Source organism: Onychostruthus taczanowskii, unplaced genomic scaffold, assembly GCF_017590055.1.
Source record: "Onychostruthus taczanowskii isolate IOZ18803 unplaced genomic scaffold, ASM1759005v1 scaffold247, whole genome shotgun sequence".
NCBI classification, from domain to species: domain Eukaryota; kingdom Metazoa; phylum Chordata; class Aves; order Passeriformes; family Passeridae; genus Onychostruthus; species Onychostruthus taczanowskii.
This window is the reverse complement of record NW_024499763.1, coordinates 901-120,708: the sequence shown is the minus strand read 5'-3', so window position 1 is coordinate 120,708 and position 119,808 is coordinate 901. Positions and strand designations below refer to the sequence as shown.

Below are 119,808 nucleotides of genomic sequence, written 5' to 3'. Positions count from 1 at the left end.
AACTCCCTTTTATTCTGTCGTAGACAGAAATACAAAAGCAAAAACAAAACAAAACAAAACAAAAAAAAACCCACAAAACCCAAGCAACTGTTCATTATTAAAAAAAAAAAAAAACAAATTTAAAAAAATTCCATTTCAAAATCTTAACCCCCACCCACCACCAGACTTCATGGCTGTGAGGCAAAGATGGTGGCTGCCCCTGTGTCTCAGGGAAGGAGAGGGAAGAGTTCACTAAGCAGCTGGGAACCTTATGGATTTCTGGCATGGGTCTCCTCCTTGCAGCAGGCAAAGTTGGTAGAGTTTAATGTCCTGTTTTTGTGTTGGTTCAGCTTCTCCGAGGTCTCGGGTTTGGGCCAGCTTCCCCCGGCCAGCTGCCGGAATGGACTGAAAAAACCAAAAAGACCCAAGCTGAAAAAGGTCAAGAAAAACCAAACAAACAAACAAAAAACCCAACAAAGCAAACAAAAGGCCGCTAAGAGGATTTGCTGGTAAAAAGCCTTCAGGCCAGGGAAACGAAAAACATCAGAAGCTCCTTGCCTAAACTGACAAAAAGTAATCCAGAGAAGGCAATGAAGTAACAATCCCTGCCACATGCGACCACACTGGGGCGAGGAGAGTTTGAACACCTTGAACACCGGGATTCTTAGGCTCTGGCCGCTGGTTAATCTTAAAGCAGCCATTTTCAGGGCATAAAGCAGATGATTAGGGAATAGAGTATCATCATAAAATCACCCCAAGACATTACGCATCTTCATCTCTTACCATGCACTATTTGAAATTAAATTAAAATTCTAGTAATCAAACCATTCTCTCTCAGACTTTGCTCACTTTGTCACTTTGTCACTTTGTGCATACTCCTTTCTCACGCATTAAGTCTTTCTCTGCCTATACAGAAAAGGCCACAGAGGCTGGTTTTCTTATTTGTAACCAAATTAATTGCCTAGTACAAGCCAGCTTGTACTGTAACAACGTATTATATAATTCTTGTTCAAACTGTATCCTAACGGATGCATTGAAAATGTTTCATGCAGTATTTTCTTCCCTTCCTCCATGTACTAAAAACTGGTTTATTTAAGTTTATCCATATAGGCACTATATGAAGTATCACACATTCACTAATTTTATTATTCAAAGTATTTTTCTGGATATTTTGTTCTTTATAGTCTAGCGGTCCAGACTTTTGCTAGTCCATTAGGAACAAATAAGCAAATACTCCTTTCCTTCTTCCCAACCTCTGTTAAAACCTTTTCATTTCTTACAGGTATGAACAATGTCAGAAAGTCTCATTAGGTAATACAGTACCTACAAATTGTATGGGGCTTGGGGTCTTCTGGTATAATCCATTTAGCATGTGCTCAAGCAGGAGCCACGCAGGAGTGTTAGGTATGGGGAGGGAGCTGGGACCATTATGAAGTAACCAAACACCACGAATGTGAGTACTTTAGCTTCTGTGGTCTGAGTGATGTAGAGTACACAGTGTATACTTTTAAAACATTCTATTGTTGACATCACTTTAAAGCCTGCAAAACCGCCGTGAAGCTCTTGAGCAGGTTTAGAAGTGACTTTGCTTACCTAAGCAGCCTGAAATACTTCAGAATCAAGTATTCAGAATCAAGGGGGTACTTCTCTGGACTTCAAAGAAGAAATTGCCACTTCAGGAGAATACCTAATCTCCAAAAAGCAAGCTGGAAAAGCAGACATCACACAGGTAAATGCAATTGATGCTCAAAAGAAGCCTCAAGAGCAAAGAGAAGCCTCAAAAGAAGCCTCAGAGCAAAGAGAACAGAGAGGTCATACTCTGCTAAGACAATCCAGAGCAGAGAGACAGGTACATGAACAGTCTTCAAATCACTCTTTGTCCAAAAGCAAGTAAAATGTATTAAGTTCAAAGATTTACACTTTTCCTGAGTGCAGTTTTGTCTTTTTTTGCACCAATTAAGAAATGTAAATCCAGTTGCATCATTCATGCAGAGGCACTCCAAGAAAACAAAAGAAAAAAAGACCAAGTGAAGAGGTTTTTGATATGGTGCAAAGAAAATAATAAAGGGGAACAGAGTTCCCTCATGGCTGTTTGAGAGGATTACCACTGCAGACAAGAAATTTAACTGTTATCAAATAAAATCCATTAATGACAACTGCTAATTTTACTTTTAGTTAGTGAAGCGAATTAAATTTCTGCAGACATGGAAGACTATTGCTGTTCTGTTAATTTTGTCTAGTAATAAGACTGCTGAAAGGTGAAGGTTGCTTGAAGATAGAAATCCTGAAGGCATAGAAAACTGAAGTTTGCCTCTAATGCCTCCAATGTTTCCAGAGAATATGATTTTTAGGAGGGAAGGGAGAAGAGTGTAAATACTTAATAGGCTTGATGATGGAAATAATGCTTCCTTTAAGAAGGAAGATACATATGATCTGGTCAGCTCTTGGAAAACAGATAAAATTAACAACTATTGCAGAAGGAGATGTCAACAGCACTGAAAGGGCTTCTGTGCCCATGCTTTCATTATCATTGGGTGGTCAGCAGCCTGTGGGTGGAATGGTTAAAGCATTCCCAGTACTGAGGGGCGATGGGACTGCACCCAACAGGTATGCTCCCTTTCAATGTCAGGTCTTCTCTGAATTACGCCAGCTAGCCACCAACCATGGACTGGGGTCTCCAGCAGTAGCAAGCACAAGCATGCTACGATTTGTTACTATCGATGAGATGACACCTTTTGATATCAAGCAGATAGAACAGCTGCTTTGTACCCCAGTCCAGTATATGATGTTCAAGTCCACATGGCGGTGATATACAGAGGACCAGGGGTTGTGGAATCTAGAGGTTCCGCAGCAAGATCCACAATTTGGGGCAGGAGTTGTTCAACTTATGGGACTACCCCCTGTTGACAATCTACAGTTACAGGCATGCTTACATCCTCTAATATTGGCACAGGCCAAAGACTTGGGAATACAAGCCCTGTTGAAGGTTGCAGACATGGCAACACTGACTCAAAGGTATTCTACAATTAAACAGGGCCTTAAGGAACCATGTATACTGTTTATAGAGATATTAAGAAATGCCATGGATAAACAAATAATAAATAATGATACAAGAAAGCAATTAATACCACAATTGGCATAGGATAATGCAAATATGGACTTCTGCAAAAGAGCTATCAATTCATTATCGAAAGAAAATCCGTGCTTAAGTGAATTAACTGATGTGTGTGCAAAAGTTGGAACAGATTCATATAACATGGCTTTGTTAGCTGATCCTTTTTCATCTGCTGTGGGTTGTCACATTGGTGTTATGGATGTGGCCACATAAGAGCAGATTGTCCCTGCAAGCTGAATTCACTGGGGACACATCAAAGACATAGAAAGATTACTACTGTGGGAAATTGTAACCAATGTGGGAAGTCCAGTCACTTGGCCAAGCAGTGTTGGTCCAAGTTTAATCTTAATGGACAGCCCCTCAATGAGCAGGGAGATGGGAAGGAGCACACAGAGACAAGCATCTTCCCATCACCCAGTGCGAGCCTATGTGACCAGTTAACTGAAAGAACAAGAGAGTCAGCAGGTATGGATGCTTCCACTGCCATCACAGTAACTGTAAGTTCATTACAGGTACATAAAGTTCCTCTTGAGGCCTATGGACCTATAGGGAGAGGGTTAAGTGCTCTGTTGCTGGAGAGATCAAGTGCAACACTACAAGGCATTTTTGTTCACCCAGGTGTCATAGATGCTGATTTCACAGGACAGATATTGTGCTATGGTGTCAATGCCTTCTCCTCCTGTGTCTATCCTAGAAAACACTCGTATTGCCCAACTTATACCTTTTAAGTCTTTTGTTCCCACAACAGACCCAAGGACATGAGGAGACCAAGGCTTCAGATCAACTGGACAACCTCAGGTGTACTGGACTCAGGTCATCTCTGAACGGAGACCAAATATGGTTTGTACACTCTCAATGCCTCGGGCAAGTCCATCTTATATAGAGGTCAGTGATATGGTAGAAACCGTAGCAGACATTGCTGTCATTTCTACAAACACATGGCCTCAATCATGGCCTACCAAGGCTGTAGGATCTGTTGTTGCAGGTCTCGGAGGTACCACATAAAGTTATCCAAGAAGCCAACCCATGTTGATTAAAAATTGTGAAAGCCAAACAAGCACTATACGTCCCTATGTTACTGCTCTCCCACTTAACTTATGGGGTAGGGATGTCTTATCAGCATGGGGAGTCAGGATGGCAATGGATTTTTAGCTGGGGTCACTGTAATAAAGGGTGTAAACCAGCCTACCTTAGCCTTGATATAGCTCACTGAACAGCCTGTGTGGGTTCAACAGTGGTCCTTTGAAAAGGAAAAATTAAATGCCCTTAAATTCCTAGTTCAGAAATAATTGGCTCAAGGTCACATTGAGCCTTCAACAAGCCCAGGGAACACACCTGTGTTTGTAATGAGAAAGAAATCAGGAAAATGGAGATTACTCCATGATCTAAGAAAAACTAATGCTGTTATGGAGGGTATGGGTGCTTTACAGCCTGGAATGCCATAACCTACTATGATACCTGCCAATTGGGACAAACTGATTGTTGATTTAAAGGATTAGTTTTTTACTATTCCTTTACACTCAGATGATATCCAAAAGTTTGCCTTTACAATACCTTCCATTAATCATGCAGCACCAATTGAACAGTACCAAAGAACAGTGCTCCCACAGGGAATGAAGAACAGCCCCAAAATTTGCCAGCAGTATGTTGAACGGGCACTTTAAATAGTGAGAGAACAATTTCCAGTGGCATATTGTTACCATTATATGGATGACATCCTAATAGCAACACTAACAAAAGGAGGTCTTTTACAAATATGGCCAGAATTGATGCAGGCACTACAAAAATTTGGCTTACAAATTGCACCAGAGAAGGTACAACAACAACCACCATGGAAATACCTGGGAGTCAAAATATTTGATCAATCCTCAAAAACTTCAATTTTCAACAAAAATTCAGATTTTAAATGATGCACAGAAACTTTTGGGTATCATTAATTGGGTAAGACCTTATTTGGGATTAACCACCCCACAACTGGCACCTTTATTTTACATCCTTAGAGGGGAAAAATTAACACCAGAGGCAAAAACTTCACTTGAATTAGTAGAACAGGCCATAACAAACAGACAAGTGTATCGGATATGTCCAAAGGTTTGTGTTACAGTATTTGTTGTTATTGCCGATTTATATCCTATGGGTATCATTGGACAACAGGACACTCAGTGGTCAGACCCACTACTTATTTTGGAATGGGTTTTCTACCACATCAACCTAAAAGACAGGACCTTCCATATTTGAATTAATTGCTCAATTAATTATTAAGTATTGCCAAAGATGTATACAATTAAATGCCAAAGACCCTGCAAAAATTATACCTGTTGCACAGGAATATTTTGAATGGTGCTTTGGAGACAGCACAGCACTGTGAAGTGCTTTACAAAATTATTCAGGACAAATCACCTTCCACCTACCTAGTCATAAACTGTTGAAATTAAGTGGGTCCACTGAATTGTCACTGAGACCACTGAGTCGTTGTACACCACTGAAAGGTCTCATTGTCTTTACTGATGGTTCTGAGAAAATGGGGAAAGCCATTGTGACCTGGAAGGAGGACAAGGGGTGGCAAACACTCAAAGGTCAAGATATTGGATCATGCCAATTACTGGAGTTACATGTTGTCACTATGGCTTTCCAAAAATTTCCTCACACTTCCTTAAATATTCTAACTGATTCTGCCTATGTTGCAGATACAACACAAAGATGAAACCAAACTTTACTGAAAGAAATTGACAATGCTGCACTATTTGAACTGTTAAAAGATTTGTGGCATAAAATCAAAGTCGGAGTATGTCCTTATTATATTTTACGCATTTGGAGTCATACTCATTTGCCAGGTTTTATAGCAGAAGGTAATGGTTGGGCTGATAGGTTAGCTAGCCCTGCCTGGACAGCATGACAACCTGACATGCTGACACAGGCAAGAGCATCCCACACCTTTTTTCATCAGGGTGTTAGAGCATTACAAAGGCAATTCTTACCAACACAGAGGCATGCAAGATTGTTAACTCTAGTGCTGACTGTCAAGGTCACATTACACCACTGCAGATGGGGGTAAACCCCTGTGGTCTGCAAGCCTTACAAGTCTGGCAGACAGATGTCCCCCTTGTTTCTGAATTTGGATGCTTACAGTATATGCATGTTTCAGTGGACACCTTTTCATCAGCCATATGGGCCTCAGCCCACACAGGGGAAAGAAGCTGTGATGCTATCGCACATCGGAGCTGAGCCTTTGCTGCTGTGAGTGTTCCCAGTACAAGAAAAATCAATAATGGTGCAGCACACATTTTGCAAAATACTTGGCACTTTTTAAAACTCTGGGGTGTGTTTCATCACACTGGTATTCCTCATTTCCCTATGGGACAGGCCATTGTTGGGTGTGCCCATGGCACCTAAAAGCGTGTATTTGAAAAACAAAAGGAGGGAATGTGTGGTGAAACCCTGCAGAGTAAGGTAATATCTTGGTTTGAAAAGATAGGTTCCTCTTAAGGAAGGCAGTAACCTCCTTGAAATGGAAAATGTAAACACTTTCCAAATTATTATAATTTTGAAATTAAGATGCTTTCAGGCGAAGATATAGGAATAGGAATAACAGTTCTTTACTCGGAAAATTAAAAATATAAGTGCAATAGTACAAACAAAAAAAACCCCACTGACAGAGTCAGAGTACAACCTGACACCCTGTTGATCAGGGTTAAATCCGATTGCATGGTGGCTGTAGTCTTCTTGGAGTGACAGGTGTGGTTTTGCTGAAGCAATGCTCTTGTGGAAGGGTGTCGTTTTCTTCTGAAGGTCCAGTGGTGGTGTGGATGGACCTGGTCTTCCTCTGGGAATCCAATGAAGAAGAAAGCTGTTCCTCTGAGAATCTAGTGGGAAAAGGCTGTCTCTGGTGTTCTAAATCTCAGATTATATCTAGGTAGGAATGCTTGACTTCTCCCCCTGGGCAGAGCATCTCACAATGAAATGATGTAATTTTATTAGTCATGCAGTGAGATTCAATGGCCCGTTAACAGAAGATATTTCCTGGAGGGAGGATTGGTTGTGGAAAAGATAAAGAAAACTGCTCAATTAAAAGAAGATAACTGCCCTACTTCGAACAGATGGCAAATAGAATACTCATCCTTAGCTACATCTTTCAACTTAAGACAAGTAATTAAAGCACTTTACACTTTAAATCACTTAACAGTACATGCTAATTCTCAGAACCCTGTCATTTAAAATAATTTTTTATCAATGCAATCTTCCAGAAACATTCAGTCACTCAAACCTATGGTATTGGTAAAGAACCTCCTTACCAATAAATGGGAAGGTCCATAGGACCTTGTTACTTGGGTGTGTGGGTAGGCCTGCATTTCCACCGACATTAGCATCCGACGGGTGCCTGCTTGGTGTGTGCATCCTGCTTTACACTCTGCTTGAGATCACCCAACAATGTCTCCCCAACAATCCCATGGCAGACATTGTAGAGCAGTAACTGGAACAACTCCAGGCAGATGTGGGACCAGTGGAATGACAGTCTACCTCTACCCGTAACTTTACATAGTCTCAAGAAGTTTTATTTTGGGAATAAAACTAAGCACTTGGATTTGTACCTTTCAATGGAAAGAAACAAGCAAAGCGTTACCCTTAATTGTTTTTAAGGTTTAACAATTTGAAAATAATTTATATGTTTGTAAAATATTACCCATAGTAGTTTTTAAGGTTTAACAGTTTTGTAAGAAAGTCGGGTGTTTGTTGTAATTGGGTTATGGTTGTGATGAGTTCGCAGCATACCACCCTGCGAAGCTGTTCCTGATGGCTCACAGATTATATAATCATGATTGTTCTGTATATTATGCTGTGTTTGTCTGCATCCCTGCCAAGGATGACAGACACTGCCTTTGTATTTAAAAACAAAAAGGGGGAACTGTCATGTCTAACTGCTGGCCTGGAGACCTTGCAGTTTAATTAATCATGATTATAATTTTATAACTGAAATGTAAGTAATTATATAATTACCTTAATTATATCACTTGACCGATCTGGGCCATTGGGGAGCAGGTCTAGGCTGATGGGGACGTGGGCACCTTTGGCCAATTAGCTGGGTGGCAACTAATTTAGCCAATCAGAAATAACTATGCAGACTTTCAAAGCCATATAAGGCAAACAGCTCTCAAAAATTTGGCTACTCTCTCATGAATATGGAGTTTTGTTCCTGTAACAAATGTCCTCCCTTGCAAAACTATATCCTCATTACAGCTGTGTAATCCCTTTTTTAAAAAGTATGACTTTGGTGGCATCTGTTAAAGTTGAGCTCAGTTGCAACCGTCTCTCAAGTGGATGCCGATAAACCAGTCTGCGCAAGTACCTATAATCCAGTTTGTGTGTGCTCTCCCTCACTTTTTAAACTCAGCTAGTCAGAACAGTAAGTGTTCAAAATATTCAGGCATGAATCATCACAAAAGTTACCCTGTCTCTCCTTTCAAATTCGACAGAAGTGTTAAACAAGACTCTCATGTCACTTTTCAGAATTAAATAACGTCTGGAAGTAGAATTGTCCAGTATATATTTAGAGTTACATCTTGTTTTTATAGTGCTTTTACATTTGTTCAGACTAGAAACAGTTGAAGACAGATTCGTCCACTTCTGTAATCTATAGCCTTCTTTACTCTCTTTCAATTGGTTTGACTTTTGCAAATATACTTCAAGAAGTCTCACAGAACTGCATAGTTATTATGCATAGGTATAATTTAGGATTCCCTTAATAATAATGACTATTTGGAAGATTATCTTAATAAACCCTGAAAAGGCCAAACAAAATATCAGAAATTGAATATAATCTTTTTTTATTCATTCATCAAATATAGAATTCTACAATATTAGTTTTAGATCAGAACTACACATTACATACAGAAACATGAATATTTGCTTTTTACTCCTGGCTCAAAAAGGTTGAACTGCCATCACCCTCAGAAAATTCAACATAAAGTACACATAAAGATAAATTTGCTACAAAATCTAATTAAGCAAGTATATGCAAGCTCTAAAATGCGATATATATTCAAGGAGTATTATCAATTTAATTTAGTTTAATTAATTTGTTTAAATGTTTAAATTATTTATTCACTTTTCACTTTGGCCACTATGAATGTTACGACTAGGTATGTGGAGTCTTCTTTTAGCTCCATTAATTTCATTGAAGGAAATATCTACATAGTAGATTTAGTAATTAAAGACAAATTTAATCAGGCAACATTTTACTGGAAAGTAAGACACAGTTAAACTGTATTTAGTTTAAATTATTTTTTTAATTTAATTGTTTTTAGTTAAATAAACTGTTATGTAAACTTTTCACATTTTTCTTCTCCCGCATTGATTCCTAGTGTTTGAAATCTTTCAGCTCTGCATGTCTCTAAATGTTCTAAATTCTCTAAAATGTTAAGAATATAAACTTACCTTTAAAAAACCCCACAAAAATCCAACAAACATTTGTAGCATGATAGCTCTAAAATGTCAAGTGTTTTAGCTATTGTCTTCTCTAATATGGCCTGCAAAGCTGGTTTTGCTCTACATCTGGAGTGCATGTGCCTTGTAGACAATTATTACTTAATTCCCAGTCGTCTGATTTTCAGTTCAGCACATGAAATTATTAAATTAAATCTGCTTATTTGGAACAGACTGTTTTTCTCAGGAGTGTTAATCATCTACAGCAGCCCTTGACTGAAGAGGGAGCAACTGCTCAGGAGCTGGTGATTAAGCGCAAAAAAGAAGATACAAGATTATCATTGACTCTTTTTGTAAGCAATAAACAGATTGGACAATCTCAAAAGTACAGTTCAGACCCTAAGATTTAAAATTTAAATTTCAGTCCTTTTGCTTCTCCACTTTAACTGTACTTGTTACTGTTCATATTCACCTTCATATTCAAATGACGACTCAAATTAATGTTAGACATAGACCAACAGAGAAGTGAACTGAAGCTGCGAGCAGCAGCATAGTCACAACACTAGTGGAAAAGAAGCACTCTCTCTGTCTGGCTGTCAGTTATTCTAATTGGTTACTTAAAAAATATATTACACAGCATCAGCTTTGTTGCTGGAGAAAATGAAGGTTTAGAGAAAACTATTTTTGCTGTATGAAGAATCTATGAATTTGAGATTTTGAAGAGAACCATAAAGGAGTGGTTTCTTCACGTAGGAAGAAAAATAGGAGCATTTAAATTTTTATTATATGTTCTAAAAAATGCCAAGAAATCCATAGTAGATATGTCTTTGTTATGAAGAATTTCTTTATCTCCGCATACCTGATGGGAACACTGTAATAGGTAAAGATAATTTGGGTTGTGGGGACATCAGGCATAGAAGAGTTATGATAAATGTTAACTAGATTTTAGTGTATTATAAAAATAAAAAAATGTATTAAAAATGTGTATTTAAACTTTTCATTCTAATGACATTTCTAAATTTTAAAATATAATGGGAGTCAGAAAAGTGGCAAAGAAAAATGAGTACATACTGAAAGATCCATGTTTACTCACACAACCCAGTGACTGCTTCTAAGTTTTACAAGCTCAAAAAAACTATGTAAGAGCAAGTGATTTCCTCTATGTGGCTTGTAGGCCGTCAGTAAAATCAATTAACATTTACATACCCTCTCTTCAGGATATATAGCACATATAGAATAGACAGAATGGATTTCAGATTGAGTTTTCAAGAAGGATTTTAGGAAATTATCAGCATTTCTATATAGATCAAACAGAACATAAAGACATCTGGAAGTATGTCTATCAGGTCTCTAAGGATGATGACACTTGGATCTCTACCTGGAATGGAGAAGTTTCATGTGAAAATTAAATATACTGCTGTTGAGATCGGCAGGAGAAATGCGGCACGCAATATGAGTGATCAGCCAGTCTCAAAAGTTTATTGAACAGGCACACATATTTATATTACTGTTAATAAGGCTAATGCATATTGCAAAAAGTGAGCTCATTATTGGTTAGTTACTTCAGCTAACTACGCCTACTTCTACATTCTTGTGGTTACTCTGTTGTGGCTTTTCTTATCTTTTCTTCATTTTCCTAGCCAACGATCCTCTCCCACAACCTCATGGTGGAGCAAGGGCATAGTGACCTTGCCAGGTTTGGACACTGACTGCTGACTCCTATCCTCATATCCTTCTTGCTTAACTAATGGTATTATTCCAGCATGACCTTTGTCAGCTAGCTAAACTGTCCACACAATCCTCTACATACTGCTATGTATACTATAAACTCTCCAAATTTTAAAATAAAACTTTAATTTAAAAAATATTATTTTTAGAATACTGTTTCATATTTTTCTTTACAAATAAAAAGTCTTCATCCACAAACCTTGTTAAGATATTTCATAATTTACCTGCATCTAAATGGGATGATCAAAATAATGCATCTTCCCGTAATTCTTATGAAGAAGTTGATGTTGGAACATTGTTCAGAAACTCCAGTTCTGAACATTTTACTATATAACCATGATCTTGGAGGTTAGGATTTTTTTTCTTTTTTCTTTCAAGGATTTTTCTCCCATTTGTTGCCTAAGAGATTATAACAAGGGTACTTAAGAGAGACAAAAGATGTAGCCAGTGAGGAGGAGGAAGAATACAGTGTGCTACCCAGCTGGTGGACTTTCTCTTTGCAAGTGCAGAGATACCACGAGATTTTGGCTGAGGGGTGAGGGCTCAGCTCCTCACTCTCTCTTGCTCTCAGGACCAGGGGAGCAGATGGTGCTGTTGCTGTTGTGGGGAGAATTCCCTGCCACTGTGGAGTTTGGTCCTTCACTGCTTCTTCCTTACCGTGAGTGAGCCTTTGGTCCTAACAGTGGCCATTGAACTGAGACTTTATTAACACCACTCACCATCTACTCAGGTGCCCCAGAGGAAAACCTAGGACCCCAATCCCTTCCCCTCCTCTGCCAAGGGAGTGTCACACAGCTGTTGGTGGGAACTCAACTGCTGCTGTCTGGCCCTCTCTTTTCTGCTGCAGCTTTGAGGATTTTGCTACTCTTTAACGCCCCACAGCTCCTGCTATGGCTGTGGAGTTTCTGCTACATTTTGTTTGCCAGCTCGGGGTCTGCTCTCCTCTGCCATTCCAGCTTGCTGCTCTGAGGTTCCCACTGCAGCCCATTTTGCCATCTGGGAAGGGCACCGGGACCAGCTGCCTCCCATGAGTTTGTAAAGGAAGCCCCTTTCTATCTCTTCCCCCAGCAGTGCTGCCATTAAACAGTGCAGAGGCAGCTAGCCCCCATGCTGCAGCGCCCCCTGCAGCCTCGGGGGAATCATCGCACCGGCCCTGCCCAGCCAGGAGCCAACAGCGCCGCTGCTGGCTGTGACTGTAACTGCATCAAAGGGGACAGTGCCGCAGCCCAGAGAAGCCTCTTAATGGCTTTCTGTTCTTTTGTTTGGTGTTGCTGCCATTGTGGTTGTTTGTTTGCCTTGTTACATATGTATATATATGCATATCTACACACACTAGTAAAGAACTGTTATTCCTTTTCTCATAGCTTTGCCTGACAGCCCTCTATTATCAAAAGTTATAATAATTTGGAGGGAATGGGATCACATTTTCCATTCCCAGAGAGATTCCCACCTTCCTTGGCAGACACCTGTCTTTCAAAATAAGACTCAGGGATACTGATCCATAGCAATTAAAAAAAAATATTCCTAAAACACATTCTAAACATAAATCACATTATTCTAGTGCTTGTTTCTGAAAGACTAAAAAATACCCCAAACACAGAAATAAACCAACACACACACACATACAAATTACCAAAACTGTGAAAATCTAGAATATTGAGAACAGTCTGTTTTCAATTGTTTGGTCAATTAAATAATCTGTGTTAAAATGGAAGTTTTCTAAAAAAGATTGCATTTGATTTGTTGTCTAAATTTTTTAGAAAACATTAGAATACAAATTTTTTTGTTAGCTCTACCCACAGCTATTCAACAGCCAGCCTCATTCTTTTCCTGCTGAGGATTAAATGGATTTGAACTGAATGGAAACTCATGCAGTTCTACTGCTAGAGAGCATCCATCAAAATGCATGTATATGTGCATAATTCCTACTGTGCCCTACAGATTTTTCCAGTGCTAAAGTAAATGAGGTAAAAGGAAAAACTAAATCTCACTCATTCTGCAGTACCAAGCAGTATCGGAAACTTCGTAGTCTATAATAACAGCTGTGAAATGTGCATACGCCCACAAAAAACAGACAGGAATTTTGAATGCTTGGTTTTTTTCCACAACTTGGTGAATGTTATATGTATGCAAAAAGCTTACATGGAAAGTCTGACAATAGTCCCTCTATACTCCAATAAATTCTGTGGAAGATTTGAAAGATTTTGTAGAGATATTCTAATAATTTCTGAGTTAACAAATTGGTGGAGAGAAGATCACATACAAAAGGTCACCTAAAAAAAAGGCATATTTTGTGCTTCTTTTCCTCTTGAAATTTTAAAAGCCATACCAATGCTGGGATTGAAAACACTTATTTTTTAAGTATTTGTGGCTGTATCTGATGACAGAAATGTATTTTTTGTAGAAATTAAACTCTTAACAAAAGGTGGCGGAAAACAAGACTGAAAGGGCCTGGCAGAAGTTCCTGTTTGCACATCCAATAATTGTTTTGAAAAGCAAAACAAATAAAAAACCAAGACTTTCTTCCTACATTACAAAAGCTGTTTACACTTATTTTCCAGTGTAGACACAAAAAGTTGATTTTACACCTGTCACAGGGGAGTATTACAAGGTAGCAATGGGAAACAAAGACACACCGACCTCCTTGTGCATATGAAGGAAATGGCTTTATTGTAGAAAACACCTCCCATATATACCTTCAGCTTCCAGTGGACATAAGCAAAACTTAACAGAAGGGCACCCATTGGCTGCTCAGCTGCAGAGCTGCTGTTCCATGCATCTCACCAGCCAATCAGCTTCTTGCTCACATGTTGTCCATGCATCTCTTCCCACAACTGCTTCACATCCAACCACCCAGCCTGCTGCTGTGTCCTCCCACAGGGCTTTCTGGTAAACAGAACCATTATCACCTTTTAACAAACACAATCCATATCCCACATTATAACACCCCTTTTATAGGGAAGGGTGAACAAGCAATAACTAATAATACAGGGAATCTCCAAAAGAGGATCGACTACATCTGCAGAGGAAAAGGAAAAAAATAAAGTATGTTGTGTCAAATGAATTGCTGAGTGATGGTACCTGAACTGAGGAGATGGAAACTACTGGAAAGGAAGGACACAAAATGGAAATGACAGAAACAATTAGATGAGGTTGTCAGAATTTCTTAAAGTGCTCTTAAATAAATGAGTCTTCATCAGTAATCCAATCTACCAGTTAAATTAACACCTGGAAGCTATTAATTCCACAAAGGGAGAGTGGCAGGGATGAGAGAGAGAGAGAGAGAGAGAGAGAGAGAGAGAGAGAGAGAAAGAAAGAAGAATAGGGAGAACACAGAAGGGAAAATACAGATCGCCATCAGGAATTAAGTTACGCTATGATCTTATCTTAATGCCAACACTATTACATTCTTGATCAGAAAGTGCAATAATCATGAAACAAAAGATTCATGGGAAAATTAGAAATGCTAAAGTGTGGGACCAAAAAACCAGATGTTCAGAACTGCACAAAGAGAAAACATTGCAGAAGTAAATATATTTTTTCTCTCGTGGAAGTTATTACAGTGACAAAATATTTTAAAACTGTACACATATTATTGTAGGAAGTTGACATTGTTCAAAGTAATCCATTTAACTCATTTACAGATTCATCCTAGAAATAATTTCTTAGCTGACAATCACTCTGAAAAGGACTAAGTAAGAGTCCATCCATGGAATGCCTTAATTGAGCTAAACAGTTTTAGAGAGAACTTTCCAGAGAAAAGGGAGTAAATTAGCAAGTTAATTACATATGATAAGTGATCTATATTAACCTACTGTATAAAACAACAACAGTGAAGAGAAAAAAATATTCAAAGGCAGATCCAGTGATACTTCATTCATTCATTTACCTATTTTAAGCTGAAACTCATTATTAATAGAGCAAGCTTTATACTAGCTTCAGTAATAATTTAATCAAGGCATATTCATAAGTAATTGATCATTTTGTAACTGCAGTCATTTCATAGCAAAAGTTCAAACATAACTTTCATTTTCTGGTTTCTAATTGAAGACTTATAAATGAAACTGTATATAACACATTTAGCAATTCATTAAAAATGCTGAACTCAGAATTGCTACTGTGCCATCCTGTACCACTGCCTGCTTTAACTGCACTGTACACTGCTTTTCAGTCAAGCAAACAATTGCTCTTTCAAAATGAAAAACAAAAATGCATGCCTGGTCTCAAGGAGATATGCATTTTACTGCATCATTAAAGAAAAATGTGCCCTCTATGATATCAAAAGACTAGCAGTATGAAAAAATCAACACTTCATTGTAGAAAAATGTACAAATGATCGAAAAAAATTCCTCTTTAACAGCAATGCTATAATAGAGATCCCATAAAGACCTGGGACATGCCACATTTCAGAAAGCTCTCCACAAACCCTCTACTCAAGAATGAATTAAAAACTCCTCCCACCAGCCAGGGGAAACCAAAACAGCCCAAGATGTTTTTAATGATGATTCTCTACAAAGTCCAGAAAATCATCAGGTGAGTCCTTCTGCAAGAATAAATGTCAAATAAAAATGAAGGTTTTAAGCCAGTACTTTTTTTGGTCTTTTCTATAGATGGTCCATGAGAAACTTTTTACTTCACCTCCCTCCAGTGAGATCATCCTCTCTTACTACAGAAATTAATGTGATGTTAAAAATTAGGATGGTGAGGCTATACTGTATGATCAGATGAGGAAAAAGACTGAGAGACTGTAGGTTTTTCACACAGAAAATTATAAAATACTAATGAAACACAAGAAATATGTTATACATCTGCTTTAATAGATTTAAATCACTTGCATATCCCTTTTTCTTTACCCTGTGCACATCCACTTGAGCTTATTTTAGTAAGACATTTGAACTCTGTCTGCTGCATGTTTTTGAGTCTTACCACTATGCTTGCCACTTTAACTGTTGCTTTTTCATTTCCATGTGATTGCCAACATACAAATGCCATCTCCTCTAATTATCTCTATAATCTTAAGAGACACCCTGCACTTAACTACAGAGGTGTTGGAAAGCAAATTACTACTAGTGTGATCCCAAGTCTATCTCACAGCAGAATCTCATCAATTTTCATGACTGTTTGTGTATAACCTGCAATACATGTGATGGTACAGTAATTTATTTTTTACTTGTACTTTTTCCTTAGGGATTATGCCGGCTACTTATATTTAAATTTTGATGTTACACAAGTCTGATCGTGTTTAGGCCAGTCTAAGCGAAGGTGCCAATGTCTGCAAACGATTTTTACTCATAAACCTTGTCTGATATCCATCCGGTAAATCTTCCGAAATGCTCTGGTGCCATGTAGAAGCGGTGGGAACTGGGCACACAGATGACCGCGGCGACTCCCAGCGGCCCGGCCGCGGTTGATGCACGCAAGGCGCGCTGCTGTTCCTTAGCGGCGGCCACGGTCTCCCGGAGCTCTCGCATGCCTGTTCCCTTGGGAACACCGATCAATAAAAACAAGTCCTAGCTAAACCCGGGAACGAAGCTCAAATCAGGTGGTGTCAGACCTACCTCTACCCACCACAGCACTGAGTGAGCCGGCCTGCCCGATGATAAGGGGGGGGGCGAGGTGGAGAGCGTGCAATGCAGTACGACACTCTACAGAGAATAACGCCCCCTCTCTTCGCTGCCTGTTGAGGAAAGGAGAAGCGGGGCGAGAGGAGGGCGCTGCTCCTTCGGATCGCCTTCTCGCCTTGCCTGGGCTGAAGAGCCGCCACAGGGCGTAGTCACCCACGCCGACCCGGAACTCGAGTAGGCCGTCAGGACGCCGGCAGCGGAGCCGAGCCGGGCCGGGCGGGGCGGGGCGCGGCACCGCCCACCACCCTTCACCGCAGTCCCTGCAGTGGCGCCCGCTCTGCGCACGCGGGCGTACCGCCGTCCCGCCCTCTCCTCCGCGGCGCCTGCGCCCTTCGCCCCCTGGCCTGTGTGGGGGGCCGCGCAAGTGCGGTGGCTGTCGGTACCAGCGTGGGTCGTGGTATCTCCTGCGCTCTCTCTGCCTCTGCTCAGCGCCGGCCCCTTCTTCCTTCTGCAAGGCCCTGCAGGCGGTTTGAAATTTACCGCAGTCTCTCACTCGAGTTCTCGATGTGGCCGTAAGCGCCTGGCGCTGAAGGGGAGGAGGCAAGAGTGCGGGGCGGGGAAGAGGAGGGCGGCCTGGAGCGGAGCGGCTTGTCTGCAGCTTCGGTTCCCCCAACCGCTCACGAGGAACGGTTGGTACGGGACGGTGGAGAGGGTTAAGTGAGGTAGCATTTCCCTCGTCGCGGCCCGTGGACGGTCCGTGTGTGGTGGGCACTGTGGTCGCCCTGGGGCGGCTTTTGCCACTGTTCCCCTATCTCGGCGGAGGGAGTGAGGGAAGGAAGGATCCTGAAGTGATTCCGGGATCTACGAGCCCCTCACACCCCTGGAAACGGTGGAGGGAAGAGTAAAACAATTCTCTCCTCTCTCCTGAGGCGTCCCGGTTCTGCGGCAGGCTGGCCCGCAGGTAAGACTCCCTGGGGCCCAGGCAGGGTAAGGGCGAGGGCCGGGAGAAGGAAGGGTGTCATAGACACAAAACTCGGGCGACGAAGCGGGGCGGGAACCCGGTTCTTCAGGTTTGGAGGAGCGGCTCAACCGGAACTCGTTGGTCAGGTCGGCGAGCAGAAGTAGCAGCTTGGGGTGGCGGTGTGCGGCCCCTTCTGTGTGGCCGCGGTGGGCTTGGTGCGGGCGGACCAGGGGAAGCCGAGCCCGGCCTGGCCCGAGCCCTTCCGGCGGGCTGCTGGTGCTCGCCGGGCGCGATCCCTCCTTCCGATCCGCGGGAAGGTGCCGTGCGCCCTTTGGGGGCTGAGTGGAAACGGCGAAATGAGGGAAAAAGGAAGATGTGCTGAAATCACAGCGGTGTGTGTTTCGGTGCCTCTCTCCTACTTGCTCGGAGCACGTTACCACGGCTTCGCTGTTCCCGGAACACTAGGGCGTGCCCCCTCTGCAGCGAGCTGCGTTGGAAGTCGGTCACTCTTGCTGATGCTTAGTCGTTTGGTTTTTTTACATTTATTTTGGAGCACGCTGTTTTATTTTTAGTATACCCTGTTGCTATAATTATAAAGACGTTGTTGAGGGTGATAAGAGAGATGAGCACATTCATGAGTTTGGAAGGAGCCCGAAAACAGCTCCGGACTGTGATCTGCTCAATGTGTTTTAAGTGATTTTCCGTTTGAATCCTAGCGTGACTCTTTGAAGGGCAGTGTTATGTATTTCACTGATAATAAAAATATTTTGTAGGTGAAGTAGTACTGTGTTGACTTTATATGATATACTCAGTGATTTTCTCGTTTTAGAGAGACCTACATGGATTCTTTGCTTGAAATGAGGTCTAGGATCAATTTTCTCCCTTCACAATATCATTATTAGGGTGAAACATCTCTAGAGATATGGGGGGGCGGGAGGTTTGCTACAAAGTGGCAAATCAATTAAATCAATGTTTGTCTGAGCTCTTTAAACGTTCATTGTGTCTTGGTTGCGAAATGATGTAGTTAAATGTGTTGTGGCCCAGAAACAGTTGCCCTCTTAAAATACATTTGCTTCCTTGGTTAATGTAATTGTTTAGTGGTGACGTAAGAATAGATAAAAGGTTCTTTAGCAGTACAAAAATTGTTTGACATACATGACATAATCTTCCTATTGTTTCCTGTTACTTGGGTTTGGAGGTATTTAGCTTAATTTGAAGTCAGTCTTACCTGAACTGAATTCTTGGCTATAACTGGAAACTTGTGAATAGAAGATAGTTGTGTGAAATGTGTCAGGTGTAGCTTGTTGAGCTAAACACCAGTGTTTCTTGTGAATTGACTCCAGAGGAGCTTTTTTTTTTTAGTCTCCTTCTCTCAGAAGATGGCATAGTATTTTAATACATGTGAACTTTCAGAAAGTGCTGTTTAGACTCTGTAATGGGGATCTGTAGAGCTTATTAAGGTCTAGATTTTCACATAGCATACAAGTTGGCGTGTGCATATACCAAAAAAACCTAGATCGATATAATACATAATTGAATAGCTCTAGTATCTAATGTAAGCAGAGTATAAGAAATAACTAATAGATTTGATACTGTGTTGTTGTTTGTAAGATCCTAAAGTGAAGATGTGTGGTTTTAGTAATGAGTTATAGCATTTTTGTAATGCTACTGGATTGCATTAACTATTTTCAGAGAAAGTAATTCAATTTTATTATCTTAATATCTGGAAACTAGGTAATGTGTAATTGTAGGTATGGGACAGTTTGTGTTTATGCGTTACGTGCCCTGCAAAATAGTTTATGTAAGTAACACTGTCTGCTTGAGAAGGTGATATTAAAGTTCACATTTCCTTGAGCTAAGCCAGCAGTATTAGATCTGCTTTAAGGGAAGAGCTGAAGGGGTGTTTACGAAAGAAAGGTCAAGTGGACATAATTGTTTCTAAGCCTACTGACTTAGCTATCATAGCAGAGAGCTAGTCAGCAGGTATGATGTCAGCTGATGGTTTCCTTCAGCTGCTGTTTCTTCTAAGGGGTACCCAGGACAATTTCTTTCCCTTGCTGCAGTAGCTTTTCTTAATTGTACTGTAACTGTAGCATGAGTAGGAAAGAGGGTAGGACTGTATTAAATTGGTTGGGGAAAAATATTTTAAATAGTTGCAACTTGTTACAGCATGTGGGTTGTTACCATGGGGCACTCCATTTCATTAAAAAAAAAAAAAAGTGGAGCCTCAATATAGCAGCAGTGTTTGGTTTTTGAATGAGCAATGAATCATTCTTTTGCAAAATGTCAGGGTACTCATTTTGGAAAAGCTTTAATTATGCCTTTTCATAATTTTTTGTAGTGCTCATTTTAGTACTGTCATCCCCTTATGTTTTAAAGTTCCATTTTAATTCTTAGTTTGTTCCTGGATTGTCAGCATTTATAGCAGCACTGATTCTAGAAAAGTCAATCCGTGTTACACTGCTTTTCTGAAAGTTATGTATGCTTTATATTGTGCCCCTAGAGATCCTCTGGTGAGTCACCATTATAAGAGCTTTCCAGATGCTGCCTGTAACTGATGATAATATTGTGTATGTAATGTATTTTTTGCAGTAATGGTATCTGCAGTTGCAGCTGTTGGAAAGTGACTGGTGGAGAAGTCGTACTTCATAAAACAAAGTGCTACTACTTGAAATTTTAAGACATTGTTTTGGAAATTTGGTAATTTGCAAAGACTGGTGAAGTCCACCCAAGACAGCTTGGTAGGTCTAGAAGTGTCTCGTAGTTCTACAGGGCTGTAGGATGCTTCTAGTACATTGACTGTCTTGCAATGCTTTATGTGTGCCAGTGCTAGTCAGGCACTGTTCACTTCATGGATACATCAGGCACTTGCAGACTCTTGCAAGCTGCATAATGGCTTTTTGGTTGTTTTAACTGGGGACTTTCTGTTGGTCTCTAACTTCATAACACCAGCAAACTGAGGGACTTCCAACTCCTTCTAAGGAATTGTAATTCTCTTGCTAAATACCATAAACTCATAAGAAATTGTATTTCTCAGATTTTAAAATGGCAAGTAAACTGCAAATATACTGCATTAAGGGGGTGGATTGTGCAGTTGTCTAAAGAGTAAGTTTTTTTTTCCTGAAAAAGCTGACATAAGCTTGTCCACTCAGAGCAGAAACTTTGTGCTAACAGTTTTTGAAATGGGCCATGATTAGAGATGAAAGATGTCTTAAAACAGAACCACTATTCATCAGCTGGAATATCTTTGCCTCCAATATAGTTGTAAGCACTGTAATCTTTTGGCAGATTGTAATTATATGCTTTTCTCAGTCTTTGCATTTTCTCTTTAATGTTAGCCTCTTTCACACATAGTAGCAGCTCTTTTTTGGCAATAGTTCTTGTCTCAGTTAATATTCTGAACAAGGTTATTCTGAGTGAAAATTCCAAATGAGTCCTTAAAATTATTGCTTTTAAACTATTTCTTTCTCAGTGCATTAAAACCTAATGTATTTCTCTCTCTTCCTACATGCCCCTTTGTTGGATCATGGTCACCCTATGATCATGCAGCCCTTTTTCTTGCATGGGTGGTTTTGGACCTATGTGCAAACATTAATTGCAAAGAGAGTACCCTTGTATGGGGTCTTTCCTCTGAAGAAGACTCTTGTGTCTGTCTTGCATAATTAAAAATTTTTCTTTGTCTATTTGTTTTGTATCCTTTGAAGTTTGCTTGGACAAAGATTGATGATCAAGCAAACAAGATTGTGGTTTCCAATATCATTATGCTCCTTCTCAATTATGACTGCAGCTGTTGTAGTACTAATACTACTGCATTCAGATTCAGTTGCTAAAAGGCATTAGTTCTAGAGCAGTGCTGTTCTTCTCAGTGTTGTTGAATTAATTATACAGAGATGGTGTCTACACAGGTGAATTTTAGTGATCTTGTAGCCTTGCTTGAAAGAGAAAAGGGGAGTTTTGGTCTGTTATTTATAGCCTGTTCGCACTAAGATATCTGGATCCTGTGTATGTAATGCCAAGTATGCTGGCATACACCCAGGCATTTAGAACAGGTGGTGCCATTTGAGGTAGTAAGTGATAGGCCCTGAACTTTTAGTGTAGCTTATTTTTTTTCTCTAAGACAAATCAGACTTTTTTCTAGGAAGCAAAAAAGAAACAAGGAGAACCTTTAGTTGGAAGGTAAAATGGAGGAGACTAGACAGCAAAGACTTGTGGAAGAGATAAAATGTATATATGCCTGAAGTGGAGACAAATGAGAGGGCATTTGAAGGATTTCATCTCAGGTCTTCTGTTTTGTTTGGGGACTTCAGACACTTCCGTGTTTTGGAATGAAATGAAAGAGGATGCCACTTCATCGGTTGGGTAATACAATGTGCTACCACGCCTATAGAATTAGGCATGTAATAGATGTGTCTCAGGAATTTTTAACTGTAAATGCAGCAGATATTATAGTGTTCTTTCCTTTTGTATCTATCTTTCTAAACCATAAAGGACAATAGCAAACTGTTCTTTGTCTGGTTTTGTTTTGGTGTTCTCTTAGTTTTTGTGAAAATTCTAATGTGATAGCATGTACTAAATTCTTTATCCCATGCAGAAAAAGAACTTCTTATGTAATCAGAAAGTTATTGGAGTGAAACATCTCAAAAGTATTTCTGCATGTCTGTGAAGTATTGATATCTTATATTTTCCTGAGAAGTAATAATTATATTTATAGTATTAGGCTAATTAGCATTTTAGGAATATATCTAGGTTTCTGTAGTACCGAACTTAATAACAAGAAATTAAATACTCTGACACATGTCAGCCTAATTAAAAGTTAAATGGAATGGAAGAAATGGTGACAAGACTCTTGAATAATTATTAATTATTATTATTTATTAAAACATCTAATTAAAGAAAACTTATACTGAGGTGTAGTTTCAAAATTGAGAACAATAATAAGTGTAGAATCATGTATTTTATTTTAGGAAGATTCTTTGGAGGTCATCCTTTGCCCAAAGTATTGTCAATTAGAAAAGGTTTTTCAGAGCTATGTCTAGTTAAGTTTTTACCATCTTCAGGGATGGACATTTCACAGCCTCTCTAGGCTGGTGTTTAACTGTTCTGTTCTTCAACTGCAGCATCCACTATTTACACATGATTTCTGCTGGAGATGTGGACACTCTAGATTTGTGGGTATCTGTGCTGTTTTCTAATATGTGCTGTGCTATGTCCCAATGCATATGCCAATGAGAGCATACCTGACAAGCTCACATTCACACACTTAAGGTGTGTACTGACCACCTGCTAGCTGGAGTACAGGATCTTGCATCCACTAGGAGGGATGCTGTATTGGTTTAGCCTGGGCAGATATCATGCAGTCAGTGGGGTGACTTCTGACAGCATCAAACTTGGGTTTTACTGATGCTGTTATCTATCCAAAGTTACTGCTACTGTCACTACTGTTGACTTTGGTTTTATTTTCAAGAAGATTCCTTTACTTCAAACAAGTGCTTCTGTCTGATTTCCTGGTTTCTGTTTAATATAATTGACAAGCCTCTTGCTCTGTAACATGACCAGGTTTGGGGGCCTGTACCCTGTCAGGCAGTTTTGCTTATTTCATTCATGCACACAGATTCCCATCTTCACATTTGTTATTATCCAGACAATTCTGCCAAGGGTGGGACTTGGCAAGCACCCACCACTCTCACCTGTGTCACTAAACAGCGGCTCTAAAGAATTGTTAGTCTTTCCTGTGTTCCCCATGTCCTTAGAATAGCCTTTCTCTTTGTCCTTATCAGCCTTTGCTAGTTTTGGCTTCAGTTGAGCTTTGATTTTCTTAATTCTTCCTTGTAGGCAAAGGCATCATCTCTGTATACCTTCTGGGTAATTGTCCTATTCCCTTTTGTGTATTTGGGCTCAGTCAGGAGTTCTGTGCTCATTCTAGTTGAGAAGCGTGGTAGATCGCTGGCAGGGATGCCACACTTGCCTTCTTCCACAGTGACTGAGATGTAGTGTGTTTCCCTAATTTAAAGCATCAGCATCTAATTTTTATGAAATTAGTACTCTGTAAATTAATACTTCCTGTAAACTGGACATAACTGTACTAAAATTAGCTATATTTTAGCTAGAAACCATTACATTCCCCAAATCAGTCTGCCAGCTGAGAGCATTTCACTGAGTTAACAAATCAAAGTTTGTTGTCTATTAGAAATGGTATGTTGTTTAGAGGATGTCAACAAATGCAGTTCAAGTCTATGGTATGTGCAGTTATTCTGCAGTTTTTACTTATGTGGTAAGTACTTTTTAAAGCCTTTAATGTGTCAATTAAAATAATTTTGTGCTTAGTGACTTTTTAGTAGATAGATTGGATTTCTGTTCTTATATGAACCTATTTATTGTAATAAACATTTCATGATTTTTCTTGTGGCTGTATAACATTGTTAAAGCCTTCTGTAGTACGGGTAGTATTATTTTGTGTTCATGTAACTTTTAGTTGCTCTTAATATGTGAAGTCAGCTAATAAGAATTACTGAAAAAAGATGCAGTTTTTTTGATACATTCAGAATGTGGACAGCAGCTTGTTGTTCTGCGCTTAAACCCTTGTCACGGAGATCTCCAAACTGTTTGTGCATATATTTGTCTAAATTTACTTGAGTACAAGACATAAGTTTACTTGCTTCTTTTTAAGACTAAAAATATGGACTCTTACCAAATAGAATAGCAGTGACAATACTGAGCAGATGAAGACTAGTAAAATACCTGTAAAATTTGAAGCAGAGTAAAAAAATCTTCTTGCTTGCAAGGAAAAGAAAGGATTAATAGTATAAAGTTCTTACAGGAAGGGTGATGAAAAGGTGTAGAAGCTACAATATAAGTGAAAAAAAAATTCTTATGATGCTACTTGGTGTCTTTCAGTGCCAGAAAATACCTCAATATATTTTGGCTTTGTGATTGCTGTGTAAAAGTCATAAAGTAAAAACTCTGCTTGTGCAAAAATAGCCATCACTTTGGGGTTTTTTCCTCCTTCCTTTTTGACTAAACTATAATCAGTTACTGAGTCTTTGCTAGTCAGATCCAGTAAGAAAGGTAGTTGTTCCAGTTCAGTTTCAAAAGGATAGTCAATACTAGATACCTTTTAGATCTCTTCTTCCTGCAAATCGAAGTTTTTATTATAACTAAGGTGTTTTCTCAAACCCTGTGTAGGATACTTATCTTGTAAAATAGCTGGACTACCACCAGATTCTAGCTGACATTTGAGAGGAGCTGGATGTCTGGAAGTAGGATTGCTTTAGGATATTTGAAAAAAACATTTATAGTTGTGTTTTTTGAATTTTTTTTTTTTTTTTTGGTGTAACATTTTTTTTGATTGTGTCTGCATGGGCTGTGTTTTGTTTTGTTGGTCATTTTTATATGCTTGCAATTTATAAGAGATTTCTGGATGAAAAGTAAGGGTATATGATGGTAGTATGTTTCTCTCTTCATTTCCGAGTTTGAGAGTCTTATTAGGTAAAATAATGGGGTTTTTTGCATAAGGGTATCTATTTCTGCTATAGTAAACCTTCTGCTTTAGAAGACAGCAGTTCAGGTGCATGAGAACAGCTATGTTAAAATGTAAGTCACATCTACCTGTTGGATGCTTAGTAAAGTTTATCTGTTGAGTCTTTTCTGCGTTGAGGAGAACTCTAATGATCATGCAAATTTAATTCTTGAACACTTCGTTGTCTGTAGGGTTTTTTGTTTTCAACATCTGTAACTTAAATGGATATATCTTTTTAGAAGTTCCATAAATCGACAGAAAACAGAGGTATTCTTTTTGAGCCAGGAGCAGTTTACAACTGTGCCTGACTTTGAAACTGCAGGTAAACTGATGGGTTCTGATCAGTGGAAAAATTCTGTATGTGTACTTTGAAGGATGCAGTGGTGTTCTGAATGCTACCACAAGCTTTTGTGATAAAGTTTTACCATTACATGCCAATTGCACGTAGATATCTTGAGTATTATGTAGCTAAAGATTGAAAAATTTAGGACATTTTGGCATGCAAGTTGGTTGATTATTTTTAATTCCAGATCTTAATTAAAACTGAGCTTTGTCCTATCTGTGTTTTCAAATACAGATTCAGAGAATAAAAATGGGAACTCCTGGATCAGGACGGAAGAGAACTCCAGTGAAAGACAGATTTTCTGCAGAAGATGAAGCTCTAAGCAGCATTGCCAGAGAGGTTTGCTCATTTTAAAGTGTCTTTAATTCGGAAATAGGGATGAAAGTAATCTCATTATCTAGGAAAAGTTAATTTTTTTATAGATGTGCGTAAAAACTGTGATTAGCCAAAAATATGGCAATTAATACAAGCTAAGAAAATTGTTGATCAAAAAATCACATTAACTGAAATGTCAACAGTCAGATATTAACTGTATGACTAGTGTAACCTCACAGATTTACACTTAAGCCTAGCAACTATTTCTACAGATGGTTAAAGATAAATGAAAAACACAGCTGCTATCTCAAGTGTAAAACTGAAAAATGTACACATTTATCCTATTACAGTGTGTAATATTCTTAAGATGGTAAATATAGTGTATTGGTATTGAATGGGTAGTAATTGCTATTAAAATATATTTGTAATAGAAGCTATTTCAAATGTGAGAAGTCACATTTCTTTCCAAATAAGCCTAATATGTACACTGTACCAGGAATTCCACCACTTAAAAAAAAGAGGGCTATAGATAACCAGCAAATAGTGCAATTAACAAGAAGTTGATACAAAGGGGTATTTTGTCCCATGGGATTTAGGCAGTCGATGTCTGTTTGGACCAGAGTTTTTCTAGGTGGAAATGCTACGACTAGGGAACAAAAGTCTTAATACTGTTTGTATACAAGTGAATCCACGTTCTTTGAGGCTGCATTATCTACAAAGCTGCTTGCCCTAGTTGACATAAAGGAGATTCTAATTGGTTTTGTAATGTAAGTAGTTGTCTGTATATGTGTATGTAAGACAAGGTAGGTAGGTGATAGGTCTCTGAAGAGAAAGATACACTTGAAAATGCCTAAATAAGCTATCATAGATTGTAGGCAAAAGATATGCCTTGTCAGTTAAAAAAAATAAATTGGTTGGTAACTTTTCAGAAAGTTACATTCTAATTCTAATGGAAGTTCTCACTCTATCAGCCAAGTCCTGTGTGGGACTCTGGATCATGTATGATCTCACTCATCAAGTTCCATCACTCATTTTTTGGCAAAAACAGTGAGTAAAAAAGAAAGAATATGGCCTTAAATTTCTTTGAGTACATACATGCTTCCATAACATCAACTTGTCGTTTAACCTAGAAAAGGTTCTCAATAGTAAGTAACATGTAATACATATTCTGTTACTTAAAATTACTGTTTGGCTTAGTTGTCTTACATCCCATCTTTTTAGAAGACATTACTTACTAGAATTATATTGAATTCTGTAATCCATGTGTCTTCTGTGGAAAATCTTCCTAAAGGTGTTCTAGGTATTAAGAGATGGTAAACAGGATATGCAGAAACAAAAGGCTGTACTCAGGATGATCTGAGTGGTGAAACTGCATAAAAGTGCTCTGGGATTGAGAGCAGTCACAAAATGGCACAAGGAAGTGTCGGAATTTGTAATACAAAGAACTGTAGTAAAGAGACTCTAACGTAGTGTGCGACATTTCAAGGTGTTTTTTCTCTAAAAAAGAGAGAGCTTTTAATTTGACAAAATTGTGATTTCCTTGTTCTATGGCATGTGTCAAAAAAAAAAAAAAAGATATCTTCCTTTTAGTACCAGTAAACATTGTTTTCTAGGAAATTTGGTTTAAAGAATTCTTTGGCACTGATCCACTAAGTTCATTTCCATATAGCCATTTTTCTGCACCGGTTGAATCTGATGTCATTTTATATGAAAATATTTAATGGAAGATAAGGGCACTATTTAAGGGTGCCTTAAGCATCTGAGGTACTTGGTCAGACTGCTTCCTCTTTGATATTTCTTTGGCTTTTTTGCATCTTTCCTTCGCATCAGAAAACATTTTTCCTCTGTTGGTTGTCCCCTCCCCTTTATTTCTGCCTTATTCCAAGATCTTTTGAGTTGCTAAACCTCTTTCTTAGGGACCTACTTTTTATACTACGGTGTATTATTTTTCGTGGCATTGAATTTCCTTGCTTACTGGAACTGAGGAAGAGTAAAGGTGATGTACATATACAGTGACAGGGATCTATCTGTGCATCCTTTCTTGGAAGCAGTGCACTCTTGCTATTTCAGAGTGTCTGAAGTGAGATTACTCGCAGTTGATCAGTTTGGCAGTCTTATCCTGGTACAACAGTTTATCATGCTGTCATAGTTTTAGTTTGAACACCAATTTTGTGTGGTGATTTTGGCTTGCCAATTTGAGATTTCTTGGCCAACACACTAAGTAATGTAGTGGGTTTAGTGCTGGCTAAATGCCAGTGCACTTACTAAATATACTTATTTATTTCCTTGTGGGATAGGATTAGGAGGAGGGCAAAGCAGACTCGAAACTTTAAAAGGGTATAAAGAAAACTTATATTAACAGAAAGTAAGAGAATAATAATAATAAAACCTTCAGAACACTTCTTCCCCCCCCCGCCCCCCGCTAACACTTTCTTTTTCTTTCCTTCTGATAATGTAAAGAGATAAAACTTAAAACACACATGCTTTTTTCAAAAGTTGCAGGAGCAGGTGTAGATATATTGTCCTTGTGTTCGCTGCAAGGAAATAATGGAGCTATGGGTTTAAAAACACCCAACTACATTAAAATGGAGTAGTGCTAATTATAGCAAGGTTAATTAGAAGTCAGCTTATCGCTTAAAAGAAAAAAAAAAAAAGCCTATCTCCTGAAAATACAGAGTTCCTTTATATAACCTTTTTGTTCTTTCTCCAGCTTCTATAATGGATTCTGAAACTGTTAACTTTCTAAGATTGAGAAAGAGTAAGTCACCTGGTGTAGAAGATAGTTTCATGTATCTTATGCCAAGTTTGAGCTTCCCAAAGTGCAGGTAATGATTGTCTAGTGTAACTTCAGGCTGCTGGCAACATTATATTCTCATTTGTTAAACAAAAAGACTTAACTGCTTGAAAATTCCCACATAACTATATAAATGAAAATTGAGGTTCATATTCTCAAGGTTATGTTCACAGTCTACCTTGAATACAGCGGATATGATTGCAAGATGTTTTCCTTGTGTCTTTGTTGTGGGGATTCTCTGCTTATTAAATTCTTTTGTGGACAGAATATCATTTGCTGGGTTGTGCGTTGCTGCTTTACTTGTCTGTATTTTCATACAAATTGTTAATTTTAAATATTTAGCTGTAACCTGTCATCACCATCTTTTAGGATTACATGAGACCTCTTTCTCCAAAACCAGTTTGATTATGTGAGAACAGAGATTTCAGTCGCTTCTGTGTTCTTACATTGCCTGTGGTTCATACTCAGATACAATGAGTATCATGGCAGAGAGTGATAAGAGTCTGACACATATCATCTCACCATCCTCAACCTGCTAAACAGGAGTTTGAAGGCACAATCAGGTTTTACCATTCGTAGCCTTTTTTTGGGTGTTAGTATCAACAGCTCTTCCATTCTTCAGGGCTGTGTTACTAGGTGACAGAGAACTAGAGGTTGTGGACAAGCAACATTGCAACAGTGTTCACTGGGTTTCTACCTTGTAGAATGTTGTCTCTGTGTTTTGGTTTGGTGGGCTTTTTCTCAGGAATTGTTCTCATGACTATTTTCACTATATAGCAAGAATGTGGAAAACTCTTAAGGTATTTTCCCATGGGAAAGAATAAAGATTCATTTTGATTTAAAATTCACTTTGTAATAGCTCAACTGTGAGTAGAGTGCAGTTGTTCTTACTTGGATGGAGATGTAATGTTACTTAATTACCATGATAGAAAGAGCTGAATTGAATATTTTTAAATGTTTGAGGGCTATATAATGCATTTAGAAACAGCTAACAACAGTGTTTTTCATATGAATCTATTTAAAGTTTAGTACATGCTTTTCTCTTCATGTGTGTTCAGCTTCTGTTAGGAAAACAAGCAAACTCCCAAAGAATTCCATCCTCATGGATATTGTCTTTGTAGATGCTAGGTGATTTGTTTATTTTGTTTTGGTAAGAGGTCACTAAATATTTTCAATTGGCTATTTCTACCTTAGTATTAATTCAAAGCCTGTTTGTTTTTGTTTTTAAAAGTGGTTAAGGATATTTTATAGGATATAAGATATTCTAGAGCTATAATAATATATATGTGAATCTGTACAATATATGGAAGAAAAATGAGACATCAGAAATAAAGACTCTGAAATCTTTAAGTCACGTTAAAATGTAAGATTCTGTTGTTTGTAGGCAGCTGGGGCAGAGACATGAGATGTAAATGGAAAAGAGATTTCTGAGGAGCTGTAAGAAATACTTTTGGCACCTAAGTGGTGGTGTTGCCTTGATTTCATAAGACAGTATGGAGATAAGGGCAAAAAGCATGGGAATGAGAATACAGAAAAATTGAGCAGCAGAAAGAATCATAGTTGAGCTAAAATTTTGAATTGAAAGGGATCTTACAGATCATCAAATTCTAACGCCCCTGCCATGGGGGATTGGAATTGGGCACAGAATCCTTTGTTTGCTTGATGAGAAAAGGTGAAATTAGGTTGCTACACGTAGTTATCTATAAGAATTACAGTGAACATTTTTTAAATGCTCACCCTGATGCTTAGCCAGAGCTGACAGGGTGTCCTAGTGCCGTTGCATGCACCCGTGGCAGACAGGGAGCAGTGGGTCCCACAGCAGGGGCAGTCAGTGCCCTTACCGCTGCCATCTGGTGGAAGAAGTAAAATGCTCCTTAACCGGGCCTCCTGCATTGGAAACTGCAGGCACTGCATATCCTGTAGCAGAAAGAGAAACGAGTTCTATGTGATATGTATACATCGGCCCATGATGACAAAATAATTCTGATTTTTTCAGAGGTGAATAACATTTTAGGATAGCCTATATTTTAACCTTATGCAGCTTTTATGCTGAATCCAAGCTAATTAAAGAATCACTGTCTCCCGAATATAAAAATTAAAAATAAAATACTGTTGCTTTCTAGTGAATTCCGTCTTGCAGGCAAGGGAAGGAAAAAGATGCATATCTACACTATGGAGATAGATGTTATGCTTCTCCCTGCTCAACATGGAAGGAAGCCTCTACCACGTAAATTCTGTGTTAATATCATACTGCTTACCTGGGAAAAAACATGGTTGTTGCTATGAAGAGACTAAGAAAAATACAACAGAAAGGAGAGACTCCAGACTCAATCTTTACAAAGGCATTCAAGTTAAAGTTTCATCTTCCTTTTCTTTTTTCTTTCTTGCCAAAAATATTTTTGATTTAACTGAAGAACTACATGTTGCCCTTGAAAGTTGAGCTAAAAGTCTTCAAAAGATTGTGGTAGAATACATATTTAAAAACCAAGTTGAAAAACTTGAAGAAGTAGAGATAGCTTTCTAAGTTACTATAAATAGCTTATAATAATTGATTTTTAGGTGGAAATCAGGAAACTGACTGTGCTACCTCCTGCAAGAAGAGTATTGTCTTTCTACCTCTGTAGGAAATAAAATAAACCAATCAAAGTGAACACTGCTGTAAGGTAGTGCTTAACTGCTTGAAAACAGCCAGGATAATAATTTTCTAGAACTAAATGCTTTTTATGCAGGTACAAGAAAACACCGGGATTTTCTTTTGTTCATGTAATGGTTTTTGATATCTATTTTGAAATGAGGAATTCCAGAACTCAGTGGGGAAGAGATTGCTTTGTTTTGTTACTTAGACGAGAGCTAATACCCAAAGGAATACAGGATTAGTTTAAAAACACAATTTTGTCCCAGAGTAGAAGGTAAATATGAGCAGTATGAGTGTGTTCATATACAAAAGAGAGTTTAAATATTTAGTTATAAATTAATAATTTATTAATTAGTCCTTTTTTCTTACCCAAGTAAATTCTCAAGGACCTCTTTCTTGTTTTCCTACCTAGTTTCTTTTGTTATAAAGATCTCCGCTGTAGTCTTCTATGTCCCTTTTTGATCAATTCTCTGAATAAATTCCATACTGAATTATTGTATCTTTACCTGATGTGCCCTCCAGATTTTATAACATTCTTTCCATTTAAGCCACTAGTGTAAGTGTACCAGGTTTAAATACCTCATACCTTATTTCTTCAAGAAAATTCAGCTATTCCACTTCTTTTTATCAGTTGAAAGTTCCCTTTGGAAGCTTCTGAAATAGTGTCAGAATTGCTAGATCTTGGGCAAGACACAGTTGAATTTTTACTTCAGAAAAATAGAAGCTTGGTGTGTTCTATCACTTTATAATAAGCTGTACTTCAATTAGATAATATTACAGTGGATACTTACCATAATATATTTTATTAATGTGTGTCTGGTCTAAAGACTCTATAGAGAATAATGACCAGTGAAACTGAAATCAGGACTGTAGTGGCCAGTCTATCCTTTTCTAATATTGGACTTTGTTTTAATGCAGGCTGTAGAAAGCAAACTGTATCGGCTCCCAAGGTACTATGAGCAATGAATAGGGATGCATTTCATATGCTCTCTCAAGTCAAATACTAGTTGAATTGAAAAGCATGAGAGCATGACTGCCTCTACTTTTGCTGGTTTATTTAAAAAAACCCAAAATGAGTAGTCTAGTGTTTCTGTTCTGCTCCTGTAGTCCAAACTTTATCCAAAGCTATTGTGACTCTACATTTTCCATAGCAGATATTTAAAGACTTTATTTCAATGCAGCAGATGAAATTTTTTGTTAAGGATTTGTTGGTGGTAATTTGTTTCACAACTTTCATGGGCGTTTTCAGTAAAGCAACAGAGTGAATAGGCTGTTGGGCGAGGGAAGAAAACTATGTCCTTTTGAATTATGCTTGTTTCTCTGTTATTGTTGATTCTGAATTTCAATAACATAGCTATGAAAACTTGTGTGACTGCTACAATCTGTGCTCTAACAGAGCACTAAGAATTACTTGGTATTACGGCTTTTCTAATGGTACTGCAACGTGTCTATTGCTCTGAAGTATGGTGAAGGAAGCCTGAGAGGTGTCCTTTGAGTTAACTTGCTAAGGTTTTTGTCTTTTTTGAGATTGTGTGCATTTTACAGGAATCTGGTTGCTCAGGTTAAAAATTAATATAATATTAAGCCATTTCTTAAGAAAAATCTAAAAAGATAAGATTTTCTTTTTCTTCTATTTCTGGCACCCATTTTATGAGAAATATTTGTAAATTCACTTGTGTTTTATCAAGAGTTTAGTAAATGATAAGAAATTGAGCTTCCCTTTTACTGGAGGAATTTAAAGTTAGGTTTCTGGGTGTATGACTAGGGGAGAGTAGTGAAATGTGAATTGATTTTTAACATGAATCAGTAAACCAATTAACTTTGTATCTTAACAGTATTATCTTTGTATTAAATTTGTAACTTAACAGTAAAGCCTTGCCAGAGCATAAAGGCCAAATGCATATATCTGCTATTTTATAGACAAAGCTAAACCCAAACTTATCAGCTCTTTCAATCCTTTTTCTTTCTGTGCTGTATACCTGTCAGTGTGAAAGTTTATATGCCACAGAGCAATAATGGAAGTACTTCCTCTTGCATGGCAATTTCCTTGCTTTACTTGTCTGTTATCAGGAAGAAAGAAGAGTAGCTTTATGCTGCTTTGAAAAATGATTATGTTATGGCAGTCAGGAGTGTTGACACAACCTTGGAATTATTTTATCTGTATATGCAAAATTCAGAAAAAAAAAAGTCTTCACAAGTCATTTGGAGTTAAGACAAACTATTTTGAGTAATAAAGCGATAGTGAGTCTGCCTTCCGTCTTGTCATTATTTGATATTTTTGTGCCTGTAGTCTGATCATAATTTGAAGTTAAACTCCCAAGTTATATACCTGTTTCATTTTCCTGAAGCACAACAAAACAGTTTTGTAGGTTTCCAATGTTTGACATAAACATTTACTGTGACAGTGGCAAAAGCAAGGAAAACTCTATCCTTAATCAAAAGCAAAAAATCCATTGGGTGTTACATTTTAAGAACTTCTATAATTGGTTGGTTGTTAGGAGTTCTGAATTTTTAGCTGCTGCTGATTCTCAAAAAGCTTTTAATTAACATTACATAGGCACCTGGAATCTTTGGTGGAAAACCTGTCTTCAGTGGTTTAATATTTGAAGAATTTGAGAGAATTTTTGTCAACTCATTATTCAAATATGAAAAAACTGAGCTTGTGCTTTCTTCAAAGTTCAGCTATATGGCAAAATTGTTTCCCTCATATTCCCAGGGCTGTTTAATACCTTTATCAATGACTGTCGGTGGGATTGAGTGTACTGTCAGCAAGTTTGCAGATCTGTGAAGCAGAGTGGTGCAGTTGGCACAACAGAAGGATGGGATGCTATCCAGAGCCACATGGACAAATTTGGGCCCATGAGAACCTCTTGATGTTCAACAAGTCCAAGTACAACATACTGCATATCAGTCAGGGCAATCTCAGATGTGAGTCCAGCCTGGGAGAAGTTGTTGTTGATGGCCACAAAGATGCTCAGAGGACTGGAGCACCTCACCTATGAAGACAGGCTGAGAAAGCTGGAGCTGTTCAGCCTGGAGAAGAGATGTATTTGCGGAGACCTCACTGTGACCTTCCAGTACCTGAAACAGGCTTATGGAAAACAGGGAGAGTGAGTTTTTTTACAAAGGGAGATAGTGTTAGGACATAGGGGAATGTATGGCTTTAAACTAAAATAGAGTAGGTTTAGATTAGATGTTAGGAGGAAATTCTTACTAGGGGAGTGTGGAGTTCCTGGCCACTGGAACAGGTTGGCCAGGGAAGTTGTGGATGTCCCATCCCTGGAACTGTTGAAGGCCAGGTTGGATGGAGCACTGAGCAGCCTGGTTTAGTTGATGGCACCTGATCTGGGCATTGGAACTAGATGATCCTTATGGCCCCTTCACACCCAAGCCATTCTATGACTTTTTAAATGATCATCTAATTCTTTTGACTAGCAATGCTATCTTTAAAGAGTTAGGTACATATTCTTTTTGAAATTTCATTCTTTATTACTTCCATATTATGATGTTAAAATCTTCATGTGTACTTTTGAAGAGATTTGTGTACTCAAACCATTATTCAAAAAACTTTTTTTTGAACTTTAATTATTTTCCATCTGCTTGTAGGCAGAAGCCAGACTTGCAGCAAAACGGGCAGCTCGAGCAGAAGCAAGAGATATACGTATGAGAGAGCTGGAGCGACAGCAAAAAGAGGTAGTGTAACTCACCATGAATTATTGCAAACCTTTACAAAAATTCATAAAGTATTTTATTTCTGCATTTCCATAAGATTTTGTCTTTTAGTGTAATTCAGTTTTGTACAAGTATTTTCAGCATTAGAATTTGATTATACTGAAAGGATTCACAGTGAATATCTGTTGTAAAGATCTTTCTTTTAAAAAAATATTTAAATGGAGTAATATTTACACGTACAGTTGTGTGTTGCTCCATATGTTTCTCCTAAAGAAAGTTTGCGTATCTTGAGGAAAAAAAAAATCCTTGAAACTAGGTTTTCAGCAGTCTAGTTATCGCATATTTGTTGAGTTTAATTCAGGTTTTGACATCGCATGTAAAACACTGAGAATTTATTATGTGTCATGACTGCACTCAAATCATGTAATGCTCATACTTGGTTGTTGTGGGGTTTTTTTCTGTGGTAATACGTGAAATATGCAGAACATTTTTTTCCTCAAATTTATACGGTTCTCATTGTACCACAGTTTGAGATTTTGAATTGCTATTAATGTCTGCTATTATTCTGTAGATCTTTCTGAGTGTTCAGTTTAGGAATCCAATCTTGTGTGGTGACTATAACTTATATTTTAAATGTTTTGTTTGGTTTTCTTTTTACATTCTATAGTTTTCTCAGCATTTATATGATAGAAAATGGGCTCATATCCAGAAATGGATGGTAGGCTAAAATCACCTGTTGTGCATGTTTTTGTCACTCTTGAGAACTAACACAGGATTTTGGGGGAAGTAATTTACTAATGGTTTGGTGTGTGTTATTTCACACTGAATAACTATGTGTAAAATATAGATATATATATATATACACACAGACACATAAACTATATATGTATGTTGTTCAATTATATATGTACGTAGTCCAGGCCTCCCCTGACTGACTGTTCCCTTGGGTCCTGTCACTGGTCACCACAGAAGAGATCAGTCCCCTGCCTCTCTACTTTCCCTTGTCACTATGTTCATACTGCAATGAGGACTCCTCTCAGTTTCCTCCAGGCTGAACAGACGGGTGACCTCATCTTCTCCTTGTTCAGCTTTCCCTCCAGCCCCTTCACTATCTTGGCTGCCCTTTTTGGGGTTCTCTAACAGTTTTGTATCTTTTTTATATTGTGCACCCAAAACTGCACACAGGACTCGAGGTGAGGCTGCAGCAGTGCAGAGCAGAGCAGGACAATCCCCTCCTTTGTCCAGCTGGTGATGCAGTGCCTGATGTACCCAGGACACAGTAGGCCCTCCTGTCTGTGTGGGCACTGCTGACTCACATTCAACTTGCCATCAGCCAGGACCCCGTGGTGCTGCTCTCCAGTGTCTTATTCTGCAGTCTGTCTGTATGTCCTGGGTTGACCCGTCCCAAGTGCAGAATCCAGCACTTGCCCTTGTTAAACTTCATATGTGTTGGAGGTTAGGATTTGTTCAATTTTTTTCTTCCTTAGGGAATTCTTTTCCCATTTGTTGCCTAAGAGACGAGAACAATGGATACTTGAAAGAAACAAAGGATGTGGCCAAAATGGGGGAAAGGGGTGCAGCTGGCTGCAGTCTCTTAGCTGGAGGGCCTTCTCTTAGCAAGTGCAGAGATACTGTGAGAGTTTGGCGGGGGAATGAGGGGCTGGGCTTGTCCCTTGCTCTCTCTCACTCTTGGAGGGTAGACAGTTGGGCTGCTGCTGCGGGGAGAATTCATTGTCAATGCAGAGTTCTGTCGTGCACTGCTTTTCCTTACCACGGGTGAGCCTTTGCTGGTAAGTGTGACTTTTGAACTTGGACCTTTTCAACACCCAGTCTCACTGGAAGGGACCCTCACCATCCACTCGGGTGCTGCAGGGGAAAACGCAGGACCCTGACCCCCTCGCACTTCTGGAGGGAGTGTCTCCTGGGTGTTTGCGGCAGCTGCTTGCAGAAAGCCGCCTGCCGTTGCCCAGTGCTGCTTTCTGCTGCTGCTTCCAGCTTTTTGCTACACTTTAACCTGATATCCTCTGCCTGCCTGCAGTTATACCCTTCCTGCGGTTCCTGCTGCAGTCCATTTCATCATCCAGAGGGGCACCAGGACCAGCTGCCTCCCATGAGTTTGTGAAGGAAGCCCCTTTCTATCTCTCCCGTTGGCTGTGCCACCACGCTCATGCCACAGCGCCCCCTCCAGGTGTGGGGTACTCATCACATGTACCCTGCCCAGCCGGGAGCCAACAGTGCCCCTGCTGGCTGTGACTGTAACTGCACCAAAGGGGACAGTGCTACAGTCGAGAGAAGGCTGTTACTGGGTTTCTGGTTCTGTTTGTGGTCACTCCCACTGTTGTTGTTTTTTTATGTGTGTACACATACTTATATATATGTATGTGTGTGTATACACACACTAGTAAAGAACTGTTATTCTTTTTCCCATATCTTTGTCTGACAACCGCATAATGTCAGAGTTATAATAATTTGGAGGGAAGGGGGTCACATTTTCCATTCCAAGGGAGGTTCCCACCTTCCTTGGGAGGCACCTGTCTTTCAAACCAAGACACTATGGTTGGTGCTTGCCTATCTCTCTGATTTGCCGAGGTGTTGCTGTGGGACCTCCTTGCCTTCGAACTCCTCCCATTTGGTGTCATCAGCAAAATTATTAATCCTTGAGTTCTGAATCCAAGTATTTATGAGGAGACCTGGGCCTAAGATGAGCCTGTGGAACCCTACCAGTGACCTGATGCCAGTTTGATGTCACCCCATTCACTACAACCTTTTGTGCCTGACCTGTGAGCCAGTTGCTCATTCATAACATCATCACATAACGTTATTCAGTTCTGTGTGGGCCACTTTGTCTAGAAGGATCCTGTGAGAGATGGTATCAAAAGCTTTGCTGAAGTCAAAAAAGTGCCTGAAGTCAAAAAATTACCCTGTTGTATAACAAAATGAGGTTTGACAAGCAGGAGTTTCCCCTCATGAAGCCATCCTGGCTGTGACTAATGACTGAGTTTCCCCTAGGTGTTGTTCAGTACCTCCCAGAATAGACTTTTCCATTATTTTACCCAGCACTGGAGTGAGACTGACTAATTACAAAGTTTCTTTAGAGGGTTCCTTTCACAGAATTAATGTGCCTCTTAAAAGGGTATATGGGAGATGTCAGGTTTTTCTGGCTTTTAGGATAGTGTTCACTGTGGGAATGTTTTGAATCACCAAGATTTAAGTAATACACGCTGAGACTAGCCATCATTTCAAATAGTTAAAACTACAATGGCAGTTAATATCTGTTGAGAAATCCTAGGACTGTCATTAGAATTTTATTTGCAAAGTTGTATTCAGTCTTCATTGTCTCTTTGCCTGTCTGGTATGTGTATACATTAGTTCTCATGTTCTCAAGATCAGCGTAGTTTCTGTATTTCTTGGTGGAATGTATCTTTGAAGGCTTTTTTGCTTGAGATCAAGGGTTTCCAAAATATGGTATTTGAGAGGAATCTCACTCAAAATTAATGCCACTCACCTGAATGCCACCTTCCTTTTGCAGTCCTAAGGGGTACATCTGCTGCAGGAGATTTCTAAACAGATATGCACTCCTTTCCTGGTTTGGGAGATGTAACCTCTGTATTGGATAATATGCATAATTCCAACTTGAACTTTTAGAAATCGAGCTTGAGATGCAAACAGATAGATGCTGCTGGTAATACATACTGTAGTACATAATCCTTTGACCTGAATATACTGAACATTTAATACAGGCTTTCTATCTTCTGATGGAATGTCAGGAAGAGACTTGTTACCCACCAATTAAGAGGAATCTTACATAAGTAGCAAACTTTCTTCTTGCCTGATGCAGATGTTACAAAGAGGTACTTGTCCGTTTAGACCAGAGATATAAAGAGTTTTAAAAAGATCAATGATCTAACTATATTGTGTTGAAAAGTTAAATAGCTTGAGCATTCATTTTAAATCTCAAAACAAACAGTACAGAGAGGAAGACTAAAATGTCATTATGAAATGAAAGTACGCTCCCCCCATGGCAGTTCTCTGGCAGATTTTTAAAGAGGCCTGTTGAATACTGAATAGTTGTAAAATAGTTTTAAACACATTAATGTACCAGTGAAAATGCAGATGACAACCATGTGACCGTAAGCAATAAGAAATCTAATTTTTAGATATCCATCTATGATCTGGAGACAAAGCCTTTAATTCTATAAATAATTTTACAATCTTTAAAATAGTTCAATATATTGAAAACTGTAGGAAATAGGTAAGTTAAGGAACAATTCCTACTTTTAGAACTGTGTTGTAGCTTCCAGATGAGATAGCTTTAAAATTATTCTTAACATGTTTTCATACTGTAGCAATTTGAGATGCTTATGGCGTGCGAAATATGTTTTGATTTTAAATTAGTTGTGGTTTTTGTCTTGCATCTTTCATGTATTCTTCTGTGTAAACCAAAATGAACATTCTCTCATCTTTAAACAGAATAAAAGATATTAAGGTGCCTTAGGTAGTTGTCATCACTCAGATTTTGAGTTTGGTTTATTTACTGTCAGTGTATAGGAAAACTAACTGTAGAATTTAAAACTGGTCAATTTGCTTAAGAAGCTTTGTTCCTCTAGTAGAGAAAAAAAAATGCAAAATATATTTGAGGCAAATGAGGACAATAATTTCTCTTAGAGCTCAAATAACTTGGTAAATTACTTAAAATCTCAATGTAGTAATTATATGGTACATTTCTTACTAGTGTACTTGTAATTTTGTAAAGCTCTCTATTTTTACTTTTATTCTTAATTTAAATAATTTTGTGCTTTTTTTCTGCATTAATATATTAATCATAAGAAAGGCTAACTGACTACTGAAAACTAATTATTAGTTATATTAACCTGTCTTGCTTATATTCCTTAATGTGATAACTTGGCCTACTTAGCCAAATCAGGTGAAATGAGCTCTTCTGACTTGAATGACTTTACTTGCCACTATGGATTATTCAAAATGACACATAGCATTAAAAGTGCTAACAGCATGTTGCTCACTTTAGCTTCCTAGTATTGTGTCGGGGTTTTTTTCCTTCCTTATGAAGTAACTCTGCATTTCTTCTTTCTCAGGAAGATGCAGAGAGGGCCAGATACTCTCACCACTCCAGTCGACATTCATATTTGGTTTGTGTTCAAACTGTATACTTTTTCTTTTTGATCGTAGCCTTCAGAAACCAATCCAAAGGAAAAAAGGGTTTGGGTTCTGGCTTATTTTTCTAATGGAGAGGATGAAGCTTCAAGTCTCATAAGTATTTGTAGTTTTAGTCATTTTAAGTCACATACAATGTTCAAGTTCATCTGGTGTTTTCTTTCCATCAATGTTAAAAAGGTAGTTTATTTTTATGTTTCAATCTTCCAGTCTTTTCTTGCACTTTGAGCATTACTGTGAAAATGAGCATTTGTGTATCTTTCACAAATACTTTGAGCATTTGTGAAAGAAAAGGTATCAGTATCTTAAGATATAATTTGAAGAAGAGTTTGGTATGATGCAAGATTCTTTTTCTTGGAGAAGGTGGGAATATATTATTCATTAATGGCAAAATATTTAGCCGAATGATATAAGGTATCCCAAAGACTGCTAACAGAAATATTTTTTGTATAGACTCTTTTATATCATCTTTAGGCCATATATATATTGCTAGAGAACAGTTTTATTGAGGTTATGTTAACATTTTCCTGGTCTTGCATCTGCCTAGAAATCAGCTGGTCATTGATCTGGGTATACAGGCCAGGAAAGGGACAAATTACTAAAATAGAAGGGTTGGTTTTATGTATTTTGGAAGTTGGAATGAGCTGTTTCTTTGTGTGACTTTAAAAAAGGTGATTGTCATTTGCTAAGAGACTTTTGCAATTAAATGTAGTTTCTGATTAACTGAATTTTGTGTAATGTCATGCAAGTACTAGTGTTAAGTATTTCTGCAATTCGCCACACACATATTTTTACCAAATAATTTTGAACAGTAAATGCTTTATCAAGAAAACATGCTATGTGCAACTCTTAGAAACTTGTGAGCTGATATAGCTTTGCTCAGATCTGCTCTTGTCTTGGCTGACATAGCAAATATGCTAAGATGGAGATTAAGTAATTGGCTGTTGTCTAAATGAGAGGGTTTGAATTGGGCAGATAACTAAGCTCGTTTTTGGGGGGCTTACTTAGAATTTCTTTGACTGCCTTGGTTATTTTCTGTCATTCAGTGAAACGTAATATAATTAAATTTAAAAATGTATTTAATATGTTAATGTATTTTTATAATTTCATTCTCAAGAGTTCCTCAGATGTCAGTGCATCTCACAGGAGCAGAGCAAGTACCTCCAAAAGGAGAGCTCTTGTGGTGTGTAACTTGGAATGAGCACTTTTTACTTAGTGTGATGTGTTCACATTCTAATGTTTTCTGTGGTTACTTAGCAAAGCAGTAGTTTGGTGAAAGCATGCTTATAGAACATGGTGTTAATGGGACTGCTGCAATGATTGATGTAATCAAGTAATTTGTGATATCAAATGTGAGAGCTGAAAGAAAGAACACTTACAGTTGTGAAGGGAATTCATCTCTTCAGTCGCTCTCTCCCCATGTCCCCAATAGAGAAGTAAAATAAAACGGAAACAGCTGTCCATCAGCCTTGACAGGTAAAAACGTGTTATTGAAAGTTACAATAGGAGACATTTTTCTCTTTTATGTTGTGATTTTAGAACAACAGACAAGGCTGAAATACAGAAATTTTGCCTTTTCAGTAATGGGTATTTCTGTTTATTTGTGGTATTACTAGTTTAGGCAAGTTAAGTGTTTTTTAGTAGACTGTTATACCATTTATATTAACAGTTTAAGTTAGTGTCAGGATGATAAGTGTCTGAGTGATCTGTCTTCATTCACTGATAGCAAGGTTGCTTATTGGAGGTAATAATTAGAGACAGAAATTGTTTTAAAAAAATAAATAAAGTTGATTAAAACTGATCCATTGACTTATGGGTCCTGTAGGTAATAATTTTAGCAACACAAAAAGGACCACAGTCTATAAATTACATCTACAATATTTTAATATCATTTAATATATTGTTAATACTGGATATATTGGAACTATTGAGATAATATGAATACAGTATGAAATAATATTAGCTAAATCTGGGCTATATTGACTTATAAACAAATATAAAATCTAAATCTGGGGAATTTCTGGTATTAATTTCATGTCTAGAAGAAATTTTCAGATATAACAATAGACAAAAATATTTTTTCTTGAAATCCTCTCATTACTCCTCATTTTGAAAATTACACTGGGCAATACTCCAGCATGCTACTACTATGTAATGTAATATTTTCAAACTACCTTCAGTTTCTTTTTTCTCTTGTGTTACAAGTAGGCTTAGGTTGATATAAAATTATATTTTGTATTGCGCATTACCTACAGTTAAAATACCTGTGACATTTTTAAATGAACTGGAAAAAAAACAAGCTTGCTATGAAAATTTAAGTTTTCTAAGTTGAAAAAAAGAAGTATAAATTTCACAAATTTTGCTGTTACTGAGTGACAGGAAACATAGGACAGTTGCTAAACTATTATTACGAAGCTGTTTTTATTAGTATTCTTAAGAGCTGCCAACTCTGGTAAACTCCCATTCTCTTTACGCATAGCTGGCCCTGTCATCACACTGTTCCTTCTTTTTCACACATTTGCTCTTCCTGAAAACACTTAATTCCTCTGTTCCCACCTTTAATTCCTCCCTGATCACAAAATACTATTTCCCCTTCCTTCTGTAAAGTCTTTCATGTCCTGTACCCCATAGGCAGTGACCTTCCTGAGCCTGTAAGGTACCATGGAAGGTCATTGCATCATGGTGAGTTGCACAGCTTGACAATGGGGCTGATGTTCCTTTAGAGTGCTTTGCCTGTGTGCAGATTTGTATGAGCCTTTTGTTACATAACCTTGTAAATGTTGTCTCAGTTTAATGAAATCTACCATATAAGACTTGGCTTAATTATTTAAAATTCTGTTACTAAAATCACATTAAATATTTCGCATAGCATAGTGCTGTCCAAAATGATCTCATTTTTCATAAATTGGGACGCTGTTGGGGAAAAATATTCATTTTTATTGAATGGTCTAGCCTCAGAAAGCACTTCAGATCTGGATAAATGGATATTCCTTCCTGTTTAAATTTTCATTATTAGTAGAATATGTTTTCTTGGAATTTCCTTGAAAGTCTTTTTAGTCATTCTTTGAAATAAAAGCAATTTAATTTTTTTTAACATTGTGATTTTCATTTAATTTAATTTTATTTTACTTTAGTATGACAAAACTAAGGATAAATCTGCAAGATATTTGGTCCCTATATGCTAATACTTTGCATCTCTTTGAGGGAAGACTGTTTTTGTGCTTTGTTTCTGAGGTGTAATGGTATTAACTAGTGATTTTAAATTCCTGACTTTAAAAAGTATATAAATTTGTACTATCACATGTTCAGATCTATTATAGTTTTATACTTCTAACACTTTCTGTAGCCAACATGTGTAATTTTTTTTCAGGGAGAAAAGACACCTGTCTTACAGCAAGCACTTTCTATTACTGTTATTTCTAAGTTTTGTAGTAAAGTGTTGTACAGATTAGACTTGGAGGACATCTTTGGGGGGAAAAGTGTGTATGCATCTATTTGTGTTCTCTATTACCGCATAGAAACTGCAACTTAATCTAATGGAGAGTTACTTCAGTCCAGGGAATAAGCAACTAGTTTGTATATCTTTACTTAAAAGACATCTGTTGTACTTTTATGAAGTGATAGTAGATGGCATCACATTCTCAGTGGTGTTATGCCACATAAAGTCTGTTTTTTAAGAAGAGGCAAGCATCAAGTACCACCAAAAGGAATATTTAAGCTGCTTAAAAAGCTGTATTTGTTCAAATAGCATTGTTATCTGAATTAGCTAGCAGATAGGCAAGCACAATATAGTGCTTAAATTAGTCTATATTGTTAAGCTTTTTTAGTTTGTTTATTGGTTGAAATTCTTCTGTGAGATGTGAGCACTAGCTTTAAGGAAAGTCTATATTAATGAGGATAGGGTTAATTATAGTTTCAATTGCCATTTCTTTTTAACACAATGATAGAAGTGTGGCCTATTTTTTTCTATTTAGGTATTTGGAATTTCCTGTGTTGTTTCTGCTTTAGGTGATAAAACTCTTAAATCCTTATATCTGTCTTTATATTTTAAGATTGAAGATGCTGTTACATAATGGTATTAATTCTCTAAATTTCATTCTTAGAGTCATGCTTACTCTTAATCACAAAGTTCAAAGGAGAAAGCTCTTTATTCTCATGATGGTTTATTGGGTAGTTTTGTCATATAATATTCCTTATAAATATACTAAGCATGTGTTGTGGTTTGACCAGGAAGTGAGTTTCTGGGAAAGCTGTGTTCAGACCAATCAGTGGCCAGATTTGAAAATTAACACCTGGTGTGGCTACTGAAGACCTGGATACGCCTCTGAGAACACGCAAGGGTTAAAAGCAAAAGATTCCCAAAAAGACTTTCTCTTTCAAGTCCAGTCAGTAAGTTGATCTGACCTCTCCTGCCCAGCTACCTCTGGGTGAGGGAAGGAGAGACCATGCAGCCTGTGGGAAGGGAGGCCGGAGCCCCTGCGAAATGCAAGAGTAAAAAAGATCTGAGATGTTTCAAACAGCCACCCTCCACCCCGGCTCCGGGAGAGAGTGGTAGAGACACCGTGCTGGCTTAAAATTTGATATCTTGTGCCAGCATCATGGCCGAGAAGAAAAAAGAGGGAGGTAAGGTGCCCAGCCGACAGCAAACCGCGGCTGAAGTTTTAGCCCCTTTTATGCTAAGACAATAAAAGCTGTAAAAACACTGATCCTCCATAACTAAGAATTGAGAGGAGACAGAAGATAGGGAAATAAGAAGGCAGCTTGAGTAAGGGAAGAAATATCACCAGATAAAAAGCGCCCTAGATAAAAGAGATTAAGAGTAGCCTTTGGCTAGACTTTTCTCTTACCTAGCCATGAGACGGAACCAATTTCTTCCTGTAATTTAAAAACTACAGCTTAAGAGAAGCAGTTAGCCAAAAGCCAAGAGTGACAAAGCTGTTACAAAAAGAAGTAAAAGGAACAAAGACTGATGGGGAGGCTGTAGTAGGGCTGTCTGCCTTCAACAGAAAAAATCTCTGTTCCTAAAACCCCCAAGCCCCAAAAAAATGAATATAGAGAAGACAAACGTCCCAATAGTAAAAAACTGACACTTCTTGAAACTGAGCAATACATTCTTAAAAAAACCTGAAAAGCAGTTTAAATCCATAGACAGTAGTAAGAACACTAAACATAAAAGAAATACTCACCACAGCAAATTCTCTTCAGGCGGCTGCCACGTGTGACATAGAAGCACAAGAAATTCCAACTGTGTTTCCTAAAAAAGCCCATAGTACAAAAAAACCCCTCCTCTCTCCTAATAAACTAAAAAAAAAAAAACTGTGTAAAAATGATATTGAACTGAAAATTAAGTATTAGAGGAGTGGTAGCTAAATTAGGAATTACAGTCTTGTCATATAGTGTGATAGTATTAGAAAGATAGAAAGAGAAAAAAATATTTTAGAAGTTTTCCATTGTAGATTTTTGTGTGTAGTCTTTTTCTTTTTATTTCCCTCTTGTCTTTGTGTTGTAAATCAATAAAATGTTTTTTCCCCCTCCATTCCCAAGGTAAAGCGTGTTTTGTTCTGTTTCCAAATCACGTCTCACAGTAACCATTTTAGAAATACACCTTTCATAAAAGCACTAACACTATTGCCAAAATCAATCCATAACAGCATGTAGCATCATGAATAAATTTGTTAGCTTCCTGACATTTGCATAAATGTTTTTAGGAAAAAAAAAACCACCCTCATATTGATCAGATTCTGACTTCCAATTTGTGTTTGAAACTGTTTTTGTATCAGTGCAATACCATCAATGGAATCAGATGAATAGAAATGTTGTTTTGCTGGAGGCCTGGAAAGGGCTCTTGGAACTGTTTAAAGGTGGCACTTCTCTGGATTAAAGTTTATTCAGTTGGGATGGAGATATGTGTTCTATTACTCCCCCTTTGTCCTCTATCAAATAGTTAGAAACATTTTAAATGTAGATGTACAGCAGATTGAATTTGCCAGAGATCTTGATGTTAATCCAGTGATTTATTGAGAAAGGCATGAGGATTATTTTGACTATGTAGAAACAATTCCAGAAAGTTTGGTGTTTAACAGGTGGAAATAGTGTCAATAAATGAAAATATTTTGGATGTAGTTTTTCAGACAGTTTTTGGTACTGATGAATTAGCAACTGAATTAAGGGTTGGGGGGATCAAAACAGCTTGTGTTGAGACTAGGCTGAAGTAATTTTGTATTTACTTATTATTGTATTATAGCATTTTTTAATGTTCTTTTGAAGGGCTGTTCCCTTAGTTCCTAAACAAATGAGCAATATTAATATTTCTGCTTTCTGTTGCCTGTTGAGATAAGAAGTGCTGTATGCTGCAGGCGCTACTTTTTGCTCTGTTTTTATCTGTCTGGTTTTTCTTTTCTGTATGTGTGTATGAATTTTTTCCTCACATGTGCATATATATGCAATTTGTGTAGAGCATGTCAAAACACAACAGAAATAAGCCAAAATATAATTGCTAGACTTTCAGTGTGTGCACTTGATGTAAAGAATAGTGGTAGGGTACAGACTATGCTAGTGTCAGATAAACATCCAGCCCCAATTCAATTATTAGGACTTTCTATTATTCTCCCTCCCCAAAATGCTTTGATTCATAAAGGTATGTAATGTAAAAAAGATAAAGTAAATAATTGTACTAATTATTAGCAAGTCTTTTCAGTTATGTTTTTCATGTATTTCTTGCTGCACTTGTCAAGCTTTTGGAATTTTTATTTTACTATGGAGGAAAAATACCAAAATTAGTTACTATTTTGTTTGAGCATGGCATTAGAAATACAGTTAATGCTGATATACAAAGTACATAGTAATTTTGAGGCTTTTATTATTTACTTCCTTAAGAAAGTTAAATGGATTTGGGGTAAACATTAGGGAAAACGTTGCAGCATTTTGCACAAGATCTAAGCTTGGGAACACTTGGGTAATGTTAAGATAAAACTTTTGTTTGCAAGATGTACAGATGCAACCTTTCTTTTCTCTCTTCTTTCCTTCCTTACCCCTCAGAGTGGAATTTACTGTGATCAAAGAAATTATAGCAGCATTGGATATAGTAAACCAGTTCCTTTCTACCATGTTTGGGTCTGTCTCCTCTTTCTATATTAATTGAATTATTTATATAAAATACATATATGTGGTTTTGCTTACTTATGCCATATGACACTAACTTATCTCTCTATGACACTTGCAATTATTACAGTTAAAAGTAATAACAATTGTATTTTTTGCTTGTAAGGGTTGTGTTTTATAAAATTAATGTGTAACATGCAGATTACACTGTTCTGCATGTGAGGTTTTAAATTTAAAATAACTGCTGTGTCATGATTCTGTATGATATACAGGAAACAACCAGCAGCTGTAACAGTTGCTGTGTCAAATTCCTGTCTTTTAAAAACAACAAAAAGAAGTCTTAAATGTTTAGCACCATTGCAATACTTTTTTCCATCTTAACATAAATTATAAAATACTGATATATAATGAGATGAGTAATATCTTCCAGTACCTGCAGCTGTGGTCATGGCCAGGTTTAAATAACTAGCTAGAGAAAACTGACATGTTATTTGAGAACTCCTTAATTTCTTCACTCTCTTCCACAAATCTACTTGAAAAAATACTAGATTGGTTTAATAATGTTTAAATTGATTTCAAAAATAACAGATTTTCTTGGAGGCTCTTCCACCCTTCCTGAAAGTTTCTGTCTACTATAGATAGATTAAAATTTAGTATTTAAATCTTTAGGACTTTAGTGGATTATAGAAAATAAATTTTAAAATTTATGTATGCAGAAAAAGTGTTTCTGACTTGTTCTGTTCTTCACATTATAGTCATCTTCTCTATACAGTGATCCAGTGGCACCATCTAGGAGTTACAGGGTTAGTACAATGTAAAACAATATTTTACTTACCTTTAGATGTTTGAATGGCCCAATATAAATATAAAATTACACTTTTCTTCATAGGTGTCTACTTTAAATACTGGTTTGATAAGAAGTATCAGTTTGTTTTGTAAGCACCATATGCATGGTTGCCTCAAATTTGTATTGTATGGCCATGAGGTTTGACATGTGCATTTTGCACATGTGCATGTGTATTACATGTGCATTTTTTGGAGTTGCATTTTCTGTGTATGATTTTCTGGAGGCATTCAGTTTAATTTTCTTAATGTTGTTAAATTGCCTCTTTAAAGTATTTTAGCAGTTGCTGTTTTACTGCTCTTTTTATAAGCAAGCATAAAGTTAAGTGAATGCAACAATAATGTTGAAGAACACTGGGGTTAGAATAAGTTAATTCTAACATACTAAATAACAACTGCATGTATAACACCAAAACCAGTATTTTAAAAAGTGAAGCATTTGGATGGAAATCAGGAGACTACTGAAGTTTGTGGTAAATACACCTTGAATACTTTTAAATAGGATGCCATGTTTATATTTAATAAACATAAAAAAATGCAGTAGCATGAAAACCTAATCTGCATCTTTACAAAATCAAGAGTAGCTAGTAGTGCCATAAGAATGGCTAAGGTAGCTCTGCAAAAAGTTATCTTTTAAAGCTGGCATGAATGTCTGAAACTTTATGCCTTTTGCTGCTGTAGTAGTTCAAATCCATCTTACACTGCCATTTAGAGACATGCTAAACCTATTTAAAAAACCATCAAATATTGTGTAGTGTTTTTAATTAGTTAGTGAGATCTTCTTTTGCACTTGGATTACAAATAGATGATTTACTATTTTTGGCTTTTGTGTATGTTCTCAAGAAAATGTTAGAAGATTCAATGAGAGAGCAATACAGTAAAGACTGCTATTGCAGATAACTCTGATACATATATACTTCTAATTTCTGCTGGTGGTTTCTTCATAGGGAGGGGCAAAGCAGCATGAAATGGTAATTTTTTTTCTTTTTAAGTTGCATTTCTCAGAGCTGCTTTTATTATTCACTGCATAAATAGATTTCAGCCTTACACCTTTAAACATAACTCAGGAGAATGTGCATGAGTGACTGTAACATAAAACCACTAAGTGTACTGCATAGGTTCAGTTCCCAGGGTGTGTTAAAACTTCTGCAGAGCAGTTAAAACCAAATTGTAATTTAAATGTTTAATTCAGTTATGCAACTAGTTAAGATTTGATTTTTTAAAGTATTTGGCTGTTTTTTAAGGGAATTCTTAAGTGACACATGGAAATAGACATTCTTGCTAGTAGTAGTAAATGCTGCTGCGAATCTTAAAATTTTTTTTTTACTCAAGAAGTATGCTACTAACTGGAAATACGTAGATAGGATAACAGAGTACGTGACTGTGCATAGGAATTACAGCATATGAGTGTGGCATGATAATGGCTGAGTCTGGATATACATGGTACTTCATTCCTTCTTTGTCAGGCCTCATTGTGTGGTGATGAATGACATAACTCAAATGGTTCTTGCATTCTTAGTGTTATAGGCTTCTGGTTGTTTCTTTCATTATCTTTGTTTTCTGCAGACAAAAATCTATGAAAGTTGTGAAAGTGTCCTTCATAACTTTTCTTTAGCCATCTGAATGCAGTTATTCTTCAAGAGCAAACTCAGTCCGAAGTAGTCCTGTGGTGAGCATTCCTATGCACGATTTGATGAATGTTTTGGTATTAACACATCAGCAGTTATAGTATGTCTACTTGTGGTTGTTTCACTGAGCAACACACAGATTTGATTTTTCCATTTCGCAAAGAAGTTTTGATTTGTCAGAGGTATGATTTTTAACAAGATGTAAACTTTTAGCAGTAGGACAGTAAACTGTAGAAGGAATTTGTTTTTCTAAATATCTGTTTCATATTTGTAATAAACAACTAGTAACTGAAGTATAGCACATTGTTGGGATTACCACCCTATGTCATAGATGGGGCAAGCACATGAAACACACTACAGTACATGTGGAAAAGTCTTTCTTTGGGGAAGAGGATTAATGGAAACTGTTACATCATGCAGTAAGAAGTTTGATAATTTATTTTTATGATAACCAGTATCCAAAATGAGAAAAATTTGTTTCTGGGTCTGTATTGTATTAAAAGTGTCATTCTCAACTTGGCTCTTTGTGCTGCAAAGTGATTTTAAAGAGTTTTATTTTGCTTCTGCCACAGAACAATTGTCTGAGTTTCATTAATATAGCTGCTCATTTGTCACACCACACAAAACAAAATAAGTTATCAGTGTTCTAGTATGGGCTAAATTGAAATGCTTAGTCCTTTTAAAAATTTCTCACATATTAACAGTGTTATATGTACTAAACAAATAAAACCACATTTGTCAGAAACGAATGCTTTTAGCTACAAGAGATATCAGTGAATTTTTGAGAGTTTAGGAAAAAGGTAATTTTGCTGTTGCATTATGAAGTTCTAAAATGTAACAGGTATTGACATATATATATATATAGTCTCTTGCATTGTGAAAATGCTACTTGTCTTCTTAGATTTTCTTAACACCGAGATACTTTCTTAAAACTACTTCAAGATATATAGGAATATATATATAAATAAATATATATCAGATCTCACTATGTATATCTTATACCAGTAATGCCAAGGTACATTCACACTAGTGAATGCTTAATAGAGTTCAAAGCATTTGTTTAATGAAATAATCCTGAAAAGCAGATGAGGTAAAAATCTTATGACTAATGTAACATTAATTTCCTACTGTTTCTGTGGCTTGTATTTTGGTTTTACTCTGGATAATGCATTTGAAGTCAGTTTAGTTCTCTCTGAAAATCAGAAGAGCAAGTAGGAGAGATCTAAAAGGTAGAAAACACCTGGGAGAAACTGTATGATGCTTCTGCATCTTAAAATGTATAAGTTTTGATGAACCTATTGGGAAAGATACTAGTACAACAAAAAGTATGGAAGGAGGGACAGCAAGGTTTATTAGGTATATGGATCTTTCAACAGCAAAGAGAAGTGGATTTTGAATTATAAAAATCCATCATAGATTGTAGCCTGAGTTGTTCTTTTGCTGTAATCATAAGAAATAAAAATTCTGTTCAGTATCTCTATACTTTGTGAAATGCAAGTGCAATAGGACAGTTTAGCCAAATTTCCAACTATCAAAATTTACCTAGCTAGCTACATTTAATGAAAGTTAAGATACTAGTTGAAATATAGAGGTAGCTGAAAAATAGCTGGAAAATTTGTTGTCAGAGAAATAGAACATAATATAGCAGTGACAACAAATACAAATTCTGTAGTCCTAAAATAGCATAATCTGAGCCAGGTGTTCACCAATAAACTGTTTTTTGTATACAGTTATATATGTAACTTTTTTAACCTTGCTAGCTTTTAATCACATATGTCAAGAATAAAGAATTTTTCTTTAAATTGTGAGAATTGGATAAGGACAATATATTTTCAAAGTCTTCATAGAAGGATTTTTTTTCTCCTACAATCACTTCCACTGTGAAGATTGTATTTAGTTTTAACTTTCTGCCTTTTGAAGTAGAATGTTATCAATAAGCTTATGATAATTCCACTCTTCCCATTTAATACTGTGTTTTACATGGCATAATGTATCTCAGTCAAATGTGTCATTTGAATTCCCATTGCAGATGTAATTGCACTTGGATATATTTTGCCTTTTTTAACAAGAAATGTGTAGCACTAGCATTTTCCCCCACCTTTTCAGGTGTCAGTCTGACATATATCTTTGGGGAGTAACTTTGCCTTCTAGTGTAAGACGTCTTAAATTTAGGAATGAGAAGAAGCCCAGATTATAGCTAGCACTGTTGGGTTTGTGTTGATATGAAAAAAAGACAACATTTGTAGAGAAAAATAGTTTTCATTTATCAGTTTATATCATCTGTATTTTATGATCTGCAAACTTAATTTTTGTCGTTTGTATTTGACTTTAAATTAATGCTAAACACTTTGGTATCTGGTGTTGTGGTGCGTTTTGAGGTGGGGGCACCCCGGGGATGTCCCCGGAGGGCCCCCTAGGCTGTGAGTTGGCTGGCAGCAGCAGGCAGGCAAGGAGACTCCACACGGCTTCTGAGGGTGCTGATCAGATGAAGGTTTATTTGGGGTCCCAACCCCGGGTACAGCATGGCTACTGAGGGAAAAGGGGGGAAGGGGGAAGGAGGGGGAGCCTAGGGGAGGGAAGGGGCAAGAGTGGGGAAGAGGCTGAGAGAGCGTAATGGCTAAGAGCCAGACTGATCTCCTAGCACAGCTTAAGAGGGGAATTGAAGTGGGCGTGGAATCACATTGGGCCAATGGGATGACAGATACAGGATGGTTCAGGGCAGGACCACAGGCTTAGAATATACCATACATTTCGGAGGGGTGAGACAGAGCATACCATTTAATAAAACGGAATACAACAATCTGGTTTTATGTTTTTTTATATAACTCTAATTGAGGAAGATGAATCAATAATAAATGTTCATTGTTTTTAATGCAATAATGGAGATTTAAAGTAGGATTTTTTTGTTTTTAATAAACTTTTGTTCATTCAGTGAATGAACATCTTCAGTTCTCTTTCACCTTCTCCTTATCTTTTGAAGTCCTCTGATTTTTCTGATCAAAGTGAAACTACTGCTGATTATTTCAGTCGTTCCAGCCACAGGGGAAGCATTGTTTCTGATGCAGATTATGGCCAAGTTTTGAATAGTGTGAGTGTAATGCTTTTTATTTACACTTTGGTGAATACAGCAAAACCACAGATTTTCTTTTCATACTCTGAAAGAGTAAATACTGTTAAAGCATTCTAAATTACTTAATTGCAAATTGGTTTATTGCGGAGTTGGGACTTGCTTTCATATAAAAATGTACTGAGTGAAATTTTAAAAAGCATGCTCCTTCTTTTAAAGGAGATTTTGCCTGTTGCTAGAAGCATGTGACAAGTGTAACACTTCACAATTTTGTGTGTGTGTGATAAGCTTAACAATCTTTTAAAGACCCAAATATTTTACATTTTTTTCTTATGGAAATTAACCATGCTAGGGAGGTTTTTGTGTGCTTTTGGAATGCTATTACTTCTTTTAGTGACAAAGATACTTATATCTGTGCCTGCATTAGTGCATTTTAGTGTTCCATCATCCCATATGAGATTTTTTTCAGAATCCATTACAGAAGCACTCCTTGCTGGCTATGCACTTGTACAGAATCCCATGTCAATCAAGAGATCATGTTACAGGAAAATTACCATGATGGTTTTCCTGTGCAGCTCTGCTGTGCTGCTGTCCGAGTCTCTCTACTCCCCCGGGGCGGGGAGGAGGTCGCACCGGCTGAGCTGAAGGCACGGCAGCCGACAGCCGGGGGGGGCACTCCCTAGATGCGCCGGGGCGTCCCGGGAGCGCCTCAGCAAGGGGCAGCAGGGAGCAGCAGGCAGGCGAAGTAGAAGAATGAAGAGAGGGACCCTCCTCGGGGGTAAAATCCAGAGCCTGTATTAACTCCAGGTGCACCAGCCGAGCAGGGACCACGAGTCAGGGAAAACAGCAGCTTATAACGGGGGTGGGAACACGACACATTGACCAATGAGGTTGAACTGGGGAGTGAACAAACTTGTGAGAAACATGCCGGCTAGCCAGTAGGGAATGTGACAGGGAGGGACCCTTGTTCCCGATCCAATCACCCACCGAAGAAAGGAGAACTTTCTGGAATATGGGAAGGAGACAGTGGGTGATGGACAGGAACTTGGGGAGGGATTGACAGAAGGTAACCAGGGAAACAGGGGAGGAGAGAACGAATTGACACTCTCAGAGAGAGAGGTTCCAGGGGAGGGGGAAGGGGGATCCCAGGACCGAACCATTATAGCTTTAGGGAGTAACAGAACACACCAAATGAATCCTGCAACACAACACAGCTCCCTTTAGGCTGAACATTGTTTATACCAACCTAGCCACCTTCTCTTTCTTGCTGCTGTAACTTCTAAATATTCTTGTTACTTGCAGGCTAAACTTTTGTGTTTAATAGCATGGAGTAAAAGGCAAATTTCTGTTCTTAGTTATATCTTTTGAAACAGCATTTAGGGTTAGCAGATGCAGTAGGTAGGCAGAGAGGCTGGGAGCACTGTGTTTATTTAGTTGAGCAGAAAGAATGGTATGTGTTGATCAGCAGCGTGTAATTGCTTGCTTAGGTGAGAGCCAAAGTCTTTGTACCCTTGCCAAGCAGTGCAACAAGGGCCAGCAACCTCACACTGCAGTTTAAGAGTTCAGACCAGACACTCCAAGAAGCTCCAAAAGGACGTTACTGTTCCAGTCTGTCAGCTTACAGCAAGGCTGCAGAACCTCTGTGTTCAGGAGCTGGTGACAGTTTGCTAGATCAAACCACATCTGTTGGCTGTGGTTGTGCTTTGAATGGGAGGCTGAGAGCTAGACTTGCGCTCACAATCACTTTCTGTGGCTTACCATTTAGATGATATTTTAATACTGTTACAGTGCTATATAAGTTGTAATAATTCATGTTATTTTTCATCTGTATCATTCTCAAATAATGAAAGACTAATTATGTCTCCAGCTTAAACTTCAGCGTTTTTTCCCATAATAAAGCTTTCTGAAATTAATGCTCTGCTAAAAGAAATGTGGAGGCTGAGACTGGTAGTTATGCTGCCTTCTTAGTTGCTTGTGTTATCATCATTATTTGTCATTAGATTTGAAATTTATATTTTTATTTAGGTTAGTCTAAATGTATCCTTCAGATCAATTGGATTCTTCACATCATTGTATCATCACACTGGTAACAAATATTTGTAATCTATAATTTCAGTACATTATTTGAGGTAGTGAATTTGTCATGAAGAAGCAATGTTGCTTTTTTAGAAACCACAATAAAGAGGAAAAAGAAAAGTCTTATAAAGTAGTGTTTGTTTCTTCTGTGATTGCAATAGACTTCCAAAACTCTTCTCCCTGGCATAGAGAAAAACAGGTATTCTTTGAGAAGCAGGATATGTGAGAGACCATACTAAATATGTGTCTAATCCCACCTATTTTGATTCATAGAAATGTAGAAAATGTGAACATCTACAATAGAATTTTGCAATAGCAGTTTCCTAAGTAAGAAGGGAGTGTGGTAGTTCTTTTCCTTAGTCTTCAGTAGATAGAATATGAATTGAAATTATTTTGTAGATTGCTTTTACTTCGTACACTTCAGTTATAGGCTTTTACCCGAACCAGTTTTATTGTGATGTAATTGCAGGTGACACTAAAGAGATTGAATGTACAGATGTGTTTTCTGTTAACTGCGGCATTCACCCTGCTGTCACTGACTGCCTGAAGTGTACCTGCATGAAGCTTTGCATCTGTTATGCCATCTAGTATTGTAGTGATTACTCCTGAAATTTAAATATTACTTGAAACATATATTTAAATATACTTGAAATTTAAGAATAGGCATGTTTTGTTGCTCAGCACTGGTAATGACATTTTAAAAACTTTAAAGAAAGGTTTCTGGCTTTTTTCTTTACAAGCTTTTTACTTTACCTCAATTGCAAAATAAATGTAAAAACTATTTTTTAAGTTAAATATTATTTTTCCTGTCTTGATCCATGCTAACATCTGGAATTTTTTAAATGGTTTAATTTAAAAATATTTCTCAGTCTCTTTGAATAAAAGATACCAATTCAGTAGTTCCTTATTACGAAAGGTAATCGTGTTCCCTATTCTCTTTCAGCTGGAAGAAAAGAGTGAAAAGTCACATTCAGAAATATTTTCAAGGGTAAGAGTTTTTAAAATTAAAAAAACTTTAAAAATTATTTAAAGTCAGTGTTCATTCACAAATCACAAGTGTTGAAATAATTCAAAAAGTGTACATTCTGTGTATTCTTTGTATTTTTGTCAGGGTTAGCTTGCAAAAATATTTTTAGATATACTTTTTTATTGTCCAGAGTTAGTGGTTTATGACTTTTATTTCTTGAGGAAAAAAATTTATTCTTTAGTTTACTTTTGGCCAGTAATAATTTTCTATACAACTTATTTTTCATAAATGAGAAATACTTACCAGTAAAGACTAAAATTTAGGAGGCTAAAGCTATAAAAATCCGTATGATAGATTCTCATTGTTGGTTTTCTTCTGAATCCTGGATGGCAGAAATTATAAGAGTTAATAATATTGTCAATGTCTACAGTATTTCTAGTACTATTATATAGTACTAGAAATATATTATATTACAGTACTATTAGCTGATTATGAATATCTTCTGGATAGATGACTCAAAATTCTAATGTTCTGATACACTAAGTCATCAACAAGAAACCAGCATTTTACCAAGAAGAAACACAGATGCTGAAAAATACTCAATTGAAAATACTGTCTGTAAGCTAGTATTAAGAAAGACCAGAGAGAAAACTGTTCTGTGACTTTGAAGAAGTCTTTGAAGAAGACTTTGAAGAGTTTTATCAAGTACCAGAAATAACCATATGATTCCTGACACAATGTTTTCCCCTTTTTTAAGCCCTCATCTCGCAATTCAGTAAGTGCAGCTCCTCAGAGTGGCAACTCATCTAGGAGAGGAAGTGGAGATGCAAGTAATTTGGTGGATCCGGATGCCTCCCTCAGTGAATTACGGGTGAATTGCATTTTTAGAGAATTTGGAACTAGTTTAAATAGGAAGATTTTTTTTTAATACAGAACTTCTATTATAATAAGAAAATGCTATGAGGATGTTATTTTCAATCATGAAGTATTTTTTTACTTTCTTGGTATTTTGTCTTGGTTTGTGTTCAGAGTTATGGTTTAAGCATTTACCTTATTAAGCTTTGTTTGTCGAATTTCAAACAATTCTGTCCTATTTGAGATGTCTTGGAGTTAGGGTTATAAACAAAATCTTAATTTCCATCAAGTTGTTGTGAATTAATTTTAATTTCTGGGAATTATTACAGGCTTTGTCATTTGACAGAAGTGCATGTAAACCTGTTAATGCTTTTTCAACTTTAAATTATTTTCTCATACTTCTTATGCAATGGTTTATTCCTATGTCCTGCAGGATATCTATGATCTTAAGGACCAGATACATGATGTAGAAGGGAGATACATGCAGGGACTTAAAGAATTAAAGGTATCAGGGCTCCTCCCAAGCATGCATTCTGAATGGGTGTTTTGCATAATGGAGTTATCACCAGTTTCACTAATGTATAGTGGCTTCACTAACAAATTTTTAAATTTCTTTAAAGCATGTATCTAACTTCTAATGCATGAAGACCATCAGTTCAAAATGTATACGAGATTGCATATTTATTGTTTGATTACCGTTAGAAGAGTTAATACTTTTTAATGTTTTTATATATATAGGTGTTTTCTGATAATGAGGTGCTCAGTTTATATTCTTAGAGATTTGTTAGCAAATAAACAGATATACAAAATAATTACTAGGTATTAAATGGGGAACAAATAAATAGGCGATAATTATGGTAAAGAACTTAAAAATTAGTCCTCTAAGTTTCAGCAAATAGTTCATAATATAAAGCAAAAGCAAAATAATAATTTTGAAAGATGTACTGCAGTTAATTTCGGCAGGCGTAGTGCTTGCGGGAGAAAATTAATTTTGTTTTAATTTTTTGCCATTAAAAAATAATCATTTATGCTGGTTTATAGTCCCATTATTTTCTCTAAATCACAGATTGGTTGTTTTCAGCATTAGGATAATGAGTGCTAAGGAAACTTTGCTGTCTGGCAATCCTGCATCCACAGTGATAGTCACATTCCCACCACCCCGGACTTTCACTGCTGGGAGCAAAACCCTACAGTGAGTCACCAAGTGAGTCAATGGATGCTGCGCTAGACTGGCTGCACACACCATTCTCACACTGTCAGTCAAGGTTTCCCTACAGGCTCAGCCACAGGTTTCCCATAACAGAGTCTCAGACATCAGATTTTTCTAAGTACTTTAATCATGGCAGAGTCACACAAAACTAGCTCAAGATCAAGCTGGGTGCTGCCAAGGAGGGACCCTAAACCAAGCAATCCGTGGGCTTTTGTATCCACAGTCCATGCACACGGGGGCTTGGGTCCTCCTGCTGAGCCATTGGCTCCCATTGTATCTCTGAGTGGCTGGTTACCTGGCTGGTGCCACAGGTTCCCATGCACCTTATTGTGCAAAGGGTCTGCACCCGATCACCGCTCTTGCTGGAAGCTCCAGTCATTTCCCCATACCAAAGGTGCAATCTGCAGTTTGTACTGCAGCAGCACACTGAGCTAACTACCTCTGCTAGGTGTTAGGTGTACTAGTCTTCCACAGGAGATTTGTCTGTATTTTGACTTGTTTAAACTAGTATGGATGCCTTTCTTTTATATATTTTCACACAATTTACAGTGCAGTAAATTTAAAATAATCCTACTTTTCACTGTTTTGTATTGAAGGGATAGAGAATTCAAAAAATTATGGGGCTTACAAATCTTTTCCAAGATATTTGTTGTGTTCTCTTTTCTGTTGTCTAGTTATGAGTGGTTTAACGTAAAAGTACAGAGAACTTTTCATATGTTTTATATCCATCTAGAGACTGAATTAAATGAATGCTTCTTGTATTAGAGCATGTAACGGTGATGTATTTATCAGCTTACTTGAATTTCTTCAATTTAACAATATATCAGATCATATAGTAAGGGGAAAATGTGTAATACGAGCTGTTTAGTGTAGCAAAAGTTATTTCCTCTTTATAACTTTACCTTTAAAGGAAACTTTAAATCTGGTAACAGTATGTTCAGATGAAGTATGTTTTGGTTTACTTATATTGACATATGAATATTAAAAGGACTTGAAAGAGTAGTAGATTACAGGATTATTAGACATAGACGTATGAGCCATAGATCAAGTGTAATGTGAGACCGCTTCGTATTTTCAGAATTGATCTGACTCTCACTCCTTTATGTGTTTGCCAGGATGTTATGATTATTGTTCTGACTTGTGGTTAATGGATTATTATTTATTGTAATCCATTGCAGTTACCAAAGAGCACAGTATGCAATAGTAGAATCTTAATCTATGCTTGGCTTTCAGAATTGAACTGCATTTTATGTTGTTGCTAATATTGAATTATATATTCCTAGGTTAGTTCACATTCCATAGATTCTTTTGGGAACTTTTTTTTTTTTTTTTTTTTTTTTTTTTAATTAGGAAGGTACTGCCTTTTTTTCAACTTGTACTTGATCAGTTTTGCCTTGTGTATGTTATAGAAGAGTTACCAGGATACCTGCTTTACACTGCATTTAGATGTTAGGGATTTTGGTTGGTTGGTTGGTTTTTTCCAGTGTTGGACTAATGGGGATTTGTAATCACACTACCTTCTGAGCTTTCTGGTTGCCCTTATGATGCTAAAAGTGTGGGTTTTACCCACCTACAAATATACTGGGTATCAGTATAAACAGCAGGATAAACTCTAATGTTGCTGGTTTTGGTTTAGTTAGGTCTTCAAATTTTTTGGTGTCTCAGTTTGATTGTTGCTTCTTTATGCATTTCTTTGCGTCAGCTGGAAAGGAATTCTGTTTCTTTCCTCAAAATTTTTCTTTTATGCTGTTAACAGTGCACTCTCTTGATGTCTGTTAGCTTGAATCATCTTGTTCTAGCTGAGCAAGCTAAGTTTTGTAGCACTTTACTGATAAAGTTGTGGGTGGTATTTCTTCATAGCTTTCAGTTATATGCAGAGCCTTATATGTTTTAATTCCATCCCATTCCCACTGCTTCATCCTTAAAAATTCTACAGCGTCCTTCAACTGTTTCAGAAGTTATTTCAAATCAAACTGGAAGACTCCCCGAAGCTGCATGGAATTCTTGAATCATTGGGAACGTGTAATATGTGAAAAGAGGACAGCTGCAAAGAAGTCTTTGCAATGTTTCAGGTTTTTTTACCCAACAGAGACTTAGACATAACTTAGCTTCTCTCTCAGAAGCAGTTTTCACTTTGAGTATCCAAATCAATCTATTCCTCTTTAGTAACTGCAGATTCATCCTCCCCTGCCATTATTTTTTTTAATTAATGACATTCTAATGCAGTGTTTTAAGCCCCAGCCTAGTCTTGTTTTTTAAGGTTGGAGACCTGGAACACATGGCATATAGTAACAGGCTGAGACAACCGGCTTTGATAAGTCTTGAAGTAGTGGTTGGAAGTATTGTTGCTGTTTTTAGTGTGTCTGATAGGAGGTTGTGGAGAGGGCAGACTTCTTTGCAAGGGAAAGAAAAAACAGACAAAAGTTGAGTTGTAGGAGCAGAAAAATCCAATTGGAACTCAAGAAAGAAGAGTTTTCACAAGGAAAGCAAACACTGGTGCAGGTCATCCAGCAAGTTTGACCATGTGCAGTCTAGATTTCTGGAGATACTTAAAATGGAGATGAGCTGTGAGCAGCCTGATCTCAGTTTGCCGCTTCTCTTTCCCCAGCTAGCTGATGTTAAGAGTGGGGGGAGGCAGGTTTTCCCCCTGGAGCTCAGTGGAATCCCAGTTGTCAGTTGATTCGGCGCAGTATAAAACACAGGCAGCGCACACGGGTCCCAGGGAAACTTTATTTGATGGTATTTCTTCCCCTCTTTCTTCCTGGGCCCCGATTAAGGGCCAACAAGGACTTATATCTCAGGGGAAAAGCAGGGGCAGACCCAACTTCCAACAAATCAGGAGAGTTGGAAGTAAAAACCTAGGTGGGGAATAATAACAGTAATGAACCAATAAACTTCCAAGGAAAAAAAACAGTTTTAGGAAATGGGTAAAATTTGGAGAAATAAAAACTAGCCGATGACATTTCTGGGAAAAGGGTGGGGACAAAAGAAAAAACAGCACCAAGGAAAAACACTAAATCACAAATCAAACCATAGACCTACTGATAAAACAAAAGCATGATACAACATCAGTTGACCCTCTTCAGTTAGGAGATTGGACCAGCTGGCATTCTGAGATCTCTGCTGAACTAAATTACTACATGACCCCAGTCACCACATTTAGAGAAATAATCAAACTGGACTTTTTTCCTAGTCACATGTTTTTTTGTTGCATTTCATACCTCCCTGTGAAATTACTATAGCATTCATTATAATCCTAATATTACCTTTTTTTAACTCTAAACTGGATTATTCTTTGAAAGTCTTGAGGTTTGCTAGCTCTATCTAGCATTTTGTTTTGCCAATCTTTACAAGATTTGTATTTACAGCATCACAAAAAGAAATGCTTTCTCTGGTTTTAATCTTCAGAATTACTTGCACACACTTATGTTTATATATATATATATATATTTTTTTTTTTTTCCTTTTTCTTATCCTGAGTCATCTTTGCTGTTTGCTACTACTTCCTAGACTATAATGGTACTTGTCTTATATTTTCACAACTTACACTGTTTTGTCTCTTCTGATCTGTAATTATTTTTTCTGGGGTTTCAAAAAATTCTATTTCTCTAGATATTTCCAGAATTCAGTGAAATAATTATATGTGATTATGATAAAATTATAAAAGATAAAATAAATACTCTAAGGACAGCTTTCCCAAACTGGAGATTTACAGTGCGGAATAGTGCGTGGAATAGTGTTTGGGGATAGGGAATTTTTTTACTTTCTCATAACAGAATATTGAACTGTGACTTAGTATTTCTAAAGAGAAGACATGACCATAATTCTAAACCAAAAATGATTGCATAATTTTACTGTTTAGCAGATATTGATCTTAAGTATTTTCTTAGAAAACTTAGATTGTTGCCACCTTCTTAATATATTAGTTGTAGGGCTCTATTTTCTGGAAACCCAAGCTTCATGCCCTTCCTGTGCTAGTGCTTCTACTGTCAAAATACAAATATTTAAAAATTGAGATAATGCTACTTATGCCTTCAAGGAACAGATTACATGATGCACAGAGACATTTGTAGTAGGGCTTAGATCTACTTTGTCCAGGGATTGGCTTAATAGTTATTTTTCACTTCTAAAATTAGGACTCTGAAAATCAGTTTTTGTTATTTTTAAATCATAGAATGTTAAGGAGTTGGAATGGACCTTAAAGATAATGTAGTCCCAACCCCTATATAATGCATATTGAAATAAAGGCATGCTTAAAAGCGCCTGGAGTGATAGTTTCCTAAGTATTTAAATGGTTGATATTTGTTACAACTCTGACAAAAAAAACCCCCAACTATAACTAAAAACAAGATAAAATGGTAAATGGGAGAGATTTGTTTAAGGGGCTATATAGCAAGGCATGTACACCTTTAGGCAGAGAACCAAGTTACATGCTTTAAAAAAAAAAAATTAGTAAGTAAACCAAAGATAAAATATCTGTTTAAATAGTGAATCCTTTTTACTGGAATCATGTGGCTGTCTTAAAGATTTAAATCTAAGGTCATACGGTGCTACTTAAACAGCGAGCATTAAGTTAAAGCTACTCTTGGAATTATTTTTGTGGTCTCTTTTACTGATTTAATTCTCCACATTCTTTCTGTTAGATTTGTTGCCTCATTCTGAACTCTTTTCTCATGTATGCCTTGAGAACACTGATATTCCTAATAGATACGTGGTGTTCACTAGAATGTGAAGCTGTGATGTTACTACTGTATCCCTGTGAGTTGCTGTGAATGTGGCAGAGTAGAAAATGCAAGTGGAATGTTATCTTGTATTTTTCATGCTTTTTTAAACTTTTCATTGTTGTGTATGACCAAAGTTGAATAATGGACCTAAACTGTTACTTAGTATCTCTAAAGAATATATTTCAGAAACAAAAATGGTTGCCTAATTTTAATGTTTAACGTCTCATACTTTAACATTATGGTGGTATTTTAACGTTATAACAATGCATCAAAAAGTTAGACTAATGTGAACTCTTCTGCTATCTGTAGGATTCACTAGCTGAAGTTGAAGAGAAGTACAAGAAAGCTATGGTTTCCAATGCCCAACTAGACAATGAGAAAAACAACTTGATTTACCAAGTGGATACTTTAAAGGATGTTATTGAGGAGAAAGAAGAACAGATAGCAGAGTTCTATAGGGAGAATGAAGAGAAGTCGAAGGTATTTTTTTTCTAATTATAAAGTTCAGAAACCTGGACTACTTATTAAGAATAGTTGAAAATACTCAGAGTAGCTTTACTTGTTGATATTGGGCATAAGTCTTTATGGCATTTTTTCTCTCTACAGTTTATTAAATAAAATCTTCTGTGTAGTAAGTGTCTGGAAAACTTATTTAGACCCCTTCAGTGGTCTTTTAACTGCTTGGTAGGTATAATTTCTCAAATCCATGCAGAAATTTCATACATAACTCAAATATAAATAATTGATTTATTTAATACAGGAATTGGAAAGACAGAAACACACCTGCAGTGTTCTGCAGCATAAGCTGGATGAACTTAAAGAGGGCCTTCGACAGAGAGATGAATTGATAGAGGTATGCTCATATGAGTGTAGGATAGAACCTGTGCAACAAAATGTGGTGTAAGAGTTGAATGGAAATCATACACAAAACAGGATTAAATATTATCTTGCATTATTAAGAAATAATTTATCTTGTTTTAGTTTGTAGAATTTAAGCTGCTGTTCCTCCTAAATTTATGAAGCTGAAAATGTCTCTGCAAGGTTTTCAAATGTATTACATCTTGCAAAGCCTTTAATTCTTGTGAGAAATTGTGGTTCTCTCATGAATGTTCCTAGTATCTTTTCTTTGTTGTGAGGGCGGAATTAATATTTGTGTGGCCAAAATAATTTTCCATAGCTAAAAGTTCTGATGCATGGATAATACCAAATGTTATTCTTTGCTTTTCCCAAACGTTTCTATTTCATTTATTTCAGATTTTTATGAGTATCAACAGTTGAAATTTGCCATACTGAATATTTGTTTGCTTACCATTCAAGAATAATACACAGCAATACTGGTCAGCATGTTATTGGCCACAACCATGTTGCTGGGTGTGCAGTGTGTTCTTTCCCCCTCTCACCTGCTTCTTTTTCCCCTTTTCCCTTTTGTTTCTGGAAGCAAACCCTCCTGCCCTGAAATCCTAGAGTTATTATCAGTCTTAATTTTAAAATGGTCCATAAAGATATATATATATATATATATATATATAAATATGAAGGTATATTGTCAGCAGTATATGGGTCTCCATTTCCCAATTATTTTAGTTGCAACTTGTAGTCCAATTATTACATAATTTTCCCACTGTGTCTTCATTGCAGTAAAAATTTATTATCTTTAAGAGTATAGGCCAAAGTCTCCTACTGTCATTTTCAAAAGCTGTGTAATAGTTCATTGATCCTTTATTTCTTCACTATATTCTTGTCCTCTCTAGGTGGTAGGTACTGTAACTCAAAATGGTTTCTGAAAAGTCCCAGTTTTGTTTTAGAAGTATTATGCTTCATGAACTGGAGTTGATATGACTTAATAGCAGAAGAAAAGGATTAAGATTATCCTAAGTATCAGCATTTTGAGTTAGCATAAATGCTGACAAGCAAAAGCCCTAAAAATTTCTTTCGTGGCTCTGTTGCTTGCTCTGTTATCTTTGACTGCACTGAGAATTAAAGAACAGCTTTGCATGTTCTTGTTTGGGGTTTTGGTGGGGTTTGAGAATATGAACTAAGACTATGCAGTAGATTTTTCTGGAGTCTTTACTTTGGTAGAATATAGGATGTGTCAAATAGTCACAAATACATTCAGTCCCTTCGAAGGTTTGACTTGTATTTACCACCTATTGTGTCTTTTCCCCATGTATTAACACTAACAGAAAATCTAGCTGAAGCCATGTAGCTCTTTGCAGAAAGACATTGTCTTCTGTTCCCAGATGTAAAATCAAGTTCACTCTTACGAAGGAAAAAAATTGTCTCTAGGTCTTAAAATTTTTAAGTCATCTTCATAGCTAAGCATTTAATTATGTTTTCAGGGGAAGGAACAAAATGCAATGATAGTCAGCTAAAAAAGTAGGACTACACTTGATACGTATTCATATAGTACCAGAAAGCAGTCAGCAATTGTCTTTTGCTTCCTGGATGTTTGATTCAAACTCCCTTCTTTATACTTTCAAGATTATTTTATTTTGTAAAAAATGAATCAAACCAATTGTTAACAGTAATATTCGGATCCAAAGGGTACTTGAAGGTATCTGGAAAGTATAGCAGGGAAATTGTTTTGGTCCACATACTGCAGTGGGAACAGTCACTAAAGAAAAGTAACTCTAGCTGCTGTAAGTTTTCCCAGCAACAGTGATTGAATAGGATAAAAGACCATTCTCTTGCATGAATGAATGAGAAATATATTACATTAAACTGCACACTGTTTCTGTAATTTCATGCTCATAAACTCTTTGGTTGACTTTTATTACTTAGTTTCCTTTATCTATTTTAATGTTTGGATTTTTTTTCCCATTTCCTTACTTCTCTTTCCTCTTTTATTCTTCCCTCATCCTATTTACCACAGGTGAATCAACGTATGCAGGAGAATATAGACTTCATAACCAAAGAAGTATTTGATCTCCAGGAGACAGTTAATTGGAAAGATAAAAAAATAGGGGTATGAATGAAATATGGAAGGAAAGCTATTTTTTAAATTTAGAAGTAGATGGATGCCCTCTACACCCCAAGGAATTCTGTGTACTTCAAAGAACTTAAGGCCACTCCCAACTTATATGAATAAAATGTTTTGCAGTCTTTCTCTTCTTCAGAAAATGGGACACACTTAACTTGAATAATGATAAGTAGTACTAATTAAATTTGTAACATGAACTATTACACATACAAATTTACAATTTTTTTGCAAAATTTTTGATGGCATGCCTAGTGGTAAAAGATATGATCTTGAATTGACTTCTACAACCAACTTGCACATTCCTGCAAGTGAATTGCACTTCTGATCTTTGTGTAATTGGTTAGCTTGGATGCAACACTGAACCAAGCTGGTTTTCTGATATGACACATTAAATACTTTGGGTATTGAGAATCGTAGTTGAAACAATGGTTGTGGGTGACCTTTTGAGGAGCATCCATAAGGTTCCTATGTAGGAAGGAGAGTGGTACAGAAAGAACTGTGCTGATACTATGCAGCTAATGTAGGTCAGGCACGGTTTGTCAGCTTTGCTTCTGGGCAGGTAGAAGTCCCAGAAAGGAGTCATTGGTGATGACTACATGTCTCTGAACTTGTGGCTGTTCTGGGACACAAGTAGATTGCCTGGCGGCAATAGAGAGTTAATTGGAAAGCCTTTAAAAAGGCATTGTCTGCCTCTTGACAGCTCAGGGGTCATTTCTCTCTACCTGAACTTTATACCGTATTTCAATATATGTAGATTTCTTCGAAAATTGTTTTATTTGCTGGAGTTCAAGTGACCTTGAAAAGCTGCCTTTTAACTGGTGGTGGCCAGTTCAAAAACTATCCTTACTTTTTTTCATGCTTCAGTCTTTCTCTTCCATCATAAAAAAATTCAACATTCTAGAGTTTTCTGCACATTCTTCTGAAGGCTTTTTATCTTTAATTTACCCTATCCTTTCCATACTTATTTCTCACATTTGTATATTGGACTGTCTCAATTTGTGCAATATTTTTGTGCTTTTTCAAATACATTGCCAGAATCAGTATGAGTTTATCCAATATTCAAATATATCTGCCAGCCAGAATGACAAAAAGATAGACATATTTTACTTTAGCCAAAATTGCCCTGCCAGTTTGTCTTCTTGTAAACACCATAACTGGTTATTTTTCTACTTAGTTCAATTCTCAGAATTGAACTCTCTTAGAGAAGAAAATGTAAAAATGATTCTCTTTTCTTTCTGATATCTCTAAATATTTACATACTTTTCTTAGCTCACAGTTTTTGAACCTTTCTCCCTCCTACTGCTAATTTTTATGCTACTCCAGCTTTAGATGTCACTGCGAAGCTTCACAGTGTAGTTTATAACTAAAATTGTAACCAAATTTTACAATGTATATAAGACATTTTAGCCGTTTCAGAAAAAGAAAGGGAGGCAAGCAGAACAAAATAGCACAAGTTTGTTTTACACCTGCCTTCATATGTTGTCCTGTTTCTACAGTGCTTGAAATTTGTGGTTATATTTGATCTTAAATTAGATCAGTTTGAGGACACTGAGTTACAGCGTTGTGTTATATTCCTGAAATACACAGTTATTCTACTGTTTAGTAGCTCCAAATTGTCATTTAGTAATGGCAACTCTTGAGTTTGGTATAAAAGTTATGAAGGCTTTTGGAATATTTAGAAAAAAGGATTCCAAATGTCTCTGGATTCTGGCATATTATCAGATTTTGCTCATATAAGTATGGTAAAATCTGTCTGCAGGACTTTGTTGTCCTGATTTCTGTTTTCTGCCCCAAAAGAAGAATTGCAGAGGTAGATTTTGTGCAAAATCCATGTCATATTAAATTAAACCTTGAGTGTACGAACACTAGGAATGTTACTAGTTTTGAATAACGATTACTTAGATCTACATAGGTAGAAATACATAGTAGTATCAGTTGCACTTCCTCCCCCATCAGAATTTTCTGATTTCCAACACTTGTATTATTAGGGGGTAAGGATAGAAAATATGTTTGGGGAAGGTCAACATCATCACAGGTCACTGTCAAGTACACACAATCTGTGTCTGTGATTCTGGGCCATTGTGTCCATTCTCTCAAGTGGTGAGCTTACTTCCCCTTCCATCTCTTCCACTGTTCTTCAAAAATTAAAAAGATGCATGTGTCTTTTAAGTAGAGCACAAAATTATGTAATGATTAAGGTTCTTCATGCTATTTGTAAAGTAGTTAGAGATCTAGTGTGTGCTGGGAAATAAAAGGATATTTACAGATTTTTAAATTAATATGTCAGCTACTGTTTTCACACATGTTGAATTGCCTTTATTTTATATGTTACATTTACATATGATTAAATCAAGTGTAACAGCACTTGACAGAATTTTCTGTTGAAACTGAGTAATGCTTTAGAATATTGCTCTAGTATACAGATTCTAGATAATTATTAAAATTCAGTATATTGAAGTTACATGAGGCAAGTACAGTACAAATGTATACACCTTCATTTCTTTCATGGTAACAGTCCATTCCTACACATTCATGTATAGGATGAGGTTTAGTTGGATTATTTTCTTGGCCAAAATGTGTGTATACTTTGGCACTTGCTGTATGGTGAGGATTATTTTTAATGCATGCAGTATTGTATGCTGCCCAGTCAAGTAGAAGTGTCCAACTAACTGCCAGGTAACCTCTCCAGCTTAGCTAGGCAAACCTATCTACACCCATGTTGCACTTCTAGCTGCTGTACTTCTTTGTGCTAAAATAGTGCTACTAGTGTTTGTTGCTTTTTTGTTTCTCTCTAAAACTAACTGCTTTTGGTTTAATAAACAGTGTTGTTACCCTTAAGCAACTAGTAAATAAACTAGTATTCATGAGTGGATACATTCAAGGTCTTCCATGATGTATGATTTCTACTTCTGTACCATATAAAAGGCAGAGAAATTAGTTCAATAGATGTACTGTTTTAGGATCTTTGCCATTTGCATTTCAGCAAATTTTATTTCTTGCCGCAGAGTGCCTGTATGAGAAGAATCACTTACTCTTTTGGTACTCAATTTAGTTTATCAAAATTTCCTAAAAAATAGAATTCGCTGGATAAAAAAAAAAAAAAAAAAAAACTCTCAAAAAATCTAAGAAAAAAGTAAAAACAAGTGCAACATGAAGTTAGATATGCAACTTGTAGAAGGCAGTTATCTGAGATGTATATTACTACATATTTAAAAAGCACTTTTAATTTCTTTACCTGTATTGAGCTATTTGTATTTACTTGTAGAAAATCTTTCTGCTGTCATATGCTTTTTCTCTGTGCCATTCTTTTTCTTGCTATCTGCCTGAGTCCAGGCCCTAGAAAGACAGAAAGATTACTTTGACTGCATTAAGAATGAGCGAGATGAGCTCAGAGAGGAGTTGGCTGACCTGAAGGAAACAATGAAGAGAGGACAGGTATGTTGGTAGTAGTTACTTTACAGTAACAAATCCAGGAATGGTACATGACATCAACGTCAATAAAAAGGAGGAAGAATTCTTGTGCACTCTGAAAACCTGACCTTAGGGTAGGACAAATGGTCCATATCATTGTAATTGTTTCAATGAATTTGAAAAGCTCTTTAAAAACTTACCTGTTGATTTTTATTTTAGCACTTCTGTAGTATGACTAGTTTATTTTTTGTTTTGTTTTTTTTAGAAACATGGATTAGTTATAATTCCAGATGGCACACCAAATGGTGATCTAAACCATGAATCAGTGGTTGGTACAATAACAGTTGTATCACAAGAAGCTGCTCAGGTCTTGGAATCTGCAGGAGAAGGACCACTAGGTAAAAGTATCCTAGCACACTTTATAGAGTTTTTTATATAGGCTTTGTTTCCTCTCATTCACAGTGGGTGTGACTTATATTTGCGTATGCAAGCACCTGTGATGCTTCTGGAATATGTGCTTACACAGCTTTCAGAACTGATTTTAATTTTTTGTTTGTTCTGAGTAGTCATGTAGTCAGATGTGTCTTTTGAGTAAGAAAAAATAATATGTGCTTAGATGTTTGAAACTGATTAGTTCTCTTGGTCCAGTTCCTGTTTTAATACTGACGGAAAACATCTTGCTTTAAAGCGTCATTTGGATTACTATATTTTCCATTGTGTTTCATGAAAATAATTCTTTAGAAGTATACGTAATCAATGAAAGTACATCAAGTGCAGTCTTCCATCACATTCATTAGAAAAAGAAGTTTTAAAAGCATTCAAAAAATGACAGAGACAACAGGCACACTAATTGGGGGTTTTGGGGTTAAGTCATTTTAACTTGCTTTTATCTTTAAGTTGAGCAAGTTATTGTATGCATGTTCAACCCACTGTAAAACTCTATTAACATGTAGAAAAATAATCTCTATATAATTGAATTATACTTGTACAATTATATATATATTGAATCTCTATATAATTGAATTATACTACATATTTTTGTATTGACATAAATTACACTTGATACATACTTCTGCTGTGGCTCCCTCACAGGGAAATACAAATATTACTATGCTTCATTTCTGTCAAAGTTACAATTTCTAAGGGAGCTGCTCTAGTCTTAGCACAGTGTTGCTTGACTGTAGTAATGGCTTGTAGTCATTACTGATCTTTTGACTAAGTAGAGATATTTGCTAAACTCTTTTGCTCTTTTGATAAACTCTGAGGTCTTGTTTTTAGAATTGTTATACTAATAAACAGTGTGAATAAAGTATTTTTCCCTTTTTTCTGCTATTAACTGAAGGTTGTTGTGTTATTAGTGAGATATCAAAGTTGTCCTAGTTGCTATTAGCTTTGATGAGCATTTCATTTGGAATGGAAAAAAAATTTATGAAAAACATATCCTTAGTTACAGATTTCTCTGATTTTTAATTCGGTTCTTTGGTTTTAGATATCAGGCTACGAAAACTGGCTGGAGAAAAGGAGGAATTACTGTCCCAGGTAAAATAAGTTCACCTTTGTGTATCATTTTGCAGACTATATATATATATGTATATGTATATATGTATTTGCTATATATATATGTATAGCATATATATGCAATAAACAAATGTTAAGCACAAAAGTGCTTAATCAGATACGTAAGCACTAAAGCAAAATGAAATATTAAAGTTTTCACCTCAGTGACTATCTGGAATTAGCAGTTCCTCTTGCTATTGTTCTTATCCATGGGACTTTGATCTTGGTTGGTAAAGAAACTTCATTTCAGTAGCTGGTTAACTGAAATTTAACTTGTTCCTGACTTTACTATTAGTGCATATCCTTAAAGCTCTTTCTTTTATTTTCTTTTCTTTTATCTGCGTAACTGTCTTATGCATAAATATTAAAGTCAGTACAACTACACTCTCATAAGCTCAAGTTGCATTTTCTTCAAAATTGCTGAGTGATACTATTTCATTGATCATTTTGGTAACTCAGAGAGAAAATTAATATTAAAAATAATAGTGTTTAAATACAGCTTTGTTTTGAGAAGGACTCAAGCAAACATATAGGCATTGAGCAGTTGTTAAGAATTCTACAGTTTTTGTCCTTTTAGTTGAAGACATTGCAAATTTAAAGCATTGTTGTCAACGTTTGGGTTTGCTGTGAATGAACCTTAATTATAGTACAGATACTTTTTTGGACTGCCAGTAAATTATAGTATTGAATATATAAAAATATGTAAGCACACATTTATCACTGTATAATTTAAAAACCACTGATCATATATTTGATTTGTATCATGAATGGAGAGTTTGCAAGTTAACTCACATACTGCTAATCTGCAGAACAATATTTTAATAAGAGTGTCCAAAAAGTAGCCCCTACTTCTTTCATAATGTGCATACACAGGGCACATAGCTGAGAAATCTATGTTCTCTGACTATTGGAAAAACTGAGAGACAGCTGCTGTAGCATGAAATGGAACTATTAAATACTAATGTGCACTACAGGCTGGCCTAGGACTATTGTTTCCAGGTGAAGTATGAGAAAGGACACCCTAAAAAAGCCATGGATTATTGTCTGTAAATTCACTAGGATAGTGGTCAATATCTTCGTGTGTGTTTGGAGTGGGAAACATACACAGTAGAAGAAATCCATAAATGGAGTTTAATGCCATCTCCTCTGCTGAAAAAAGTGAGCTGTGTTAATTATAAGGTGCTCCTGCACTGTACAGATATCCCTGCAGTACTGACCAAACTGGTGGGTTTGAGTTGTACATTGACATGCAGAGGGCACTTGCCCAGTGATGGGAATGGGTGTCTACAGCCACAAACCTCAGGGACTGACTCCCCTGCATCACTCTGCAATTCTTGTTTACAGAACCTTCTCAGCCAGTGGCATCTCAGTAGATGAGATGCCTTTTTACCATTGAACATTTACATACTCAGCTACTGAACTTCTGGCTTCTGGGAGTCTTTTTTTTTCATAACGAAACACTTCCTTTTTCAGGTTAGAAAACTCAAGATGCAGTTAGAAGAAGAACGACAGAAATACTCTAAAAGTGATAGTATGAATCCAGATACAATAGATTTGGAGAATGGCTCTGACTTGCAGCTAATCGAAATGCAAAGTAGGTGTATGGTTACTGTTCAAAGTTATTCTTGCAGACAGGACTTCCAACTACTCTTGCTGTGCACTAGTTGTATTGTGAGTGACTATATTGTTGAGCAGATAGGTTTTTTGTTGGTATATATGAATATATATATATATATTCCATTCCTTGCATGGAATTCTCAGTGCAGAGTACCTTAAAAATCTCCCTCTTTCAGTGTTGAAGAACAACATTCTCGTTATTTTTCAGTTGATAACCTTGCCTAGAGTGGGTGCCACTACTTGGATATAATTTTTAAACAATAGAATTTCAGATAAGATTTTTTAAAATATATATTCTATGGGATGATTTTGTTCAATCAATCTTTGATATAGAAACCTAATCTAGAAGACTTCTGTTCTGAATCAAAACATAAAAATTTATTTACCTTAATATTTAGTGTTGCTTCATAGAAGCATAAGATGCTTTTCATTTCAAGCAAGCTATGCAGCTGAAAACTTGTTAGACAGACTGTCATTTAGTATGCTTGTGTTAATGAACATAAACAAAGCACTGGCAATGTGAGGGCTCAAATGTAACACCAAAATAATTTGCAAAGTTCCTTAGAGTTTGTCAGTCAGGTTCAAGCCTTGTGCTCCTTATTCAAGTATTATTACAGATGTTTAAGCTGAATGCTGCTCAATGCTTATTGTGGTCTGACATTGTGCAGTGTGTGTTGATTATTATGTTGATCTCTAAGCAATTAGTTTGCTGATCTAAACGTGTTTTAAAAGGTGTGTATCTCATTTGTGCGCCTGAGATTTAATGCACACTTTATAGAGACTGTAGCTGTTTTCTCTAAATAAAAGAAAATTATTTCCTTTCCATACTCTTTTAGATTGCTGAAAGAACATTTACCTCTTTGTGATCTTGGGTATGGGCTTCTCAGTAAAATGGTCTTTTTAATTAATTTTAATTAAAAGGGGAACTGCTACTTAAGAGAGTTGCTTTGACTAACATATTCATGTCAATTTTTGTCTAGGAGATGCCAACAGACAAATTAGTGAATACAAATTCAAGCTTTCAAAAGCTGAACAAGATATAACTACTTTGGAACAAAATGTAAGTGCCTTTTTTCATGTTTGTTATTACATTGCACACTTTTGCAATACTTTTTTCAACAAAAACTATGAAAGCATATTTCATAATTTGATTTACTGTTTGGTATTTAGTTTACATAGAATGACACCAAATTTTTTCATATTTCCTACAATTAAATACCTGTGCACAGCCTTAACCATAAGAGAAAATCTTAAGAGTGCTGAGCTATAAAACCATGTTATTGACTTACAAAGTGTGATTGTTTTTGTAGATGTGTAACTGTAGAGAGTAAATTTTGTACCATCCACAGTACAACTTCCTTATGAGTCATTAAGTTACATGAATTGGTTTTCTTGAACTAGTAGCTTCAGTTCTTTATAATCTGCCATACTTTTGTATTTTAGGAACTTAATTACAGCTTATTACCTAAAAAATTAAATGAAAGGTTGTAATTTAAATCACAGATGTGTATCTTTTCTCTTTTGCACAGATTCAGTCTAGTAGCCTATCATGTGGATTTAGGGGTAGCAGGGAGCTGTACATAGAACAATCCAGCCAGTGGGTTTTAGCATCTGCACGTTGCAATCAGGATTTGTCTCAAGTCCTCTCCTTACTGCTGAACTCTGTGCTTGGGCTCAAGACCTCTTTCATCATGTCCTGATAACAGTTCACAGTCTGCTTTCTACTTTGCATCTTTTCATACAGTTTCTGCTTTTCAGTTTTCCACTTCCATTTTTAATCCCATGTGTTTCCCAAGTCTTGAGTTTTTGTATTCCAGTTCTTCTCTCTCTGCCTAGTTCTTAAACCTTCTGTGTCTTCTCAGCTGTGTCCTTGGAAGAGCAGCTGATGGCAGGTGAACTCCAGGTGGAACACCTGAGTATGTTGCTTTTGTCTTGTTTGGGTTTACAGATTGGACGACTTGAGGGACAGGTTGCAAGGTATAAAAATGCAGCAGAAAATGCAGAAAAAGTAGAAGATGAACTCAAAGCTGAAAAAAGGAAGCTTCAGCGAGAGGTAACTGAGTTGGTTTCCTTTCCAGCTGTATGTTCCTTTCTGTCTTAAGCTGCTGTCTTTTACCTCCAAGCTCTTGTTTTTTTGTAATCTTTGAATACATCTTTTAATTGTTTTTTAATATGACCTTCAAGTCTCAGTATGACATTCAGAAGACATCTAGCACGTTAAAGTAATGCTAACTACGATTCAATGCTGTACTTCCTTGAAAGGAATCATCTAAGTGGGGTTTTTTTTCGAAATGTGATAACTTGTAATATTTTAAAGTAGTCCTACAAAGTATTGCCAGAGAGATGAATGGTCCCTATGTCAAGTGACAGCCTGGGAATTTTCCAGCTTGGATCTCACAGGATTCTGGGAAGAAGCTGCATTTAACTGTGCTCTTGATCAGTCTTGCTTAAGAGATGCTGCATCACTAGCATGATGGCTGCTACCTGTGATGGGAATACGTATCTGTATGCAAGTAATAATGGTGGAGATTAGTTTACCTTGTTCTAGGTAAATTGCTTTAATGTAATGGGAGGTTACAGGCACCTAATTCTTTTAGAATGAATACGCTTCATGTTTCAGTTGCTTCATAATTGTTTTTAACAGTTTAATTCTGTTTCATCTGCCTGCAATAATGGAAGTTATATCTTAACTTCTGTGGTACTCCTACAAAACATAATACTTTTATTCCTCTTATCCAGCTTGAGAACAGCACAAAGTCCAAATAAACTAAACTGATAATAACTTTTTTTCATTTTATAGTTAAGAACAGCACTGGATAAGGTAGAAGAAATGGAGATGACCAATAGCCATTTAATGAAAAGGCTGGAGAAGATGAAGGCAAATAGGACTGCGCTTTTATCTCAACAGTGAAATGGAAATTGAAAATACAATGCACTGCTCTTTGAATAACTAGTCCCTAGCTTGTTTATAAATACAGACTTTCAGTGGCACAAACTATTTGAACACTGAGCTGTTCACTGGTGGTTTAGTTTCATAATTAAATGACATACTTTTTTGTAATTTATGAGAGAATGAAATGTAGTTTGAATTCCCATGCGAATGACAGCAGTTTTTCAGTAGTGTTTGATTCTAGAGGCAAAGACAGTGCACAATGCTCTGTGTTTTTACAACTGTGGAATCAAGTTTACTCACGATCTCTTTTGGCTGCTTTAATGAGGCTTGATGCTCAGAGACAGCTGCATGAATTCAAGACACTGTTATGAAACTAACATATACTTGCCTAAGACATCACACAGCACAAGTGCCTTTTATCGGGTGCAATTTGGTCTTCATTTTTGAAATAACCTTTGGAACCAGAAAGCATTTTATTTTAAGATACATTTGGGGTATTCCCTAAACTTTATACATTTTGAAAATACATTTTTTAAAATATTTAAATTTATAAGAAAAAATAGGGACTGTATATAAAGATCGGCTTCTTTTGCATGGGCACATCTGACTTCTATGTAATTTTGGCAAATACTAGCCCCTGATACTCTTAGCATTAAGAGCAGAAATTTAAAAACTGAGGTTGTACGCCATCAAATTGTGTCATCTGCTTAAGTGTGAATTGAAATTTTATGGTGGGGAAGAAGGGGGTGAGAAATGTGGCTAAGGAGTTTATTAAAATGGACACTTTACTGACCAAAACTGGATGTTTTGTGTTTTCTTTTGAATATGGAGATGCTAACAGGACAGAGCAAAATCTGTGGAATAGTAAGATCTGATCTTCATATTCTTAACAAGTATCTTTCTGCCTTTGAAAGAGTGAGTTTGAATTTTTTTTTTCTTAAACTAGTTACTAGTTACTACTGTTTGACAGTACTGCCATGGAGCAGAGGAGCTGCACAAGGAAGAAGGTATTTTCTGGAATGGTGTGGTTTTTTGTCTGTGGCATACTCCCTGTAGACAGTGAATACTGTTAAGAACTTTGACTCTTTGAGCTGGCGTATCACAAGTAGGACATCAGTAGTACTTGCAGTGGGAATTCTGAAGTGTTTGAAGTCGCACTGCCCCCGTGTTGAACTTTTCATGAGGCCAGAAGGAGCCTTGGTCTGAGACGAATCATTATTTTGGACTTGTAGCAGGTATTTTCTGCTTTGAAATTGCTACTCTTCTGGGAGTATTTCTCAAAGCAAGACAGGTTTTAGGATCTTTGCAATCCTGAGCTAGTACCCCTGCTTCACCAGAGCAGTTTTCAAAGAACAGCCATCTTGACAATTCAAAACTAAAGCTTTTTGTCTCTGGATGTCTCTTGGACATGGAAAATAAAATTCCTTCCCTGTTGAGATACCTTGTAAATAGCAGGTCTACTTAGGCCTGTTTATTAAATAGGAGATACACTTTGGTGATCACATAAATCATTATCTGTGCTGTTAACTCTTTCCTTTTTGTTGTGTACTTATTCAGTAGAAACTCTTAACTCTTGATTAGTTCTTAATCATAGGTATTTTGAAGATAAATGGATACTATGAAGATTTTCAGCTAAAACCTTATTTGGTTCATTCACTTTTCATTCACTTCCTGTAAACCACCCCATTGAAGCTGGACATCTTATGGCACAGGGAAAACTGCAGCTTCAATATGAAATTGTGAGAGTCAGATAAGAACTTCTTCTGGGGTAGAGGTAAAGGATCAGTACATCCTTTCTTAAAATCAAGATTTCTAGTAGTTTTTTTTAAAGAAAAGTTATTAACAGTTCTGTTAGCATGGGCATATTAATTGAAGAGATTCCCAAGTTCTTGCTACCAGAAAATTAAAACAAATTCAACAAAATATCGAGAACAAGAGTCCCAAGTTTCCTGGGAGGTACCAGGAAAAGCAATAAGAAGGGAGGAAAAAAAAGGCATTGTTATTTTGTCTTGATACAGTATAGGCATGAAAAAAAATTGTAAATAATTATGAGTGACAATTGGATAGCAATATGGAAAGCTTTTTAAAATTTCTTTTTACCAAAGCACAATTTATTTAATCAGAACTGGAGAACCGTGTATCTGTGATGAGCAAATGAATAGAATATGATGGTACCAGTATTGCTAAAGACCACACATTGCTTGTTTGCCAAATAAAATACAGTCATTAGGTGTAATTTGAAAAGCTTATGGAAGAAGTTACTATATTTGGTCAAGGGTGTGGTTGAGGAAAAAAGGGTAGGTTGTGTTTAATTATATTACTCAGGTAATTTTATTGGTGGTTGCAAGGCAACAGGGACAATTTTTAGTGGCTCTTGGATGTAGGGTTGTACCAAATTACTGGTCACAAAAAGGCATCAAGTTAGTACAAGGTAGGCATAAAGATAACTAACATTGCATAATACCATTTTTTGTTTTATTGAGGGCATCTTTTTTTAACACCCAGCATGGTTTATCCTTCCCTCAAATTTATGTGGTTTTGTTTGGTCTGTGGAGGGCTCTTAGGGCTGGGTGAAAGATTTGGTGAGTGTGTTATTAGGGAACAGACAGCAGCACCAGAAAGGTATGTGCTTGAGTGGCAGTTACGGGCAGTGAAGTAGCCTCTCCAGTTTGAAACAACAGCAGCTGTTGCTTCAGTTTTTGATGCTTAAAAATTAAAAAAATAAATAATTTTTGGTTGCTTAACCCCCATCCAATTCCAATAAAGGCACAATTTTTTGTGTGTAAAGGACACAAAAAATTATCCTAGAGGAAGGAGATAAAAAGCTTGGAAAAGGATGAAAGAAATACTCTGCTTACAAAAAAATTTATTTTTGACAGCAAATAAACATTGCCACCACCAAACTGATAAGCTCAGTGATGCTGTCTTGCTGTGATGAGGTACTGGTCTTTGGGGAGAGAAACCAGAAAATTGTCAGTTGGAGAAGGCCCCATTTGTAGTGCCCAGCCATGTTAGTGGCCGTGCTCAGAACGGCACCCAAACCTACCAATCAGTTCTCCATTCTAAAAGAGAACAGGATGGCAGGACTAGTGACACCTTCTCCAGTTAACCCGGAGATCAACCTCCTCACACCTGCAAGTGTGAGGGGAAGCATGTGTACCCATTGCTGTCTTCTACTACCCACTATGCTACCCATGCAGTGAGGCCAGGTACCCACCTTAAGAGACCTGCTGCTGGAAGAGAAGCTGATCCCAAATGCTGTCCTCATCTGTCTTGAAGGAGGTGTACCTGCCAGGATGGCACTGGCAGTGAATCCATTCTGCAGACAGTCACAACACTTCCCTGTGCAGTCCAGGCACCAGCTAGAATCTTCCTTCAGAAAACAAATAACAAATGCATGAAAGTAAATTAAAGCAAAAAACCTGGAACACTTGCAAGGTAAAATGTTATCACTGTGTCACAGGCCTGAGGAAGACTGAACCATTATCTTCACAGAATAAACCTCCCCACAGGCAGGGAAAAAATTTTGCCTTTCCCAGCCCCTCCACAAGGGCCTGCAAAGCAAACCTGCTGGTGCATGGATTCAGAACTCCTGCCTCTGCTACCCCCAGGGGTAGAGGTTTTTGTCAGGCTTCTGCCAGCCCATGACAGGGTCAGTGGTGAAAGCTGTCAGCAAGGCTAGGAACTAGCTCCCCTTTCACAACACTCATGCCCTCCCCTGCAAAAAAACACCCTAGCAACTGGCTGAAAAATTAATCCTGCTGCACCACAGCAAAGCAGGGAACCTCCAGTGCCCAGCCAGGCTGGACTATGCAATGCCTGGGACCAGGAGCATTCCCCCTCTCACTAGGTGTAGACTCGACTTTGATTTTAACTGGGTGTAGACTGTCCTCAAGGAAGGTGCTGCAACCACAGTCAATCAGCTTTGCCCTGCTGGTGGTCAAGCCAAGGATGGTTGTACCACAAAATGCCAGGTTGCAGGAAGACCATGAAGTCAGGGATCTGCAGTGGGGATGCTTCCCCTTTTCTGGTCCATGGAAACTTCACTGGACTGCCATTCTCAAGTACCATGGAGAGTGCTTAGCCACTTCTGCAACTTTCCCCAGGACTAGCAGAAGTATCTCATCAGCTGTGATCCCTACTCTGTGCTACACTTGCAGAAAAAGAGTGATTTTTTTGGCTTCTTAATGCCATGAGATGTGTAGAGCTGTTACTTGCTGAATCCTACTGTGCAGAGGGATGGATCTTTGGCATCTCTTGGAGTAGGTGAATGTCCTGCAGCCAAGAAGGGTTGATAAGGTCTTCCAATGATGGCCTGTCCTAGCACCATTTGGCAAGGTGCTGGCACTCTGGGGAGAGCAGTCAAAAAGCTGCTGGACAATGGTCCCCTCTTTTCAAGGGTTTGCAGTGTCCAGACTGTGCCCAATCCTTCCAATCTCTGTTTTGGAGAGCAGGATGGTAGGATGTGTGCCAGCTCCTCCACCTAACCATAGGAAATCAGTCTCCTCTGTAGGTGTAAGAACAGGATGCTCGTATACCACCTGTAATCTCCCAACACTGTTATTCCTTCTGTGATGCAAACCAGGTACCAGCTCAAGACACCATGGCAGGAAGAAGATAATGGCCCAGAATAATGTCCTCATCTCTGTTTAAGTGATGGAACGTGCAGATCATGTCACAGAGCAGAATGCCCAGGGACCAGATCATCACTGGATGTCCATGGTAGCAGAGGAAGATTATCCTCCCCTCAGGCATGTTGTACACCTGCTTTCCTGTGACATACAGATGGAACTCATCAGGTGCACACTGCCCTTGCGTGGCATCCCTGAGGATGTGGGGACTGCACTGGTGGAACGCAGTGCAGTGTGTTCTGCTGCCTTCTTGCCAGCACCTGACTCTTGTTGACAAACTTTAGGTTGTAAAAGAAAGCCCCTGATTCTGAAAGAGGGCAGAGTGAGCCCCAAGAAGGCCCAACCTTATGCAAGGAAAATGCCCATGCAGGAGGAGGGAAAACACTGCCTTTTATCTGCCCCCACTCCTGCACTGATCAAGAAAAAAAATTATAGGCCAAGGCAGAAGAGCAGGGTAGGGCATCACAAGCCCTTCCATGCCTGCAAATGAAAGTTGCCAGCAAAAAGGTTTTGCAAACATGCCTTTGCTACCCTCCACAGATTGTTTTTGTTGGGCTGGTTCCCCCCACATCAGTCCCAGCTGGCTCCCATTCTACAAAATCCATCCTCACCCACCCTCCATAAAAAAAGCAACTTGAAGAATTATTCCCACCCCAGCAAAGGCTGCCCTTTTGTGCCCAACCAGGCCTTAGTGTGGGCTCACCTGAAAACTAAGTGCATAGCATGTCCTTTAGATTTGTGCTGCCACTGAAGGTGGTTAGCTTCACCTCACTGGTGGCCAGGTCAAGGATGATGTTCTCAGCCTTGACGTTGCACGCAGTGCAGGCCCCCATGGCTGGTGTGGGGAGAGCCATTAGGGTTACAGGCCTGTAGTTTCCAGGGTCTTCCTTCCAGCCCTTGTAGATAGTTGTCATATTTGCTAGCTTCCTGTCACCTGGGACCTCCCCAGTTATCCAGGACTTCTATAAATTATTGACATTGGCTTGGTGAGCTCTTCCACCAGCTCCCTCAGTGTTACAGTGGGCAGTTGTCCAGAGAGGCACGACCTTCCCAAAGAAGCATCTTGAAAAATACACCTTGGTGGCACAGGCATATCTGTACTCACACTGAGTGGTTTTAGCTTTTCTGTCATCTGGGCAACACAGAAGAGAGACAGGGTCTTTGTGTGGGGTTCCAAGGAGAGCTTTATTGGGCTTCTTCCTCAAAGGGATCCAGGGACAACAAGGCAGGGAAAGCAGGGGTTTATATATGGATTTTGAGAGGTTGGCCAGTGGGATGAGGGCACAGGTGTGGAGTGAGGGGAAAGGGCTAATGGGATACATTGAATCTGCATGTTGCAGCAAGGCATGCAGGGAGAAGACTTTTTCCTGGCCCTAACAACAGTGGTTATTGCTTGAGGGGTTTTCCCTCCAGGGGAGCGTTCTGGACTCTTTCTCTTGCGTGGATCTCATCTGGTTCCATAGACTCACAAATGCCTAAGTGGCATAGCAGGTTGCTGACCATTACCTCCTGAATTATGGGAGATTCATTCTGCTCCTGCCCTGCTTCTGGTCATGTCTTCCAGCTCGAGAGGCAGGGTACCTGGAGAACAATGGATCTTGCTATTAAAGATGGAGAGAAAAAAGGTATTGAGCACCTCATCTTTTTTAACCATGTTTCCTCCTACATCCAATAAGGGAGGGAGATTCTCCTTAGCCCTTCTTTGTTGCTGGTGTATTTGTGAAAACATCTTGTAGTCTTTTATGACAGAAGCCAGATTAAGTTCTACTTGGGCTTTGACCCTTCTAATTTTCTTCCTGTATCCTTGTACTCTTCATGAGACAGCTGAGCTGTCTTCCTGAGTTCCAGCCAATGCTCTTTTTTCAGCCAGGCCAGTATTTTTCATGGCTTATCTTTCAATACATGAGGGATAGCCTGGTCTTGTGCCTTTAAGGTTTCCTTTTGTAAAAATGTTCAGCCTTTCTGGACCCCTTTGCCTTCTCAGGACTGCCTTCCAATGGACTATGTCAACCAGTGTCCCAAACTGGTTGAAGTCTGCCCTCCAGAAGTCCAAGTTAGCATTTCTGCCGGTCTCTTTCCTTACTTCTCCAAATAACGAAAACTCTATATCATTTTATACACAAGGTGGTCTCCAGCTGTCACATCACCCATCAGTCCTTCATTGTTTAGGAACAGCAGATCCAGCAGAGACTTATCCAGTTGGCTCACTTACCATCTTCGTGTGAAAATAATGTTTGTTATTTTTCATTTTAGAAATGTCTCATATAATGATGATTGACCAATAGAGATGAACTTCCCTATCACATTTGAAGTGGTGCTTTCATTGCTTTTAAGGATTTGGAGTGTCTAGTAACTCTGAATTTTTTTGTGTCTCAGGTGTACTTTATATCAGGATTGGTGTTTTCTGTTGAAGCTGGTAATAAATGCATGAGGAAGTACAGTGAAGACAGTGAATCTTATATAGCTTCAGAGGTTGCTTTAAGTGTACTCTGCCAGGTTCTGTAGTCCAGTCTGGACACAGGGCAGCCAGTGCACTCTTTTCCTCCTCTGTTGTATCTGTGTAAGCACCTGTGTGCTCTAATAAAAGGACTTTGCAGTGATTCATGTACCCTGGGTTAGATGCATGGGAGAAACACTGACCAGATATTCTCAAAAGGTCAAAATAAGGCAAAAATTTACTGGCAAACTGTAGAAAGTCAGGGAATTTCGACAAAAGATTTAGTACAACATCCAATCAACATTAAAGACAGCTCAAAGCATTAATTTGGCCCATTCAAGTTAGCAGATTTTAAACCCATTCAATGTTAAGTTACTCAAAATGTTTCAAAAAGAGGGAATTAGAAAGAAGAAAGACAGGAAATATATAGAAAAGCACAGATACGAAAGATCTAGAAAAGCCGACTACTGCGTTCCAGCAGCATTCAGATACAAACTCCAAGAGGAAGATAGGGTCAAAGGGTGCACTGGCCTAATTTTATACCTTAAATACCCCTTGTCCTTCCTGGGCCTTCCCCACAGGTGGAACTTTGGGCCATTTGACCACTCAGAAGCTGAGTTAGGGAAGAATGGAGCACTGCCTCAAGTGTGCTGATGGAGCTAGGATACAGGCTCTAGGGGTGGGTGGTGGGGGGGCAGTTCACTGTCTTACCAGGGCAAGTTCTGACCTACCCTGCTTTCTCCCCCGCCGTGTATCCCAAAATACCTTGAGACATCAATCTTTTCAGTGTATTAGCTAGCCTGTCAGCTCTGATTTGGCTATTCAGCTAGAGCAAAAAATCAGTTGTCCCAGTGACAAATACAGTTTGAGAAACAAAATCTGGATTCTGCCTTGATTTGGTGCTGGTATGGCTTGCTGTGAAGACTGGGAGCTCTCAAAAACTCTGCTTTGAGCAAGGGCAAGGGGGTATTTTAAGAGTAGAGCCTTCCAGCAGAGAGCTTCCCTGCTTTGTTCTAATGAGCTTGGTGCATTTGTTCCTGATAAAATGTAACTTCAAATCACCAAGGAAGTACCCTCTATTTGTGATTTGACGCTATTAATAGTGCAGTAGTTGATGTGTTAGAAGAATATCTATTAAACTGTTTCAAGGATGTGTGGCACTGGCTGGTTTTTATTTGTCTGTCTGCTACTTTTTGAAGTGGCTTCTTCCATTGTGAGGATATGAAGAGACAAGTGCATTCCAGGGTTGTGGTGGCAGAGGAAAGATTCACAGCCTCACCTGTCCCATGTGAAGAGGCATGAGACTCCTTTCTTTCTGTAGTTTGTAAACAGAAGTCACTCTTATGCTTTGCTTGTCCATGTTAGTCTCTGCAGTTCAGTGCCTGCTGAATGTTATCTTATGTTCCTCCATAATACAATGTAAGGACTATTGATCTAAAACTTACAGGCTTACCCTGAGAATCAGTAATTCCAGTGGGTGGGGTGGGGGAGGTTGTTTAAACTTGTCTGTAGTATCAGAAGGATGTAAACAGGGTGAGCTCTACCCTACTTTTGTCACTTTAGTATCCCTGCAGCCTGCAGTGACTGTTTCCTGTAACTAGAAATCAAGCTTTGTGTGAAGCTTTTCCACAAAAATATGGAAAAGGGAATAACAGTTCTTTACTAGAAAATAGATAGAATAGAACAGAACGAACAACAACACAATAACAGAAGTTTCCAACCCGCTGAGCACTTTTGCTCTCTGGGTGTAGTTATGAATGCCGCCGGCAGGGGGAGCGGCCCGGCTGTGGGGCCAAAGCCGTAGTGCCCGATCCCGGCCGGCAGCAACGTCGGGATGCGAGCGGGGACTTCCCTCGGGGCGCGGGCTGGCGCCGGCACGGGACGATAGCAGGGGGTGCTCTGTCTTTCAAAAGGTTACTGCAAACTCAGGCTGGTGGCGGGGGTTCTCAATGCTGGCCGTTGCTGAAAAGTCTGAGTCCGCCGTGGGAAAGAATGCTCTCGCCAGCAGCGGGCGCAGGCAGGGGAGCAGGTAGAACTCGAGCTGAACTGCTGCATAGAAAAGGAGCCGGTGAGACTACACGGCTCCCGGCGGCACACCACGCGACAGTTCCCGGTCTCAGAGCGGAAGAGAGAAAACCCCACCAGCTAAAAAAACCCTGCCAAGCCCCTGTTCCCCTCAAAAGGATCGCGTTAGTATGCCAGGGCTATCAGCCACCTCCCTTTAACTTTATCAACGACCATCCATCCCCAAGGAGCCTCCTCCTCCTTCTTCACGATGGCAATGGGAAAAACTCTCTAAAAAGCCTAAACCCATAATAGGTAATAATGTAGTAGGAAGTCCATTATATCTGTTGCAGTAGTCCGCTAACACCCATGACAATTTTTCTTGAAGCAGAGAAGACTTAGTCAAAACTCTTAGTCAAACGTGATTGTAGAATGACAAATATGAGAACAAAAGATATTGTGAGATGAAGCCCCAGCCTCTCATCACTATGAACCCCTTACAGTCCCCAACTCCCAGAACCCAGGCACCTATACCAAATATATTTTAACTGTGGATTTAGTGGTCCACTGTGGAGTTAGTGGTAGAGTTTGCTACCTCCTTGTCTCCCAGCAGAGAGCACTCTCTGGGTAGATGAAAAATGTGGTGAGGGCTCATCAGAAGGGCAAATACAACCAGACATCAATGCTGAAATGAAGAGTATCAGGAACACAAAAGACCAAAGATCCATTTCCAGAGAGACTTCTCCATAATGTGAGAGTTATACTGGACAGATCTCTTGTGTCAGTCTGAAAGCCAGGGAATGGGACTGGAAGCGCTCTTTTAGGTTAGCTCCTTGGTCTGAGCACTGGCTTTGTTACACCTCACTCTCAGACAACCAATTTTCCTTCTGAAATATATAGGACAGGCACTTGGACTGTATTCCAGGCTGTGCACCTAAATCCTGACCACCTAACTCAGGTACCTAGGGTCTGTACTTCCCCTAGTGACCCTCCCAGTAGGAAATATTATACCAGAGAGCCATCTACAGAGCAGAGATAAGGGATCAACTGTGTTCTGACACCCCTGTGGTGAAAACATTCAGCCAAGTTGCTTTTACATGTGTTCCAAGGCTGTGCTTTTTCTCTACATTTGCAGACTGTTAAATTTCCTATTACTTTGTCTTGAATAATCCATATATTAACCCAAAGTAGTGCCCACTGAACTTACTGGGATGTGGTGTAATAGGGTAACCAGACAACATTTTCCCCAGAAATTCATGGCAGGAATGGTTATGGAATTTGCTGTGAGGTAATTAAAAAAAAGGCCCATATTGCAGGATGAAGCAACTGGCCTTAACAGTGCTGTGTTTGATGGATACATGACTTGAATAGCTTTCAGCGAAACACTGTAGAGGTGGGACCTCTACAATAGAAATGTGACCCCTTTCAAACATGCAGCAGCTATTTGTGTCTTATTGCATGTCCTCTATGGTCCTGTCCTTAGCTGGAGGGGATACGTTTCCCTTCTTTGTGTAGGACTGGTGAGTTGCAGTCAGGAATATTGTGCCTTCAGCTTCAGAAACAGTGGACACTAAATGTATCCTTTGGCACCTTTTAGAGTTATAAAAGCTGATATTTTTCACAGTTTAATTGCTGCATTACCAGCTTCTGAGTGGGTTTTTCTGACAGCACTGTCTCATGCTTTAACAGTACTCACTTTGATAGTTCACCAAGATTTTTTACCACTCTTAATGGTGTTGGGTAGAAAAAAAAGCAAAACTATTGGTCTGAGTCCTGTGGAGAATTAATCTGCCAGGCGTCTGAGCTGCCTCTGTTGCTATGGTGTTGGAGATGCTAGTTATTTGACTCCTGAAACCTGACAGCCGTTTGCTTTCTGACCCAGGATTTCACTGGAAGACCTTTGCTGAAGGAAGGATTTTTATTCCTGCCAAATCTTTCATTCAGAAAGCACATTCAGAATGACTGTGCTGTCTGGCTGTTGTTCTGTCCTTAAATTTGCCTAAAGGAGTGTGTCGGAGTTTAGAGAATGGCCTTTCCCAAACCTTTCTGAAGGAAGTGGATTTTTTTTTCCCCAAGAAGTAGAAGCCTGCAGAAATAGAATTGTTAGCCTGGGGCAGAAGTATTCATAATCTTTCATGGCCTTTGTAAGCCCATGTGCAAATTCTATGTGTTTTTCCTTGCACTGAGGTGTTTGCTTACATTTATTTTGCAAACTTAGTGAAGATGAGCAGGTATGCTCTGTACCTATTCAAAATATTCATTGTGTATTCAAGTATGTTCAAGATAGATGTTAAAAGCTTTCTCAGGAGGCGTTAGAACTTGATAAAACAGCAAGAAATCTTGCAGTGTCTTGGTATAAGGGTCTTAAAGCTCTGCCTTGTGGTGACGAGGCATCAGGACGATGAAGAGTATAATGCTGTGCAGTACCAGTGCATTGCAAATTAAGGTCTGTTTTTGACACAGAAAATGGAAGGGGAAAAACTTGGCTTACCATGGTAAAAATCATGGATTAATTAACCTACTTACTGGTCAGGATACTGAGGCTCCAGGTACAGTCAGTCTTTCCTGCATGGAGGTTCTTGAAATTTTATGCAGTGGCATGATCCCTGGGAATACTGTAGACTAAAAAGCTAATGACTCAAAAGGAAAAAAATACATATTTTAGTTAAACATAATCGGTGATCTGGTTTTGATTGCTGGTTTAATAAGGCCTCATGGTGGAAACAGTGCTTTCACCAAAAAAAAACAAAACAAAAAAAAAAAAAAAAGCAAATTGAAACTGTAGGATATAAGCTGTTCACATTTTTAAGATGAAGCCCAGCCTTTTGCTTTGGGTGTAGCAGTCAAACTTGAAGATTCAGAAAGTTTTGAAAAACTGTATGTTAATTTTGGAAGTGTTCTCCTTTTGTTCCTATATATGTGACTGTACTTGAAGGTAGGAATGCTTCCGATTCTCCCTCCTCCTACTCCTTCTTTTCTTCCCTGTCCACATGCATGAGTTGAACAAAGTGTTGTCCATTACAGTTTAACCAGGTTAATATTGCATGTGAATTCAGGTATCATGCTTCATGTTCCATGTGGTGGCGAGGGGCCTGTGGCCACCATTGTTCTGACTTTGAGGAGCTGCTCCTTGGGCCTCAGTAACAGTTTGAGCACTTTCCTTCTGCTAGTCTGCTATAGCTGTCAAGTAAAAAGTGTTGGTTCATACCTTTATCGGTATGATAAATGAAATGACATTAAAGTATATGAAAGGTTAGAGACTTAGAGATTTCATATTAAATGTGAAGGGACAAGATATGTAATCTTGATTGCTGAGTAATCATTCTCCTAGTAGCAAGTTCAAAATTGTTCTGGAAGAAGTTTATTCCTACTGTTATTTTACAATTTGAGCCTCAAAATGATTTCTAGTTATGCTGTTCTAGAAGGGGAAAGGAAAAATCTCGCTGAAGTTACTAATTCATCAAGCCACATTCCTGCAAGGCAGTGCCTCATGCAGGAGCTATCCCTGGACACTAGTCCTGTGACCATCTAAGCTTTTTTGGAGGAGGCCTCTGAGCACTTTGTCACAGCAGAGACCTGTATCTTTTTGTAGTGCATTTTGGTTCTGTGTAGAGATAATTTCCTCATTTTGGGAAATGCTTCATTTATTTTCAGGATTATCTTGCCCAATGCATTCACTTTTCCACAAATGGCAAAGCTCCAAGTGGCATAAGAATGAAATTTTCTTTAGAAGTTGAAGCTTCTGATTTGAAATCTTCTGGTGCTTATTTGGAACAGTGGGTCACCTTTCCTTTTGATCCCCCCCTCCCCCCCCATTTTCACATATTTGAGCCCCTCTACCACATATTTATTTGTTTCAATCTCATTTTTATTCATGTACACTTCTGTAAAAGAAAATTTTTGGGAGAATTTATTGGGATTTACTAGTGGAGCTGCTAAGAGAGTTTGTTAATTAGAAAACAAACAGAATGATTCCCATTTGCTGTGGTATCTCACAACGAGGCATCTTCTTGACATACATGTATACCCTGGTGGTATGAAAATACTTGTCCGAAATGTATTCTGTGGTTCCTGAGGTTAATCTCAGGAACTAGGAAGTTACTGGAAATTGTGTTCTCAGGTACCTTATGAGGAAGCTGGTAATGCAAAGAAGTAAAACTTATCTGTTGTAGAACTATATTTAATGACTAATGAGTTTGGACTCATTAGTTAAAACTTGACAAGTACTTGTTAATTGTCATTTGATTTATTTCCCTGTAACTATCTACAGGTGCAGAGATACAATTGCTTAGACTATTCCTCTGAGGTTTTTTGTTTTCTCACCACTTTCTAAGTGATGTTGCTTCTCCAGCAGTTTCAAAAACCCCAAACTGAATAGTCTACATTTTGAATGTCTCTTAAAATTGATTAGTGTTGGTACCTAGTATCAACAGATATTAGCTGTTGGCAGACTGCAATCATCCTTATGTAGATCTTTCTCATTTACAGCTACATGTGAGAAAAATGCATGAGAGGGTTTCTGTATCACCTGTTGTAGGTAGTTTTGATTGTTGAGAAGTCATTATTCTCAAGCATGTGTAAGTAATTGTACCATATAGGACACTAAATTATTCTAACATGATAATGTGCAAATGTCTTTACACAAATAAACTCATTTGTGCTGATGACTTCTTTGTACTCTCATGGCAAAAGTTTATTGTGCTCTATCTTCTTTTCTTCTTTTCTGAAAGCACCAGATTGCCTGTAACCATTTCTGTAGTATTTGCATTAATTCTGCAACTGTGTAACAGTAGAGCAGCTGTAGTAGTGCTCATACTTGTAGAAGCTTGAAATCACTGAGAATTGTGTAAGATAAGTACTTGAGAAGTCATGTCTTTAAAGTTTTAGCAAAGTCCCAACAAGGGAAGTTTACACTTAATAGATAACATCTAACTCTGTCCTGCACTTAGGACTGGAAGTCCTGAAGACGTCCTGCAGCACCTGAGTTACTGGGGCAGCAATAGGCCCTATGTATAAAAACCATGCAGTTAGACCAGGGTGTATCAAGCAGTGAGTTTCACCGTGGTATTCACAAGTAACTTGGGCATGTGGTTTTCATAACTTTTTATTTGTATTAAAAGGAAATGGTTTAGAAGCCTACTGTGTTAAAAGGCTGTGGTCTAACTGTCCTCAGCTAATCACCCATTCTCATCACAGCCCACCTCCTATGAACCAGTTGTGACTGGTTCAGTTTGTAGGGTTTTTCCACTACATAACCAAACCTTCCTGTAAACAAACGCCCCAGCACCAGAAGCCTTAAAAATCTACTTTTCCTCTTATTTGTGCTAAATAAATAAGAATTAAAATCTTAGTAATAGCTGTTTATGTTTGTATAAACAAACTTAAGGGATGTGTGAGCTGTTGGAAGGTGTAAAACCATCAACCAAGCATTTAAAAAAACCCTGAAACTGAGAGGTGATGGTTTAGGGTTTAATGTAGGCAAGGGGTTTCCTGTGTTTTCTCTCTATTTTTCCGAACTGCATGGACAATATCTTTCAGTTTTGTGTAGGAGACACAAAGAGTGGATTCAGGGATCATATAGTGAGAAATCTTGGTTCTTTAATGCAGTCAAACATTTGTCTAGCAGAGACAGAGGAGATCCATGCAATAGCCAGGTAAAATCCATGATGCTACCGAAATCTACAGTTACTACATTCCAAAAATACCATTGTAGCTATTTTTTTTCATTTTGATTGGAACCAAACCTTAATAAATAATAGCATGGGATCCCAGGTATTTCTTAAAGTTTAACTGAAGACTACAAATCACAACTTTCTTCACATTGAAGAGTACGATGACATTGAAGGCAGTAATTAGTTGATTTGGCTTCAATATTCAGATTCTAATATAGCTTGTGAGGTATGCCATTAGTAAAATAGCTGTGGTTGTTATAACTCAGCTTCATATGTTTTCTTTCCCTTATGATGGCATGAACCTTAGGAGGTAGTCCTGTTGTAACAACATTTTCCCTTGTCATAGCCTAGCTGTCTTACAAAGATTAACTTTCTGTTTTATAACAGAAAAGATGTAACAAACTAGTATTTATTGTTCCATGTCAAAGTGTTCTATGAACACATTGAAATGCAGAAAAGTGATGTTTTAAGGACCTTTGTTTTTCTGAGAAATTTATATGAACAGAGAAATTAATCAGGTTTTCTAGACATCTTTGTACAGACTGTGGAAATGCTGGAGAACAAACACAGGCCTCATAAAGACAGCTGGAGGAAAGCTTTTATTACCATCATCATTACAGACACAGTTAATGTAAATGCTGCAGGGCTGTATCTCCAAAATCTAGGGCAGTGTTTTGCCCAAAACCAAGCAAATGATTTATGCCAATATGTCTACTTCCTATTTTTCCACATAAATTTGAAAAGAATTGATGTGTGGAACTGGGAGATTAAGAGTTCAAAGTCTCTGAGAACTTCTCTTCCTTTGTGAAAATCAGAGCTTCATATCTGCAGTTTTGCTCCATTTTAAAAGGTGTCTTTAAACAAGGTGATGCTCATGATCTTTGTGATAGTTTTCTTTTTTAAAAAATTATAATGTGCAGATTTTCAGACTGTGTCACTGGTGGATTTCTTCAATTTCTGCACATGTGCACCTTAGAATTGCTTTTATTCCCGTCTGACTTCTTCATTCAAAATTCTTTTGCTCACTTTTTAAAGTTTTGTTTAATTGTCTCTTACAGCATACCACTTCAGAATAATTAATTCCTGTTTTGTTGGATACATAAGAGTTGCAACAAGTCACTGAAAGTAAAAATTAACCAAACCTGTGAATTTACAGCACAGGAATGCTCGTAATTAAGCCTTAAATGCAGTGACAAAACACATCTGTTCTTTATATGTCAAAAGCCCTGTTATACCCCCAAGCTTCTGGATGTATAGCTGCTTCTGACATGGCTACCTTCTTCGTTTTGCAATATGGACTTGGATTAAAATGCATTATTCCTATTGTCTATCTTTATTTAATATTCAGAAAAAAATTAAGAAAACCAGACTGATATAGAAACACTAGCAGTAAAGCAAAATGAGCCTTTATGCAGTAACACCAGAAAATTATTTTGGAATTTTTTTTTTTGTTACATCTAACACCGAGAGCAGGGATTCTATATGGATAAGTGTACAGCAAAGTAAATTGAAGATCAGTTTGTAGCCCTTTTTTAAAACAGCATTTATGCTTTCTTTCCTTGGTGCTTGGTTAAAGCCCACATTCTGTAGATGAAGAAGAGTATGATAATATTGTACATGGAGCTCTTCAGAAGAAGGATGATGTATACTAAATATGCTGTCCTGTGCATTAACTGATCTGTAACAAATAAAAGACAGAAAAGTCTTGTTTAATCTCAACATTGTATAGCAACCTAAAAAATGGATAGAAATGGAACAATGCAGTCAGTTTACTGCTGCAATTACATTGACACCAGTGCACAGCATCAATACATGCATCAACACAAAATCTGTTCTGTTCTTTAAATGGGTTGGCACTGCTAAGGAGTTCTAGACCTAGTGAGCTTCTTAGCACTAAACTGACTTTCAGTGTCACTGGGTTATACTTCCTTGTAAAGACAAGAGCATAACTGTAATGCTTCCAGCACTTAGTATGATGTTTGTTTAAATCTTTTTGTGTTGCATTTATTGAAGATAACTGCTCATGATTCTTCCTAAATACCATTCAAGCCCAAAAAATTATTTGTCCAGAGTTCTGGGCAATTGCTAGGCTGATGTAGCATAAGCTGATATGTTTAACTACTCCAAGAGTTTAAAAACTTGGTGGTGCTTAATGCAGGCTAATAATCTAGTAGCCCAAACAGCATCTGTAGCATTTTAATTAAGCTACTTGATAAAGGTAGGAGAGCCCCTTATAAGAAGTTAGTTCAGAGTAGCACTGAAAGTTTTTTGAGTTGCCAACCCCAGACTTGAAAGATTTCCTGCATACTACTAAGAAAGATAATTTTTGTGATGTTCAGATCATATGTAGCAATATCTAACTCTTGCATGACATGAATCACTTTCCCACCTTTTAACACATTAAATTACCTCTATTAAAAACTGTTCTGCAGTCCTCTTCCTGAGGAGCAGTCTTCACAGAGTCTACTGGAAAGACAGTTTAAATGCCCCAGTTAGGCTTTTCTTTAATTTTAACAAACATTAATTGAGAAATGGGGGGAAAAAGAGGCTGTACAGGAACAAGGCTGGGAAAATGGGAAGTAAGTATTAAATAAAAAACCGGAGCCTTAAGATGAGTCTGCAAAGCAGATATTCACAAGATATTAATTTGCAGAGAGAATTTGAGGAAGAGAAATGCTCATAGAAGTGGCTAGGTATTTGTTGCCGTAAGTGAGAGAAGTGTCTTTGCCCTTTCAAGAATGTGTCCATTAGGCTGTTCCTTGGCAAAGTCTCTTTTATTTGGAACAGGAGTCAGTTTGACCAGCTGACCTTGTCAGTGAAGAAGCTGAAGTCCATTTGCCTTCACAACCTACTGTTCTCAGAAACAAAGAATAATATATGTTGGAAGAGACTTCAGTTAATGTGTTAATATTTTAGTGGTTGTTCAACAGAAAAGAATAATATTGAGGCATGTATGATCTTAACTTTCCCTACTGGGAATTTTGGTGCTAGTTTTTTTATCTAAAATACATCCTTTTTGTTCTTGAAATAGCAAATTGGAGTTTGTTCTTGGTTATGTTGTTTGTATGCATTGATACAAATATTAAATTTATATTGCATCTCTAAATACATCCTCCATCTAAATAAGCTGAAAGTATATTTTTGTCCGAACATATTTTGAAGGTTGAAATGTAATTGTTGTTTATGGCCATGCTCTCACTCATTGGTTTATTTATAGTAAGTTAAGAAAAGATGGGTATCTCCAGATAGAGAAGATTAATCTAAACCAATTTAGATTTTCTTATAGATTATTTAAACAATTTTCATTGAGTATAAGTTAATTTTTCTTTAAAGTTGCATTGTCTTTCAGATTTGGTTTTGCATAATCAATCTTTCCACAATTAAAAACAAAATCTTATTTTTATAAATGGGTATTAACTTACTATTTCTGGATTCTGGGTAAGTAATATTTTTAAACTTGTTCTCAGTAACCTCATTTTTAACTTCTTAGTTTTTTATATCTGTGACTAATATCAGGGGGTGTCAGAGGGACTTAGATCTATGAGAGGTAATACTGTTTTCAGAAACTTCTATAATATGGAAAGTAACAGACATGTTTGAGTGCAGATCTGTTGGACCTGTTATAGTTTACATTTGATGAGGTTCGCTACTTTAAAATAACTATTATTTTTCTATTACAATTGGATGCTTACTTGGGGACCATAACACAGGCTGAGTTACTTTTCCTGGGTAAACTTTTGGTAGTTTCTCCAATTGTGTACTTTAGCTATTGTGCCTAGGAGCACAGATGTGTTCATTAATAATAGAAAGCATTATTACTCTAATTTTATTGTAGAGAAAAATTATGTTTATAATAGTACACCAAATTACATTTTTAACATGTAGAATATACCTTGTGTTGGCAGTGAAATACTTTTCTCTTCATGCTCGTATTTGCAGTAGTATGTCTTGTCTTCACTCTCTGCTGGCACAGTTAACCAACTGGCAAATGAGTATTCATCCTCTTTTGTGGACAGCCAAGTGTCACCTTTTACTACGTTGTCTGTTACTTCCTTTTCACCTTCAGTCCATGTCACCCTAATAACTTCTGGGTAGAATTTCTCAATAAGGCAAACATATATTATCTGATTTTCATGTTTTTTCTGCAGGATTTCAGAGTTTTTTGGGGGAGAACTTCTTTCTTCTGAATGGGTTATTGATGAAGAAAAGTAACAAAACAGAGTTGAAAGATCAGTAGTGTACAGCAAAAAAAAACACAGCCAAAATTTGAAATTCTGAAGAGCAACAAAATAAATGCCTTATTAACAAATATTAATACACTTGTAACAAATGTAAATGCTCTTTTGAGAAACATTAAGAAACTAAAATACTGTTGAATTTGTCAATAGCTGTTAATGTCACTTAAAACTGAGTTCGAAATCTTCAGGTGGCTGCACAAGTGCCTATATCCCACAACCTTCCAAGCAGCACTGCTGTCAGAAAATGTATTTGACCGTTCAAGTCTCTGACAATTATTAAATAATAGTAATGTTTCCTGAACAAGCTTCATTTATTCAATAAGAGGAATTTATTATTGCTTTACAAAATTTATGCAAAAACAAGTACATTAAAATTTTGTCCACAGAATATTAAACATAGACCACCTACCTTTAAAATCTTAGCAGTCTTATGACTTCAGTATAAGTCCTCACTGCTATATAATGAACATCTGATACATCTCTTAATTTTTTAAAAGCCAATATTACTTTTGTGATATTTTTTAGGGCGCAAGGGAAGGAAAGATAACAATGATTGCTCTGTTTTTAAGGCATTCCATGTATTTGCCAGGTGAAAATTTTTATCAAGACAGGAAAATGGAATCACAAAATGCCCTGGACACCAAGGGTTGGCAATGCTATTCTGCCATACTAGATCTGTTTAAATGACTGAATTAAAACATCTGAAAATTAAAACCCAAAGTTAAACTAAAGCAGAAGAACATGCTATAGCAGGATAACATTGTCACATCTAAATAGTATATCTAGCCAGAGTTGACTGCATAGATGTTGTTCTTTGGGAAACATGCTCAGTATGAATATAGATTAATATATATTTAAATTAAAAGTGAGCTGTTTCCACAAGCTTATTTGACCTAATCTCCATTTAATTTGCCTCTTTGGATCAAGCCTGGATGCTCTCTCGATTAGAAGGAGACAAAATCATCCCAATTTCGTCCACACTGAGATGATATTTTGATATTATTTAAGTGGATAGTAAATTTAAGGGTCTGATTTAGGTAAACATCAACTTCTGCAGTGAGTGCATAGGCAGTGCTCACAAGCAATCATTTCTGCCTATGCTTAACTGCAAGTGAAGGCTGAACACAGTTTTCAAAACTGACTTTTGTTACATAGAAAGTACTGCTTAAGACTATTTTTTAAGGCAGCAGAGACATTTTAGGTCTTCCTTTATCCCACTTTTTCTCTTGAATTCCTATGTAAGTTTCTGCCACTGAATTTGAGCAAGTGGATGCATTGGGGTTAAGCTGTCGTCTGACTGATCGATGCAAATTTAATGCATTAGGAGAAAACAATTACTATAAAATGCATTTTTGCCAAAAAGCTTTCACTTTTCTTTAAATTATATGGCTGTTCTAGAAAAATCTTCTACATTGCATTCTCCCTGAAACAACTTACTGATCCTTTGAAGTATTTCCAATTTGGTGTTTAAAGAGAAAGATCACCTATCTTCCTTCAAAAGGGTGTCCACCTTCTGCATATTAAAAATTTCCTTCATATTAGAGATGCCATTAAAATGACAATGTGGACTGAGTTACGTTGTACCACAAATAAAGCTGCTGACAACTTTATAGTTCTCTAATGTTAATTTAGGAGTTAATTTTATCTTCTTTATGCATCAGTCCTCTCAAGGATGAAAAATTAAAGTAATTTCTAAAGTTATCTATTTGTTCCAGAGTCATATATATGTTCACAAGATCATGAAGTAGCTCTTGTCTGAGTGATATTGCACTCTGCAAAGCTTCATGAATATTTCAGAGGTTTCTTTTAGATTTCCAAAGTTTAATAATTAGCTAATTAGTCTAGCTAATTTCAGTACATATAATAGCTTAGTTTGACATTATTCTCTTAGGATATCAAGTTTAAATGGAGGGGCGAGAGAGATTCTTCCAACTGCTAGTTCATCCTGTTCATTTAGAGACTTCTGTTATGATGGAATAATTTCCACCTCTGGAATTGCTAATGTCATTCCATTTACTGTAAAAACACCCTAGGTGTGTAGCTTACATGAAACACCTAAATCATACCACGATACTGAGGAAACACATTGCTTGAATAATTGCAGCTGTGTGCATGTGTTGAAGTGTCGCATGTATGTATATGGGTAAATGGTATGGATGGTAGTAGAGAACTGAAAGAATTAAGTTTTGCATGTATGTATGTATGTATGTATGTATCTATCTATCTATCTATCTATCTATCTATCTATCTGTCTATATCTTTTTATGTGAGAAAAAAAATCTTTGTATGAATGTTTCTAAAAAAAAGGGATGAAAACTTGTAGATTTGGCTGCAGGTTTTGATGTATTTTCAGGCTGATCTGCAAAGTCTTTGAAGTCAGCAAGATAGTTGACACTGGTTTTCCTAGGCAAATTATCTGATTGTTTCTGAAGAATTTTCAAGTACTCTTCTGTCAGTTTTGATTCAGCTAAACACTGAAAGATGTTGTGGTTTACCTTGTTAAACAGTTTTCTAAGGCAGGTTTTAAGAGGTATATAGATGTCACTTTTACACATAAAATATAGGTATGACCAGATATTTCGTAAGCTAACATTTGTCTTTTCTCTCGAGTTACAATGCAGCGAGGCTATAAAACACTGTTCAAACTAAATACTGAAGTTAGGTTCATAACCAATGAGCTATTAAAAAATTAAGTTCAAAACATATGTTTATATAGATTAGCTGTCAGAAGTTTTCTTAATGAAACTCCTATATAGTTGCTTTATAAGTATCTATAAATGAGATTTATAAATAAAGTCACTGTGTTCTTAAACTGAAATTTTAATTCTTACTACTTGGATGATCCTACAAAATGGAGTAATTTTGTACTGACACTCAAAGCTCCTCTGTTCCACTCCAAGCCAGTGGGACCTGAGGGCACTCATCACACTCAGCTCATAAAAAGCATTCTTGTCCTACTTGACAGCGACTTCAGGGATTCTAACTGGTAATGATACAGTACAGTCCTGACCTATTGTGAGCCTTTCCAGATACCTTAAAGAGCTGTCAGCCTTCTTTCCAAAGCTTCCCCATTGCAAAACTTTTAAAAACATAAGACTATGAAAAAACTTACTGGAGACAATGAATTTTGCGCCAGAACCAAATACCAAATTCCCTCGCACACTGGTACATTTCTTTACAGAAACGACCATCTGAAGGGTGGGATGACATACAAAGGGACCTGGACAAGCTCAAGAAGGGAGCTTGTGAATTTCATGATGTTTAACAAGACCAAGTGCAAGGTGCTCCACCTGCGTCAGGGCAAGCCCTGGTGTCAACACAGGCTGAGGGATGAACAGATTGAGAGCAGCCCTGCTGAGAAGGACCTGGGGGAGTTGGTGAATGAGAGGCTGGATATGACCCAGCCATGTGCACTTGCAGCCCAGAAAGCCAAATGTGTCCTGGGCTGCATCAAAAACAACATGACCAGCAGGGCAAGGGAGGGGATTCTACCCCTCTGCTTTGCTCTGATGAGACCCCTCCTGGAGTGCTGAGTCCAGCTCCAGGGTCCCCAGCACAGGACAGATATTGACCTGTTGGAACAAGGCCAGAGGAGGCCAAAACATTGATCAGACCTCTCCTATGAGGAAAGGCTGAGAGAACTGGTATTGTTCAGCCTGGAGAAGAGAAGGCTTTGGGTCGACTAATTGCTCCCTTCCAGTACCTGAAGGGAGCCTACAAGAAAGATGGAGAGAGATTTTTTCACAAGATCATGTAGTGACAGGACAAGGGGGAATGGCTTCACACTGAAAGAGAGTAGTGTCAGGAAGAAGTTCTTTACTTTGAGGGTGGTGAGGCACCATAACAGAGCGTCCAGAAAAGTTGCGAATGCCCCATCCCTGGAACTGTTTAAAACCAGGTCAGATGGAGCTCTGAGTAACCTCACCTAGTGGAAAGTGTCCCTGACCACAGCACTGGGGCTTAAACTAAATGATCTTTAAGGTCTCTTTCACCCCAAGCCATTCTATGATTCTGGCCAGAAAAGTACCAGATTTAACAACTATAATATGAACAACAACATTCTCTTGATTTGGCTTTGTGAATATAGAATATTTGGATTCAATCTCAGCTAATGCTGCTATTCACAAAGACCCTTATCTTAAATCCTGGTTTCCTCCATTTCTTACTTATTTTAAGTTCTTAAATGTGAAGTAACTACAGCCCTTTTTCTCTGTTAATGATTCAAAAGCCTTGGGCTCATAAAGACAAAATCCTACAGAATTATAGTGATGATTGAAAAGAATTTATTTTGAACTGGATACAGGAAAAGCATGGCAACTACCTGATAAGGTAGGTAATGGTTTTCACTAAAAACAACATGCTTATCATGCCACAGATATTTGCAGCAAATTATAGGTATGATTTACTTAGTCCTTCTGGCATAAATCATTGAACCAATCTTTGCTTGATATGTTAATATAGGTTTATGTATTAACCAGGTTGAAAACTCTTGGTAGCAGTACTTCCTCTGCCTTGTATTTGTTTAGTTGTTCACTTCAGGATTATGGCATTTAAAGCACATGTGGGAAATGGGAAAAAATATTGTCTGCTACTTTCCATTAATATAAATGTCTCTGCAAGAAAGGCAAAAAAAGCATAACTTTTTCATTAAGCCATTATTAAGCAGTAATTCACCATAATTAATACTGAATAATTAATTAATTTGTTAAGCAGTTATTAAGTAATGAGAAGAACATTTGGAGGTACTAATTTATTTCTAATGCCGAAGTGTTGCATATGTGACAAAATACTTATGAACAAGTTATTTATCTTTTTCTAGCCTAATCAAAAAAAGATTTTTTGCAATGTCCATTGCATACTGCTCTTTGTGTCTGTATTAGAAAGAGGTTTTCTTTTTTCATGCTTAATACTCTGCTGCTTGATTACCTGCTAATTCCTTCAGTACAGCTGGAGGAAAGAATGAGATCTCTGAAAATTATTACAGACCATTTTCCACCAGATTTCTAGGAGAACAATGATCAAAAGTGGCTTGAAATAGGTTACTTTTAGGCATGTTTGTGATCCCAAACCACTGCATTACAAATACCACAAGGATGCATGTAGGAAAGCAAGCTGGGAAAGAAAATCCTGCACAAGGAATGGTGCTGACTGAAGCTCTAAGTGGGCTGAGTGACCTCTGAGAGAATATAATACTCATCTATATGACCACTCCAAGCTCCTATAACTTATTGTATGAACAATATACATACAACTTACCTGAGACAATGAGTTTTGTACCTGAGCCAAACACCTTGTTGTAATAACCAATCACAGTGAATAAAGCCTTTACAATATCAGTGCAGCTCAGTTGTGTTTGCATGGGTACATAGTATTCTTTAAAGAAAATCAGATTTGTTGTATAATCAATTTTTAAATGATAGGAAAGTCAAAAAGGAGCAGTCACCTAAAATAAAGTTTTAAAAAATGGAAAAAATGTGGAATTTTTGGAGGGTATATAAGCTGTTAAATGAACAGAATTCATCTCAACTAATCTGACTCTTTTGAAGGTTTAGGCGGACAGTGCAGATAGAACACCTTGGCTCCATCTCTGCTTTCTGGAAACAGGCAGCATCACCCTAAGATTTATTTGATGAGATGTTGATAAAGTACTTTGCTCCTTATACACCCCTATAAGATCAGACCCAGAGCTGGTGAACATTATATAGAAATCTGAGGAGCATGAGACTATTGACCAATATTTTTGTTACCAGTAACTTGAAGCAAAACTGCATTGACTGGAATTAAAATTCCCACTAACAAGATACACTATTTTCAGCTGGTCAAAATTAGGCAAACCATTTTCATCTCAGATGCTTAGCTGAGACAAATTACAGGCAAGTATCACAGCACCTAGGGTTAACTTGAAGCAAAATATTTTGAAAATATTTTGAATTTGAAATTGATAATAAGCAGTTTCTGCAAAAGCTAGGAAGAGAGAGCAGCTTTTCAACTCTGCCTGTCTTAAAAGGTGCAACTTACTGTTCTGGGCATATCTGAGATAACTCTCATTTTCATTCATAGTCAGATACAGTCCAAAAGAAAAATGTTTACCTTTTCAAAGAATATGTGTAACACAGATGTTGGACATATTATTTTCAGAATGAATTTGGAATATCACAAAGGTCAGATGTGCATACCTAGAGATAAAAAACATTTTTCTGTTCTCCAAATGCTAGCTTTGCCATATTTAAATTCATTTTTACATAGAAAATCATAATGAGATAAGTTATAGGTCTCTGCTGCAATAGTTGTTGTGTTTCCCAGATTTCTTGCATAAATACAGAACAATTACATGGTGTTCTGCAAATAAAAATGGAAATGCCGTTTAAGGGGGAAACCTTGTGAAGTATTCAGAACAGTTAGAATTAGAGAGAATTAAAATAGCACAGCACTTCATGCCAGCCAATGTCTAGCTGTATTAAAAAGCATTTCAAAAGTAGTCAAGTTTTACGTTTTGTACTTACTTGAAACTCTAAGTTCAGTTCCACTTCCAAATATTTTGATGTCAGGATCCCACAGTGTGATAATGTTTATCAATATCTCCTGCACTGCACTTTTCTTGCATAGGCTACAGAAAAAGTCTCTCTGGTTTAGAGGCTGGTGATAAATCTGACTGAGTGCTATAGCTGAATTTTCAGCATTGACTAGAGTGTCATTTCTAGAAATACTTTAATTTTTGTAGCAAGTAAAAAGTTCTGACAATTTTTGGTCAGAGGCATGGAGAGAAAACATTTTAAATTTCTCTGCAATTCTTCCCAGCAGTTTGCAATTTGAGTTAATTATAGCCACCTTGATAATGTCATGTAGTTTCTGAGTAACATACTGTTGGCATTGCTATATGCTTTATATTGAAATATATATACACAGCATTCATCCTTTGGATTGCATAGCTTCACCACAATTAAAAAAAATACAAATACAAAAGTAAACCACTTGCTTTCAGTACGGACAGGAACTAGTATTACACTGAGGGAAATTTTCTTCCCAATCAATTTAGACAAGACCACTCTGTCAATAAGAAACTTTTTCATTTCTCACATGCTGTTCTGGGAGTTAACTTTCAAGCAGTTTACTGTTGTTTCTTAGAACAGGATGAAACCATCCCAGTATTTAAATTTACCTACCCAGTTGGGGCACTATGCACCGTTCACAAAGAAAACATGATTTATCAGGCAGAAAATAATTTTCCTCACAGTATTTCATTCTTGATTATCTGAGAACTTGAATGATTATCTGAAAATCTGTTTAATGATAATGGTACTTACCAGAGACAATTAACTTTGTTCCCATGCCAAAGTATTTGATCCAGGTGCTCCACACTATGTTTTGACTTTACAATAAGCCAGCATGCTCTCTTGATATACCATTGATGAAGAAAATCCCAATTTTTCCCATTCATCCATGGGAGTCTGCATGAAGACATGGTCCTTGGCTGCTGAGAGGTCGTCAGGAATTTCAGATGTGCATCTGGATATTCAGCCAATAGCTAATGTTCTTCAGAAAAAAAATCTCTTTCCTGTTAGAAAACCTCTCCAGTTAATGTCTTAGAACTAGATTATGAATTTTCTTTGATTTTAGACAGTAAATAAGAACACAGAGTTCTGCATGTAAAAAAACCATGTTCCTTCAGGTGAAAATCCTGCTCTTTACCAAAGGTGTACACCTGCAATTACATGATATCAAGTACTACTAGCATGGAGTCAATTTTTCATTGTTGGAACACAGAAGAGAGAAAGGAGGGAGAGCCAGCACCAAAAGCATTGTGAAAGTGTCTGTGTGCTGCATGTTGTCCCAAGTAGGTTGTTATTGTCTGCCCATCTCTTGGAATCACTCCAGGCTTTGCTACAGCAACTCACTGGCAGTTTTTTATATAATAACTGGTGGGAAAAGGAGGCTTTTCCTTGCATGGGTTTTTTATAAAACAGCCCAAGATAACATCAGAGGAGTCACTACTACTGTCAATCAAACAGCCTCCATGCTTAGTTTGGCATTTAAAATAAACAGAGTTAAAGTTTACTTCTGGGATCTCTTGTAGCATACTGACTGCAAAATTATGTTGAGAAATTACTATGTGTGGCAAAAGACAGGAACTAGAGGCTGAAGGTCTTTCAGGTGAAATAGGTGTAAAAAACCCCAGTGGTCTACTTTGAAGTCTTCTGAACAGAAACATCCTAATCACAACGACAAATCAAGAGCAGGAGTGATGTCGACAGAATGATGCTGACTGGTGTTTTTCCTGCCACGCCCTTAGACATGCAGTGAAGGAAACCCCCTATCTCAGTTCTGGCCAGACAGGGTTAATTTTTGCAGCAGATGGGAGAGTGCATGGCTAGGACACACAAGTTACTCTGCATCACCTCACCTTATTGCTGGATGTGGGGGAAGGAAGTCTCTTCTGGGGGAGAAGGGGCTCCTTCTGGTCAAGTACCTGTGGCAGAGTGAGATGTTGGGTAATACTGGTTCCGGGCTGGAGGGAGACGTCAGCTAACGCCAGTTTCAAGCAATCATGTGGGAATTGTTTTGTATGTTGCACACTTCATCAACTAAGTTGCTGTTATTGTTTGGTTTTTATCTCATTGCTGTTTCCAGTAAATAGTTCTTATCTCAACTCATGATTTTCACGTTCTGTGCCTTCAATTCTACTCTCAAGCCCTCCACAAGAGAGTAGGGAGAGCAAGCAAGCATAACATGGTTTGAGGAGCATAGGAGCACTACACTGGGGAGTACAATTCCTAAACCATGATGACTTTACTTGGTGTTCAAACAGGGTATGAAATGTTAAAATAACGACAGGTCTGTCCAGAGATGGTTAAAACCAAATTTGATCCAGGTATTTATTATACAAAGCATGGAGCCACTAGTTACAATTTTGCTTGATCTGTTCACATGGTTGTGGTGCCTAATCCTGTTTATATTCCTTTGTGTGCTCCTTTCAGAGCAGGGAGAAGGATCAGGGTTTTTGATGTATTGGGGGATATTAGCTAATGACATGACAACATCAAAATCAATGAGGGACATTTGGGATGTAAATTCAATGTTGCTCTCCTACCCTTACCTTGGGCACAGCCTTTGGGGATCTTTTTATTAATAATTATTAATAATCATAGCAAATTTGTGGAAGGAGCAGGAGAGGACAATTTTCCCAAGATTTTCACCTCCTTTTCCTGCTTCAGGCCTGTTGCAACAGCTTTTGAGAATTTTGAATTTCCCTTGGGTGTTAAAGAAAGCGTGTTCTTGTTGCAAAGTCTGCCAGATCTCCTCAGTGTGGCTCACACCGTGTTCAGAGTCAGGACAGAGATATATAGGAAGGTTATTTCAGAGATCCAGCTTGAGAGTTTTTAGTCATGAGTGCCATAAAAGGTAGGAGATTATGGGCCAGTTTTTGAAGGATCACTCTGTTCCAATGTTTTGGAAGTTCACCCCTGGGGTTGAGTGAGGCGAAGGTTTTGCTCTAAGGTTGTGGGAGAAATCCCCTTAGTTATGGTGATCAAAAGCTCACCCCCATTGTCCCCTGGGAGTTCATCTGTAAAATGATTACTAGAAAGTTCTTTGTTCCTCCTGTTGTTATTGGTTTTTATTTGCTGCATTGATATTCATATTCCTAACCCCAATTTGTCATTGGTACCCTGTCCCTCAGATTCTTCCCCTAACCTATCCTATATATATCACCGATCCTACCCTTACCCTCACCCTATACCCTGTTTGTGGTCCCTGCTCTTTGTTGTTTTTGCTGATTAAAACTATCTCTTATTTTCAGATCACTAAATCATGCCTGTCTCTATTTATTTGCCATGCGGACTTTCTCCGAATAGTCCTGAGGCAACACTTGGACATGCCATCTGGGCCTGGTGTGCCACACTGCAGGACACTGGCAGAGGTGTAACTTACTGTAATGTGCCCTGCCTACTCTTTACTGGACATAGTCCAATACCAGACAGCACTTTCAGGGAGAAGAGGAGGAAAACACACCAATAGGTACTGTGGCCACTCAAACTGCAGCTGAATGAGAGAAACAACCCGTGCTAGTTCAGAAGAAAAAATACAAGACAAAATCAGTTTGTTTAGTGAAGGATGAAGAATAGGGCCCTGTAGTGGTTTGTTAATTTTAGATTTTGCTGATTTTGAGATTTTCTGGTTAATGCACTAAGGAGTGTAGTGAGTTTAGTGTTGGCTAATCACTAATGCACTCACTTCTTGTTGTGAGATAGGATTAGGATAAAAGCAAAGCAGGCTCAAAAATTAAAAAAGAAAAACTTAGTAAAAGTAATTAAAAGAAAGAGTAATAAGAATCAGAACAAAAGCTTCAGAACACTTCTCTTCCTCTCACAACCTTTTCTTTCTTGCTGACAGTGTAAAGAAACAAAATCTAAAATTTCAGTCAGCTTACCACCTCTAGAATAGTCTTTCTTCAGTTTACTTAGGGAGATAAGTCCCTCTTTTTCATGTCATGGAGACTTCTCTACATGAAAACAGTTCTCTCATAGCTTTCATGAATAGCAGCCGCTTGGGGAAATTCGTAATTGTGAACTCTCATATTTGATAAGCTTTTTTCACAGTTGTGTTTATGGCTATGTTAACTTATGGGGTATTGTTTTAAAGATGAACTGTTTAAAGGTAAAATATCTCATTATCTATCTCTGAAATCATCTCTAGGAGCAGACATCTTTTCTTCTTGAGGGCACAGGACTACTCTTTTCTCCTCTGTTCAAACTTCTAATAGAATCACAGCTACTTTAACATCTTCTAACTTTAGTATGGAACCTTCTGTTCAATATCTACAATTTGAACACTTTCATCTCTCTATACCTTTATGTGTTATAGGGAAAAAGAAGATTTCTTTATAGCTTTATAAGAGGATTTCAGTCCCAAGATTAAGACATCTTCTTATCCCTCCCATCTGGAACTTGACTTCCTCTTCACTAACTTTAGTGTTTTTATGTTGTTCTTTTACATATTTGCATCTTGTTCTTTTTTTTTTTTTTTTTCACTCGAGAGAGTATTAAAGCACAGAAATATCTCACTTGAAGTTTGTATCGAGTCACCTAAACTATGACTAGAAGGACAGCTAAAATTTAATCAGTCAGTCTAAAACTCAGCAGCAACACACCAAAAAAAGGTGTATAGCTTCTCTTTGCCCCTGCCCAATAGTTATAGTAGAATCTTCTATGAGCTGTCTCGGCCCAGGTTGCTCCTGAAAGTTAACAGATTCAGTTCAGTCCCAGGCTAGTACTAAGATGTTAGAAATCGCAACCATAGCCTCACCCCCGGCACTTCCTCCCCTGCACAGCAGCCGATAAAAAGCCAGCGAGCGCCCGGCGGGGAGAAAGGAGCCCGGCCCCGCGGGCCGGGCTGCCCGTCCTGGCCTAACTAAGACGGGGGCTGGGGCCATCCGGCCTGGCCTAGCTAAGGCAGGGGCCGGGGCATGTTGCCTCTTTACCGACCAGAAGAGAAAGTTTTTTCCAACATTTTTCGTATTTAACGTGTTTTTCACAGAGGTTTGTACAGTTTCCCAGTAGTTCTGTAGACTGTCAGTTACACAAAACTTTTACATTGCATCTGCAGATGCCTCTCATGCAAAACCACTACAGGCGCTCACAACAGGAGGAAGAGGCAAGGCCAGACATAAACACTAATCCCTACCCCAGGTGAGCTGTGAGATATGTGAAAAGATTTCAGCTGCCTGTCAGGAGAGCCCCTGGTGACCTTCCTACCCTGATGCTGGGAAAACGTGGCCCACAACATAAAAGTAGATGGTAGTGAAGCCAAGCAGCTGAGATCCTTGTTCTGGGATCTGAGCATTGGCAAGGGGATTGGGAAGCGGACAGAAACTTTCAGCCTCTGGAGGTGACTCCTGTCAAGTGGAAGGGAAAGGATTCTTTCATCCTCTCAAAGATGACCCAATAGAGTACCCAAGGAAGTTGAATACCCTGGAAAAAGGCATCCAGTACCTGAGCGAATTAGCTGTGCTGAAGGTAATCTTTAGGGATTCAAATAACAAGCAGTCCCTTGTCCAGTGTACACAATGTATGCGGCAGAAGTTTGTATGGAGCTTGCCATCATTGTACACAACCCTTTGAAATTCTTTTCACTGACATCAATAAAAGAAGAAGAAACACTGCTTCAGGTGATGACCCGACTCTGACAGTATGTTCATCTTTTTTCCTCCCTACCAACCTAAGCCTTGGCTGTGGAAACATTGCCCAAAACTCCAGACAGACTCAAAAGATTCAAGCATGTTAGAGAGGAAATGTCTGATATTCTGCCAGTATGGACCACAGTCTCTTCTACTGGGAGCATGCACCCTCCGCTCAAGAGAGTGGTACACACCACAAGGTAACCTAGAGGTGGTTTTATTTGTATAACTATAGAGAGGACATGAGGAAGCACCTCTGCCTTAGCAGCACAAGTACATGAGTGTGCTGATTTAAAAACACAGCTGGAAAATTAAACCCCATTTAAGCTTCTCTTTTCCCTCCACCCCCTCTTAGTGAGAGACTAAAAGCAGAGATTCTGAGTTAAGAACCATTTACTTGAGGAAAAAAAATGAATAAAATAAGAAAAATGAACAGTAATTATATTAAAGTACAGAAAACAAAGGTGATTTACATACAGAAGGTTATTCACCAACCAAGACCCTGCACAACCTGAGACAAAGAAGTGAGACCTGGCCCCTCCTCCCGTGCACTGGGCCATACAGCACCTGGGAAGCTAGCTAGGTAGTCTGAATGCAAGCTATGCTGCTGAAAAATGCTGGCGCCATCAGTTGCAGCAGTGGTCCCAATGCAGGGGTCCCTTTTCCCAGGACAGTGAGTGGTTATCCCAGTAGTGGTCCTGGTGGGCACTGCAGCTGGCATTGGGGTTCTTGGCAGCTGCAGATTTAACAGCAACAGTAGCAGCAGCTGTGGCAGTAGCAGCATTTACCCCTTTTGAGTTTCCGATGGCCATGTGTTTAAGGGAACAGTTTATTCTTTCCCATGGCCAAGGTGAGACTGACTGCTTCCAACTTCGGATGCAGCATGCTCAACCTTTTCTGCTGCAACCAAACTCCAGCCATGATGTGAATTGTATGGAATTAAATAGTGTTAGAAACTCCACCCCTCTTTTTTAGCTCTGTACCCAGGACAACCTCTGCACGAAATTCTTCAAGGATAAATGCCCCTCCATTTTACAGTGGGCAAATCTTCAGACAAAGTAGGAGGGCTGAGGTTACTTCTGATCCTCTTGAAGGGACCTCCAGTTCATGTTTACAAGAACTGAGAAATGAGTACTATGACCAGAAATAGAGGGGACTCCAGCCAGGTGGAGAAAAGGGACAATCAGATCTATTGTACTGCATGAATCTGACGGCCTGACACAAAAGTGTATAGCAAGAGTGTAAGGCTATAGTTGGCACTGGCACACAATGTACCCTGATGCCATCAAGATCTATAGGGACAGAATCTATCTTTATTACTGGGGTGATAGGGGGATCCCAACAGCTGACACTACTGGAAGATGAGGTGAGCCTAACTGGGGAAAAAAGGCAAAAAGACTCGATTCTAATTTGGCCCAGAGGGCCTGTGTGTCCTTGGCATAGATTACCTTGGGAGACGGTATTTTGAGGACCCAAGAGGTCATTGTTGGCCATTTGGGATAGATGCTGTGGAGATAGGAGAAATTAGACAGCTGAATACCTTGCCTGGTCTCTCAAAGGATCCTTCTGCTGTGGGACTGATGAAGGTCGAAGAACAGGTACCGATCACTGCCACAACACTGCATCATCAACAATATTGCACCAACCGGGACTCTGTGACCCTCATCCATGAGATGATTCATGAACTGGAGAGCCAGAGAGTGGTCAGTAAGGCTTGCTCACCCTTTTAATAGCCCCATATGGCCAGTGTGTAAGTCCAGTGGAGAGTGGAGACTGACAGTGGACTACAGTGGCCTGGATGAAGTTACACCACCACTGAGTGCTGCTGTGAAGGACATGCTGGACCTTCAGTAAAAACTGGAGTCCAAGGCAGAAAAGTGGTGCCACCATGGACATTGCTAATATGTTTTTCTCCATTTCTTTAGCAGCAAAGTGAAGGCCACTGTTTGCTTTCACCTGGCGGGGTGTCAAGTAAACATGGAACGGGCTGCCTCAGGCATGGAAACAGCCCCACTATTTGCCATGGACTGATCCAGACTGTATTGGAAAAGAATGAGGTTACAGAATACTTGCAATACATTGGTGACATTATTGCATGGGGCAACACAGCAAAGGAAGTTTAAACAGAATAGGAGGAAGAGGCTCTACCATATAGTCAGCTACCAGAAAATGAAAAGTGATATCTTCTCTTTACTGATGGCTTCTGCTGTATTGTAGGGATTCACTGAAAATGGAAAGCTGATATATGGAGTCCTGCATGGTGAGTCCCAGAAGCTATTGAGGCACAAGGTGGATCAAGTCTATTTGCAGAGCTGAAAGCTGTCTAGCTGGGTTTAGATATCACTGAAAGAGAAATGGCCTGTGCTCTACCTCTACACTGACTCATGGATGGTAGCAAATGCTCTGTGGGAGTGATGGAGAGATACAAAAAGAACAATTGGCAGTGCAGAGGTAAATGCATCTGGGCTGCTGAACTGTGGCAAGACATCACTGGCCAGGTACAGAAGCTGGTTGGACAACTACATCATGTAGATGCACAAGTGCACAAGAGTTGGCCACAATGACAGACAGGTGGAATGGGCTGCCAAAATTAAAGTGTCTGAGATGGATCTTGACTGGCAATGATGAATTATTTCTGGCTCACTGGGCCCAGACACCACAGGTCATCAGGGAAGAGGTGCAACAAACAGATGTGTTCTTGATCAAGGGGTGGATCTAATAATGGACATTGTCATCCAGGTTATCTACAACTGGGAAACATGCACTGCAATCAAGCAGGCCAAGAGGGCAAAGCCTCTGTGGTATGGGGAACGATGGTTGAAATATAAATATGGGGAAGTCTGGAAAATTGCTTGCATCACATTCCTCCAAACCCATCAAGGCAATTGCTACATTCTTACAATAGGGGAAGTAACCACTGGATGGCTGGAGACCTACCCTGTGCCTCACACCACTGACAAGACCACCACCTTGGGCCTTGAAAAGCAAGTTTTACGGCAACGTGGCATCCCAGAAAGAAATGAGTCAGACAATGGGGATCATTTTAAAAATGGCCTCACAGACAGCAGGGCCAGAGAGCACAGTACTATTGAGTGGGTATATCATATTGTCTCATGTACCAGCCTCTGGGAATATCAAAGCCTCCACATATCAGAGAAGGGGATAAAATCCCCATGGTGCATATGAGGAATATATGTTAGAGTAGACAATTTGGATTAGTCCTGCCTTCAGCAAAGGGAAAGCCATCCATGGGATTATTTTTGGTGAAGGACCTGGGTGCACATGGTGAGTAATGCAGAGGGGGTATGCAATTTGTGGGAATTTGTCCCTCAAGGAGATTTGATTTTTTGGTAAGAACAGTCTGTGTAACAGTTTAATTGTATAATATTGGTTGCTGAGTGACACTGCCACTGTATGCCATAACCACCATGGACGACGAGCATGGACTGCCCCAGATACACCAGTCATGATCTCCTGATGCAGTTTGCAACCACCCACCAGCACACCAGCCCTCCTGCCCTGGAAGATATGTAGGACCGATAGAACCCACAGTCAAGGACTAAATGAACTCAACAGACATCTTGGAGGGATGGCCATTGACTATAGAATTTATATTCACACTTTTGTATTTATGTAGATATGTGTATATATATACATAGCTGGAAGGTGTAGAATCTGAGTATGATGTAGATGGTATAGAATCAGGAACAGATAATGTCCTGGTTTTGACCAAGACAGGGTTAATTTTTGCAGGAGGGGCACCTGTATTCTACACCACCTTGTGTCACTGCTGGGGGAGGGGAAAAGGGGGTCTCTTGTGGTTGGGGTAGCATGGCAGTGGTTCATGTTTTACATGGCTCTGTGTGATGAGTTTCCACACACGAATAACTTGCCTCTTTCTTGTATATTGTTGTTAGTATTGTTGCTGTTACTGTTCCTTTTCTTATTGCATTGCTGTTTCCAGTAAACTGTTCTTATGTCAAACCACGATCTTTTAATTTTGTGCCTTCAGCTATCCTCCCTACCTCACTGCAGGTGGTAAGGGGAAGGGGAAGTGGGAGTGAGGGAGCAACATAAGGTATGGAGTGATTCAGTGGGAACACTAAATTCGGGAATACCTTTCCTAAACCATCACAATCCTATTTGTTTTAACATGAAATGGATGAAGAAGAATGGATGGTTATAAGCAGCACATCATCAGCTCTGATAGGTAAGAGATTGCAAATCCCTAATTTGAACTGGTCTGTGTGGAATTTTGTGGTAACTGAATTAGGGTAGACAGGGCTTACAGTTTTTCCAGTGGCTTGCAGTTGCTAACATGTATGGCAGGGAATATTACATGGTGAAACTTTTTCTCAAAAGTGCTAGGCAGTGGCAAGCATATAATTCCCACCACTGAGGTACTTCCTTCAGCACACTGTATTTCTTTTCTGCCTAATCTTTCCTATGGAGAAAAGTGGCCAGACTAGAAGATTGCTGCTTCTCTGTTTGCTCCCCTAAAGACCACCAGAATTATGCCATGGCTGTGTAAAAGCACCAAAGGAGCAGGTAATATCTAGTATTTATGTGCTAAGTTTTAAGGCAGTGAAGATTTCCTTTGCCCTTAAAATAGTAGATGTGTGTTGAAGACAGGACTGCTAATGATAAACCAGACTTTGAGAAGGACATCTATGTGGGGTTACCCACTTTTTTGGAGTAGCAGAAAAAGGTTGGGCTTTTCAACAGCACTCAGATGCAGTGAATAGACTGGTGGAGTGGCACAGTTACAACCTTGTGGTTCAGACGTTGCGGGTGGTTTTTTTTTTTGCCTTGATGATCTTTGTGTTTCTATCACAGTGAGGATCCCAGTAGGCACAGTAGTAAGTAGCAGCATCATCTGGAATTACATCTTTTATTGTAAGAACACACCTCTTCTGGACAGAACTTATTTCAACTATGTATCTGTTTGCTTGAAAGTCACTTTCAACAGTAACTTTTCCTTCCGAAACAAACAGAAACCTCTCTGGAGCTTCACCCTCCTTCTGCTTATACCAGTGTATGAAGATGCCATCAAAATTTGCCTCTAATGTTTGAATTTCACATGTCATCCGTGCACTTTTTTGGAACTTGGTGATGGATATAGGACTCTGCATGGGAATTTCCTGTGCAAATCCATCTAGGAAAGAGAAAAGGACAAATTATGTAATTAGCTGGAATTCAGGGATTTGGAAAGAAGCCTGTTATGGATGCAAAGCAATGGGTGCCTGTGAGGAAAGGTAGGAAAATAAGGAAGTACTTACAAGACCAGGAGGCTGTGGCCACAAACACTATGAGCAGCAGCATGTTTGCTTGTCACACTTTGCTCTCTTTGAGATTCAGAGGAGGATGAAAGGGACTCCAAATGGGAACCGTGTTGTACAGAAGGAGGAAGTGGTTCTCTTGAATGGTCTTCAGTGATGAATGTTCTGTGTGCAAGCGGATGGGGTGTTTTTGCAGAAAACCCTCTCCGGGCTGCCAAATATTAAAATTGGTAAAAAGGCCGTAGTCCTGTCTGCTTTTCAAGTAAATATGGGAAATACTGGTAAAATCCAAGGATTGTGGCCCTATAAAACTCAGTCAAAGTGACTGAGAAAAGGCTGCAGCCAAAAGCATGTCCAGACATGTATGGTAGAGTGAAGGTTTCAGCCTGGAGGTTACCCTGGTGGGCAGTGATTGCATACCTTACCTGAGGGGTGCAGAGAGGTGCACAGTGTCAGAGCAGGTGAGGACTGCCTTTTGCTGCTTCATCTTAGCCCTAACGTAGTCCATAACCTAGGTGCAAGGTGCAGAAGTGCCCAGGGTGCCCCTGTGCTGGTACTGCCCTCCACCAAAGCTGAAGACCATCCACCTGCAGTGACTGCAGAATCTCAACTGTTGGGACTTGCCTTTGCTTTGGTTTAGCGTGTGGGAAGAAATGCACAGCCACAGGATTTCTGTTTCAAAGCTTAGCTGAGATGCAAACAATTATTGGAAAAAAATGCTGGAAAATAGAACAGCTGTTGTCAACAGCCATTGCAGAGAGACATCTTGATGAGTGGGTTTGATGCTGTGGGGTCTCCCCTGTGACTGGTGAGCCCAGGCTGATCCTCCTCCACCAAAGGCTATATCTTTCTTGCTCCAAACTTTCCATCTGATCTCAGGGGCCTGGAATACCTGAAGACCATTTTATGGGTAAATGCTGAGGCAAAGAAAATACTGAGTACCTGTTTCCATGTCATACATCACCATTTTCCCTGCCCCATCCAGCAACTTTCCCTAGTGTCTCTTTTGCTGCTGCTGTATTTATAGAATAATTTATTGTTTCCCTTTATCTCATTTGCCAAATTCAATTATTGCTTTCTTAAGCCCATTCCTGCATGGTTGAACAGCAGTCCATACTGCTCCTGGATCACCTGCCCCAGATTCCCCCTCTTTTGTACTTCATTTTTATGCCTGATTAAAGTCAGCAGCTTTTATGCTCACTCTTGAGATACTCCTGATGCCTCTACTTAGTTTTCTAGGTGTCAGACTGGACCTTTCTTGAACTTGGAGAAGATTCTTGGATATCAACTAGCATTCCTGGACACTTCTCTTCAGGGTTGCATTCAGTGTGATGTTTCCAAGCAGATCTCTGAAGAACTTTAAAGTCTACTCTCCTGAAGTCCAGAGCTGAGTTCCTGCCTTTTGCCCTGCTGCCTTCTCTCAGGAGTCTGAACTCCACTGTGTCATAGTCACTGCAGCCAAGGCTGCCCTTACCTTTCCATCCACAACAATGTCCTTATTGGCTGCCCAATCACCTGAAACCTCCTAGACTAGTTGTGAGAAATTCTCAAATCCCACAATACAACGATAAAAGGCAGGCTGACTGAAGTTAACATTGGAGATCACATGTACTACAACATATTTTTTAAATAGTTGAGGAAGACAGAACCATCCATAGCAAGATGTTATATACTCAAGTCACATAGAAACCTTAGCAAAAAATGTTCAGAGCCTGTAGAACTATAAATCCATCACTGTGGAGGCATTTGTGTTCATTTTTAAAAGATACTGAACATGTGCACTCCAATTCAGAAAATGTAAGATAAAAGTATCTCAGTGGTTTTTTGACCTAGCTTTCAGGAAAATGCCAGCTTTCCTGGAACCAGTCTTTGATTGTAGAATCTGATTTCTAAAACTCAGTACACTTAACCCAAAGGCATTGAGAGTCTTTGCTGTGGCATAGCTCGTGGCTGAGGATTTCAATTTATGCCTCGGACATATCAAATGAGGAACTGTGACGATAAAATTAGGTTTTCTGTGCTGTTGTAGAACTTTATAGTGACTGAGATGCAAAGGAAGGCAAAATAAAAATATGAAGGAGGATATGCAAGATCAGCTGGTCTTTCCCCCTTCTTTCCTATTCCTGGTTTGTTTTTTTTTCAAGAGGAAATACTGACAGATGAAGAAATGTTGCTCTGCTTGCTAGAATTGTAACAGAGAAGAAAAATCTATAACTCACACACAGAGACTGTCTTCACTGTCAGGTGAGTGCTTTCAGTGAAATCTAGCCTTCATTTTAGGAGCAATGCTTCATATATTTATCTTAAAGTGACAGGAAGGCTTCACTTTCTGGATGTTGCAGACAAATCTGAGCCCTAAAATGGTATACTGATTGTCAACATTAGATATTTAACACTTGTCATAAGACTTTGTTTTTCCTCTCCTTCTGCAGAAAATCATGAAAGGAGTGGAATAAGGAAGTATTTGAATTTTTAGCAGAGCTCACAGCTTGCGGTTCAGAGCACAAAGAGTCTTTTTGTAAGCCTTGTCTTTGCCAAACTAATACTGTGCTGCCTTGATACCAGTATGCACAGTAATAAATGCCAGAATCCCTTGGGGTTAAAGAATTTATCATGAGCTCATATATGGGCTGAGTAGGATCATTCCAAACTTGAAATCTACTTCTATCATTGTTGCCCTCAAAAACAGGTGTCCCTCCAGACTCGTACAGTATCCTCTTCGGCGGCTGTCTGGGAAGCTGCTTGTACCAGTGCACAATGCTTTTGCCTCCCAGTTGACATGACACGCTGGCAGACGTGCCCTTCATCTGGTTCTGCATCTCTGGGGTTTGCACTGGCACTGACTGCATGTCTACACCTGGAAGTGAAAGCAGAGAAATTGCATGAGGGGAGAAACTCCTGGAGTTTGGAACAAGGCTTATGTTCACTATAGACAGGAAGGAGAGAGAAAAGGAAAAAGGTCTTACAGGACCAAAATGAAGTTGCAAGAAGGACTGGAAACAGCAACATATTGCCTGTGCAAATTAGACCTGAAAATGAAATAAATAGAAATGTTATAAAGCCCTTCAGGTGGACAAAGCATCAAATGACTGGGAGGAGGAAATTACTCATTCACCACATCCAATAGTTGTTCGTCAACACATTACCATAGGGGGTGTTAAATTTACTGTCAAGATAAACCATGGCAGAAGCAGCATAGAAAGGACAAAAAAAATACTCAATCTGAAAAAAAACCTTCTTCATCTATCTACTACTAGACTTATATCACACTTGAGCACACTCAAGTTGTTCAGCCTGGCCCTTCCCAAGAATGTTGTCCTCTCCTCAGAGACCTCAAAGCTGTCCCAGAAGAATGTTCCACCTTTCCTTAGAACTTCGGAGAATCATAGAATAATAGAATGCTCTGAGCTGGGAGGGACCTTAAAGATCATCAAGCTCTCACCTCTACCCCATGTGCAGGGATGTCACTCTCTAGGTCTGGTTGCTCAGGTCCTCATCCAACCTGGCCTTGAACACATCACAAAGGATGGAGCATCTAGATCTCTGGGTTGTCTGTTCTAGTGTCTCATGACTCTCAGAGTAAAGCATTACTTCCTAACATCTACTCGAAAGCTCTTTCAGTTTAAAACTCTTCCCTCTTCTTCTATCACCATCTACCCATGTAAAGAATTGTTTTTCATAGGTGCCCTTTAGATGCTGGAAGGCTTCAATAAGGTCTCCCCTAAGCATTTTTGTGTCCAAGCTGAACAGCCCCAATTAAGCCTTAACTAGGCCTGTCACTAGTAGTGTCTGGCAAGGTTCAGTACTGGGTCCAGTATTGTTTAACTTGTTCATCAATGACTTGGGGGAAGTGACAGATGCCTCCTCAGTTCACTGATAGCATGAAGCTGGGAGGAGTGGCTGATACCCCAGAGGGCTGCGCAGCCCTTCAGTGAGATCTTGACAGGATGGAGAGATGGTTGGGCTACTTCCCACCTAAGGGCATCTGCCTGCAATAGTGTGGCAAATGGTCAGAATTGTACAGTGTTGCTTTAAGTAGGCATGGAATTTAGGAGGCTGGTTGAGGATAACATGAGCTGGGCTCTATGCTGCCCTTACATCTGGCTGGAGCAAGGTCTCACAACCAAAGCATGCCTGGGGTGAAGTGGAGGTCTCACAGCCCTGTGTTGTTTCAGTGAGGCACAGAGGAGCACCTGTGCCTATGTACCACCCCTTGTCCTCACCCTCCCTTCACCCTGAAAGGTGAGCTGTGTTGTAAATCTGGTCTGATGAGAAGAAAAGGCACACAAAATCTCTCTGGAAAAGATCAGACAACAAAGGCTGCCTCAGACATTGGAGGGGGACCAAACTGTTTATTTTACCTTTTGTGTTAATAAATTCTGACCAAAACTAAGCGACACTTAAATTTTGACATATTTAACTTTCATGCTCCTTGGAATGCAAATGAGGAAGAACATGTAATATATGTATGACCAAAGTTACCAAACCCATCTACAGCATGTGATTGTTCCATCCCATTGGAACGGGCCAAAATTTTATATTATAAAAGGAGGCTTTGGGGCAGTGTTGGGGGTTGGGTTTTTCATTCTTTGTTACTTGTGGATTTTTTTTCCCATTGAGTTGCTAAGAAGCACTGATGGCTGGGTTGCTTCAGAGGCAGGGAGGGGGAACTCCTCTGTTGTTTTGGGAGTTACTCTCGGAGGGACAGAGATACCGCAAGAATAGAGGCAGATAAAAGGACAGGTAAAATGACAAGGCTGGGGCAGCTGGGAACTCTCTCTCACTCTGTGTTTCGGAGGAGGATGGTCGGACCTGCAGCTTGGAAAAGGAATTTGCTGCCACTGCTATAACCTAGCAGAGAGCTTCCCTTCTTCTGTTGCTGGGCCCGCCACCCCCTGCCGCGCCGGGACATCCCACAGTTTCCAGCTACCATGCAGAGCTCCTGATACATCTTGTCCAGCACCCAAGATTTCTGCTCATTGCTGCCGTCCCAGCTTGCTGCTTCCAAGAGTCCTGCTGGGACACCGGGATGGGCTGCCCCAGGGGGTTTTGTGAGGCAAAGCCTCTCTTCCCTCCAGGGGCGCGGAGACTCAGCGCCCCTGCCCTGCCCACCGGCAGCCAACGGCTCCCCCTGCCGGCTGTGACCATCACTACACCAAAGGGGAACATGCCGGCGGCCTGGAAGGCTGTTAGTGGCGTCCTGGTTCTGTTTGTTGTTGATGCTGTAGTTGTTGTTGTTTTGTTTACCTTGTTATACATATTAGTAAATAACTGTTATTCCTATTCCCATATCTTTGCCTCAGAGCCCCTTAATTTCAAAATTATAATAATTCGGAGTGAGGGGGTTTCCATCCTCCATTCCAAGGGAGTCTGCTGCCTTTTCTAGCAGACATCTGTCTTTCAAACCAAGACAGGCAGAAAGAGGTGGAGGGGCAGAAAAAAGTTTTGCATGCTTCAGATTGGTCGAGGGACTGTGTCTCTCCTCCTCTCCTGCAGGGAAGGATTTTGGTTAGCTTTGCACCTCCAACTGCATAGAAACAGGCCTAGGAATATTTAATTATATTTGTCTATCAATGAATCTCAAAAAACCCCAGACAGCTGTTAATTTCACTGTGCATCAAGAATGACAGATACAGAAAATGCTGTGTAAACATTTGAATGCACTGACTAGTCATGACCCATTTCTTTTGAAGATCTTTGCATTTCTGCTGCATGAAATAAGGAGCTCCTCTGGCAGTAGTGCCTTGCCAGCAGTGAGGTGATTGGACCTCTGTGCAAGTGCCTGGCTTCCTTGATAATGGGGTTGTAGCATCAAATAGGAAAAATACAGCTGGTGGCTCTATTAGAAGACAGCCACAGTGGCTGTGGCAAATCCAGAGTGAAGCATGCATTTATACCAGACAGTTATTTGCTGCCCCTTGCTTTTTCTTGTACTTTCCCTGATTTCAAAGGCTGAAAATGTACCCCACAAAGACTTTATATAGCAAATGTCCCCTGGGCAGCAGCCATCATACATCATGCTCTTCCCTGAGAAAAAATTCACATTTTCTGACCCAAAAGAGAGAATCTTCTGGACCTTTTTTAGGACTTTGTCAATAGCACTGTACACAAATAAATCTCATGTTACAACTCACACAGAAAGTTAATAGTCTTCTGTTGTCCTGTTGATAAATAAATGACTTTGTGTGATGTTGGGGTGTTTTAGAGGTAGGAAAGTATAATTATGATTCTCTGTGTTTGATAGAACGCCTGCCCCTCAGGGCACAGGCAGATTTCTGTACTGGCTGCCTGTCACCTGTTAGTTCTGTGGAAATGCCAGTAGGCACAGTAGTAGGAACCTACATCATTGGAGTTAATGTCATTGATTGTGAAAGTGCAGATCTTTCTTTGAAGAAGAATACTTGTTGCTATAGGAATTGTCATCATAAGAAACTGCACTGGGTCAAATGTACAGAATCTGTTCTGAAGCTTTGGCGCGTATGTGTTGGTACCAATGTATACTGGAAGCCAGGAATACCCTTGGCTGTACAGTCCATCGATGTAGTTGTCTTGTGCCCTCTGATAATGGTTACTTCTCTTGGGTTCAGAAGCACTTGTGCTTGTCCATCTAGAAAGAAAGAGAGAAAACAGAACAAGTACTCTTAGCTTGCTATTCATTCATACACATAAACATGGGATGCTTCCTTCCACTGCCCTGTGTCATGGTGACAAAGGGAACATACAAGACCAGGCTGCAGTCAGGGCCAGGAAAGGAAGCAGCAGCATCCTGAGTGCTCTTTCTTGTGTCTGCCCTCAGGAGGAAGTCTACAGCACTCCCAGCAGGGGCAGAGGGCAGCAACTGAAGAAAGGAAATTATCACTTGGGCCTTTGGAGAGGCCGTTCTGGCAGGTGTTGTCTGAGATAAAGCAGCCTGATTGAACTCTACTAAATTAACAGTAAGATTATAGCTTTACACAAGCAGCACAAGCCTCAGGTTGGCTGCCAATAAAACATAAAAAAATAGAACTCAAATCATGGAGCTAAATGAATTGGAGGGGGTGTGAAATTATTGCTCATGACACAGATCGAATATTGCAGATCAGGAAAATACACAGCAGACATTTGGGAGCTCAAAAGCAGAATTGTTGAGTTTGTGACTGTGTCTTGTCACAGGCAAGGTGAGATGCTACACCTCAGAGTGGCTTCTCCAAATGCTGGAAAGAATCACAATGCAAACAAACACAAATGCTTTACAACCCCCATAGGCCTAGTTAAAAATAAAGACAATTAGGTCAAGCAAAATATAGAAATTATTTTGTGCCATTAAAAGTAATTTTTCAGCCACAAGGTCACTTCTAGCTCCCTTGGAAAGAAAACTAAACCAATTCCCCTTTTCCTCTTGTTGTCATGTCATTTTACTTATATTAGCCAGCTTTTAATTTTTTTTCAAGCATTTTTACACAGATCCAGTAACTGTTGTCCTACAGTTGTACTCGGAATCTGATCTTTCAGTCTCCTGTGAAATGCAGCCGGTGCCCCAGTGCTCAGTGTGCTCTGAAGATGCCGTACTGGTGATTGGCAATACTGGGTCCTTTGGGATAGGAACACAATAGGATAAAGTCCTGACGCTTTATCTATATGTTGTTTGTCCATAAACAGAAAGAGCTGAAATAACTCAAAGGAAAGTTTTTCTGTGTGCAAAAATAAAAACATTGATTCTATAGGTAGTCTTGCTATGTAGGTTGACAAGCTCCACTGAAGTAAATTAGGACACTTGTGTTTTAACCTAGATGAAAATTTGATCAACTCCAAGAAGAAAACAAAGAGAAAATAAAATCAGATTCTCAAGTGACAAAGAAGTACAAAATGGGTATATTGCATCTGCAGTCTTGATTGGTGCTTCAAGTTTATTTTCAATTATAATCTTTTCTGCCACACAAATGACAGAACAAGGGTTTTATTCCAAAGATGTAGCTTGAAAGGTAGTGAGAATAGAAAGATTTTTGCCTGCCTTTAGCAGGACCCTGCTTTTAGCCAAACCTGTCATCTTATAAACTCACTCAGAAGCAATCCATCCTGGCCCAAAAAATGCCCTTTTTGTTGGCAAAGTGAAATAACAGGTTTGGTGATACTGGCTGTAGTGTGCATCTGCAAAGCTCAGCAGCATCTTTTGTATCTGGCTGTCTGTGCAGTCTGATTCAAAGCTTTTGGGAAGGTAGGGTGGCAGTCTTCCTGCATGTTGTCAACACTTCA

The 119,808-nt window shown here is 38.3% G+C and overlaps 3 protein-coding genes across 38 annotated transcripts; 1 reads left to right on the top strand and 2 right to left on the bottom strand.

Annotated features, from left to right (window-relative positions):
* Window positions 1-13,895: 13,895 nt before the first annotated feature.
* Window positions 13,896-23,509, bottom strand: LOC121336812 (serine/arginine repetitive matrix protein 3-like). The gene is made up of 6 exons (XM_041406309.1): window positions 23,455-23,509; window positions 18,187-18,285; window positions 17,897-18,105; window positions 16,801-17,614; window positions 16,540-16,715; window positions 13,896-14,128 (listed from the first exon to the last, which is right to left on the bottom strand). The coding sequence occupies exons 1-6, from the start codon at window positions 23,507-23,509 to the stop codon at window positions 13,994-13,996; spliced, it is 1,488 nt and encodes a 495-aa protein (XP_041262243.1). The 3' UTR covers window positions 13,896-13,993.
* LRRFIP2 (LRR binding FLII interacting protein 2) lies at window positions 17,383-75,937 on the top strand. 36 transcript variants are annotated; one of them, XM_041406260.1, is made up of 24 exons: window positions 17,383-17,495; window positions 17,736-17,767; window positions 25,861-25,965; window positions 34,977-35,063; window positions 35,710-35,760; window positions 40,136-40,189; window positions 41,332-41,397; window positions 47,253-47,327; window positions 48,071-48,118; window positions 49,774-49,827; window positions 52,767-52,874; window positions 55,873-55,917; window positions 56,654-56,767; window positions 57,185-57,256; window positions 62,995-63,165; window positions 63,446-63,538; window positions 65,558-65,650; window positions 68,999-69,100; window positions 69,342-69,474; window positions 70,566-70,615; window positions 72,107-72,227; window positions 73,231-73,310; window positions 74,199-74,303; window positions 75,051-75,937. In XM_041406260.1, exons 3-24 carry the CDS (start codon window positions 25,876-25,878, stop codon window positions 75,159-75,161), a joined length of 1,923 nt encoding a protein of 640 aa, XP_041262194.1. In that variant the 5' UTR covers window positions 17,383-17,495; window positions 17,736-17,767; window positions 25,861-25,875; the 3' UTR covers window positions 75,162-75,937. The 36 variants fall into 36 exon arrangements, with proteins under 36 accessions (XP_041262194.1, XP_041262195.1, XP_041262198.1 ...); XM_041406261.1 differs by having other exon boundaries at window positions 17,397-17,499; XM_041406264.1 differs by lacking the exon at window positions 17,736-17,767 and having other exon boundaries at window positions 17,423-17,495.
* A 14,719-nt stretch (window positions 75,938-90,656) lies between these two features.
* LOC121336809 (immunoglobulin kappa light chain) lies at window positions 90,657-111,713 on the bottom strand. The gene is made up of 6 exons (XM_041406301.1): window positions 111,577-111,713; window positions 111,146-111,452; window positions 99,382-99,440; window positions 93,780-94,070; window positions 92,297-92,353; window positions 90,657-91,565 (listed from the first exon to the last, which is right to left on the bottom strand). The coding sequence occupies exons 1-6, from the start codon at window positions 111,617-111,619 to the stop codon at window positions 91,432-91,434; spliced, it is 891 nt and encodes a 296-aa protein (XP_041262235.1). The 5' UTR covers window positions 111,620-111,713; the 3' UTR covers window positions 90,657-91,431.
* Window positions 111,714-119,808: the final 8,095 nt, after the last annotated feature.

What these genes read in the sequence shown, in the direction of transcription:
- LOC121336812 (XM_041406309.1), bottom strand. Translation starts at nt 23,509, where the DNA reads ATGGGGAACACAGGAAAGACTAACAATTCTTTAGAGCCGCTGTTTAGT. An exon ending in GCCGCTGTTTAGTGACACAG is followed by an intron (nt 18,286 to 23,454) that starts GTGAGAGTGGTG and finishes CAAACGACTAAG; the next exon opens with CATCAGCAAGAGTGACCGAC. An exon ending in TGGTAACGTGCTCCGAGCAA is followed by an intron (nt 18,106 to 18,186) that starts GTAGGAGAGAGG and finishes GTTTCCACTCAG; the next exon opens with CCCCCAAAGGGCGCACGGCA.
- LRRFIP2 (XM_041406260.1), top strand. Translation starts at nt 25,876, where the DNA reads ATGGGAACTCCTGGATCAGGACGGAAGAGAACTCCAGTGAAAGACAGA. An exon ending in GGAAAGATAAAAAAATAGGG is followed by an intron (nt 65,651 to 68,998) that starts GTATGAATGAAA and finishes GCCTGAGTCCAG; the next exon opens with GCCCTAGAAAGACAGAAAGA. An exon ending in TGCAGGAGAAGGACCACTAG is followed by an intron (nt 69,475 to 70,565) that starts GTAAAAGTATCC and finishes CTTTGGTTTTAG; the next exon opens with ATATCAGGCTACGAAAACTG.
- LOC121336809 (XM_041406301.1), bottom strand. Translation starts at nt 111,619, where the DNA reads ATGCTGCTGCTCATAGTGTTTGTGGCCACAGCCTCCTGGTCTT. An exon ending in GCTACTTACTACTGTGCCTA is followed by an intron (nt 99,441 to 111,145) that starts CTGGGATCCTCA and finishes AAAGGCTTTATT; the next exon opens with CACTGTGATTGGTTATTACA. An exon ending in CAGAACAGTTTTTAATAGAG is followed by an intron (nt 91,566 to 92,296) that starts GTAATTTAATGT and finishes TATTTGTTACAG; the next exon opens with ATCAGTTAATGCACAGGACA.